The sequence below is a fragment of the Lissotriton vulgaris genome, chromosome 11 (genome assembly GCF_964263255.1).
Source record: "Lissotriton vulgaris chromosome 11, aLisVul1.2, whole genome shotgun sequence".
NCBI lineage: Eukaryota > Metazoa > Chordata > Amphibia > Caudata > Salamandridae > Lissotriton > Lissotriton vulgaris.
The window spans coordinates 272653687-272797865 of NC_141699.1; positions in this window are offsets into that span (position 1 = coordinate 272653687).

The following is a 144179-nucleotide window of genomic DNA, read 5'->3' on the forward strand; positions in this document are numbered from 1 at the left end:
ACCCAAGACCTACCTCACACTCCTCAATGCTCTCAACGAGCATTTCGAACCCATGGCTAGCAAGGACTATGAAAGATTCATCTTCCACCAAGCAAAGCAGGAGGCGGAGGAGTCACCGGACGCCTACCACGGGAGGTTGAAGGAATTAGCCAGCACATGTGGTTTCCGCGATGAGCAAGAAGAGATACGAGGGCAGATAATTCAAGGGTGCTACTCCTCCAAACTGAGAGTTGCGATCCTGCAAGAGGACGGCAAACCATTGGTGGATATCCTCAAGCTGGGGCGCTCCAAAGAACTGTCACAAGCCAGAGCCTTGCACATGGAGGCTGCCCTCCACCGACCTATCAAAGCAGAGCAGGTCAACACAGCCTAACAAGTGAACGCCGTCAAACCGAAAGCGCGCCAATACAGTGGGAAGAAGCCACAAGAAAGACGCAGGGAGTGCGGATACTGCGGAGGACAGCTCCACCGCGCGCAAGACTGCCCAGCAAGAGGAAAACAGTGCAGTTCATGCGGGTGGATGAACCATTTTCCAGCGGTTTTCAGGTCAACAAAATCAAAGAAAGAGGCAGCCCACGCGATAGTGGAGGATCAAGACAGCGAAGATATGGACGATGACACCAGCGACTATCCCGTCCATTACGTATTCGCTATTGACCAACCACAGTGCAAGAAGCGGCGCCTCCCGAAGTGTCGTATCAAGATTCACCAACAAGAGGTGAGGGCTACTATTGACACAGGAGCATCCATCGAACTAATGGCGGCAAACGTATTTAACCAGCTGAGCGCCAGGCCCCCTTTACAAGAAGCGAAGATCAGGGTGTTTGCATATGGTCAGAAAACGCCAATCCCACTAATATGGTGTTTCAAGACTGAACTTCAACACCAAGACTTGAAAGTCCCGACAACTGTCTACGTCACCAAAGAAGGCAGCAGCATGCTGATCAGTGGGCAGGCAGCTGAAGAACTCAAGCTGATATCCTTTGCCATGGCCATACTGACGGAAGAATTGGACACCTTCCTGGAAGAGTTCGAAGACCCATTCCGAGGCATTGGATGCTTAAAAGGGAAAGAGGTATCCCTCCACATTGACAAGTCGATCCAACCAATGGCCCTCAGGCATAGGAGAATAGCATTCCACCTCAGGAAAAAGGTCGAGGAAGAACTGGAAGCCCTGGAGAAACAAGGCATCATTGAGAAGGTCAGCGGACCCACTCCCTGGGTATCCCCAATTGTAGTAGCTCGCAAACCAAAGCAACCAGGCCAAGTTCGCATATGTGTGGACATGCGTCTACCCAACGGAGCAGTGAAGAGGGAGAGACACTTAACCCCCACGGTAGATGACATCTTAGGGCAGCTAAATGGAGCTCGGTGGTTCTCGAAAATGGACCTCCGGTCGGGCTACCTCCAGCTGCCCCTACACCCTGACTCCCGTTATATAACTACTTTTTCCACTCACGTAGGCCTGAGACGCTACCGACGCCTCAACTTCGGCATCTCAAGCGCCGCCGAGGTGTTCCAGAACACCATTCAGAAGGTGCTCAGTGGGCTCCCAGGAGTCCTAAATGTCAGTGACAACCTGCTGATCTATGCCAACTCCATCGAGGAGCAACACCAAAGACTGAGAGGTGTACTGCAGAGAATTAAAGATGCAGGCCTAACATTGCACCGAGAGAAGTGCCAATTTCTGAAAAACAAAATCAGTTTCTTCGGTTACACCTTCTCGGACCAGGGAATAGCCCCAGACCCAGATAAAGTAAAGGATGTGCAAGACGCCAGCCCCCTCAAACATATCTGAAGTGAGGAGCTTTTTGGGGATGGTGAACTTCTGTGGGCGTTTTTTGCCAGACCTGTCCAATCTCACCAGGCCTCTCCGAGAACTAACTAAAGCTGCCACTCCCTGGCAGTGGGGCGATGAACAGGAGAAGGCTTTCCGAGATACCAAAGCGGCCCTATCGGCAGACAGAACAATGTCTTACTTTGACCCCGCCAAACCCACCAGCATCGCAGTTGGCGCCAGCCCATACGGCCTCGGAGCCGTGTTAACCCAACGCCAAAACAATGAAGAGTGGGCCCCCATTGCCTATGCCAGTTGCTCCCTGACAGACACTGAGCAAAGATACTCAGATAGAGCGGGAGGCAATTGCAATTCACTGGGCATGCAGACACTTTCATGTCTATGTGTACGGACACCCCTTCACCGTGTCAACAGGTCACAAGTCTCTGATACCCCTGTTCCGGGGGTTGGTTTCGAAGCCACCTCCAAGAATTGAGAAGTGGATTCTACAACTGCAAGAATATGATTATCAAGTGGATTACAGGCCAGGGGCGACAAACCCGGCAGACTACCTCTCCAGGCACCCCGCGCAGCCACCACAGTAGAGAGAGAAGACGCGGAGAAGACCGAGGAGTACGTGAAAGTTGTGCTTGAAAGGTCAAGACCCCTGCCCATGAGCCTGGAAATGATCGTTGAAGCCACACAGAAAGATGAGGTACTACAACTGGTGGCAAGTGCCCTGCAATCCAACGAATGGCGGCCGATCCAAGTATCCCTGGGCAAACGGACACAGCAGGCCAGAGCATTGCTCGAAGCACTCATGAGAGTAAAAGAGGAACTGTCCGTTGACAACCGAGGATGCCTGCTGAGAGGTCCAAGGATAGTGATGCCAGCCAGTCTGGCCCACCAGGCTGTGGAGTTAGCTCACCGAGGACACCAGGGCATAGTCAAGACAAAGAGCAGACTCCAAGCCAAAGTATGGTTCCCAGAAATGGACACGATGGTCGGAGCAGGCAGTCAGGAAGTGCACGTGGTGCCAAGCCGCCCGACATCCCAAACGACCACCCCCGGTCATCACCGAAAACAACCCGCAAAGACCGTGGGAGTGTGTCAGTGCATACTTCGGACACCTACCAGACGGAAGATAGGTCCTCGTAATCATCAATGATTTTACCAAATATCCGGAAGTGGAGATTATAGAAACCCAAACCGCCAAGGAAGTCATCGCAAAGTTCGAAAAGACAATAGCGACCCATGGCATCTTTGAAGTAGTCAAAAAGGACCATGAGCCTCCGTTTCAGGGACAAGAGTTTGCCGACTATCTTCAAAACTGGGGGATCCACCACCGGAAGGTAACCCCACGCTGGCCTCAAGCCAACGGGGAGGTGGAGAGATTCATGCGCACTTTAAACAAGGTCATAAGAATCGCCCATGCAGAAGAGGCCCCACTGGAGAGAGCAATCTACAGCTTCCTGAGAGAGTACCGTTTGACCCCACACCGGACCACAGAAGCGGCACCAGGTCCATCAGCCATGGGACGAGTGGTCAGGGACACCCTCCCCAATCACTGGGACTGGAGGCCGAGCCGCGTTGACCCACAGAGGACACTTTCCAACAGAACCCGTTCCAACAACTACGCCAGCTCCCGGCGGAAGGCCAAGGACTCAGAGATCCAGGAAAGAGATCGTGTATACGTGAAAGACCGGTACCCTGGAGGCAAGTTCCAGCTCCCTTTCGAGCCTAGGCTGTGGACGGTCACGCGTCGTACTGGAACCATGGTGGCAGCCCAGCGAGGATCCGAAACGGTCACCCGCAATGTATCCTTCTTCAAACGAGCCCATCCCGACACCCTTTGTCCCCAGGAACGGGAAGGTGTCCAAGAACTCCCCGGCCAACCCGAGAGACCCGACAGATCAGAGATAGAGGGTCGAGACATCCAAGGAGAGAGCATGGATGAGAGTCCCCCGACATACGGGATCCCCAGGATGGACCCCCCCTGCTCTCCCATTGCTCGTCCAGACGCCCGAGCCTCCCCACGGGTGATCCTGTCGAGTGTCCCGCCCGCGGAGAAAGGGCAGGGTATGGCCTAGGGAAGAATCCAGCACCATCCTCTCAGCTGACGGACTTTGCGGTGGGCTGAACCAGAGACCCTGAACCAAAGACTGGTAACCTGTTTTAGTGATTTCTGCTATCTACTGTAATTACCATTGTTACCCCCCTGGGGGTGTTTTCCTTTTTCGTTAAATAAAGGTTATGTTCAAGACCGCGGGGCAGGGGTCTAGTCACCTGCGTATCCGCGGGTGCGTGTGCGCAGACGTCCTACGTCACGCGTGCAGTATAAAATAAAGAGGGCGTGGCCGAGACAGGCAGTCCGGACCACGCGGTACCCAAGCAGTGTGTCCTGTGTGTCCTTTCATGCCGCAGCGCCAGAGTCACCATGCGCTTGAGGCCTTAAACCATCACAACACCCACCAAAGACCTGTCACCCCGCCTACCACCATGGCTCCTCCACGAGGATGCTGCGTGAGCATTTTATCTGAGTCTTCGGGAAAGGAGGTGGGGGAGCCTACAACAAGCAGTCGGACAGAATGCTGCAAGGAGCCCCATGTCGATCATATCGACATCTGCTGCTGGTTGGCTTGTCCTGTGGATGTAGAGCACCCTGGACCCCAGCCAGGAATTCCATACATTCGGAGCCAGCCTATGTCGCACACGCCCCAATCCGCACATCAGAAGGTACAACCCCCAAAACACTCCGGGAAGTATATACGGTGCTTTGCCATTTGCACCTTTCACCAGGGTAATGATTAACAGTGCTTCATTTGTAAAATATTCAGTGGCATGTCTCTGACCAGAAGGCCAAAGCAGCTTGCACCACCCATCGCCCTTGCCATCGCTGCCAAAGCAGCTACTAACAGTCTGTCTCGCATGTAAATGGAACAGTTCAGATAATTCCAGGTTCCCAAAGCTAAAGGAATGGCTAGGGAGGCAGGCATTAGCAATTTAAATGTATATTGTATTCCTAAACAGCCTTTGTTCTGCTCATCTCTGAATTAGATGAGCAGCGCCACCATGTGGTAGACTGTTTTAAGTATGGTGTTGACAATTAGGAGCAGGTGCCGAGCAGCAGAAACCAATTGGGTGCAGGTGCTGAGCACCGGAAAGCACTGCCTAAAATTAAGTACTGATGATTACATTGGGAATTGTGTGGATTTATGGCAGTGTCATGGTCGAGGGTTTGCTGTGGTCGTCCTGGGAGCAAGTTTTCAATGCAGTTGTCAAACCTATTGTGCATTTTCTCAATGACAAAAATGGGGCACACAAAGGGTGCTGCTGCACCGTGGGCTTGCTCAACAGAGCAGATGAATGCAATAATAAGGTAGATCGCTGGCTTCATGTATCTTTGGCAGCAGTTAACTGTAATACAGTCAAGCTCGCCTGGCACCTGGAAAAAAAACTCTTCTCCCTCCACTATGCCAATAAAACACGTTTTAGGAGCAGACACTCCCTAAACAATAGCATAGTAAGTATGTCCATAGAAACATTTTAAATATATCGATAAAGCTCCGTTTACCATCCCAGCCTCAATGTGAGAGGATGTGGTGTAATGGTCAGAGCTGCTGACTTTCGAGCAGGGGAACCAGGTTCGAGTTTTGTGATCAGCTCAACATCCTGTGATTCTGGGCAAATAACTTAATCTCCCTGTGCCTACCAAAAACAAGCAGTAAATTATGGAGTCTTTACAAAGTGATTCAACAAGAGAAACAAACCACCAGCGTAGGTACCAGGGAGTTGGGGCTTTAGCGGGACGCGAACAACGCATTGGATGGCCAAACAAAAGCACTACTAGACCAATACTCCAGGGGTGGAGCAAGAAACTAGAAGGTGGGACATAGAAGCAAAATAACCCAATGAAAATCAAGCTTTTGCAAGTGACACTCTCCTTAACCAATCAACAGCGAGAAATCAAACCCCACAAAGTACATACTACAGATCCTCCTGCAGTGCAAGTACTGTAGGCTCGACCTAAAAAAGGGGTGCCCAACTGGGGTGTATTTTATCCCCTTTTCAATTTACCTTAGTCATTGAGAACAACCCTTGCTGAAGGATGGGAGTGATATTCCCCATGTGGGTAAGCGATCGATAGCAGCATTGTTGTATGCCAATGATCCTGTGCTTATTTCTAGAACCGCTCTAGGATTTCAGTGACTTTTAGACTCCTTTGTTGAGTTTATGGACAATTTGAACTTAAATGCCAAGGTTAAAAAAATAGCATGCTTTGGTCATCGGCCCAAAAAACGACTAAATCTAGGACTTTTTTTATTAAGGGTTGTCCCATAAGTGAAATGAAGTAATTCTCCTATGTAGGCATCTTGTTTGATGCCTTGCTAAGTTGATCTCTGCTTCTGCAAACAAAATACTATTATTTGGTGGGGCAATTCATGGTGTATGTGATTTTGCTAAGCATTAAGGTTATAAATCTATAGACACTATGATCAAAATATATAATGCAAAATGTATTTCTTACCTTTGTCGAATAGTGTTGCCTCAAAGGTGGTACTTGAAGAATTGGGTTTGAGTTATATCACCGATATGTTACGGCTCTGTCTGTTATTGCTGGGGCTCAATGTGTGGACGAAACCCTTCAAAAAGTTGAACCAACTTCTTCTGGGGTATTATCTTGGCCATGACCTTGTGTTGATACCTTGGTTGAAATTTCTAGAGTTTAACTTTAAACTCCTCAGGTCAATTCAAAGCCCTAATCAACCTAGTAAGATCACCAAGGCTGATGTGGTTTGGACAAGAAATGTGTTGGACTTGGCCCTCTTTGCAGGGTCATCCCTGTACTTTTTGCCTTCCTCCTATATTTTTCTGACCTGTTGCTGGCTGTTTTATGACTCTGGGCACTTTACCACTGCTGTTCAGTGCTAAAGTGCATATGCTCTCCCTATTGTAAATTGATGTATGAATTAGTGTCTCCATGATTGGGTGATTTTGTTTACTTGTCAGACCCTAGTACAGTGCACTGAGTGTGCCTAGGGCTTGTAAACCCAAATGCTACTAGAGGTCTTGCAGCACTGGTTGTGCCACCCACAGAAGCAGCCTGTAAAAGTGTGTCTAAGGCCTGCCATGGCAGAGCCTGCGTGCAGTCTGGTGCTGCCATGCTGACTGGGCAAGTGCACCCACTAGCCAGTCCCTAAACCTTCCCCTTTCTTTATATCAGACACCCCTATGGTAGGCCCAAGGACAGGGTGCATTGTAAGTATAAGGTAGGACAAGCCCTGATGTGTGTGGCATGTCCTAATAGTGAATTACAGCCATTTTCGTTTTTCACTATTACAAGGCTACCTGTTCTCCATAGGCCAGAATGGGCAGTTAGATTATTACATTCTTATAATCCTCACTGACTCAGAGAACATGCTGGAAATTCGAGTTTAGTATGCCTGAACTCAGAATGATAAAATACATATTTTAGTGAAGGTGGTTTTAACATTCTGTGTTTGAAAATACCACTTTTAGAAAGTAGGTCTTTTATTGCCTAACTTTTCAAGGCTGCCTCTGCTAGGTTGTGTATTCCCTGTCTGGAGTTTATGACTGACTGGGCTGGGCATTCCAGGAGACAGAATGAGTCAGCCTAGTGGTGAATAGAGAGATCTGCATCTAGATAGGAGTGAGGAATTGCACCTGAACCTTGAATAGGGTTGTGCCTGCCTTCCACAATGCTGGCTCCACCTCCTGGAGTGCGGCTGATGTCTCTGCCCTGCACACTGAAAGAAGTGGAGGAATCCTGTCAACAAAGTGCTCCAAGGCTGTGCTTGCCTTCCTCAATGCTGGCTCCACCTCCTATGGGGCGTCTGATGTTTCTGCACTGCGCTGTGAAAGGAAAGAACGAGTCCTGTAAACAGAGTGCTCAGGAACTGGTTTGGACCAGGCAAGGCCCCTCTGTCCTCAGAGGACAAAGGATTTTGGGGTATAAATATTGGTACCCTGCTCCCAAGAAATTAGATCACTTTTGGACTACAAGAAAAAACATCTGCTGAGGAGAGGAACATGAAGAAACTGAGGAGAGACTATTCCTTTTTTAATTTTATTTTTATTTTTATTATCAGCACACAGAGTAAACATAAAAAAATATATCCAAAATAAATCAGTCATGACATAAAAATATATAAATAAATACATACAGAATGGCAGACCATAGTTTCATCAAAAAAAATATAATCAAACAACACCATACCATTTGAGAAATCCAAATTTAGATAAAGTTACCCCATATTTTCTCAAATTTATGTAAAGACCTAATACCTCTAATTCGAGCCAAAGCCGCCTCCATGCCATGAATTTCATTAACCAAAGACCACCATTGTGTGATATGAGGTGGTTGTGGGGAAATCCAGGCTCGAGCTATATTAAGATTGGCGCAGGATAGTAAAATAGTAATTAAAGTCTGCTGAGGAAAGGTAGTATCATGTATATCAAAAAGTACAGTTAGAGCAGAGAGTAAAGGGGGTTTCACTAATTTCATTTTCAGCACCTTATCCAAAGCAAGCCAAAACTCCCTTAACGATGGACATGAAAATAACATATGTTCTATGTTGGCACCTACTGTATCACACTTAGGACATTTAGTACGATCATAATATAAAACATTTGAAGACCTCTTGAGAATCACTTCGGGAGTATGACATAACAAACACGAAGTTTTAAATTGTTGCAATCTAAGACTCGCTGATTGGACTGCATTATTACTTTTTGAATGAGAATGGGCAACTTGTTCTGAATAAATAGTCAGCCCTAATTTAGAGCTCCACTTCTCTGCTAATTTAGAACAATATTGCTTTATGTAAGAAATCAAACATCTATATCCTGTACTTATTAATGATTTCAAATTAGAAGAGTAAAGACACTCCCATATGTCAGAGTCTGAGATCGTCAATACTTTCATCCGAGAAATCAAATAATCGTGTACTTGAATATATATATATATATTTTTAAACCTCATGGCCTCAGTTAATTGGTATAAGTTCTTAAGTGCCCCAAATTCTAAAAAGCCATGACCACCATAAAGATCGCCCAATGTTAAAATACCGTGAGAAAACCAAGCATTAGTCCAACCGTCATTAAATATCCCAGGAAGCCCTTGATTTCCCCAAATTCGTAATTTAGCATGAAAAAAAGTGGTTTTGCAGAAAGATAAAATATTAAACCAGATCTTAGCTATGTCTCTCGCGGTCTTAAATTTGAGTCTTTTGAAGTAATTTGGGCCATTCAATCGAAACAAAAACATTCTCGCATCTAATTTTAGCATTATGGTATGATAAAAAAATTGTAAGTCAGGATTAAGCAAGGAACGGAGGCGGCCAATAAAGGTAGCCCAAGAATACAGTTAGAAATCTGGGAAATTAAGTCTCCCTGTCTCTATTGATCCTTTCAAATGAGCTAAGGATATGCGCACTTTCCGATATCCCCAAATAAAACTGCAGAGAATTCCATCGAGCTTTTTAAAAAAAACATTATTAAGTGCTAAAGGAATAGAACGAAATAAGTAGAGAAATTTCGGCAACAATTTCATTTTAATCAAAATAATTCTGCTAATAATGTTCAGGGGAAGTTTATGCCATTTTTTTAGTTGCACCGCAGTTGCTTTTAAAAGCACGTCATAGTTTAGAGGGATTATATCCCTAATTTTAGCTGACATTTTTACTCCTAGGTAATTGGCGGCCCTACATAGGATTTTGGGGTATAAATATTGGGACCCTGATCCCAAGAAATTAGATCACTTTGGACCACAAGAAAAAACCTCTGCTGAGGAGAGGAACCTGAAGAAACTGAGGAGAGACTATTCCTTTTTTTTAATTTTATTTTTATTTTTATTATCAGCACAAAGAGTAAACATAACAAAAAATATATCCAAAATAAATCCGTCATGACATAAAAATATATAAATAAATACATACAGAATGGCAGACCATAGTTTCATCAAAAAGAATATAATCAAACAATACCATACCATTTAAGAAATCCAAATTTAAATAAAGTTACCCCATATTTTCTCAAATTTATGTAAAGACCTAATGCCTCTAATTCGAGCCAAAGCCGCCTCCATGCCATGAATTTCGTTAACCAAAGACCACCATTGTGTGATATGAGGTGGTTGTGGGGAAATCCAGGCTCGAGCTATAATAAGTTTTGTGCAAGATAGTAAAATAGTAATTAAAGTCTGCTTATGAAAGGTAGTATCATGTATATCTAAAAGTACAGTTAGAGCAGAGAGTAAAGGGGGTTTCACTAATTTCATTTTCAGCACCTTATCCAAAGCAAGCCAAAACTCTCTTAACAATGGACATGAAAATAACAGATGTTCAATGTTGGCACCTACGGTATCACACTTAGGACATTTAGTATGATCATAATATAAAACATTTGAAGACCACTTGAGAATCACTTCGGGAGTATGATATAACAAACACGAAGTTTTAAATTGTTGCAATCTAAGACTCGCTGATTGGACTGCATTATTACTTTTTGAATGAGAATGGGCAACTTGTTCTGAATAAATAGTTTGCCCAAATTTAGAGCTCCACTTCTCTGCTAACAATCTTGCTTTATGTAAGAAATCAAACATCTATATCCTGCACTTACTAAGGATTTCAAATTAGAAGAGTAAAGACACTCCCATATGTCAGAGTCTGAGATGGTCAAAACTTTCATCCGAGAAATCAAATAATCGTGTATTTGAATATATTTAAACCTCATGGCCTCAATTAATTGGTATAAATTCTTAAGTGCCCCAAATTCTAAAAAGCCATGACCACCATAAAGATCGCCCAATGTTAAAATACTGTGAGAAAACCAAGCATAAGTCCAACCGTCATTAAATATCCCAGGAACCCCTTGATTTCCCCAAATTCGTAATTTAGCATGAAAAAAAGTGGTTTTGCAGAAAGATAAAATATTAAACCAGATCTTAGCTATGTCTCTCGCGGTCTTAAATTTGACTCTTTTGAAGTAATTTGGGCCATTCAATCGAAACAAAAACATTCTCGCATCTAATTTTAGCATTATGGTATGATAAAAAAATTGTAAGTCAGGATTAAGCAAGGAACGGAGGCGGCCAATAAAGGTAGCCCAAAAATACAGTTTGAAATCTGGGAAATTAAGTCCCCCTGTCTCTATTGATCCTTTCAAATTAGCCAAGGATATGCGCACTTTCCGATATCCCCAAATAAAACTGCAGAGAATTCCATTGAGCTTTTTAAAAAAAAACATTATTAAGTGCTAAAGGAATAGAACGAAATAAGTAGAGAAATTTCTGCAAAATTTTAATTTTCATCAAATTAATTCTGCTAATAATGTTCAGGGGAAGTTTATACCATTTTTTTAGTTGCACCGCAGTTGCTTTTTAAAGCACGTCATAGTTTAGAGGGATTATATCCCTAATTTTAGCTGACATTTTTACTCCTAGGTAATTGGCGGCCCTACATATCCCAGAAAGGTCTCCCAAAGGTTTGTAGTTGACCACTATTTGGGTTTTATTCGTATTTAATTTATAGCCGGAGACATTTCCAAATCTATTAGCTTCAACTATTATACCCTCCAATGCGGTTGTGATATCGGTGGAATATATTGCGATGTCATCCGCATAAGTGGTGATTTTCAACCGATGAAGGCCGGACTGGAATGGAATAATCTTGGGTTGAGCCTGGAGCGCAAAAAGAAAAGGCTCCATTGACAAGGCGAAAAGCAGGGGTGACAATGGGCGCCCCTGCCGGTTACCCCGAGAAATTGTAAAAGAGAAAGAGGACAAGCTGGCGTATCTAATCCTAGCCGTGGGGTGGTCGTAAAGGGCCTGGATCCAACTAAAGATTTTATCTCTGAAACCGAAAAAAGACAGCACAGACCAGAGATAATCCCACCCCACTTGGTCGAAAGCCTTTTCGGCATCTAATAAAATCATACAGAGTGGGGTGGATTCCGTCTCAGCCATATCAAAAACTGTAATCGCTGTGTTGATGTGCGTAGTAGTATCCCTACCTAGTACAAATCCACGTTTACAATTTCCGGTATAATCGGGGCCAATCTATTTGCCAAAATTTTAGCAAAGATCTTAGCATCTGTATTGATCAACGATATGGGTCTATACGAACCACATTCATCTGCCGATTTGTCTTTTTTAAGAAAAAAAATAATGTTCGCAATATTCCAAGACTTTGGAGCAATCCCGGTTACCCCTATAGATTGAATAACTAATAAGAAGAGTTGAAATATTTCTTCAATACAGCTTTTATAGATTTCAGCCGGGATAGAATCTTACCCTGAAGCTTTTCCGATAGGTACAGATAAGATGGCTTGTCTTACCTCTAACTCAGAGATTTCATCTGATAGATGCTCTAAACCTGGTAAATTAAATTTTTCCTTTATATTACTTTCCAAATATTCTAAAATATCAGGAGCAGAGGTTTGATTCTCGGGGGTATACAGGGTACGATAATACTCTGCAAATTGCGCCAATATCTCTGCTGGTTGGTTATAAATAATTTGATTCGGGCCCTTAATATTTTTAATGAGAGTCTGTGCTCTATCATCGGCTACTTTGAAGGCCAGTATTTTGCCAATGTTATCCCCTCCTTCATAGTGCAGAATTTTAGATTTATGTAACTTGGCGCAGCTCTTTTCAATCAGAGTTGACTTGAGGTTAGACTTAAGAGATCCTAATTTTAGCCCAATTTCTAACGTATCAGGGAAGCATATTCGTAGCGCCTCAGCCAATAGTTTTTCTGTGCCGTAATATCCGAAATCAATTTGTTATTGGCAATCCGGCGTTCCGAGTTTTGTTTAAATATGTATTGTTGCGCATGACCTCTAATGTTGGCTTTACATGTATCCCAGACAAGTATATGGGATGCTGAATTAAGGTTAAGTTTGATAAATTCACCCAAATGTAGTTTGAGCTGAGAGATACAAACAGCATCTGATAATAAATAGCGGGGAAAAGAAAACAATCTTGGAGTCGTTCGGCTTTCTAAATATTAAAATATCAGTAGAATAGGATTATGATCCGAGGATACACGAGGGCATATGTCTATAGTACTATTAGAAATTATTTTACCAGTTGCCCAAACCATATCAATGCGGGAGCAAAGTTTGGGGGGCGCTGAATAATATGTGTAACCAGGTATATCAGGATGAAGAGAGCGCCATACGTCTTTTACATTATGTACCCGGCTAATGTCCAAAATTGCTGCACGCACTTGGCGCATACGCTGAAAAGCTCCCTGTCTTGTCGTATCCAACCGGTAATCCATAATACAGTTAAAATCCCCCATAATAATAAGTTCCCCTTCCCACCCCAATAGTTCCATATTAAAATCCTCAAAAACAGAAGAATCATCAAAATTGCAGCCGTAAATACAGCATAATACAAATTTATGGTTATCTATCATTATTTGCGCAATTACCCACCGACCTAAATTATCTGTAGCATGTTTAATGGTTTCAGATCTGCATCTTTTATCTTTTAAAATTGCAACTCCTCTAAGTGAAATCTGTTGTGATGAACAAATTATTATTTCATAACCCAACTGATTAAGCAATTTTCTATCCTTATAAGAAATATGCGTCTCAGATAGAAAAACTAACTGAGGGTTATAAAGTTTAAGCTCTTCGGAAACTAATTTTCTTTTATTCTTGCTATTTAGGCCAGAAACGTTCCATGTTAAACATTTTAGTTTATGCATTTCAATCCATAGTTATCATTCTCTCTGCCATACTGTATGCTGTTAACCAAAACAGAGATAGAAGACTTATCGCAATTTCTTTTACCAAATTGTGCTGAATTTTTTTTCCTTTTTATCCCCCCCAAGACAACCCACCCACGGAGAACCTGGGCCCACCCCCCACCCTCCCTCACCCCAGTGAGGAGAGACTATTCCTAAGCTGAAGTGCTGCTTAGGGATTGGCTTGCAGTGGTTGCCTGACTGCCAAAGAGAGGAGAAAGGATCTCCAAGGGCTTGGAAAAGAGCTTGCCTCCTGCTGAAGTCTCAGGTACAACAGACTTCATCCCCCCCCCCCCGCCCCCCCCCCAGCTCCCCAGAGTTCTTTGGAAGTGCCTGCTGCTGTTTTGGGCCTTCTGAGGGACTGCGTGTCGCTAGGAGTTGGAAGTGCGACTCGAGAAAGAAGCCCGTCCCCATCGCTGCTGCTGCAGTCGCATCGTGAATGTTGGCACTGTAGCTGTTGTATTGCACTGCATCGAGAGATTCGTCTCGCAACGAAGAGGAAGCGTATCGCCGTCGCTGCGCTGCCGTCGCCACTCCAAGGGAGTGTGTCGCCGCTCTAGCTGTCGTATTGCAACGAAGGAGTAGCGTGTCGCCGTCGCTGCTGCTGCCGTCGCATCTTGAATGTTGGCGCTGTAGTTGTCGTATTGCACTGCATCGAGGAAAGCGCCTTGCATCCCCCAGAGAAGCGCACCGCTGTCGGAGCTACTGCCGTCGCTTCTTGGATGTTGCCGCTGTAGTTGTCGCATCATTCGAAAGCTTCTCGCAACGTCGGAGAAGAGTGTCGCAGCTGAAGCTGTTGCCGTCGCATTGTGGAACAAGGGTGTCGCGCTGCAGCTGACGCATCGAATCGAGACCCCTTACATCATCAGAGAAGCGTGACGCATCTGGAAGATCTTCACGTCTTTAATTCTTTGCACCGGAACTTTGCCACATTTCCATCACTGCAGCATTACTTGTTGTGGAAGCGCAACGCATCGTAAGTTACATTGACGCAAAGTGTTTCATCTTAAGAACTGCACTGAACTAAGCTAAAACTACCATTTTTAAGTATAGTATTGTGGATTTTTGTCGTTTAATGGTCTTGTGTTAAGTCTATATAAAGAATCCTTATGTTTTATATAAACCTGGTGTGGTGTCCATTTGTAGTGTTGTCACTGAGTTACTGTATGTGGTCACAAATGCTTTACACACTGCCTCTGAGATAAGCCTGTCTGCTCATGCCAAGCTACCAAGGGGGTGAGCAGGGGTTATTTTAGGAGTGTACCCCCTTACCCTGACTAGAGGCAAGGGTCCCTAATTGTCACAAGTACCTACCTGTGCCAACTAGAGACACACACATCTAACAAAATACTTTTCCTCAGTAGAAACAGTCTGAGAGAGAAGCTGGGACCTTGGTGAAATGGGTGGTCAGACTCACTATTATGGTCAAAACTGCCTTGACAAGTGAACCATACCTTTACTATGTAATGTCTAACTTTCAAAAATATCTACTGACTAGGTTTAAGTTGAATCTTTTTCAATATTTATTAATAACACAGACCGGATGGATAAAATAATCAGATATTGTCCCATGTCCATGTTTTAATGTCTCACAACAAGAGACTTTGCACGTTATCCAATTTTGCCCTATGTATTGTTTTTAAGGAAGTTTGTATTTGTCCTTTATTTATCATGTTAAATTTTAAACCAGTCAGACCTGCGCTTTTGTACCTACAACTCCTTACCTGATGAGATGATTTGTCATTATGTTGCCTGTTTTCTTGTGGGAGCAGTTAGAGCAATTTGCCTATTGGGAGATGCATGAAATACTTTATTTTACCTCCTGGATGATAGGCTTTTGGAATACATGAATTCTGATTACATTTATTTATGGATACTCATTTTTTAATTCTTGGTTTATGTAACATGTAAAGTACCTTGTTGATGTGCTTTTATGGTTTCGAAGATTACGTTGAATAAATCTGTTTTAATTGATTGATTGAGACCCTACCTTTTTTCTAGGCCGTCGCTTGACTGATCGGCACAAAACTTTCAAATAGGAGGTGAGGTGAGTGCACTTTTCTTTTATATATCTTTGTGAAGATTTGTGAAACGGGGCCAAAGTTATTAGCACAAAAACCTATCTTCCTGTGTTAACTGTGAAATAACAATAACTACACTGTATTTGTGTGTGTAGGTTGGTAGGTAGATTGGGCAGTGTGAGAGACCCACTAAGATATGCATAGATTGTTCTAGTGTGCAACAATGCCTATTATATGTGCAGCATTGATTGACAAGTGCAGATCGTTCCTAATATATGCACAAAATAGATTGGCTAGTTTGGAATGAAAGAAAACACACACTTGGAGAAGCCCACAGTAGTTCAACGAGAGCGTCACTGTCTGAACGGTTTGAGCCTACAATGCAACCTTTCTTTTAATTTTCTAATTCTTCTATAGAATTTTCCATAATTTATTAAGCAGAGGATAGAACGCATGATTAAACTGAAATGCAAGATAGACACTAATAACAAAATGTGCGCCTTGCTCATTGGCCTAGCAAGGGGGGAGCTGCGGGGATGTGGGGGGGGGGGAGGGGGCGAAACCGCCCCCGGCAACACGAGTTTTGGGGGCAGCGGCCTCCTCCTTATGTTCTTATTTGCAGCTAAGGCAGGGCGGCAACCCCTCAAATCTCCAGCGCCCCTCCCCCGCGCTGCAAACTGAGTGGCCATAGGTCTAGCTACACCGCTGGCCTAGCTCTTCTTGAGTGATGATGAATGTGCGAAGTCCTTTAGAAGGTGATGCAATGGGGTAAGGTAGACCGCTGACATCACCAAATCTGTGGGTTTTCACTTGTCTGCGCCAACTTCAAAATGAGGCTACACTTACTTGAACAGCAAAGCTAAATGTACAACACTGAAATACCAAATGGCGGTATGTTCATTTCAAATATATAATTAATGATACAAAGGCTTGGATAATACTTTTTTTTAATTAATTTTGATGTACCAACAGACACTACAGAGGCGTACAGGCATAATAAAATTTATTGGCGGTAAGGCAAGCAGACATTACCATATACGATCAGCACAAAACGTAGTAGTTGCAAGAAATGACTTGTGAAAAACATGGGAAATGAAAGCACAACGACCATTTGTGTAAAGCAGTGAAACGCGAAGGAATGGTACAGTACATTCATATCTGCCATTGGTTACAACCAAGGAACAAACATTTTTAAAAATTCAATAAATCCTTCCATTGCTCCAATCTGAATATATGGGCCATGCTATTTAAGAAAAAAGAATTGCTGGATGGCTGGTCTACCAGTACGCTCCAGGGGTTAAAAGATCGATAAATTAAGGGGTGGGGGAATGGGGGGTAAAAAGGGGAGGATAATCTGAGGTTGACAAGTCACCCATGAGGGGTTTGTAGAGGGGATAAAGGGAAGTTAATAACCATAGAGTGAGTGGCTGACTGCCTGAAGGAAGCTCCGCTACAGCAGAACATAGTGCTTGGGACTGATCTGAAGTGGACAACAAATATTCTCGCAGGGGCTGACAGATATCTTTTGGACTAGAGGTTAGTGGTTGAAGAGAGGCATACAATTCACTAGTATTGTCACATTATGTCATGCTGGTGAGTCAGTTGGCGGTGGTGAGAGGCTGGTATTTACCCCATTGTGTTGCAATCTGGCATTTGGCTAGCAGCAACGTCATCTCTATGAACCGTCAAACGCTTTTAGGGCGGTCATAGACGTGCCCTAGTAGGGTGAGTAGTGGATCAGCATCAAGGTTGATGGGCTCGGATAATACTTTAAGCAGGAATAAAATAGATTTCTGGCATGTTAATGCAAGTAGGAATAAAATGTCCTAGCTGGGCAGTGCCTACTATAAGTTTAGAAGAGATTGGCTATCCTGGGAGAGCCCGTACTAGTTGTACCACAAAGATTGGCTAGGTGGCTCACGTAGAACAGCCTCTACTACATGTACACCACATGGTGGTTAGTATAGGACAGCCCCTGCTGTGTGTACATCATAGTTTGGCTAGTGTGAGACAGCTCCTGGTGGGGGAACAGTACAGATTAGCTAGTGTGAAACAAGCCCTTCTGCTTGTACTGCATAGACTGGCTACGGTATAACAGAGTGGTTGTAAAGCATGGATCAGCTTAAATGAGACACCCTCTCCTGTTTGTACAGTAGAGATGGCTCATTTGGCACAGTGCTTTTATTTGTAAAGTATTGATTGGCAGTGAGTCAGACCATACTGTTTGTACATCACAGATTTTAAATACTGGTTGTAAAGCTTTGATTTACGTGTGTGGGACAGTGCATACCTACACAGCATTGATTTTGCCATGGCTGTTCTCATTTTACTTAAATTCCGCCAAAATGATTGTCATTTGCTGAGATTAATTCAAGTGTTCCTTGCAATTTCTAAGTGAGATGCTTTAAGTGCGATATGTATGTCAAGACATGAGCCCTGTACTCACCATGCATTCGAACACAAGCTGCTCGTCTCAAATGTGCTGCAATCAGCCTGGCGTCCCTTGGGTTCCTGTCTGGGGGAGCCATAACCTGGAGAAATGGCTGGTCTGTTCCTGCTAAAGTCAGACCAAACCTGATTTGCATTGCTGGTCTCTGACTAGAGCAAAATGTTTTTTTTTCTTTTTTTTTAGTCCTCATTTCACCATGACTGCTGAATTCTGAACCGTTTTGGTGTACCCTCGATTCGTCCATGGTCCATGCAGGTTTAGGCTCCGAGCATCTCTGACTCGCAGCTTGGGGGAAAGGAGCGGAAACTGGGTCAAACCTCCACCGAGCCTATGGCATGATGTAATCATCGGACCTTATAAACCGAATTGTAACCAGCCCAGCCTATTTTTAAGTTAAAGTGCTATTCAGACCATGGCAAGTAATCTTTCCATATCTCTTTTGGGTTACTTGGATTGCATTTAATATCTAATTCACATGTCCACTTTATCGCGCTTAACTATGCTATTTGTTGTGGGGGCAGATCTCTCTTCTCGCCAGAAGAAACAAATAGAATATTAGACCCCTTTGCGTGTTATTCAATACCTTCCGAGATGCATTATTTACCCCAAGTAACACCAACGTTTCGGTCAGAACAATATTCTTGTTAAAAATAGCCCTTAAAGTAATTTCAACATTCTTCCAAAATTCTTGGATTCCTGGGCAAATAACCTCTGAGGGGTCCAATATATCGTATGGATGACAAAACAAGCATTTACAATGCAATGGTCTCGGCAATATTATAGGTAGAGCTATTGGTATTGCTCATTATTTTTTTTATCTTTTTTGTATCCCTAAATAAATGGCATTGTCATTTCTATCGGCATTAGCTTTTTTTGCATATGTGATACCTATTGCATTAGCAGAGAGAGAGTGAGGTAGTGAGAGAGAGTGAGGTAGATAGAGAGTGAGGTAGTGAAAGAGTGAGGGAGGGAGAGGGATGTTGTGAGGTAGTGATATAAGCATCGAGTGATGTAGTGAGAGAGAGAGAGGTAGTGAAAGAGAGTGAAAGTGAGTTATGTTATTCTAAACTTTTTAAGCGCACAGACACCCAGGGGTTTCATGGTGAGTTAGTGAGATAGAAAGAGTGAGGTAGTGAGATAGAGAGTGATTGAGGTAGTGAGTTAGAGAGAGAGAGTGAAGTTGTGAGCTAGAGGGTGAGGTAGTAAGAGAGTGAGGTAGTAAGAGAGTGAGGTAGTGATGTTTTGAGAGAGAGAAGTTGTGAGATAGTGAGGTAGTGAGATAGAGTGGTGTAGTGAGGTAGAGAGAGTTATGTAATGAGAAAGAGGTAGATAGAGTGAGGTAGTGAGAGACAGAGACTGAGGTAGTGAAAGAGTGAGGTAGAGGGATGTTCTGAGGTAGTGAGATAGAAACAGGGAGTGAGTTTGTGAGGTAGTGAGAGAGAGAGTGAGGTAGTGAAAGAGAGTGAAAGTGACTTAGTGAGATAGAAAGAGAGAGTGAGGTAGTGAGATAGAGAGAGAGTGAAGTTGTGAGGTAGTGAGATAGAGTGAGTTAGTGAGGGAGTGATGTAGTGAATTTTTGAGGGAGTGAGTCGTGATATACTGAGGTAGTGAGAGTGAGATTGAGATAGAAATAGAGTGAGCTAGTGAGATAGAGAGAGAGTGAGATAAAGAGTAAAGTTGTGAGGTAGTTGTGAGCCAAAAAGAGGGAGGGATAAAGCAGCCCTGGTTGTAATGCAGTGGTTGTAATGCATTCCTATATGAGCCACAGTATTGCCGCCTGATTGTCTGACTTTATATAAACTCTGCAGAAATAATCTGAAAACAAAGGGGAACTTATAGTAAGGCATTCGTGGCTCAGTTTGTTAGTCACCAACAGACTGCTTTGTAGATAGATGACAGGGTTAAGGGACCTGTTGCACAGATCTAGTCTAGCTGCAGTAAGCTTCAGGGCACTGTACTGGGGAGGTATGTCCAGCGTTAATGGACTTGCTCTGGTACCACGTTTGAAACAACACAAAACAGGGTCAGACTGCCCTCAATGATTAAAGAGAGCAGGAATGTCAAATATGCCAAACCCAGAACAGACTGTAGAAAAAACCAGAATACGTTTAATATACAATCAGATCTGATCTGAAAGTGTATTCATACAAACAAATATTTATTTAAGAGGAGAACAGTGCTCTCTCGTTTTCACAAGAATTGGACCAGTGGCATAACACAAAACCATGTGTCCCCGCAGCATAATATACGAGGAGGGGCCCCCAGCATCCCATATCTGAAAGATAGTCATAGGCTTTCAGGGGAATGGGGAATCCCTGAAGGATGGGGGCCTCCAGCCCCCCGCCCCTGAATGGAATATACGGATTACATTTATAAGCTTTCCCGGGACACCTCTGCCTTTCCGAACTGTTAAGAATGCGCAGCACGTTTCAACCACGTGTTGTGTCTCCTTGAACCATAAGATCCTCTTAAAGCGTGTTTACAGAACGGGTTTTTAAATCATGTGTAGATATAACACGCGTAGCTGTAACTTGCTGTCCTGAAAATGATGGCGCTGCAAGGGATTTAACACAGAACAGATGGGTGATGCAGAAACTATTGTGCAAGCACATTCCTGTCGGTGTTCACTGCTGCACGCTTGAGTTAATATGGCCACGAGTCCTGCAGGATGGCAGGCTGATGCAACTCGCCGGACTGAGTGGCTTGAACAATAACGTATAAAGGCTACTCTGTGCCATGACGTGCCAGGCTTTAAGACTGGTCCAGGTCTTCTCCGTTTCAGTGCAGGCTTTGTTTACACAATCCGGAGCGAGGCTAGCACCGCCCACATCTTTGCTGATTGGCCACTGTCTTTGTTGATAAACACTGCAGATCCCCACGAGAAGGTAGCACTATGGGAATTTGCACCATGTTGTCATAATAGTGCATTTCTCCCTGCAATTGTTTCTGACTGTTACTAGGCACTGATCGACATGAGATTCGTGTGAAAACGAGTTTAACGCTATAGAATAGCTACAATAATAAATGCGGTTAAATAAGCGCAGTGTGTACTTGTGCTACACATTGTCATTTCTTATTTGTACCTTCCAGGGCTGGCCTCGTGTGGCCCAACGAGCTGCGGTGTCCCATCTGGCTCCAGGCTCATCCAGCCCGACATGAAGATAGAAACGCAAGGTGCCGGTTGTATACCCTTTCAACTGAACACGCATGACTGCCTGTGTCAAAACTCCTGGCACTTTGTGATCTTAAATCCAGACTGTCACCAGCAGGGGCTCGAGGGACACTGCCTTTAATCCAGACGCAATTACATTTGTTAATTGTACTGGCTTGTTTTTAGTATTTCATGTGTGCCTCAAGTGGTCGGTGAGCGGGAATATCAATTTTTGTTGTTAATAATATAACAATAGAGCACCAGAGCACCTATCGATGAACAGTGCATGGGGTGAAAAAGTCATGTGGTACAATATTTAACTCTTGCTTTCTTTTGCATCCTCGTTTGCTTCTTCGGACACCAACTTCCACAAACTCTTAGCACCGTTACTGGCCTTTGCAATACACTCTACTGAAAGGTGTCTCTGCAGTCTCCTCCCCCACTCCATTGATGTTTTATGAATGGCGAGGAATTCACACAGACTCTCGTACAACATTTCTTGGTCAGAGCGGGGAGTAAAGGGTTAGATGCCGTGAGAGTAGTCGTGCTTCATAACAATCCTGATTGATTGAGAGTCCAGCCACTGGCTGCCATTTCCCGAGCGTGCCGGCCATAGCCCCGCCTCCGGAATAATGTTATAATTTGAAGAAAAATTGTGCAAATCCATTTGAATCCTCAGCTCTCTAAAACAGAATGAAGCAAGGACATTGCAGTGTTTTGGGTTCTTAAAAAAGCAATGACTCGCATCGCGACAAATATCTACTTTTCCGTCTTTTTGACAGGCTTACGATTTGTTGTGGATAAGATGCGAAAGTTTCATTATTTTAACCCGCCAGGCTTGAACACAAAACACTGGCATCATTTACTCATGCAAAAAAAAAACTGCTGTCGGATCAGCATCGCTGCTTTATGCAAAAGACCCGTGGGAAATGCTTAGAGCTGCAGCAGAGGGAGGGGGAGGGGGAAGCGAGAGCGCGACGGAGGAGGGCAGAGGGAAGGGAGGAGGCGAGCGGAGCCGAGCAGCTCCTAGGGAGGAGTGAAGAAGTGGACCAAATGCGGTCCGATGTGATTTTTAGCACGACGGAGGAGAGCTGCGGGGGTGGGGGGGGTGGGGGGGAGGGAGGCGAGAGCGCGACGAGGAGGGCAGAGGGAAGGGAGGAGAGGAGCGAAGCCGAGCAGCTTCTAGGGAGGCGAGCAGCTCCAAAAACACCACCACATTTCTCCGAGGCAAGGAGAAAATGCCTTGGAGAAACGCACGGCCATTTTCGGATTTGGGGGCGTGTTTTGCTGTCCTGAGTGACGGACAACGTCACGAGCTAAAGAACAGCAAAAATGACGCCCCCAAATCCGAAAAAGACGGGGCTTGTTTGGAATGACTCACTTCTCTTCCAATGGCTGGCCTCTGTTTAGGAAGCCAGCCAATGAAAGCGAACGGAGCTGAGAGGCGGGTCTAAACTGCCCTACTACACAGCATAAGATCTCTTTACATCCGGTTTTGCCTTCGGCAAAACCGGATATACCTCGACCTAAAAATTATATAAAGGGGGCATGAAGAGCTGTTCAAAGCTACCTGCATACTGAAAGTCTTAAATATGTGCATCTGTCTCTCACACTTCATTTATCTCGCTGCATCCCAATACATGATAACCGCATCTTGGTTGTCCTCGCACACAACATGGAAACAATTCCCACATAAGATCAAAACAAAGACCACATCCTTCCAACTATACATCCAACAATGTGTAGGGTGCTACCCGGGGAACATCCTTTAAAATGATCCCGGAATCATGGAGTGCCTTTACAGTGCTAGCAATAGACCAAACGTGTCATTGCCATGCATTATTTTAGAACGCAAGTTGTTACAACGACTTGCTTTAGGGGAGCCCATTTGTGGTGTGGGGTTGATGTTTAAGTACAACACCTTCCCTATGTTGCGCAGACTGAAGTTGGAATAGTAAATGATACTATTCAAAGTCCACTGCTTCCCTAAGGCAAGTTGTTGTAAAGACTTGCGTGCTAAGTGAATGCTGCATTACAAAACAATACAACAGCCTGTGGGTGACGGGCCAAATCTGGCGCAGCCGGGGGGATGTAGCGCCAAGTCTGGAGCAGCCGATATTGGGTACAAGCATGGAGCAACTAAGTACCAAATCGAAGATGCCTGGTGGTGGTGCCTAGTATGGAATAGCCCGGAGGGAAGGAGGCCAAGTCTGAAGCAGCCTACCAAGTCGTCTTGTGAAGTTTGGAGAAGTTGTGGTGGTGCCACTTCTGAAGCAGCATTTGGGGTACCAGGTCCGGTGCAGCCTAGGTGCGAGGGGTGAAAGTACGGGGCAGCCTGGGGGTGTCAGGTACGGAGCAGCCTGGGGGTGTCAGGTACGGAGCAGCCTGCGGGTGTCAGGTACGGAGCAGCCTGCGGGTGTCAGGTACGGAGTAGCCTATGTAGTGTGTGATGTGGTATGGAACAGCATGGGAGGTGTCCGGTATGGCGCAATCTGAAAATTGTCACGAATAGTGATGAGACGGAAGCAACCGCGGTTCGAGTTATGTAGCAGTTAGGAAGGTTAAAGTCAGAAGTATTATGGAAGGTGAAAAGTGTAAAGCCGGCTGGAAGAAGCAAAGTATAAAGAAGCATCTAGAATTTATATCTGAAGTATGGGTGTACCGTCTGAGGCTGTGACTTAAGAAGCTACACAAAGGTGTCAGACATGAATGGATCTGGGCTGTCATGTGAACGTGGGAGTAAACTAGGAAGCGCTGAGTACCGTATTTTCCGGCGTATAAGACGACCCGGCGTATAAGACGACCCCCCACTTTGCTTGATCAAATTTAGGTTTTGTGCTATACTCGCCGTATAAGACTACCCCAAGAATACCCCCACTTCCAGCACAGTCCAACGCTCTACTTGTACCTTGTACGCTTTTATAACCTGCACACTTATCACTTTTTTCTCTTGTAATGTACCGATTGCTACCTCATGTATTTTGTTATACCGGTAACCTGCACACTTATCACTTTTTTCTCTTGTAATGTACCGATTGCTACCTCATGTATTTTGTTATACCGGTAACCTGCACACTTATCACTTTTTTCTCTTGTAATGTACCGATTGCTACCTCATGTATTTTGGTTGCTCGCTATTGTCACTTTTGAACCATGTAACTTAGGCGGGAAATGTTTCTTCCACCTTGCTTGTATGCTGGGAATATTGCAAGCCTACCGTAATCTCTCCACCCGCTAGTCCTCCGAGTACGCTCAGCTTACCGCAGTGAAGCAGCTCCAGTGCCCGGCGGCGTCCTCCGACTCCGTGGATGCTATCGCGGATCCTCAGCGTTGTCCACCGATGCAATGCTCCGGCGGGAATCCTCCGGCATTATGGCTGCCAATTTCTGCGGGAGGCCTCGGGGTTACCCACCAGGCAGTAGGGGCGAAGTTGGAGCGAAGTTGCGGCTTGAAAGCCAATTGTGCGCGGGAGCCCCCAGGATGCAATGCTCTTCAACTCTTCACCTCTGTGGCTGGCGGGCGGATTAGAGCCACCCTCCCCCACCCCCGGCTGGATTAGAGCCACCCTCCCCCACCTCCGGCTGGGCCGGAAGCGCGAGAACCTTCAGGAGTAGTCCGCGCTGTTGAAAAAAACCTCGAAAACAAACAGTCTAATTTTGTATCCGGCGTATAAGACGACCCCCAACTTTTCAGAAGATTTTAAGGGGTTAAAAGGTCGTCTTATACGCCGGAAAATACGGTATTCGTTGGGGAGCTGCCCTGGATTCGGGCAGAGCGGGTTGGGATCAAATAGGAAGTAGAGAGGTGTTTTATAGGTAGGAGATTCAGGGTGAAAATAAACTAAAAGCTCAGGAGTCCCTTCCAGTGTTTACAACCAAGGAAACTAGGGGCGCCCTTTCCTCTTGCCACCATTCTCCCACCTTCCTGCTTTCCCCTACCTGCAGCCGCCTCGGCCTCTCCCAGGCTCCGGGCTACAAACTCCGGCTCCACTGCTTCCTGCGGACGCGCACCGGCATAGTACCGTGACGTGTTTCCGCCTCCCCCAACTTGCAGCCGTAAGGGCCGTGCGGAGTCCGTTATAGATAAAATACCAACTTCAGAAGCCTGTTGGAAAAAGCACAACGAGCAAAAGAAAGAGGCCCTATACAAGCCACGCCCACTAAAGAATGGAAACGGATGGAAGCATGGGCAGGAAGAAACATGATAGGGGTAATGGAAGTATGAAACGGGGAAGAGGAGAAGATGTCGGATCAGCATCGCTGCTTTGTGCAAAAGACCCGTGGGAAATGCTTAGAGCTGCAGCAGAGGGAGGGGGAGGGGGAAGCGAGAGCGCGACGGAGGAGGGCAGAGGGAAGGGAGGAGGCGAGCGGAGCCGAGCAGCTCCTAGGGAGGAGTGAAGAAGTGGACCAAATGCGGTCCGATGTGATTTTTAGCACGACGGAGGAGAGCTGCGGGGGTGGGGGGGTGGGGGGGAGGGAGGCGAGAGCGCGACGAGGAGGGCAGAGGGAAGGGAGGAGAGGAGCGAAGCCGAGCAGCTTCTAGGGAGGCGAGCAGCTCCAAAAACACCACCACGTTTCTCCGAAGCAAGGAGAAAATGCCTTGGAGAAACGCACGGCCATTTTCGGATTTGGGGGCGTGTTTTGCTGTCCTGAGTGACGGACAACGTCACGAGCTAAAAAACAGCAAAAATGACGCCCCCAAATCCGAAAAAGACGGGGCTTGTTTGGAATGACTCACTTCTCTTCCAATGGCTGGCCTCTGTTTAGGAAGCCAGCCAATGAAAGCGAACGGAGCTGAGAGGCGGGTCTAAACTGCCCTACTACACAGCATAAGATCTCTTTACATCCGGTTTTGCAATACACTCTACTGAAAGGTGTCTCTGCAGTCTCCTCCCCCACTCCATTGATGTTTTATGAATGGCGAGGAATTCACACAGACTCTCGTACAACATTTCTTGGTCAGAGCGGGGAGTAAAGGGTTAGATGCCGTGAGACCCTCGCGGTTGAGTTTTCGTGCTTCATAACAATCCTGATTGATTGAGAAGTCCAGCCACTGGCTGCCATTTCCCGAGCGCGCCAGCCATAGCCCCGCCTCCGGAATAATGTTATAATTTGAAGAAAAATTGTGCAAATCCATTTGAATCCTCAGCTCTCTAAAACAGAATGAAGCAAGGACATTGCAGTGTTTTGGGTTCTTAAAAAAGCAATGACTCGCATCGCGACAAATATCTACTTTTCCGTCGTGAGACCCTCGCGGTTGAGTAGTCGTGCTTCATAACAATCCTGATTGATTGAGAAGTCCAGCCACTGCCTGCCATTTCCCGAGCGCGCCGGCCATAGCCCCGCCTCCGGAATAATGTTCTAATTTGAAGAAAAATTGTGCAAATCCATTAGAATCCTCAGCTCTCTAAAACAGAATGAAGCAAGGACATTGCAGTGTTTTGGGTTCTTAAAAAAGCAATGACTCGCATCGCGACAAATATCTACTTTTCGGTCTTTTTGACAGGCTTACGATTTGTTGTGGATAAGATGCGAAAGTTTCATTATTTTAACCCGCCAGGCTTGAACACAAAACACTGGCATCATTTACTCATGCAAAAAAAAAACTGCTGTCGGATCAGCATCGCTGCTTTATGCAAAAGACCCGTGGGAAATGCTTAGAGCTGCAGCAGAGGGAGGGGGAGGGGGAAGCGAGAGCGCGACGGAGGAGGGCAGAGGGAAGGGAGGAGGCGAGCGGAGCCGAGCAGCTCCTAGGGAGGAGTGAAGAAGTGGACCAAATGCGGTCCGATGTGATTTTTAGCACGACGGAGGAGAGCTGCGGGGGTGGGGGGGGTGGGGGGGAGGGAGGCGAGAGCGCGACGAGGAGGGCAGAGGGAAGGGAGGAGAGGAGCGAAGCCGAGCAGCTTCTAGGGAGGCGAGCAGCTCCAAAAACACCACCACATTTCTCCGAGGCAAGGAGAAAATGCCTTGGAGAAACGCACGGCCATTTTCGGATTTGGGGGCGTGTTTTGCTGTCCTGAGTGACGGACAACGTCACGAGCTAAAGAACAGCAAAAATGACGCCCCCAAATCCGAAAAAGACGGGGCTTGTTTGGAATGACTCACTTCTCTTCCAATGGCTGGCCTCTGTTTAGGAAGCCAGCCAATGAAAGCGAACGGAGCTGAGAGGCGGGTCTAAACTGCCCTACTACACAGCATAAGATCTCTTTACATCCGGTTTTGCCTTCGGCAAAACCGGATATACCTCGACCTAAAAATTATATAAAGGGGGCATGAAGAGCTGTTCAAAGCTACCTGCATACTGAAAGTCTTAAATATGTGCATCTGTCTCTCACACTTCATTTATCTCGCTGCATCCCAATACATGATAACCGCATCTTGGTTGTCCTCGCACACAACATGGAAACAATTCCCACATAAGATCAAAACAAAGACCACATCCTTCCAACTATACATCCAACAATGTGTAGGGTGCTACCCGGGGAACATCCTTTAAAATGATCCCGGAATCATGGAGTGCCTTTACAGTGCTAGCAATAGACCAAACGTGTCATTGCCATGCATTATTTTAGAACGCAAGTTGTTACAACGACTTGCTTTAGGGGAGCCCATTTGTGGTGTGGGGTTGATGTTTAAGTACAACACCTTCCCTATGTTGCGCAGACTGAAGTTGGAATAGTAAATGATACTATTCAAAGTCCACTGCTTCCCTAAGGCAAGTTGTTGTAAAGACTTGCGTGCTAAGTGAATGCTGCATTACAAAACAATACAACAGCCTGTGGGTGACGGGCCAAATCTGGCGCAGCCGGGGGATGTAGCGCCAAGTCTGGAGCAGCCGATATTGGGTACAAGCATGGAGCAACTAAGTACCAAATCGAAGATGCCTGGTGGTGGTGCCTAGTATGGAATAGCCCGGAGGGAAGGAGGCCAAGTCTGAAGCAGCCTACCAAGTCGTCTTGTGAAGTTTGGAGAAGTTGTGGTGGTGCCACTTCTGAAGCAGCATTTGGGGTACCAGGTCCGGTGCAGCCTAGGTGCGAGGGGTGAAAGTACGGGGCAGCCTGGGGGTGTCAGGTACGGAGCAGCCTGGGGGTGTCAGGTACGGAGCAGCCTGCGGGTGTCAGGTACGGAGCAGCCTGCGGGTGTCAGGTACGGAGCAGCCTATGTAGTGTGTGATGTGGTATGGAACAGCATGGGAGGTGTCCGGTATGGCGCAATCTGAAAATTGTCACGAATAGTGATGAGACGGAAGCAACCGCGGTTCGAGTTATGTAGCAGTTAGGAAGGTTAAAGTCAGAAGTATTATGGAAGGTGAAAAGTGTAAAGCCGGCTGGAAGAAGCAAAGTATAAAGAAGCATCTAGAATTTATATCTGAAGTATGGGTGTACCGTCTGAGGCTGTGACTTAAGAAGCTACACAAAGGTGTCAGACATGAATGGATCTGGGCTGTCATGTGAACGTGGGAGTAAACTAGGAAGCGCTGAGTACCGTATTTTCCGGCGTATAAGACGACCCGGCGTATAAGACGACCCCCCACTTTGCTTGATCAAATTTAGGTTTTGTGCTATACTCGCCGTATAAGACTACCCCAAGAATACCCCCACTTCCAGCACAGTCCAACGCTCTACTTGTACCTTGTACGCTTTTATAACCTGCACACTTATCACTTTTTTCTCTTGTAATGTACCGATTGCTACCTCATGTATTTTGTTATACCGGTAACCTGCACACTTATCACTTTTTTCTCTTGTAATGTACCGATTGCTACCTCATGTATTTTGTTATACCGGTAACCTGCACACTTATCACTTTTTTCTCTTGTAATGTACCGATTGCTACCTCATGTATTTTGGTTGCTCGCTATTGTCACTTTTGAACCATGTAACTTAGGCGGGAAATGTTTCTTCCACCTTGCTTGTATGCTGGGAATATTGCAAGCCTACCGTAATCTCTCCACCCGCTAGTCCTCCGAGTACGCTCAGCTTACCGCAGTGAAGCAGCTCCAGTGCCCGGCGGCGTCCTCCGACTCCGTGGATGCTATCGCGGATCCTCAGCGTTGTCCACCGATGCAATGCTCCGGCGGGAATCCTCCGGCATTATGGCTGCCAATTTCTGCGGGAGGCCTCGGGGTTACCCACCAGGCAGTAGGGGCGAAGTTGGAGCGAAGTTGCGGCTTGAAAGCCAATTGTGCGCGGGAGCCCCCAGGATGCAATGCTCTTCAACTCTTCACCTCTGTGGCTGGCGGGCGGATTAGAGCCACCCTCCCCCACCTCCGGCTGGATTAGAGCCACCCTCCCCCACCTCCGGCTGGGCCGGAAGCGCGAGAACCTTCAGGAGTAGTCCGCGCTGTTGAAAAAAACCTCGAAAACAAACAGTCTAATTTTGTATCCGGCGTATAAGACGACCCCCAACTTTTCAGAAAATTTTAAGGGGTTAAAAGGTCGTCTTATACGCCGGAAAATACGGTATTCGTTGGGGAGCTGCCCTGGATTCGGGCAGAGCGGGTTGGGATCAAATAGGAAGTAGAGAGGTGTTTTATAGGTAGGAGATTCAGGGTGAAAATAAACTAAAAGCTCAGGAGTCCCTTCCAGTGTTTACAACCAAGGAAACTAGGGGCGCCCTTTCCTCTTGCCACCATTCTCCCACCTTCCTGCTTTCCCCTACCTGCAGCCGCCTCGGCCTCTCCCAGGCTCCGGGCTACAAACTCCGGCTCCACTGCTTCCTGCGGACGCGCACCGGCATAGTACCGTGACGTGTTTCCGCCTCCCCCAACTTGCAGCCGTAAGGGCCGTGCGGAGTCCGTTATAGATAAAATACCAACTTCAGAAGCCTGTTGGAAAAAGCACAACGAGCAAAAGAAAGAGGCCCTATACAAGCCACGCCCACTAAAGAATGGAAACGGATGGAAGCATGGGCAGGAAGAAACATGATAGGGGTAATGGAAGTATGAAACGGGGAAGAGGAGAAGATGTCGGATCAGCATCGCTGCTTTGTGCAAAAGACCCGTGGGAAATGCTTAGAGCTGCAGCAGAGGGAGGGGGAGGGGGAAGCGAGAGCGCGACGGAGGAGGGCAGAGGGAAGGGAGGAGGCGAGCGGAGCCGAGCAGCTCCTAGGGAGGAGTGAAGAAGTGGACCAAATGCGGTCCGATGTGATTTTTAGCACGACGGAGGAGAGCTGCGGGGGTGGGGGGGTGGGGGGGAGGGAGGCGAGAGCGCGACGAGGAGGGCAGAGGGAAGGGAGGAGAGGAGCGAAGCCGAGCAGCTTCTAGGGAGGCGAGCAGCTCCAAAAACACCACCACGTTTCTCCGAAGCAAGGAGAAAATGCCTTGGAGAAACGCACGGCCATTTTCGGATTTGGGGGCGTGTTTTGCTGTCCTGAGTGACGGACAACGTCACGAGCTAAAGAACAGCAAAAATGACGCCCCCAAATCCGAAAAAGACGGGGCTTGTTTGGAATGACTCACTTCTCTTCCAATGGCTGGCCTCTGTTTAGGAAGCCAGCCAATGAAAGCGAACGGAGCTGAGAGGCGGGTCTAAACTGCTCTACTACACAGCATAAGATCTCTTTACATCCGGTTTTGCAATACACTCTACTGAAAGGTGTCTCTGCAGTCTCCTCCCCCACTCCATTGATGTTTTATGAATGGCGAGGAATTCACACAGACTCTCGTACAACATTTCTTGGTCAGAGCGGGGAGTAAAGGGTTAGATGCCGTGAGACCCTCGCGGTTGAGTAGTCGTGCTTCATAACAATCCTGATTGATTGAGAAGTCCAGCCACTGGCTGCTATTTCCCGAGCGCGCCAGCCATAGCCCCGCCTCCGGAATAATGTTATAATTTGAAGAAAAATTGTGCAAATCCATTTGAATCCTCAGCTCTCTAAAACAGAATGAAGCAAGGACATTGCAGTGTTTTGGGTTCTTAAAAAAGCAATGACTCGCATCGCGACAAATATCTACTTTTCCGTCGTGAGACCCTCGCGGTTGAGTAGTCGTGCTTCATAACAATCCTGATTGATTGAGAAGTCCAGCCACTGCCTGCCATTTCCCGAGCGCGCCGGCCATAGCCCCGCCTCCGGAATAATGTTCTAATTTGAAGAAAAATTGTGCAAATCCATTAGAATCGTCAGCTCTCTAAAACAGAATGAAGCAAGGACATTGCAGTGTTTTGGGTTCTTAAAAAAGCAATGACTCGCATCGCGACAAATATCTACTTTTCGGTCTTTTTGACAGGCTTACGATTTGTTGTGGATAAGATGCGAAAGTTTCATTATTTTAACCCGCCAGGCTTGAACACAAAACACTGGCATCATTTACTCATGCAAAAAAAAAACTGCTGTCGGATCAGCATCGCTGCTTTATGCAAAAGACCCGTGGGAAATGCTTAGAGCTGCAGCAGAGGGAGGGGGAGGGGGAAGCGAGAGCGCGACGGAGGAGGGCAGAGGGAAGGGAGGAGGCGAGCGGAGCCGAGCAGCTCCTAGGGAGGAGTGAAGAAGTGGACCAAATGCGGTCCGATGTGATTTTTAGCACGACGGAGGAGAGCTGCGGGGGTGGGGGGGGTGGGGGGCGAGAGCGCGACGAGGAGGGCAGAGGGAAGGGAGGAGAGGAGCGAAGCCGAGCAGCTTCTAGGGAGGCGAGCAGCTCCAAAAACACCACCACGTTTCTCCGAGGCAAGGAGAAAATGCCTTGGAGAAACGCACGGCCATTTTCGGATTTGGGGGCGTGTTTTGCTGTCCTGAGTGACGGACAACGTCACGAGCTAAAGAACAGCAAAAATGACGCCCCCAAATCCGAAAAAGACGGGGCTTGTTTGGAATGACTCACTTCTCTTCCAATGGCTGGCCTCTGTTTAGGAAGCCAGCCAATGAAAGCGAACGGAGCTGAGAGGCGGGTCTAAACTGCCCTACTACACAGCATAAGATCTCTTTACATCCGGTTTTGCCTTCGGCAAAACCGGATATACCTCGACCTAAAAATTATATAAAGGGGGCATGAAGAGCTGTTCAAAGCTACCTGCATACTGAAAGTCTTAAATATGTGCATCTGTCTCTCACACTTCATTTATCTCGCTGCATCCCAATACATGATAACCGCATCTTGGTTGTCCTCGCACACAACATGGAAACAATTCCCACATAAGATCAAAACAAAGACCACATCCTTCCAACTATACATCCAACAATGTGTAGGGTGCTACCCGGGGAACATCCTTTAAAATGATCCCGGAATCATGGAGTGCCTTTACAGTGCTAGCAATAGACCAAACGTGTCATTGCCATGCATTATTTTAGAACGCAAGTTGTTACAACGACTTGCTTTAGGGGAGCCCATTTGTGGTGTGGGGTTGATGTTTAAGTACAACACCTTCCCTATGTTGCGCAGACTGAAGTTGGAATAGTAAATGATACTATTCAAAGTCCACTGCTTCCCTAAGGCAAGTTGTTGTAAAGACTTGCGTGCTAACTGAATGCTGCATTACAAAACAATACAACAGCCTGTGGGTGACGGGCCAAATCTGGCGCAGCCGGGGGGATGTAGCGCCAAGTCTGGAGCAGCCGATATTGGGTACAAGCATGGAGCAACTAAGTACCAAATCGAAGATGCCTGGTGGTGGTGCCTAGTATGGAATAGCCCGGAGGGAAGGAGGCCAAGTCTGAAGCAGCCTACCAAGTCGTCTTGTGAAGTTTGGAGAAGTTGTGGTGGTGCCACTTCTGAAGCAGCATTTGGGGTACCAGGTCCGGTGCAGCCTAGGTGCGAGGGGTGAAAGTACGGGGCAGCCTGGGGGTGTCAGGTACGGAGCAGCCTGGGGGTGTCAGGTACGGAGCAGCCTGCGGGTGTCAGGTACGGAGCAGCCTGCGGGTGTCAGGTACGGAGCAGCCTATGTAGTGTGTGATGTGGTATGGAACAGCATGGGAGGTGTCCGGTATGGCGCAATCTGAAAATTGTCACGAATAGTGATGAGACGGAAGCAACCGCGGTTCGAGTTATGTAGCAGTTAGGAAGGTTAAAGTCAGAAGTATTATGGAAGGTGAAAAGTGTAAAGCCGGCTGGAAGAAGCAAAGTATAAAGAAGCATCTAGAATTTATATCTGAAGTATGGGTGTACCGTCTGAGGCTGTGACTTAAGAAGCTACACAAAGGTGTCAGACATGAATGGATCTGGGCTGTCATGTGAACGTGGGAGTAAACTAGGAAGCGCTGAGTACCGTATTTTCCGGCGTATAAGACGACCCGGCGTATAAGACGACCCCCCACTTTGCTTGATCAAATTTAGGTTTTGTGCTATACTCGCCGTATAAGACTACCCCAAGAATACCCCCACTTCCAGCACAGTCCAACGCTCTACTTGTACCTTGTACGCTTTTATAACCTGCACACTTATCACTTTTTTCTCTTGTAATGTACCGATTGCTACCTCATGTATTTTGTTATACCGGTAACCTGCACACTTATCACTTTTTTCTCTTGTAATGTACCGATTGCTACCTCATGTATTTTGTTATACCGGTAACCTGCACACTTATCACTTTTTTCTCTTGTAATGTACCGATTGCTACCTCATGTATTTTGGTTGCTCGCTATTGTCACTTTTGAACCATGTAACTTAGGCGGGAAATGTTTCTTCCACCTTGCTTGTATGCTGGGAATATTGCAAGCCTACCGTAATCTCTCCACCCGCTAGTCCTCCGAGTACGCTCAGCTTACCGCAGTGAAGCAGCTCCAGTGCCCGGCGGCGTCCTCCGACTCCGTGGATGCTATCGCGGATCCTCAGCGTTGTCCACCGATGCAATGCTCCGGCGGGAATCCTCCGGCATTATGGCTGCCAATTTCTGCGGGAGGCCTCGGGGTTACCCACCAGGCAGTAGGGGCGAAGTTGGAGCGAAGTTGCGGCTTGAAAGCCAATTGTGCGCGGGAGCCCCCAGGATGCAATGCTCTTCAACTCTTCACCTCTGTGGCTGGCGGGCGGATTAGAGCCACCCTCCCCCACCCCCGGCTGGATTAGAGCCACCCTCCCCCACCTCCGGCTGGGCCGGAAGCGCGAGAACCTTCAGGAGTAGTCCGCGCTGTTGAAAAAAACCTCGAAAACAAACAGTCTAATTTTGTATCCGGCGTATAAGACGACCCCCAACTTTTCAGAAGATTTTAAGGGGTTAAAAGGTCGTCTTATACGCCGGAAAATACGGTATTCGTTGGGGAGCTGCCCTGGATTCGGGCAGAGCGGGTTGGGATCAAATAGGAAGTAGAGAGGTGTTTTATAGGTAGGAGATTCAGGGTGAAAATAAACTAAAAGCTCAGGAGTCCCTTCCAGTGTTTACAACCAAGGAAACTAGGGGCGCCCTTTCCTCTTGCCACCATTCTCCCACCTTCCTGCTTTCCCCTACCTGCAGCCGCCTCGGCCTCTCCCAGGCTCCGGGCTACAAACTCCGGCTCCACTGCTTCCTGCGGACGCGCACCGGCATAGTACCGTGACGTGTTTCCGCCTCCCCCAACTTGCAGCCGTAAGGGCCGTGCGGAGTCCGTTATAGATAAAATACCAACTTCAGAAGCCTGTTGGAAAAAGCACAACGAGCAAAAGAAAGAGGCCCTATACAAGCCACGCCCACTAAAGAATGGAAACGGATGGAAGCATGGGCAGGAAGAAACATGATAGGGGTAATGGAATTATGAAACGGGGAAGAGGAGAAGATGTCGGATCAGCATCGCTGCTTTGTGCAAAAGACCCGTGGGAAATGCTTAGAGCTGCAGCAGAGGGAGGGGGAGGGGGAAGCGAGAGCACGACGGAGGAGGGCAGAGGGAAGGGAGGAGGCGAGCGGAGCCGAGCAGCTCCTAGGGAGGAGTGAAGAAGTGGACCAAATGCGGTCCGATGTGATTTTTAGCACGACGGAGGAGAGCTGCGGGGGTGGGGGGGTGGGGGGGAGGGAGGCGAGAGCGCGACGAGGAGGGCAGAGGGAAGGGAGGAGAGGAGCGAAGCCGAGCAGCTTCTAGGGAGGCGAGCAGCTCCAAAAACACCACCACGTTTCTCCGAAGCAAGGAGAAAATGCCTTGGAGAAACGCACGGCCATTTTCGGATTTGGGGGCGTGTTTTGCTGTCCTGAGTGACGGACAACGTCACGAGCTAAAGAACAGCAAAAATGACGCCCCCAAATCCGAAAAAGACGGTGCTTGTTTGGAATGACTCACTTCTCTTCCAATGGCTGGCCTCTGTTTAGGAAGCCAGCCAATGAAAGCGAACGGAGCTGAGAGGCGGGTCTAAACTGCCCTACTACACAGCATAAGATCTCTTTACATCCGGTTTTGCAATACACTCTACTGAAAGGTGTCTCTGCAGTCTCCTCCCCCACTCCATTGATGTTTTATGAATGGCGAGGAATTCACACAGACTCTCGTACAACATTTCTTGGTCAGAGCGGGGAGTAAAGGGTTAGATGCCGTGAGACCCTCGCGGTTGAGTTTTCGTGCTTCATAACAATCCTGATTGATTGAGAAGTCCAGCCACTGGCTGCCATTTCCCGAGCGCGCCAGCCATAGCCCCGCCTCCGGAATAATGTTATAATTTGAAGAAAAATTGTGCAAATCCATTTGAATCCTCAGCTCTCTAAAACAGAATGAAGCAAGGACATTGCAGTGTTTTGGGTTCTTAAAAAAGCAATGACTCGCATCGCGACAAATATCTACTTTTCCGTCGTGAGACCCTCGCGGTTGAGTAGTCGTGCTTCATAACAATCCTGATTGATTGAGAAGTCCAGCCACTGCCTGCCATTTCCCGAGCGCGCCGGCCATAGCCCCGCCTCCGGAATAATGTTCTAATTTGAAGAAAAATTGTGCAAATCCATTAGAATCCTCAGCTCTCTAAAACAGAATGAAGCAAGGACATTGCAGTGTTTTGGGTTCTTAAAAAAGCAATGACTCGCATCGCGACAAATATCTACTTTTCGGTCTTTTTGACAGGCTTACGATTTGTTGTGGATAAGATGCGAAAGTTTCATTATTTTAACCCGCCAGGCTTGAACACAAAACACTGGCATCATTTACTCATGCAAAAAAAAAACTGCTGTCGGATCAGCATCGCTGCTTTATGCAAAAGACCCGTGGGAAATGCTTAGAGCTGCAGCAGAGGGAGGGGGAGGGGGAAGCGAGAGCGCGACGGAGGAGGGCAGAGGGAAGGGAGGAGGCGAGCGGAGCCGAGCAGCTCCTAGGGAGGAGTGAAGAAGTGGACCAAATGCGGTCCGATGTGATTTTTAGCACGACGGAGGAGAGCTGCGGGGGTGGGGGGGGTGGGGGGGAGGGAGGCGAGAGCGCGACCAGGAGGGCAGAGGGAAGGGAGGAGAGGAGCGAAGCCGAGCAGCTTCTAGGGAGGCGAGCAGCTCCAAAAACACCACCACATTTCTCCGAGGCAAGGAGAAAATGCCTTGGAGAAACGCACGGCCATTTTCGGATTTGGGGGCGTGTTTTGCTGTCCTGAGTGACGGACAACGTCACGAGCTAAAGAACAGCAAAAATGACGCCCCCAAATCCGAAAAAGACGGGGCTTGTTTGGAATGACTCACTTCTCTTCCAATGGCTGGCCTCTGTTTAGGAAGCCAGCCAATGAAAGCGAACGGAGCTGAGAGGCGGGTCTAAACTGCCCTACTACACAGCATAAGATCTCTTTACATCCGGTTTTGCCTTCGGCAAAACCGGATATACCTCGACCTAAAAATTATATAAAGGGGGCATGAAGAGCTGTTCAAAGCTACCTGCATACTGAAAGTCTTAAATATGTGCATCTGTCTCTCACACTTCATTTATCTCGCTGCATCCCAATACATGATAACCGCATCTTGGTTGTCCTCGCACACAACATGGAAACAATTCCCACATAAGATCAAAACAAAGACCACATCCTTCCAACTATACATCCAACAATGTGTAGGGTGCTACCCGGGGAACATCCTTTAAAATGATCCCGGAATCATGGAGTGCCTTTACAGTGCTAGCAATAGACCAAACGTGTCATTGCCATGCATTATTTTAGAACGCAAGTTGTTACAACGACTTGCTTTAGGGGAGCCCATTTGTGGTGTGGGGTTGATGTTTAAGTACAACACCTTCCCTATGTTGCGCAGACTGAAGTTGGAATAGTAAATGATACTATTCAAAGTCCACTGCTTCCCTAAGGCAAGTTGTTGTAAAGACTTGCGTGCTAAGTGAATGCTGCATTACAAAACAATACAACAGCCTGTGGGTGACGGGCCAAATCTGGCGCAGCCGGGGGGATGTAGCGCCAAGTCTGGAGCAGCCGATATTGGGTACAAGCATGGAGCAACTAAGTACCAAATCGAAGATGCCTGGTGGTGGTGCCTAGTATGGAATAGCCCGGAGGGAAGGAGGCCAAGTCTGAAGCAGCCTACCAAGTCGTCTTGTGAAGTTTGGAGAAGTTGTGGTGGTGCCACTTCTGAAGCAGCATTTGGGGTACCAGGTCCGGTGCAGCCTAGGTGCGAGGGGTGAAAGTACGGGGCAGCCTGGGGGTGTCAGGTACGGAGCAGCCTGGGGGTGTCAGGTACGGAGCAGCCTGCGGGTGTCAGGTACGGAGCAGCCTGCGGGTGTCAGGTACGGAGCAGCCTATGTAGTGTGTGATGTGGTATGGAACAGCATGGGAGGTGTCCGGTATGGCGCAATCTGAAAATTGTCACGAATAGTGATGAGACGGAAGCAACCGCGGTTCGAGTTATGTAGCAGTTAGGAAGGTTAAAGTCAGAAGTATTATGGAAGGTGAAAAGTGTAAAGCTGGCTGGAAGAAGCAAAGTATAAAGAAGCATCTAGAATTTATATCTGAAGTATGGGTGTACCGTCTGAGGCTGTGACTTAAGAAGCTACACAAAGGTGTCAGACATGAATGGATCTGGGCTGTCATGTGAACGTGGGAGTAAACTAGGAAGCGCTGAGTACCGTATTTTCCGGCGTATAAGACGACCCGGCGTATAAGACGACCCCCCACTTTGCTTGATCAAATTTAGGTTTTGTGCTATACTCGCCGTATAAGACTACCCCAAGAATACCCCCACTTCCAGCACAGTCCAACGCTCTACTTGTACCTTGTACGCTTTTATAACCTGCACACTTATCACTTTTTTCTCTTGTAATGTACCGATTGCTACCTCATGTATTTTGTTATACCGGTAACCTGCACACTTATCACTTTTTTCTCTTGTAATGTACCGATTGCTACCTCATGTATTTTGTTATACCGGTAACCTGCACACTTATCACTTTTTTCTCTTGTAATGTACCGATTGCTACCTCATGTATTTTGGTTGCTCGCTATTGTCACTTTTGAACCATGTAACTTAGGCGGGAAATGTTTCTTCCACCTTGCTTGTATGCTGGGAATATTGCAAGCCTACCGTAATCTCTCCACCCGCTAGTCCTCCGAGTACGCTCAGCTTACCGCAGTGAAGCAGCTCCAGTGCCCGGCGGCGTCCTCCGACTCCGTGGATGCTATCGCGGATCCTCAGCGTTGTCCACCGATGCAATGCTCCGGCGGGAATCCTCCGGCATTATGGCTGCCAATTTCTGCGGGAGGCCTCGGGGTTACCCACCAGGCAGTAGGGGCGAAGTTGGAGCGAAGTTGCGGCTTGAAAGCCAATTGTGCGCGGGAGCCCCCAGGATGCAATGCTCTTCAACTCTTCACCTCTGTGGCTGGCGGGCGGATTAGAGCCACCCTCCCCCACCTCCGGCTGGATTAGAGCCACCCTCCCCCACCTCCGGCTGGGCCGGAAGCGCGAGAACCTTCAGGAGTAGTCCGCGCTGTTGAAAAAAACCTCGAAAACAAACAGTCTAATTTTGTATCCGGCGTATAAGACGACCCCCAACTTTTCAGAAAATTTTAAGGGGTTAAAAGGTCGTCTTATACGCCGGAAAATACGGTATTCGTTGGGGAGCTGCCCTGGATTCGGGCAGAGCGGGTTGGGATCAAATAGGAAGTAGAGAGGTGTTTTATAGGTAGGAGATTCAGGGTGAAAATAAACTAAAAGCTCAGGAGTCCCTTCCAGTGTTTACAACCAAGGAAACTAGGGGCGCCCTTTCCTCTTGCCACCATTCTCCCACCTTCCTGCTTTCCCCTACCTGCAGCCGCCTCGGCCTCTCCCAGGCTCCGGGCTACAAACTCCGGCTCCACTGCTTCCTGCGGACGCGCACCGGCATAGTACCGTGACGTGTTTCCGCCTCCCCCAACTTGCAGCCGTAAGGGCCGTGCGGAGTCCGTTATAGATAAAATACCAACTTAAGAAGCCTGTTGGAAAAAGCACAACGAGCAAAAGAAAGAGGCCCTATACAAGCCACGCCCACTAAAGAATGGAAACGGATGGAAGCATGGGCAGGAAGAAACATGATAGGGGTAATGGAAGTATGAAACGGGGAAGAGGAGAAGATGTCGGATCAGCATCGCTGCTTTGTGCAAAAGACCCGTGGGAAATGCTTAGAGCTGCAGCAGAGGGAGGGGGAGGAGGAAGCGAGAGCGCGACGGAGGAGGGCAGAGGGAAGGGAGGAGGCGAGCGGAGCCGAGCAGCTCCTAGGGAGGAGTGAAGAAGTGGACCAAATGCGGTCCGATGTGATTTTTAGCACGACGGAGGAGAGCTGCGGGGGTGGGGGGGTGGGGGGGAGGGAGGCGAGAGCGCGACGAGGAGGGCAGAGGGAAGGGAGGAGAGGAGCGAAGCCGAGCAGCTTCTAGGGAGGCGAGCAGCTCCAAAAACACCACCACGTTTCTCCGAAGCAAGGAGAAAATGCCTTGGAGAAACGCACGGCCATTTTCGGATTTGGGGGCGTGTTTTGCTGTCCTGAGTGACGGACAACGTCACGAGCTAAAGAACAGCAAAAATGACGCCCCCAAATCCGAAAAAGACGGGGCTTGTTTGGAATGACTCACTTCTCTTCCAATGGCTGGCCTCTGTTTAGGAAGCCAGCCAATGAAAGCGAACGGAGCTGAGAGGCGGGTCTAAACTGCCCTACTACACAGCATAAGATCTCTTTACATCCGGTTTTGCAATACACTCTACTGAAAGGTGTCTCTGCAGTCTCCTCCCCCACTCCATTGATGTTTTATGAATGGCGAGGAATTCACACAGACTCTCGTACAACATTTCTTGGTCAGAGCGGGGAGTAAAGGGTTAGATGCCGTGAGACCCTCGCGGTTGAGTAGTCGTGCTTCATAACAATCCTGATTGATTGAGAAGTCCAGCCACTGGCTGCCATTTCCCGAGCGCGCCAGCCATAGCCCCGCCTCCGGAATAATGTTATAATTTGAAGAAAAATTGTGCAAATCCATTTGAATCCTCAGCTCTCTAAAACAGAATGAAGCAAGGACATTGCAGTGTTTTGGGTTCTTAAAAAAGCAATGACTCGCATCGCGACAAATATCTACTTTTCCGTCGTGAGACCCTCGCGGTTGAGTAGTCGTGCTTCATAACAATCCTGATTGATTGAGAAGTCCAGCCACTGCCTGCCATTTCCCGAGCGCGCCGGCCATAGCCCCGCCTCCGGAATAATGTTCTAATTTGAAGAAAAATTGTGCAAATCCATTAGAATCGTCAGCTCTCTAAAACAGAATGAAGCAAGGACATTGCAGTGTTTTGGGTTCTTAAAAAAGCAATGACTCGCATCGCGACAAATATCTACTTTTCGGTCTTTTTGACAGGCTTACGATTTGTTGTGGATAAGATGCGAAAGTTTCATTATTTTAACCCGCCAGGCTTGAACACAAAACACTGGCATCATTTACTCATGCAAAAAAAAAACTGCTGTCGGATCAGCATCGCTGCTTTATGCAAAAGACCCGTGGGAAATGCTTAGAGCTGCAGCAGAGGGAGGGGGAGGGGGAAGCGAGAGCGCGACGGAGGAGGGCAGAGGGAAGGGAGGAGGCGAGCGGAGCCGAGCAGCTCCTAGGGAGGAGTGAAGAAGTGGACCAAATGCGGTCCGATGTGATTTTTAGCACGACGGAGGAGAGCTGCGGGGGTGGGGGGGGTGGGGGGCGAGAGCGCGACGAGGAGGGCAGAGGGAAGGGAGGAGAGGAGCGAAGCCGAGCAGCTTCTAGGGAGGCGAGCAGCTCCAAAAACACCACCACGTTTCTCCGAGGCAAGGAGAAAATGCCTTGGAGAAACGCACGGCCATTTTCGGATTTGGGGGCGTGTTTTGCTGTCCTGAGTGACGGACAACGTCACGAGCTAAAGAACAGCAAAAATGACGCCCCCAAATCCGAAAAAGACGGGGCTTGTTTGGAATGACTCACTTCTCTTCCAATGGCTGGCCTCTGTTTAGGAAGCCAGCCAATGAAAGCGAACGGAGCTGAGAGGCGGGTCTAAACTGCCCTACTACACAGCATAAGATCTCTTTACATCCGGTTTTGCCTTCGGCAAAACCGGATATACCTCGACCTAAAAATTATATAAAGGGGGCATGAAGAGCTGTTCAAAGCTACCTGCATACTGAAAGTCTTAAATATGTGCATCTGTCTCTCACACTTCATTTATCTCGCTGCATCCCAATACATGATAACCGCATCTTGGTTGTCCTCGCACACAACATGGAAACAATTCCCACATAAGATCAAAACAAAGACCACATCCTTCCAACTATACATCCAACAATGTGTAGGGTGCTACCCGGGGAACATCCTTTAAAATGATCCCGGAATCATGGAGTGCCTTTACAGTGCTAGCAATAGACCAAACGTGTCATTGCCATGCATTATTTTAGAACGCAAGTTGTTACAACGACTTGCTTTAGGGGAGCCCATTTGTGGTGTGGGGTTGATGTTTAAGTACAACACCTTCCCTATGTTGCGCAGACTGAAGTTGGAATAGTAAATGATACTATTCAAAGTCCACTGCTTCCCTAAGGCAAGTTGTTGTAAAGACTTGCGTGCTAACTGAATGCTGCATTACAAAACAATACAACAGCCTGTGGGTGACGGGCCAAATCTGGCGCAGCCGGGGGGATGTAGCGCCAAGTCTGGAGCAGCCGATATTGGGTACAAGCATGGAGCAACTAAGTACCAAATCGAAGATGCCTGGTGGTGGTGCCTAGTATGGAATAGCCCGGAGGGAAGGAGGCCAAGTCTGAAGCAGCCTACCAAGTCGTCTTGTGAAGTTTGGAGAAGTTGTGGTGGTGCCACTTCTGAAGCAGCATTTGGGGTACCAGGTCCGGTGCAGCCTAGGTGCGAGGGGTGAAAGTACGGGGCAGCCTGGGGGTGTCAGGTACGGAGCAGCCTGGGGGTGTCAGGTACGGAGCAGCCTGCGGGTGTCAGGTACGGAGCAGCCTGCGGGTGTCCGGTACGGAGCAGCCTATGTAGTGTGTGATGTGGTATGGAACAGCATGGGAGGTGTCCGGTATGGCGCAATCTGAAAATTGTCACGAATAGTGATGAGACGGAAGCAACCGCGGTTCGAGTTATGTAGCAGTTAGGAAGGTTAAAGTCAGAAGTATTATGGAAGGTGAAAAGTGTAAAGCCGGCTGGAAGAAGCAAAGTATAAAGAAGCATCTAGAATTTATATCTGAAGTATGGGTGTACCGTCTGAGGCTGTGACTTAAGAAGCTACACAAAGGTGTCAGACATGAATGGATCTGGGCTGTCATGTGAACGTGGGAGTAAACTAGGAAGCGCTGAGTATTCGTTGGGGAGCTGCCCTGGATTCGGGCAGAGCGGGTTGGGATCAAATAGGAAGTAGAGAGGTGTTTTATAGGTAGGAGATTCAGGGTGAAAATAAACTAAAAGCTCAGGAGTCCCTTCCAGTGTTTACAACCAAGGAAACTAGGGGCGCCCTTTCCTCTTGCCACCATTCTCCCACCTTCCTGCTTTCCCCTACCTGCAGCCGCCTCGGCCTCTCCCAGGCTCCGGGCTACAAACTCCGGCTCCACTGCTTCCTGCGGACGCGCACCGGCATAGTACCGTGACGTGTTTCCGCCTCCCCCAACTTGCAGCCGTAAGGGCCGTGCGGAGTCCGTTATAGATAAAATACCAACTTCAGAAGCCTGTTGGAAAAAGCACAACGAGCAAAAGAAAGAGGCCCTATACAAGCCACGCCCACTAAAGAATGGAAACGGATGGAAGCATGGGAAGGAAGAAACATGATAGGGGTAATGGAAGTATGAAACGGGGAAGAGGAGAAGATGTCGGATCAGCATCGCTGCTTTGTGCAAAAGACCCGTGGGAAATGCTTAGAGCTGCAGCAGAGGGAGGGGGAGGGGGAAGCGAGAGCGCGACGGAGGAGGGCAGAGGGAAGGGAGGAGGCGAGCGGAGCCGAGCAGCTCCTAGGGAGGAGTGAAGAAGTGGACCAAAGGCGGTCCGATGTGATTTTTAGCACGACGGAGGAGAGCTGCGGGGGTGGGGGGGTGGGGGGGAGGGAGGCGAGAGCGCGACGAGGAGGGCAGAGGGAAGGGAGGAGAGGAGCGAAGCCGAGCAGCTTCTAGGGAGGCGAGCAGCTCCAAAAACACCACCACGTTTCTCCGAAGCAAGGAGAAAATGCCTTGGAGAAACGCACGGCCATTTTCGGATTTGGGGGCGTGTTTTGCTGTCCTGAGTGACGGACAACGTCACGAGCTAAAGAACAGCAAAAATGACGCCCCCAAATCCGAAAAAGACGGGGCTTGTTTGGAATGACTCACTTCTCTTCCAATGGCTGGCCTCTGTTTAGGAAGCCAGCCAATGAAAGCGAACGGAGCTGAGAGGCGGGTCTAAACTGCCCTACTACACAGCATAAGATCTCTTTACATCCGGTTTTGCAATACACTCTACTGAAAGGTGTCTCTGCAGTCTCCTCCCCCACTCCATTGATGTTTTATGAATGGCGAGGAATTCACACAGACTCTCGTACAACATTTCTTGGTCAGAGCGGGGAGTAAAGGGTTAGATGCCGTGAGACCCTCGCGGTTGAGTAGTCGTGCTTCATAACAATCCTGATTGATTGAGAAGTCCAGCCACTGGCTGCCATTTCCCGAGCGCGCCGGCCATAGCCCCGCCTCCGGAATAATGTTATAATTTGAAGAAAAATTGTGCAAATCCATTTGAATCCTCAGCTCTCTAAAACAGAATGAAGCAAGGACATTGCAGTGTTTTGGGTTCTTAAAAAAGCAATGACTCGCATCGCGACAAATATCTACTTTTCCGTCGTGAGACCCTCGCGGTTGAGTAGTCGTGCTTCATAACAATCCTGATTGATTGAGAAGTCCAGCCACTGCCTGCCATTTCCCGAGCGCGCCGGCCATAGCCCCGCCTCCGGAATAATGTTCTAATTTGAAGAAAAATTGTGCAAATCCATTTGAATCCTCAGCTCTCTAAAACAGAATGAAGCAAGGACATTGCAGTGTTTTGGGTTCTTAAAAAAGCAATGACTCGCATCGCGACAAATATCTACTTTTCGGTCTTTTTGACAGGCTTACGATTTGTTGTGGATAAGATGCGAAAGTTTCATTATTTTAACCCGCCAGGCTTGAACACAAAACACTGGCATCATTTACTCATGCAAAAAAAAAACTGCTGTCGGATCAGCATCGCTGCTTTATGCAAAAGACCCGTGGGAAATGCTTAGAGCTGCAGCAGAGGGAGGGGGAGGGGGAAGCGAGAGCGCGACGGAGGAGGGCAGAGGGAAGGGAGGAGGCGAGCGGAGCCGAGCAGCTCCTAGGGAGGAGTGAAGAAGTGGACCAAATGCGATCCGATGTGATTTTTAGCACGACGGAGGAGAGCTGCGGGGGTGGGGGGGGGTGGGGGGCGAGAGCGCGACGAGGAGGGCAGAGGGAAGGGAGGAGAGGAGCGAAGCCGAGCAGCTTCTAGGGAGGCGAGCAGCTCCAAAAACACCACCACGTTTCTCCGAGGCAAGGAGAAAATGCCTTGGAGAAACGCACGGCCATTTTCGGATTTGGGGGCGTGTTTTGCTGTCCTGAGTGACGGACAACGTCACGAGCTAAAGAACAGCAAAAATGACGCCCCCAAATCCGAAAAAGACGGGGCTTGTTTGGAATGACTCACTTCTCTTCCAATGGCTGGCCTCTGTTTAGGAAGCCAGCCAATGAAAGCGAACGGAGCTGAGAGGCGGGTCTAAACTGCCCTACTACACAGCATAAGATCTCTTTACATCCGGTTTTGCCTTCGGCAAAACCGGATATACCTCGACCTAAAAATTATATAAAGGGGGCATGAAGAGCTGTTCAAAGCTACCAGCATACTGAAAGTCTTAAATATGTGCATCTGTCTCTCACACTTCATTTATCTCGCTGCATCCCAATACATGATAACCGCATCTTGGTTGTCCTCACACACAACATGGAAACAATTCCCACATAAGATCAAAACAAAGACCACATCCTTCCAACTATACATCCAACAATGTGTAGGGTGCTACCCGGGGAACATCCTTTAAAATGATCCCGGAATCATGGAGTGCCTTTACAGTGCTAGCAATAGACCAAACGTGTCATTGCCATGCATTATTTTAGAACGCAAGTTGTTACAACGACTTGCTTTAGGGGAGCCCATTTGTGGTGTGGGGTTGATGTTTAAGTACAACACCTTCCCTATGTTGCGCAGACTGAAGTTGGAATAGTAAATGATACTATTCAAAGTCCACTGCTTCCCTAAGGCAAGTTGTTGTAAAGACTTGCGTGCTAACTGAATGCTGCATTACAAAACAATACAACAGCCTGTGGGTGACGGGCCAAATCTGGCGCAGCCGGGGGGATGTAGCGCCAAGTCTGGAGCAGCCGATATTGGGTACAAGCATGGAGCAACTAAGTACCAAATCGAAGATGCCTGGTGGTGGTGCCTAGTATGGAATAGCCCGGAGGGAAGGAGGCCAAGTCTGAAGCAGCCTACCAAGTCGTCTTGTGAAGTTTGGAGAAGTTGTGGTGGTGCCACTTCTGAAGCAGCATTTGGGGTACCAGGTCCGGTGCAGCCTAGGTGCGAGGGGTGAAAGTACGGGGCAGCCTGGGGGTGTCAGGTACGGAGCAGCCTGGGGGTGTCAGGTACGGAGCAGCCTGCGGGTGTCAGGTACGGAGCAGCCTGCGGGTGTCAGGTACGGAGCAGCCTATGTAGTGTGTGATGTGGTATGGAACAGCATGGGAGGTGTCCGGTATGGCGCAATCTGAAAATTGTCACGAATAGTGATGAGACGGAAGCAACCGCGGTTCGAGTTATGTAGCAGTTAGGAAGGTTAAAGTCAGAAGTATTATGGAAGGTGAAAAGTGTAAAGCCGGCTGGAAGAAGCAAAGTATAAAGAAGCATCTAGAATTTATATCTGAAGTATGGGTGTACCGTCTGAGGCTGTGACTTAAGAAGCTACACAAAGGTGTCAGACATGAATGGATCTGGGCTGTCATGTGAACGTGGGAGTAAACTAGGAAGCGCTGAGTATTCGTTGGGGAGCTGCCCTGGATTCGGGCAGAGCGGGTTGGGATCAAATAGGAAGTAGAGAGGTGTTTTATAGGTAGGAGATTCAGGGTGAAAATAAACTAAAAGCTCAGGAGTCCCTTCCAGTGTTTACAACCAAGGAAACTAGGGGCGCCCTTTCCTCTTGCCACCACTCTCCCACCTTCCTGCTTTCCCCTACCTGCAGCCGCCTCGGCCTCTCCCAGGCTCCGGGCTACAAACTCCGGCTCCACTGCTTCCTGCGGACGCGCACCGGCATAGTACCGTGACGTGTTTCCGCCTCCCCCAACTTGCAGCCGTAAGGGCCGTGCGGAGTCCGTTATAGATAAAATACCAACTTCAGAAGCCTGTTGGAAAAAGCACAACGAGCAAAAGAAAGAGGCCCTATACAAGCCACGCCCACTAAAGAATGGAAACGGATGGAAGCATGGGCAGGAAGAAACATGATAGGGGTAATGGAAGTATGAAACGGGGAAGAGGAGAAGATGTCGGATCAGCATCGCTGCTTTGTGCAAAAGACCCGTGGGAAATGCTTAGAGCTGCAGCAGAGGGAGGGGGAGGGGGAAGCGAGAGCGCGACGGAGGAGGGCAGAGGGAAGGGAGGAGGCGAGCGGAGCCGAGCAGCTCCTAGGGAGGAGTGAAGAAGTGGACCAAATGCGGTCCGATGTGATTTTTAGCACGACGGAGGAGAGCTGCGGGGGTGGGGGGGTGGGGGGGAGGGAGGCGAGAGCGCGACGAGGAGGGCAGAGGGAAGGGAGGAGAGGAGCGAAGCCGAGCAGCTTCTAGGGAGGCGAGCAGCTCCAAAAACACCACCACGTTTCTCCGAAGCAAGGAGAAAATGCCTTGGAGAAACGCACGGCCATTTTCGGATTTGGGGGCGTGTTTTGCTGTCCTGAGTGACGGACAACGTCACGAGCTAAAGAACAGCAAAAATGACGCCCCCAAATCCGAAAAAGAAAGCTTGTTTGGAATGACTCACTTCTCTTCCAATGGCTGGCCTCTGTTTAGGAAGCCAGCCAATGAAAGCGAACGGAGCTGAGAGGCGGGTCTAAACTGCCCTACTACACAGCATAAGATCTCTTTACATCCGGTTTTGCCTTCGGCAAAACCGGATATACCTCGACCTAAAAATGGTGGCGTTTAAAATTGGTGGGTAAAACAAAGGCATATAAAGTTTTTAAGGATTCTGCCCATAATGATTGTATACAGTCTTCAGAGTGTTTACCCAGACGTTCGAGACAGCCTTCATTTTGTTTCTTCAGCCTCCAAGAATAGAGCGTACCATTTTGCCACCTCTTTAGCGCCTGGGTTTATGTCCTGTAATGCGGCTTCAAAGTCCCAATTCCCCCCCACCTCCTCTGCAATAGTAGGAAACCATTAAGTGAGCTGACTGTGTTTAAACCTAGATAATTTGTTGCTTAATCTGTTATTCAATATAGCCCATAGAATCAGTCCTTCTGCAGACATGAGATCCCCCACAAATAATTATTCCAGCTTGTTTTAATGGTAAACTCAAAGCATCTTTCAAACAGTCTGGTGTTCCCGGGATTCCCAGATAGGGGCAAAATCTGAAAAATAGCCAATCTTTAACAGTCGTCTCACTGTTTGCCATAATTTTACTGCTGATTTCAAGACTTTTAGCCTGACTTAAAAAAAAATTGAGCTTCGAATTTATACAAAAAGGCAGTCTGGCTTAAATCCTTAACCATTTCCCTCAATATTGACCCCCATGTGTTATTCAAAGGTACCCCAGCCAGCATGTGAATGTTTTTAAATTGAAAAGCTATACAGTACAATTTGAGGTCGGGCAAAGCTAATCCCCCCCCCCTTTTTGAGGCTACTCCACAATTTCCTCCAAGATAGGTGTACACCCCTAGATGCCCAAATAAAGCTCGTTTTTCCCCCTGGATTTTATTTATTTCTTCTGTTGGGAAGGGGAGAGATATCCCATTGAAGAGGTATGTAAACTTAGGCAGGATAGACATTTTCACCAAGTTTACTCGCCCATATATGGAAAGTGGCAGTTTCTTCCACCTATTTAATTGTTTCTCCACCTCCTTCATGACTCGCTTCAAATTGCAGGAAGGGATCTCTTCTATTTTCTCTGTGATGTCTATCCCCAAATATCTAATTTTCTTACCATTTATGCCTCCCCACTGTTTCACATTGCCGCACATCACTTCCGTCTTGGATGGATTTATAGTATAACCTGAAAAGGCCCCATATTCCCTTGTCAGTTCCATTCTTATTAGTGTAAGGGTTGGGTCAGAAGTGTATATTATTTAGTCGTCTGCGTATAACACAATTTTACTGTGCTGTGGGAGTTGGTGTAAGGGTATCATTTGTTCGTCTGCTCTCAACAGGTATGCAAGCGGCTCTATATAGAGGTCAGAGAGAAGTGGGGACACAGGGCAGCCCTGCCTAGTCCCTCTGTATATCTCAAAACTCTTAGTCAACTTGCCATTAATAAGGATCTTGGCCGTTGGATGCGCATATATTTATTGTATTTCTCTTATAAAATCATGGCCAAAACCCATAATGGCCAGCACCCTCCATAGGAACCCTCAACTAACTCGATCGAATGCCTTAGCGGCGTCTATTGTTATTACTGCCAACGGGATCGATTGTGCTACTGCCATATCTATTGTTCCGATCAAGGACAGAGTAAGGTCCTGAATTTGGCGTTTTGGAACAAAACCTTTCTGATCCAGGTGACTTAGTTGGGGGGCAACCGTAGCCAAGCGACTGGCCAGAATACCAGTATATATTTTATGATCAGTGTTCAATAGAGAAATTGAGCGGTAAGAGTCTGCCCTCTTTGGATATTTAGCGGGCTTTAAAATCAATGTTATTATGGCCTCACTCCAAGACCTCGGGGTGGTGCCTTCCTCTCTATAGGCTGAATTGAAGAGAGCCTTCATCTCTGGCACAATTTCATCTGTTAACAGATTGTAGACTTCAATTGGTAAGGAGTCTGGACCTGCAGCTTTGCCGTTTTTCATGCATTTGAGCTGCTCTATTATTTCCCTATCAGTGATTGGACCATCCATATTCTTCCTGCCATCATCTGTTAGGGCTTGGAGGCCTACGTTTCTCAACCAGCATTTTAAGGCTTCTCCATCCGGTCTCCCAGATTCAGTGTATAACTCGGAGAAAAGGGACACCAGAGTCTCCTGTATTTCCTCTTCTTTGTTTGTAATCGACCCCCCCTGATTATCAGCTCATTAATGTGATTTCTAGTTCGCTCCACTTTGGACTTCCAAGCAAGGAGTGCACTGGCTTTTCCCTCTTACTCGAAATATTACATACGAGCATTGGCCCACCTAGCCCTACATTTCAGATCTAATTTAATCCTATAATTTGTCCTGGCCTCCTCAAGGTTTTTCAGAATCTCGTCCCTTAACTGTGTATTGTGTGTGTCTTGCTGTGTTCTTTCTTCTAATTTTCCAATCTCCTCTTCCAGTTTTTCCAGGTCCGCCCTTTCTACCTTAGGGTTACCTTAGGAAACTGCACTTTGTAACACTCCCCTAAGGTATGTTTTAAAAGTGTCCCAAATGACTCCTGTCGAAGCCGATTGGGTACTGATCGGAAAAAATGCAAGAGTAGCTTCCCCCAAATGAGCAGACACATCAAGATCTGACAGTATGGACCTCTTAAGAGTCCATCTAGGATTATTCGTGTTTTTAAGTCCCTTCAGTAGAACACTGACCATTGTATGGTCGGAGATATGCCCTGGGAGTATACATACTTCTTTTACATTCCCTACCAATTCCCTATCCACAAATATATAATCCAGTCGTGAAAAGTGTCGATATTTTTTACTATGGAAAGTGTATGCTCTTTTGCCTGCCATTAAATATCTCCAGGAGTCGACCAGGCCTAATTCAACTAACATATGCTTTAGGGCTTGTCTTGTCTTTATCCCCTGCGGTGTGGCTCCATTCCGACTCGTAGACCTGTACAGTGATGGATCTAGCAACGTATTAAAATCCCCCCCCAATTATTACTGGTGCTACTGTTTCTGCTGCCATAAGTTGTAAATCTATTATGTGCTGGGGGTCGTCTACGTTGGGGCCGTAAAACCCAATACAAACAATGTCATAATCTAAGCCCCCCAGAGTAGCCATAACCCATCTACCTGAACTATCGGTTTTGGAAGCAGTCAACTCAACTCCTGCGCCTTTCCTTATTATTATTGGCACTCCCTTTGAGTATTCCATTTGATCAGAGGCTACATAACTACATAAGTGAAGTAGTGTGGCTCACTGGTTAGAGGCGGCAGACCCGAGAGCAGAGGACGGCCCGGGACCAGGGTTCGATTCCCGGCGCGGCAGGTTTCTGGACCAGGGTCAGCCGACTCGATAATTCTCTCGCCTCGGTGCCCACTCTGATCAGCGATCACACTCGGCAACTCTGGGCATTAGCTTGCCTCATCTTCACTAACGGCCCCACCAGACCGCCGGGGATGCCTGGTCTCACCCTGGAGATACCCATTAAGGGACCATCTCTCAGGGAAGCCAGGAAGGGTTTCGCAGCGGTCGAAGCGCCTTGGGACCCTACGGGTAAGTAGTGCGCTATATAAATGCCTATACATTTACATTTACATTTACATTTACATAACTCCCAATCCAATTTTGTTTGCTATAAAGTTCCCTACTTTCAATCGCAGTTAAGTGAGTCTCTTGAATAATGCTTATATGTGCTCGTGATTCTTCCAGATACCTCATTACTAGGCCCTGTCGACTTTTGGTTCTTAAACCATTAACATTCCATGTTGTGATTACTATGCTGTCATCTTTCCCTGTCATCAGTGTTTTAGTTTATCTAGTACATTAAGCTCTGGAGCCTGTGCATTGTATTTCTCAAGCGAATTTGTATTGGTGGGCAGTAATGTATCATCATAATGTGTGAAATGCAGACTGATTTTTTTTCCCCTCTGCTCCCCACCCAGTGACCAACCCTTAACCTCCCCTTGGGAACCTCCCACTACTATCAGGCATAAGCCTGTTGGGGAGGAATGAGCGTATTCAAAAACATTATAGTAGATAAGAGGCCCCCCCACCCTCCCCGCCCACTCCACCTTTTTTTATTTACAATTATTTCCCTAGTTTCGCTCTGTGTGTGTATTAATATTTTGTTTCATTTTTTTTTTCAAAAGTGAGATTGGTGTGACGGCTCTTATTTACATTAGAGTACGTTGTCTAAGCAGATTGTCAAGGCAGGGTTTAGCCCCTCTTAGTGCAAAAAGTCAATCAACAGTCCTTATGTTCAAAGTTTCCCAATCTTCTTTATTATTTCTATCAGACTGTCTGCCTCTTCTACTGATCTTATGTTTCGCATTTGGTTGTTCCACATTACGCGAAGCTTGGCTGGGAATTTTAGCTGAGCCTTAGCACCTAAGGCATTTAACTCTCCCAATCTCTTCCTTAATTCCCACTGCTTTTGGTCTGTGACATGACAGACGTCTGACCTGATATTAAATGTCAGTTCCTGGAATGTGTATGGCCCGCGTTTGCAGCATGGTGAGCAAAAAAATGATGGACTGGAATGCAGCCAGAGTAATTACCAGTGTTGGTGATTAATTCAAGAATTCCACAATCACTATTTTGTTTAAATGAGTGTGACCCCCTAAATATGATGAATATGCCCACAGGGCCGGCCCAAGGCATGTGCAAACTGTGCACCTGCACAGGGCCGCCAAATCCCAGGGGCCGCCACGACGAGGATCGGATCGGAAGGATCACTGGCGGCCCCCTGGCAGGATTTGGCGGCCTCCGGGCAATGCATGAGCGTTACTGACTCAGTTTCACTTGCCGGCCCCACCCAGCCAGCACTTTTCATACTCCAGTGCTCGGGACACATGTAGCTAGGGGGGGGGGGGGGGGCGAGGGGGGTGGTCCGCCCCAGGCGGCACTATTTTGCAGGCGGCAGCCTATCGGGCCCCGTCAGGTTATGTGCTAGTAAGTACGTAACGTGCCAGCACCACGGTGGACGTGACCGTCGTCACATCCTGTCTTGTTATTGAGCGGGGAGTTCAGTTTATTGCCGACGGCTCAGGCTGGTTGCTGAATTTGCCTCACCGCCCGGGAACCATTAGTGGCTCTCGTAGCTTCCTGCTGTAGCTCGCACCGGCCCCTAGCCAGCCTGGCCCGGGTGAAGTGTGCTGTCAGCTGCTGCACCCTGGCAAATTCAATTCTTGCCACGGCCGAGGGACACAGAGGAAGGAGTCAGTGACCTGGACGACTCGCATCTCAATTGGGCAACGTGAGTGAAATGAAAATATACTTTAGCATTTACTTTCATTTGCTGTCCTGGCCCACGAAAAAGGTATAAATAGCAGACCCACTGAATAACCGCAGTAGATATGGGGGCCAAGCAAATTCTTATTCCAATTCAGGCCTAAGGTTCTCTTCTGAGGTGGGATTTACATGTTCAATGTACATTAATAATGCACAGAGAACACCTCTTAGACACAATACATTTTTTTGCAGTGTAAATAGCGGAGCACGCGTCTTTTACAAAGTCACGATTATTTGTTAAGGCACATGGGAGATTATGTGATTAGCCCAACATCACAGGATTTTCAGACGCGATCCAGGGTCCCTAATTCCACCTCTGGCCGTAATGCCCTGAATATAATATTCATCTTGAATTGTCAGGGCGAAGGAAGGCACTGCTGGTTTTTATGCACCCAACATTTGTAGCCGAGTTCTCAGGTTGCTGTATTTTTCAGCTGCATATGGATTGAGCAACCGTTTACTACGTGCCATGAAGAAAACCGACTATGAAACTGTGCAGAGAACATTTAGGAAGCCATTTAAGGAAGCCATTTAACTACAGCAGGGTCCTCGTCAGTTGGTTTACTTCCCCCCTCATAAGATGGCTGACTGAAATTGTTTTATGGCTCATCTTTTCTCAATCCTGCCACCAGTACATTTAATGCGGTCGACGGAATGAATGTGACCACGTGAAAAGTAGGAGGGAAAATTAGAACGAGGACTCAAGCATAGCACTGTCTGTGAGCAGCTCTGAGCAGAGCAGCTGTCAGCAGCGAGTTTCACATTGCAGCTTAGACACTACAGCCCTAGGCAGGATTTTCTCGTTGGTAAGTGGCCTGTTACACTACGGGGCAAGCGCTAGAATCAGTGATGTTTGTGTTTAGGAACAGAGCATGCATTAAGGTTCAGATTACAAACAGAAAAGGAGTTGGATTGCTTAACAAAGTGCAATAAGGTGCTCCGCGGCCAAACATGATCTAGCAATTTTACACTGGCAAATGCAATTTCTGTGGCTCTGCAAGAATCAACAATGATCACAAGTGTGAAACCACTAGAGTAGATTGTGGGTATACAATCGTTTTACAGTGTGATTAGGTGTTTTGCAGCAGTATCAAGTTATTTTCAAAGCTTATCCTTGCTCAAATTAATGTAATTTGTTATGTTTAGCTGTTTCCATGTACTAAATTTGTTGATTTTGCTTGCAAAAAAAGTGTCACTCAGTGTCATACATTTAGTAGCTGAATGCCCTTCATAGGTACCCTAAAACCTTGAAAATGTCACACATAAGCACTCTTAAAACGTGGCAGCTACGCAGTCTGTGTTTCTTGTCAGATAGTGCCCTTCCATTTCTGGTGGTTTGCAATAGTTTTAAGATCTTCGTAGTGTTTCTCGTTGCTGAAATGGCTGTAATTTCTGATATATATATATATATATATATATATATATATATATATATATATATATATATATATGTGTATATATATATATATATATATATATATATGTTTCCCTCATCCTAATTGTTTGATTTTTGCTCGCGAGCAAGTGTCACTCGTAGTTGTTGAATGTCTCTCATAATTACACTTAAATTACGAAAATGTCACACATAAGCAATCTGAAACCTTGGCAGCTATGGGCCTTTATAATTTATTTGGGACACTCACTGTCAGTGACTGCAGTCAGTGTTCTCAAATAAATTATAAAGGCCGCCCCCAGTGCCGCGCAGCCCCCGTGTAAAGAGCAAGGCAAGAGCACCTGCTTGTAAATGCTGCCTGCAGTGCAGGGGGCTGCGCGGCACTGGGGGCGGCCCCGTCCGGACCCCCTCTTCCGGGGCCCCCACCTACGCTCCCTGCACAGGGCCACCATGAGCCTAGAGCCGGCCCTGATGCCCAAATATGGGTCCGGCACTCACTGTGCCATTGCACTCAAACTGTACCTCATCGGTCCGGGGTTGCTTGTGTCCCAGAAGGACATTTTAGAATGGACAGTTCCTCTTGGAAAGGGACCAAGTCTGATTTGCATAAGTCTGATCTTGTCTAGCATTGTCAAGACCTGGTCTTCTGGGGCGATGTGTATAGTCTTGTTAGTGAGTAGGAACTGCCTACTATCTCCGGAAACCAACCCAGATGCCAGAATAAAACTGGAAATCAAGAATTGCTCCAGGAAATATTAAGCAGCAGAAAGAAAATAAACTGGAGACCAAAGAAACCTTCCAACTGCCCCGTCCAAGCAGCAAGGCGAAGAGCAAGGAGCAACAAAACAGGAACTGGAGAAGACAGAAATGCCATGAATTCAGTGAGTGAGCAATCAAGCAGTTACAATAGTGATGCAATTAGATTCAAAATAGAGTTCCCCTTTTAAACAGCTAAACAGGATGTGGGTTAAATCAGAAGTAGTTCGACCACCTTGGGTTGGTAAACTAATATAAATTAAACATGAAAAAAACAGTAAATCACAATATTTATTTATAGAATTTGCATAGTTGTAGGAAAGAAATAACCTGTCCAATAATTGCATAGTGGGGTTATAAACGCAGTAGTGATCAGGAGGATCCTCCTTCATGCAGGGTTTCTAAGATGCTACCATGCAGAAGAGAGTCACCCCATAATGCCTAGTGCGGCTCGATAGAGCAAGGTGAAGGCAAACAAGATGGTGCTGGGGATGCCACCGAGGCACCAATCAACACAGAAGCAAGATGGCTGTAGGGGGCCAGAACCGCCCTTGAACTTGCGTCCGAGTGCGGATGGTAAGGAGAAAATGCTTACACGTGTGACCTGGTGGGCAAAAAACACGATGGACTTACTTCGCCTTGACTAATTACATGAGACTGAGACTAACTGAAGCATCCTGCCTTCAATTTTGTACTATATGCACAGCACAGATTGGCTTAGGCAAATGTGAGACAGCCCCAACTATTGGACGGTATGAATTGGCTAGTGTGGGGCATCCCCTTCTACTAGCACAGCATGAACTGACTAATGTGAGACAGCAAATAAAATGAGTATGCCATAGGTTGGTCAGTGTGGGGCAGTGGTCTCATTTTTAAAAACCGTCTGGCCGGTGTGAGACAGCCACTTCTGTTTACATACCATATATGGGCTAGCATATTGCAGATGCATACATTTACCAGGGTGCATGCGGGCCTTTTTTGCAGGGCCTGGGGTCCTTTTGGCCTCTGGGGATCATCCTATTGCTGGTCATGGTTGCTCTCATTAGGGATGTGAAACATCGCAAAGTATATGGAGTACCTAAACATATTACTTTTACGGTTGCAGATAACTGTATATACCCTATACCAGAAAAAAGTAGAAATTGTGTGTGAGTTTCAAGCTATTGTGAAATGCTTTAACCCCTTAAGTTCTTCCGTCGGCCAACGGTCATCGCGAGAACTACCTTGCCAGTGCTGCGCACGACCGTTGGCCGACGGGCCAGTATTCGTTCTTCGAACGTTTAGCACTGGGCGCTGAATGTTCGACGCTCCTATGAGGCTAAACTCAAGAATGTCTGTTACTCCCATCAAAGGGAGCATGTGTCTGCAGGTAGGTTGTGGACAACTAGAGCTTTATTGTTGATAGTTTTATCCTTTGGCAGGTCCTTCACGTTGGATCATCAAGGAGAGACCTTTTTTCTGTTATTAAAGTTATTGACTTGAATAGAATACCAGACATGATGCTAGGTGGTCATGATGTTGTCACAGTTAAAAGAAAGTTTGGTTCGTCTGTGTGTCTATCTCATCCTCACTGTGACTGAGTGTTCTTGAGAACTTACTACATCTAAACAACAGCGATGTACAATTTACAGGACCAAATTCACATAAATTTTTCTGTCTAACTCGTGGCTCAGGTACAGCTTACTCCTGAATTCCAGTGGCTAGACACGTTAGCTAGCACTTAATTTATAAAAGAAAGAGGTCTGGTGCCCGAAGCTCTGCTCAGACGCTTTTGGCTCGCCGAATACCAAGGATGGTAGTCTTAAATCCACCTTGTGCCTCTTTAAATTATTATGAGACACTCCCTGTACCTTTATCTCTCCCTTGCAGGTTCCTGCTTTCTTCCTTTGTGATACTTTTTCTCTTCCTCCGACTTTCCGATCTGTTTTTCCCTCTTTTGTGCACAGTAAATATCTGATGCGGAAAAATAAGTGCCGGTCCCCAAATACAAGTGCCGGTGGCCCCCCACCGGCAACCACCGCCTCAAATTAAGCACTGATGTTAATGGTGAAAAGAAGTAGCACAGTGCGGACTTATCTCTTTTACAAATGGGGAAACATACCTCAACTCCAATGTTTTTTCCGTTGCTCTTCATTGGTCATTCGTTATCCTGGGTATTCCTTCTTGGAGACATTTTAAAACAAAATTGTTTTTAGAGTTGTGTCTGAGTGTAATTCTTGCACACAAAAAATCTTCCCTTCCTCTTTCTTACATATATTTTTCATTGCTCTTCTGTTCCTCCGCTGTTTCGTTCAACATAGTGTCTGACTGCGGGTATTTATTGGGTGAATTCAGACTTCTCCAGCAGGACACTTTGTTGCTAATAATACGAATGTAAAACGATTGTCTACACTAAGTTACTACTTTCCTTTTAGCCAGGAGCCTTATTTCGGGCTTAGTTCGTGTCTTTAACATTTTTTAAATAAAGGTGCCCAATAAACATAATTTAAGCTCTAAAAAGTTAATAATGTCTTGCCACGACCAGGCCATCTTCAGTAGATGAAACGAGTTTAATCACATCTGGATCAAGCAAATGTACCTCCAAAGAATTCTACTGCTTCTGTTTTCTATGTGGACTGTGAGCACCTGGATAGTCTTCAGTAATGTTTGGGGTGATAGTCAGTAGGTTAAGGTAGTTTTCTTTACACCATGTATGGTTCATTCCTGTTCCTCAACAAGCATCCAGCAATTTTAGAATTGGCAAGTGTCTGGCCCATCAAATTCCATTCCCAGCTCAAACGCCAAACTCTGTTGAACCTGGCCACTATTCAACACTCTCAGTTGCCATCTTGGCACACACACTGAATGAGGCCAGGCCTCAACCAGCGCCCCAATGTCGCAAAGACGCAAAACAACGGGAAGGTACCTAGTTGATGTAAGGGATAGGAAATGTTGGAAATTGCCTTTGTTACAAACAACCCTATTTTAATGTGTGTTTCTGGCGTGTTTTTGTAAAGTATTCTCTTTGAATTTTTATAAATCTTTCGTTAACAAAGTTGTGGGACTAAATAAATTACTATTAAAGCTACAGTCCTAGAATATTTGGACATGGCATTTTTCACAGATTCTACGCATAGTATTCTTCATCAAAACAAGGGCTAGCACAACAGCACGATTTCATGCCTGTATCTTTTTCTACCTAAATACAGACTTCTGGAACTTGCCACAAAAGTGACCACCTCTTGCATAATTTGCAGATTTAAAAAAATGGTTTAGAATGCAGGCAGAGCAGAAGTTGCTAAAAATACAGGGATCACTGATGCACAGGGTAACAGGCAGTGTCTGAAATTTGGAAAAGTTAACTAGCTCCCTTTCGTCTGTTGATTTCTGTATTCAGACATTTAGAGAGGGGACTGCTTTCCCAGATGGTTTTCATATCCTGAATTGATAGATTGGAGAAAATGAACCTAATCGGAATAAAAGTTTCAGATCTAAATGAAAACATTTTGTTACACTGTTCATTCAAATTCAGAATTCATGTTGACAGACACTCTTCTCAAAGTAACACTACTCTCAAAGGAGCAGTTGTTTTAAGAAGATACTCTGTGTTCAGAAGAATCCCAACGCATCTCATCCCTCTTTAATAACTGATGTCTTGAGTTCTAAAGTGAGCCTGAGTGAGACACAGACATTGTAAATAAACAATGTGCGACAATGTTCTGCGAGGCTGTTCCTTAATGGAAAAGGGCTCTTCCAGGGGCCCAACAGTATGAACTGCCACTGGAGCCAGGTTAATGCGTGGGGTTTGGTGGGCTGAGAGAAAGGAGAGTGAGTGAATAGGAATTAATATTAGTGGATAACGTTTCAATAGGACATGGGGCCTGTGTACCGTTTATGGATTTCTTTACCGAGAAACCTATGTCTTCTTGATAGGATTGGGATCTCTTTTGTGTAAATGCTGTTAAAGTATCAAAATAGCTAGATAATAATTCCACACCGTGCGCATCGCGATTTGCCTTGAATTGCATAGCATGGCTTTGCCGCATACTTCAGCCAACCCTGCTGAATATTTTCAGGTTAATGCAATAGAATTACAATGTCACCCTAATCTAAAAATGTTTAGTTGCGTATGTGATGCTGTGCTTGTTACAATATAGGGTCACCAGATAAATGTCTCTAGTATTCGGGTATTTGGGGTCAGACACTTGTGTAGGTATATTCTTTAGAAAAGGTGAAAGTAATTAAAATGCCATTGTTGTGTTTGTGATGAAGAAGCTAAATGATCATTTGTTAGAATGGGTGGGCAATTTTACTTCCCACATGGCCACCACCATTTGGGCCAAGTTTTACTGAAAGAGAAGTTAACTATAGGTTAGCAATCTTGATTTTTTAAGCCTCTCCGATGAGACGTGAGTGCCTGCAGGGCATACATCGGGACATGGCTGCCTGCTTCCTAACCATTGATGTGTGACCCTCCGCAACCTCTTGTGCCTGACTGGACACCTGACCTGGGAACCATAGTCAGTGGATGGATCCTGGCCGAAAGTGAAAAGGAGATGCTCAGCCAGGCTGCCTATGACAGGCATGTCCTCACTCTTCACTGCACAGGCCTACTACATTACACTGATTGACCTCAGATGCCATCTGATACCCGGAGCATCAAGGCACGAATGTTGCAGTGTGTGTCCACAGACCTCCTTTGGAATCGGCCACGGTCCCCACAGGCACATGGCTTCAGTTGGGCGGCTTAGGTACTTCGCAGGAGAGGGATGGTCTCCTATCAAGTGCACCCGGTTACTCAACTGAAAGCCAAGCTCAGTCTCTATGGCACAGATGTTTTTAGTCCTAGGACACCTCAAAATCAGGTGAAGGGGGCTGTGTATCTGTTATCTCTACAGTGTTGCAGACTTTCTTCAGCAGCTGAATCAGAGACTAGTGTTTGCCATGATGTAGAGCATAGAAGAGGAAGGTACCAGATGAGTCGGAAGACAGGCTCCTGATTGACTGAATCAGAAGCCTTCAGCAGAAGCAATGGGTCACTTTGAGACAGATCTCTTCGTGCCAGGCTGCAGGAGAAGGGCAGATCTGTGTACTCATTTTAAAACCGAGAAAGAAAGTTTCATGTGTGTTGCTGTTAATAGGACATTAAAGGACTACTGGTCTGTCAGCAAAAGGTGTGTACAATGGAATAGGGTGGAGATTTTATAATCTATGGCAAAAACAAACCTTAAACATGAACAGTGAATTGAGAACTTGTTATTGAATTCCTGACTACTAAATATTTATCAGAATCTGGTTTAGACATTCTTTTTTGACACCTGGTTAAAAAAAGACCAATATTATGACTTTAAAAAATACCTAGCCCACCTAAAATCAGCATTCAAGAACAGGATCGACCCTGTCCCAATTAACAAGTAGGGTACTTGTGGGAAAACCCTGGCAGCAGTCTGAAAGCCTGGAACTGTGAAGCCTGGAACAGCCTGACCCCTGCCTTCATACAACAGTAACAGTTGAAAAGGAAATGAAGGTTTTCCAGTTTCACCTGACTTTTCCGAGTCCACTTCTTGACTCACTGCCCAACTGACAATAAATGTACCCAGGGCTACATATCAATCTGAACTCAGCTGACCGAAACATGTCTTATTAAAGCATAGGGTAATTGATGTTGGTCGGCTTTGGCTTATTTAGAGCTAAAAAAAAAACATTTTTCTTCTCTAAAACAGAAACTGGAATGCAAATATTATAGATGCTGTGAATAATACCTGTTGAGATCCTGCTTGCTGTCTTCCATTCTTGACCCTTTCTATTTAGCTTTTTATCCTGCGGTAGTCTGATGCAGACATGGTGCCTAATAAATCACCAATACATAAAACTCAGATGCTCTTAATTGCATCCATTTTTACAATCAGTTGAACGTTTGGAAAGATTCCAGAGTACGTAAATAAAATCCTGTGTTGATCCTCTGAGAGCAGGTTAGCAGTATTAAACTCCTTCTGATGTGGCATTTGTTTTAAGCATGGGCGGAAAATCCGTTCCGCTCGCGGTTTTCACGGATTTTCGGTAAATTCGCAATCCGCGAGATTCCCGAATTTCCCGCAAAATCCGCGAACGGAACGGATTGGGTCAAAAGTTCAAGCTGACTTTTGTAACTCTTTTAGAATGGCGCCGGCAAGCTGCCAGAGCCATTCTAAAATAGTTACAAAAGTCAGCTTCAACAGGAAGCTCTAATAGATAAAGTAAAGCAGGTGCTGCTCAAATTCAGTTACACAATCATTAATCACCCCAAACTTGGGGTGATTAATGATTGTGTAACTTAATTTGACCTTCAACTGGAGCACCTGCTTTACTTTATCTATTAGTGCTTCCTGTTTAAGCTATTTATAGCTATTTTAGAATGGCGCTGGCAGCTTGCCGGTGCCATTCTAAGTGGGGCTGAGGGCAGAGGGGCACAAAAGTGGGACAGAGGGCAGAAGGGGACAAAAAATGAGCGGGGCAGAGGGCAGAAGGGCACAGAAACGAGTGGTACAGAGGGCAGATGGGCATAAAAAACGAGAGGGTGGCAGTGATTAAGTAGGCAAAAAAAAACAGCGAAATTGCAAAGCGCCTCGCGAACACGCAAAGCGCCTCGCGAACACCCGCGAACACGCAAAAATAAAAAAATCCGCTAATTTGCGCGAATTCACGAATTTTGCGGATTGCCAATTCGCAAATTCGCGAATTGCCAATGCGCAAAATTCGCCCATGCTTAATTGGTTTGTTATTTGTTCATTTTAATTTATAGAGCACTATAACCTGCAGGTCTCTAAGCTCTTCGAGCAGATCTACGGAAGTTCCAGGAAGAGTTGTATCACAAAGGGGAGTATTATGCCCAGGCTTCTGTGAATAAAATGATCTTTAGTTTCTTCCTGAATGGCAGGAAGCAGCTTTCAGAGCGAAGCTGACCTGGCAGCGTGTTCCAGAGTTGCGGTATGAGGGTTGAGAAGGCTCGACCGCCTTTAGAGGTGTAGTTGAATCGTGGGGATTTTAGAAGGCCCTCCGTGGAGAACCTTAGTGAGCGACAGGGGGTATATTTCCCCAGACGTTCCTTGATGTAATTGGGCGCTTTCCCAAACAAGGCCTTATGTGTAATGCAGAGGCCCTTAAATTTGGCACTCTGCTTAATGGGTAATCAATGCAGTTGTTGCAGTAGGGGTGATACCCGAGTGCGCCTGGGTAGCTTGAAGATCAGCCTGGCCACATCATTCATCACCACCTGGAGTTTGCGCAGCAGTGAGTCCGGTATTCCAATATAGAGCAAATTCCCATAGTCAAACCGGGCCAGGATCAGGGCGGCCACCACTGTCCTCATGGTTGAGAAGGAGAGGATGGGGGAGAGTCACCTCATCTCAGCCTAAGAAGGCTCACACAAGTTCCGAACACAGTGGTTATTTGATTGGCAAGAGAGAGTTTGGCATCTATCTTGATTCCCAAACTTTTCACCACCAAGGCTGGGGCTGGGGTATCGCCCAGCTCGTCCGGCCAGTAATGGGAATTCCAGGGGTTGCTGTCATTCGTGACAGCCAACACCTCAGTTTTGTCCGGGTAAATCTTGAGTGAGTTGGCAGTCATCCAGCTGAAGAGTGGGCTTGAGTGGTGTATCTATTTGTACAATGATTTGTGTATTGTCCGCATAGTTGAATACCTGGCAATTCATCAAGGCAAGATCCTTTATCGGAGGTCTTAGGTATATGTTGAACAGGTGGGGGGACAGTACCGACCCCTGTGGAACTCCACAGGGAATAGACCCCCTCTCTGACACCCAGTCTCCCATCTGAATTTTTTGGGTGCGATCTGTCAGGAATGAATTGATCCATTGGAGGATTGACCCTCCAATGCCGATGTCTTTTATTCTGTCTATGAGTTGTGAATGGTTGACCGTGTCGAACGCTGCTGACCGGTCTAGGAGGACCAGGACACATGGCTTCTTGTTGTCTGCTTTGACCCTAATTTCATCAAGTACAGACAGCATCACCAACTCCGTACTATGGTGAGCCCTGAAGCCAGCCTGCCTATCTCCAAGAAGTTGATGGTCCTCCATGAACCTGGAGAGGGTTTGTAGGACATGTTGCTCCATGATTTTGGCCAAGAATGGGAGCTGAGGTATGGGTCTGTAGTTCTTCAAATTAGAAGTGTCAGCTCCTATCTTTTTGAGAAGGGGGGATTACTCTAGCTTCTTTAAATAGCCTGGGGACCTTCCCAGTTTACAGCGAGAGGTTCATAAAGGCGAGAATTTCTTCCTCAATCACTGGGAGAGCAAGTTTAAAGATCCTGGGTGGACACGGATCGGCGGGGGAGCCCGATTTAATTTTGGTTGCGATGCATCGCAAGGTCTCCAGATCGAGAGCCTGAAAGGAAGAGATCAGCTCTACCCTATTTTCCTGTGTCTCCACCTCAACGTTGAGGGGTTGCTTAAAGGGAGAGTTCCTTTATACACCCAATTTATATCTGGTAATACTCCTTCACAAAAGTTTTACTGGGGACTTTACGGGTCTCTTCTATTAAGTGATTTTGTTTCTACTGTAAGAATACTTCTTTTTAAGGCTACGCCAAAAGAGCTTTTACTGAAATAATGTGGCTTTAACCAACTGTATATGAAAAAGGTGGCAAGCGACCTGATTGTCATGATGTTATACAATAAGATTTAGGGCCTGACACTCAAAGCTTTTTTTCCATGAGGAAGTGTGTCTTACACCTTCAGGATCTAGTCACATTTAAGTCAGAAGTAAGTTTCAGCTAATCACATGATACGTTTTCTGCATTAAAATACTAGCAAAAGGTATATTGCCCCCGGTTAGGTGAAACAATAAATATCAGGCTTACAGTAGAGATGTAGATTTTGTTTCAATATCTGTCCATCTATAATGTTAACATTAAAACATTCCATATTTGATTATTACACCTGCTCCTTTGCCCTGTATCTGATCTACGAGGGAAGCCTGGGGTCACTAGGTCAACAAAATCATGCTTGGTTTATAAACTTTCTTTTCAAAAGAGACAGGCTGGATGTAATGGCTGGATTTTCTGTTTAGATGGGATCAGCCCCCAGGGGCCCCTGTGACCCAGCCAAAACGTACTCACCTTCCCTCCTCAGATCGTATTCACAATGAATAGATATACAGATATATATACAGGTCGCACCTAAGGATGGGGAATAACAATATACATGTACGGATTTTCTACAATATCTTATTCACATCAGTTGGTCTCGCGGCCACCCCGACCCAGACCGTTCTACCCTAGGGCAGATCTGACACACAATCCGGTGCGTCTACACATGGGCCTGCAGAACCCAATGCTCTCTTTTCCAAACTGTTCGCAATCCTGCGAAACTACACGCCAGTATCCTCCCTGGCGTTCTCACTTATTCAAGCCACAATCCTGTGGGTATCCACACTGGTAATCCCCCCCAGTGCTCTCATTAACGCCGCATATCAACGACGACCACATTCCTATGAACAGTTTTTTTTTTTGTTTAAGAAATTTTTATTAGGCAATAAAGAGTGATACAAGAAATATGTCATAAAAAATTAGGAGAAAGTACATATGAGCGTAATAATAATGAAAGACATCAATCTACAGTAATTTATATAGGGAGGAAGAAAAAAAAAAGAAAAAGGTATGGACAGATAGAAAGGAGAGAGGAAAGGATCAGAAAGGAGAGAGGAAAAGGGAGAAAGCAGAAGACAGAAAAAGAGGAGAGAGGAGAGAGATGAAAGAAGAAAGAGGAAGAGAAAAGGAGGGATCATGAGGGATGAGAAGCACGCAGTAGGGGGGGGGGATTGGAAGAGAGGTATGAAGTAAAGGGAAGCCATAATAAGTCGGATTTAATTTTCAAAGGAACAGAGGTAGAAGAGGCAATAGAAATTCTATGTTCGTCACAAATATAATTCCACCAAGTGTGAACCGAGAGTTTCGAATTATCTTTCCAACACGATAACACAACTTTAAATGCAAGAGCAATAAAAAGATCTAACAGTTTAGCAGAGGAAGGTGTAATAATATCAATATCATCAGCTAAGGAACCTAAAAATATGTTTATAAAGGACAATTGTGAAGAAAAAGATAACATTTTCATGCATATATTCCAAACATTAGTCCAGAAAGATAAAACTGGGGAACAATAGTAAAGTTGGTGTTGTAGAGTACCAGGAACTGTGGAACAGGACCAACACAAAGGAGAAGATGTTGGGGAAAATTTATGAATAGTAACCGGGGTAATAACAACTCTGTGATATATAAAAAGTAAGGATTGGGTAATGCGTGCAGCAACAGAAACTTTGAAGAGGCGAGACCATAAACGATCCCATAACGCAGTGTCAAAGGAGACATCCAAATCATTTTCCCAAGCAGTCTCCACTGTAGACTTAATTCGGACAGAGCAATTAGATAGTAAGAGCGAATACACAAGAGCAGCTTTGGGTTGTTGGGAGGAGAAGAGAGGGTAAAGTGGAGTGAGAGGAGTGAAAGAAGAAAAGGAATCGGAAGGAGAGGATAATGAGGATAGATGAGACTGAATAGCAGAGTTTATAATAGAGTATTCGGCAAGAAAAGAAGAAGGTAAGTTAAACTTAATTTGTAGATCTACAAACGAGAGGAGATTAGAGTCAAGAAAAAATTGATGTACAAACATTATGTCCTTTTCTTTCCAGTGTTTAAAATAGAATGATTTACCTTTATATCTGAGAAATTTGTTGTACCAAACTACAGATGATAGAAAACATTGAAGCGGGGAAAGGGAGGAGGAAAAAACACTTTGCAATGTAGATTGGCAATATTTCAAAATAGGATATTTGGATATAAAGGTACAATTTGTCATGAAAGGAACATGTTGAAATGAGAAATCCTTCAGAAAGGAGCGTTCCAAGAGCACCCATTTAGGAACAGGAGTATCAAGGAAATCATAAGCCAATGAGAAGGATTGTTTGATAAGGAAGGCAGAGTGGTAAGAGCAAAAATCAGGGAAACGAACACCACCCTCATTTTTAGGACGTATTAACTTATGTAATCCTATGCGGGGATGTTTATTGGTCCACAAAAATTTTGTACACAATGAATTGATACGGGAAATATAGGATTTAGGAATTTTGAAAGGGAGCATAGATACTGTATATAAAACATGGGGAGTAATCATCATTTTGATGGTGTCCAATCTGCCCCACCAAGAAAGAAATAAGGGAGACCAAATCTGTAAAAGTGATTGAATTTTGTTAAGTAACGAATCAAATGTAAGTTTAAGGGTATCTTTTAGAGAGGAAGAAAACCATATACCGAGGTATTTGATTTTAGATGGGCACCATGCAAAATCAGTGTTACTGAACATATATTGAAAACACAAAGAATTAAGGGGAAGCACTTCAGTTTTGGAGAGGTTGAGCTTATATCCCGATATAGAGGAATATAACTGAACTTCATCTAAAAAGGGCGGAAGGGAAGATTCAGGGTTAGACATGTATATGAGGACATCGTCAGCATACGCTGAGAGTTTAGCTTCAATAGAAGAGAATTTTAAACCAGTTATATTAGGGTTGGAACGAATACGTTGCAAAAAGGGTTCAAGGCAAAGGATAAATAATAAAGGGGAAAGGGGACATCCTTGTCTTGTGCCTCTTGTTAAAGAGAAAAATCTGGAAAATTGGTTATTAACAAAAATACTAGCACGAGGGGAAGAGTAAAGGAGTTTAACCAATGCTATAAACTTTGGACCGAAGCCAAACCAAGTAAGGGTTTGAAACATGTATTGCCAATTAATACGATCAAAAGCTTTTTCAGCATCTAGGGATAGGGCCGCCAATGGGATTTTGACATTTTTACTATATGAGAGGACATTGGAAAAAAGACGTGCGTTATCAGCAGCAAGTCTGCCCTTAACAAACCCCACCTGATCTGTATTGATTAAGCGAGGTATAACAGAATCAAGGCGAGAGGAGAGAATTTTAGCAAAAATTTTACAATCATAATTAATTAAAGAAATGGGGCGGAAATTTTTACATTGGGTATGATCCTTATCAGGTTTCGGGATGATGACAATGAGGGCGTCTAAAAAGGATCCAGAGGCCTTAGTATCAGAGATAAAAGAATTAAATAATTGAAGGAGTTTGGGAGCAAAAAAAGAATGAAAGGCGGAATAAAATTCAATCGGTAGGCCATCAGGACCAGGGGCTTTTGATTTTTTAAGGGAGTGAATGGCTGAGGTAATCTCTTGGAGGGTAATTTCACGTTCTAGGTGCGAAAATTCATCAGGAAGGGCTGGGGGAGAGGGAAGACCGTCAAAAAAAGTTGTTAAGTTGGCATCTGTAGGATGAGTATCATCTGTATATAAAGCTTGGTAGTAGTTGTGGAAAACTTCAGCAATATCTTCATCAGAGGTGACCAGCTTATTGAGTGAGTCATTAAAAATTGGGCCAATAGCTTTACGTTCCGATTTGATTTTCAAGTAGTTGGCCAACATTTTGCCTGCCTTGTTCTGACCCCCATGGTATTTAGATTTTATTTTAAGAAGTGTGTGACAAGCTTCATTGGTTATAATTTTATTTAGGTCAGTTTTGGCCAGAATCAGGTCCTGAAGGGCAGATGGGGATTTGGAGGAGAAATATGTATGTTCAAGGGTTTTAATATGTTTAAGTTGGTCTTCATACTTTTGCTTGTTAAGCTTCTTTTTGGCAGAAACATAGGAAATCGTAAAAGCACGAAAAGAAGCCTTAAAAGCATCCCAGGTGTTAGGAATGGAAGTGTCGACGGGGTTATTAAGGGAAAAATATTCATTAAAAAACTCAGTACATTTTTTCATGAAAGTGGCATCTGATAAAAGAAAAGAGTTAAATTTCCATCGACTAAAAGTGGAAGGAGTAATGGATAAATCCAGGGTAGTGTAGACCGGTGCATGGTCAGAAATAAAGATAGAGCCAATAACAGATTTTTGAAGGGAGGGAAGGAGGGACTTACTAACCATAATATAATCAATCCTTGAGCGTGTGTGGTGAACATTAGAAAAAAAAGTATATTCAAGTAAATCAGGATTACACACTTTCCAAGAGTCATGCAAAGGTCGAGAGGTAATGGCAGATTGAAAGGCCTTATGGGTTTTATCAGGTTGAAATTTACTGGAAGACAATCGGTCTGAAAAAGGATCTAGCCATTGGTTAAAGTCACCAGCAACGATGAAATTAGGGCAGTCAATGGATGAAATAAGCAATTTAATGTCTTTCCAAAATTTGGGATCTGGACGAACAGGGCCATAAATATTTAATAAGACCATCGTCTTGTTCTGAATAACAACCTTTGCCATTGCCCAACGACCTTCATCATCATTTTGAGAGGAGATAATTTGAGCATTCAAAGACTTATGAAATAATATAGCAACCCCCCCTTTTTTGTTGACCGCAGGAGAAAATACAACTTGACCCACCCATTGTCTTTTCAATTTAAGGGAATCAATGTCCGAGCAATGAGTTTCTTGAAGAAAGGCAACCTGTGAATGAAATTTGGTTAAGTGAGACAATACCTTCTGACGCTTGACAGGATGACCAAGACCACGAACATTCCAAGAGACAAAATTACACATGTCGGGTGAAGGGAGGAATGGGCGAAGAGTGGATGCGACACACAGCAAGGAGATCACTACATAGAAAGAGACAAAAAATAACGGTTAAAGTTCTGGGTAAGGTAACGCTCATTTCAAGAGGGGAAAGAAAAGTCAAGTAGCATGGGAAAAAGATATACAGACGTAAAGAAAACAGCAGAGGTTGCTTAAGAAGAAGGAAGCAAGAAGAGAGAGTGAAGAGAAAAAAAGAGGAAAGAGACAGAAAGATGGAAAGATAATGAAGAAACAGACCAAGGCATACATGCTTGATCTGAGATAAAAACAGTAACCAAAACATGCGAGACGCGGTTACACCAGGGAGAGGACATGACCCACAAGCAAACCAGATACGGACATATGAGAAAGGGGATATACATGGATGTGAGAGAGAGGGTACTAGCAAGGTAGAAAGGGGATACACGATAAGAGCGGATATATGACTTGGAGGAGTGATCTTAGAAAAGGAGAAACATTGAAAAACGAAAAGGCATTAGCTGGCAGTTTCCATGGTAGAAGGAGTGATACTCATCAAATAGTCTCGAAGTTTCTGAGGATCATCATACGACTTGGTACGCCCATTGTGTGTGATCTTGCAGAAACAGGGATGAAGAATTCCATATTGAATATTGAGTTGGCGCATCGTAGGACGAAGGTTCAGGAATTCCTTACGACGAGCGTTGGTAGCCGAAGAGAGGTCTTGAGAAATGAAGATGTTGTGGCCAGACCACTGAAGGCGACGTTTGGCCCTTGCAGCTTTCAGAACATTCATGAGTTCGGTGAACTCCAAGAAGAGCATGATGATTCCACGTGGTTTGGTTGCGTTGGAGTGGATACGGCCAAGACGATGTGCTCTCTGGATGTTGAGTGGATGAGTCGATGGGGAGAGTTCCAAAAGTTCCTGAAGAAGTTTTCGAATAAAAGAGACCATGTCGGACCCCTCCAAATTTTCCGGAACACCATAAACGCGTAGGTTGTTGCGTCTATTTCTATTTTCCAAATCCTCAGTGTGCAATTTGAGTTTATGGATTTCTTGTTCCAAAAGTGGAATCTTGGTTGAGAGGTCTTGGACATCGCTGACACGTTGCTCTAAGTTCAAAACCTTATTTTCCATGACGACCCATCGTTCCTCGATTTGTTGAAGCTTAGCGTTGGTAGCAGACATAAAAGGTTGAAGACCTCGCACCTCCTCAAGGATTGAGTCAAGAACAGGATTGTTCGAAGTGTTAATGGGGGAGGGAGGATCATTCTTTTGCCTTTTAGGTTTTGTTCCTGTTTGCGACAGTTTCGGCGAAGTAGAGAGATTCGCCATAATGCAGGCTGATGGAAGGAAGCTGTGAGCAATGCTGCTGTCAACAATAAAATATAATGTGGACGCCCAAATGTAATAGGTGCACACCTTGTGGCAGAAAAAAGAGGGCACTGAAAGGCACTGGTGATCAGTGCGCAGTTGAAAAAACAGCCACACGAGGACAAACAAGAGGCATTCACTGATTTAAATAGTTGACGTTATGTCAAACCTTCATGGCGTTATGGAGTGTAGAGTCAAAGAAATGTAGCGCCAAGCCATTCACCAGGCATCACGAACAACGCATTGAGGCAGTGGAAACATATCGATGGTCATTGGAGAACAAAGGGACAAGAAGCGTGTAGTAACGCTGAGGTAAAAGTCAAGTGTGCGAGCAAAACATATATAGCACGTCAAATATGGCATGAGAAAAAATGGCGGCACCTTCTCCTGACAGAGAGCGCAGAGTTATACAAGAGCATAAGTAGGAGGTAACCAAAAAGGCCAGGAACAACAAAAAAAGACGTCATGTAGTGCAGAATATGGGCAAAATTGAAGAATAATGCCCAGTAGAAGGAAGGGAGATGCAGCAGATATCAAAAAAACGGCAACACGGGCGCAGCGCACAAAATGGCGGCCGCCCGCGCTGCGTCTGAAGGAAAGATTACCGCTGTGCATTCAATGTCCTCCTTGCACGAAAACCACCTCCAACGGCTGCATCTGGGTCGCGCTGCCTTCCGCTGTCCACGGAGCCGTTTCCGATGTGAAAAGCGCAGGATATAACGCTCTCACGGCATCGTTAAAGAAAGTCCGTCACGGAGCTCACGGGAAGAGCGTCTTCTCCGTCCGGCGCGCAAGCCACGCCCCCCATTCCTATGAACAGTTATCAGGATAATATCTCAGTTACCTACTCGGAATAAAACTATAATAATGACTTTAAACACGGTTCCAAATTATATGGTGTACTTTCTGTTCTTGGCATCAAAGGTCCACTCACTCCCTCTTTGTTCGATCACCATTTACCTGATCGGGATTACACATCCGTTCACATAAACAACTTTCGACTAGGAGATGCATTTACCGAGATTGAACAGGAACACAAGGCACACAATAATTCCATAAGAATTAGGGTATTTATTAACAATAGACACGAATCACATTACTATGCAACATAACTTCTGCAAAGAAAAGGTAAAGATTAGAGTGCACATTCTATTAGAGCTGGTCGGACGTCACCTGATTAATATGAAGTCTGGGCTCGGCAGTCATCTAGGTTCCCTTCTCGTCTCTGTGTCCTGGCTCGCCTTGCAGTCACACCCCAGCCGTCACAAGTACACGTCTGCACCGCTAGGCTCAACCTCGTCTGCTTCCCTCCAGGGCACTGGAACCTTGCTGGTTATTAGCTACCGTATCTCTCACTCTCTGTATTAGTGCGCTCCGCGCTAAATCTCCTTCAGTCTTTCTCAGAGAGTTTCGGTCTTAAATCTTTCTAAGACTTCAAAGATGGCGACTGTCCGCCGTGAGATAATTAATAGCAGAGATGCTAACGGCTAGATGCCGCCTACGGACTAACTCACAAACTGACTAACACCTTCGCTAATATCAAAGCCCGTTCCTTCATGGAAAGTTACGGCCAGTAACCTGCCGCCCACCAAATTCTTGTACCTCCCCGTACCAAGGACACTTTCCCAGCCGGCCGGCCTGAAGTTGTGTCTTCGGAGTAGAGAAAAATACATTCCTTCGATAAGGGTCAGCCTGAACCGGTTCTCTCCAAGCGAACAACAGCTTGAAACTAAAACATTACTCTTCACCTAGAAAGCCTTCTCGAGCTACCGGGCAGAAAGCAAAATGGAGTCTGTCTCGTTTAAGGCCTACGGAGCCCACAATATGCATAGCTCCATGGAAAATAGCCTAGCATGTTAGCAAATGAGCAAATCATGACTAATACTTATATGTCTATCCCCTAACTTAAATTCATAAGCCTTACTCTAAGGAAAATGGTACGAAAATACCCTTATATATGTAAGACAGGGCCCCTGTCTATCGGCCTAATCCCTATGCTATGGGGGTGATAGGCTGGAGTCACTCTCCATCATTCTCCTTCTCCAAAGAGCTAGCAAAAAGACAGCCATAACATTACACCCCTTGACTCCAGTCTATTAACCACATACTAAATGGAGCTAACGTCAGTAGACGAATAGTATGAAACAAAATTAACTGACCTACGACCCTTACTAAGTCTAAAAAATTGCAGCAAGGAAGGGATACACTGAATAAAGCAACAAATAGCTATTAGGATACAAATAGCGACAATAACCCCCCCTAAAATTTGTCGTAGGGAATGCATGTCAGGGAGCCAATTAAAAAGCCAGTCAAAGAAACCCTGATCTATATGTTGTCTAATTTCTGCAGTCAAGTCGTGGAGTTTGTCAATATGGGATTGGATAGCTTTAGAAGGGTCAGACAAATTAAAACAGCATAGACCTTCAAAATCCGAGCACTCATGTCCATGTTTCAGCAGGAGATAATCAATAGCGGCCCTGTTCTGCAAAATAGCTCTACGTTCACCTTGGGCATCTAATAAGAGATCAGATAAAACAGTAGATGTTTGGTTAATTGACTTAACCATCCAGCAGGCCATTTTGCCGATTGTTTTGGCATTATAAACGGCCAATGCAGGCACTCCAATAATAGAAAAAGCTAAACCAAGATATTCCGATCTGGAATAGAGATGAACAGAGGAATCACAATCTTCATGCAATGACATAGAATCACGTACAATACGGGAATGTGAAGTAGGATGTGAGGAAAACATTAGCAAACTCAATCTAGTGATGGCACATGGGCCACCAGAAATATTCGCAGGAATATAGGGCCAAGATGAATTCCCGCAAGAAAAGAGCCATCCAGCTGGCAATAGCATTGAACGATAATGGCTAGTGGCTACTACTAAACGTTTACAGGTCATATTATTCTTAACTGAAAGACATGAATTAGGAAGTCTCTTTGAACATAACAAACGTTGATGAAATGAAAAAGTAGTAGCGGCTTGGAGCTTCAGCCGCAAACACTCGGTAATAGCTTTAGGGTTACAGGTCATCACGAAGCAAAGATCTCCAGGGGTAATATTAAAAGTAGTAATTCTGGAATTAATAGGGACATCAAGATCTGGAATAAGAGTACATGAGGGACAAAACTCATGGGCCGCGAAATCACCCAGAATAACATTAGGTCGGGCATTAGATACATTGAAGACATGGCGAAGAGTCTCAGTGGATGCAGGGACAGCTACCAAACAGGTCGCTAAAATGTCAGTAACGCTCTTCATGGGTGTAAGACAAAAATGCGGAGAGTTCGTCACCCGCTTTGCGAGTGTGACCCAGAAATTCGATGACTGTACCCACGCGGACCGCGGGGCTCTTATTATCCCATCAACCGGCGTCGGTGGATCCTCTCCTCTCCCGGCGTAGCAAGCCAAAAGGAGTCCAGCGCCGACACATCCTGCAGCAGCAATCCAAAGAATGATCTGAAAAAATACAAACACAGGCCTTAATCATTCTCGTAAGTAACATTTATCAGCTGGGACAGCTTCCCAGCCATCTTTCCCTGGCTTCATCACCAAAACGGTGTTGTCATGACCGGTCGCAATAATATCAGCCTGTTCAGGAGGATTTTTAGGCGATTGCACCCATATTTTAGCTCCAGGAAGATCAGACGATCCGAAGCCTTTTTGTCCTCGCACAGTTAGCAACGTTGGAGCAGAGCCTTTTTTGATCTCACCACTGAAGACAGGCATAATCAGTAACTGAGCAACACGGTCAGACTTTTTGATAAACAAATCCGTCTCACTGCTATTAAGCAGGAGAACCTTAATCTCTCCCTGATAATCACTGTCAATTACTCCTCCGAGCACTTGTACACCTTTCAGGGCCAGGCCAGATCTAGGGGCAATTAATCCAAAACTACCGGCAGGTATAGAGACACCAATGCCAGTTTCAACAATGATTCGATCTTTTCCTGGAAAATGTGCATCATTTAATGCATGCAGGTCAAGGCCTGCGGAACCTGGGGTTGCTCTACATGGAGCCAAAGCACCGGGGGCAATTTCCCAATACATGACAGTGTTCGCTATGGAGTTAGGTTTTGCATCAACATGTGGAGGAAACAAACGCATCAAAGGAGATTCAGCATGTAACAAAGGACGATTATTTAAAATTAACAGAGCTTGAAGTAGGACATCTCTCCACTGGCTGTAACGGTCATCAGTCAACTTGCGCAACTGTTCTTTCAACAAGCCATTCATTCTCTCAATCAATCCTGAAGCTTGTGGGTAATATGGAATATGAAACACCCAATCAATGTTATTTTCCGTACAGAATTCCTGCACCAATCTTCCACGAAAGTGGGATGCATTGTCTGATTGAATCTGGAATGGGACACCATAGTATAAAATAATTAACTCCAGGGTTTTAATTGTATTCACTTGGGTAGCATTCTTGCAAGGGAAAGCGACCAAAAGGCCACTATAAGTATCAACCACTGTGCAAATGTATCGACAATTTCTGCTCATAGGGAGCGGACCAATATAATCAATCTGCCAAATTTGGGCGGGCAATTTACCTCGATGTAAGTGACCTCGAACAATCTGAGGTACCTCTTTTTTCCTAGAATGCTGACAAATGGGACAATGTAGAATGACATCTTTAATTAAAGAAAAAGGAATATGAATTCCTCTATCGGCAGCCCACCTGCTAGTGGCTTTTTCTCCAAAATGTCCTGCTTTCTGGTGGGCCCACTTCGCCAATCCCGCCAAATCAGAATCCTGCATGTCAACCACTGCCTCAGAAATTTTAGACTGTTCATCTGCAATATTATGAAAAAATTTGTCAAGGGAGTCAATTGGAGTATGAGCATCCACGTGAAAGATTGTTACAGTACTCTGCGGGAGCAATTCCCAAATTTCTTGCCACAGTTCTTTACCCCATAATTCTTTGGAATGCAACTCCCAATTATGAGAATGCCATGTTGGCAACCACACCGCTAGTCCATTCGCAGTGGACCAGGAATCAGTGAAAATATGACATGTGCCTGGTAGTTCCTGTTTCAAAACTTGGTAAACTGCATAGAGTTCAGCATATTGGCTACTCTTACCATCTCCAGTTGTGCTTAGCAATTTCTTTGTAATCGGGTTAAAAGAGACAGCTTTCCAATGTCTTTTGTCACCAATGAATTTCGCAGAACCATCCGTAAACCACACATGTTTTCTATCCTCCGCGGACAGATCATCAAATGATTTACCCCACTTCACGGGAGGCTCCTGCACTATGGGAACCGAACACTCACTTTCACTCTCATTGGAGGGCGCCTGCGCCACTCGCTCATGTAAAACCGCCACACCTTTCGGACCCACACGTGCCCTGTCCTGAATGTACCACTTCCATTTAATCACACTAGCCTCCTGAGCATGTCCAATTCGATGGGACTTTGGTGAACTCAAAACCCACTGCATAATGGGAATTTCAGGCCTTAAAATCACAGCATGGCCTAGGGTCAATTGCTCGGTATCCACCAGAGCCCAATAACAAGCGAGCAACTGTTTTTCAAAAGGTGAGTAACGCTCACCAGCCTCAGGTAACTTTTTGGTCCAAAAACCTAATGGCACTTTTTGTCTGCCCTGCTTTTGCCACAAACTCCAATTAGCATACAAGCCTTCCACGGACACATTCAAATCCACATCACCGTCATTCACGGGCCACAAATCCAAAGCATACTGAATAGCTTCTTTAGCCAAATTAAAAGCAGTCTGTTGAGGTTCACCCCATTCAAACGCATTCTTTTTACGAGTGACTCGATACAGTGGAGCCAAGATTTGACTCAAATGGGGAATATGCTGACGCCAAAATCCAAATAAACCAATAAAGCATTGAGCTTCTTTCCTGTTTCTGGGAACAGCAAAATCAAGTATTTTCCGTTTAACCTGTGGAATCACCTCTCTGTGACCCTCATGCCAATTAATTCCCAAAAATTTCACAGCTTGGGATGGAGTTTGTAATTTGTCAGGATTAATTTCCCAGCCTTTCGCTCGCAAACAGTCAATAATTTGATCTAAATGGGACTGTACCTGGTCTTGCGTTTCACCTTGAATCAAAATGTCGTCAATATAATGACAAATCTGAACTTGTGGATTCGTGGGCACTTCAGACAAATGTTCCGCCACCAGCCGGTGACAGATCGTAGGACTATGTACATAGCCTTGAGGAAGACTCCGGAACGTCATTTGACGTCCATTCCATGTGAAACTGAATTGTTCCTGACATTCGGGGGCAATCGGAATTGAAAAGAACGCATTAGCAATATCAATGGAAGCATACCACGTACCTGGATGCTTTTGAATTCTCTGAATCAATGTGACAATGTCAGGCACCGCAACAGTCAATTTAGGTGTATTTTTGTTCAATTCTCGATAATCAACAGTCATGCGCCAAGAATTGTCACTTTTGCGCACGGGCCAAACGGGATTATTCCAAGCAGATGTGACCGGAGTAATGACTCCTGCGTCAACCAAATCCTGAATCGTAGCGGTAATTTCTTCATGACCACCTGGGATGCGATATTGCTTCTGAGAGATCACTTTCGTTGCTAAAGGTATCTTAATAGGTGGCATGCGTAAACGGCCAACCCGTACGGGTCTGGTCGAAATATACTGTCGTGTACCAAATTGATAGCAACCATCATCCAAATGCAAAGTCATACCTTTCAAAATGTCAATTCCAATAATGTATTCCAAAAGTGGCACAACCAACACAGAGTATTCTCTACGAGGAATTCTACCAATTTTAATTTCGAGTGCAGTTTGAACCGCGGGTGTCTCTTTACCACCCAGACCGGTAATTGTAGACTGTCCATTAAATTTTCTCGATTTACCATGAATTAAAGTGGCCTCCGCCCCAGTATCAACTAACGCTCGGGCCCTTTGGATATTACGATGTTTCCAAAAAATTTCAATATCTACATAGGGTCTGTAATCTCTGTGGGCCCACTTGCGTACCGGAGCTTGACCTATTTCCTAGTCATTTTTCCTGCGGTCTGTCAACCAAGACAAATCAGGGTAAATGCTTTCGGTTTTCTTTGGTATTAGAATGTCATGTTCATATCCGTCTCCAGTACGAAACGGATTAGTGTCAGGTTCAAAAAGTTGTGAGTTACGATCAGAGAGTCTGTTACGATCCTCTCTCTTTCTCGTGTCAGGGGAGTAACACCTTTCATCTCTTCGTTTGTTGGAAACTCGATCATCTTTTCCCCTCTCACGATCATCCTCTCTCCCCCTCCCATCATTACGACGAGGGGATCCGTCACGTTCATAGCGCCGATCATCACGGCGATCAGAATTCACACGTCGTCTCTCATCACCACTGTCATCCGAACCACGATCATACTCATTCTTTCGCACACGACGGGCACCCTCCTTCCGATCCAAACCACGCTTACGAAACATATCCCATAGGATATTATTAGGCTCACCATCAATGTCTTCCCTTTTAACACCATCAGCAATAAGAGCAAGAAACATGTCACGTCTAGAGAACTTATAGTCCCCACCAGTACGACCCTCAGGTCGAGATTGTCGTTCAGGTTTAAACCATTCACCCAGCTCACCAAGCTGACGAACAGACTCAAGCACAACAGACAAAGGGTTGCCAGTTTGGTTAATTAATAATGTCATCATGACCTGCTTGTAAGCAACAGGAGAAGAACGGATAATGCGATTGCGCACAGAAGATGTTAAAGGACCATCCAATAACTTGTCAGCAGTACTAAGGAAGATAGCCGTTTTCATGACTTCCTCTTTTAAACGTTGCGACGCATCGCGCAAAGTGTACCACGGTTTCTCATCAGTGGGCCAATCAGATTCGGTTGGGTATTTATGATTACAGCCGTCAGACGCAAGCTGTAGCAAAGTAATTTGACCAGCACCATTATAGTTTCGAAAATGATCTTGAATCGTAGAATCAGAACTCAAAGAGCAAAATCGTAAGCAATCAACAGCATCGAGCATAATACCGGCAGCGCCAAGCTCATAGAGACGCACCATCCAGGTAAGCAAGGCCTCACTAGGCCGTTGTCGAAATCGTTGCAGAATGTCACTAACCGCCTGCTGAGTAAAGTCTTCAATACAATCGAGAGCTATACCACCCGGATTACCAGGGGCCTGTTGTAATTTTCGTCAAAAAATCGGGTGAGCAGAAACTGCAGGAAGAGCTTCCGAGGAAGCCCGCATCTTAGATTTAGCAGCACAATCAGGGCAAGCTACGTCATCCACACGGGAAGAACGAGGACGGTCACAATCAGGACTTAAATCGATACATGAAGCAGATTTACAATCACGTCCGGAGCGAGAAGACTCGCGTTTGTCACCCTCCTCTGCCGAGGAGTCAGAAGTATGAGAATCCCAGATATTACCATCCCACTCATCGGGGTTCCAATCCATTCCAGCTTTTGCTACAACCATACGCACTTTGCGGGAAGACACACGTCCACGACGATGTTTATATTTGTATCGTGCAATACGGACCGCAGCTCTTTCGGCAATGGTCTGATATGTTTCAAGTTTATCGGCAAGCAATTTATTTTGACAACGCAACAAAGTGTGTGCATTTTGCAACTCAACACACTGTCCTTCCGAATCTTTAAACTGTTTCTGTAGTTGAACAAACCTCTCATGCAATATTCTATATGCATTAAGAACAATCCACCCTCTGCGTCCTAAAATAGGAAGCTCATCACCCTTCACTACTGGCGCTTTCTGCAAGCATGACACCACATCGGCAGGCTCCGCCTGCTCCAAGCATGAAGACCAATTTTCACTCAAACCAGTAGAGTCGGCCCACTCACGAGCCAATGCCTCGTAAGGCGTAGACTCCCAGCCGGGAATCTGAATCGGTAATTTAAAAACCGACGATGATTTTTTCGCAAACATAATTACACGCAAAAATTATATACACAATTATAAACAAAATTTTATACGTACAAGCCGAGCGCAAACCAACAAGATTAAAACAACACAATGCACACAGGCTTCGTAAACAGTTCGTGACGCCAGATGTAATGGCTGGATTTTCTGTTTAGATGGGATCAGCCCCCAGGGGCCCCTGTGACCCAGCCAAAACGTACTCACCTTCCCTCCTCAGATCGTATTCACAATGAATAGATATACAGATATATATACAGGTCGCACCTAAGGATGGGGAATAACAATATACATGTACGGATTTTCTACAATATCTTATTCACATCAGTTGGTCTCGCGGCCACCCCGACCCAGACCGTTCTACCCTAGGGCAGATCTGACACACAATCCGGTGCGTCTACACATGGGCCTGCAGAACCCAATGCTCTCTTTTCCAAACTGTTCGCAATCCTGCGAAACTACACGCCAGTATCCTCCCTGGCGTTCTCACTTATTCAAGCCACAATCCTGTGGGTATCCACACTGGTAATCCCCCCCAGTGCTCTCATTAACGCCGCATATCAACGACGACCACATTCCTATGAACAGTTATCAGGATAATATCTCAGTTACCTACTCGGAATAAAACTATAATAATGACTTTAAACACGGTTCCAAATTATATGGTGTACTTTCTGTTCTTGGCATCAAAGGTCCACTCACTCCCTCTTTGTTCGATCACCATTTACCTGATCGGGATTACACATCCGTTCACATAAACAACTTTCGACTAGGAGATGCATTTACCGAGATTGAACAGGAACACAAGGCACACAATAATTCCATAAGAATTAGGGTATTTATTAACAATAGACACGAATCACATTACTATGCAACATAACTTCTGCAAAGAAAAGGTAAAGATTAGAGTGCACATTCTATTAGAGCTGGTCGGACGTCACCTGATTAATATGAAGTCTGGGCTCGGCAGTCATCTAGGTTCCCTTCTCGTCTCTGTGTCCTGGCTCGCCTTGCAGTCACACCCCAGCCGTCACAAGTACACGTCTGCACCGCTAGGCTCAACCTCGTCTGCTTCCCTCCAGGGCACTGGAACCTTGCTGGTTATTAGCTACCGTATCTCTCACTCTCTGTATTAGTGCGCTCCGCGCTAAATCTCCTTCAGTCTTTCTCAGAGAGTTTCGGTCTTAAATCTTTCTAAGACTTCAAAGATGGCGACTGTCCGCCGTGAGATAATTAATAGCAGAGATGCTAACGGCTAGATGCCGCCTACGGACTAACTCACAAACTGACTAACACCTTCGCTAATATCAAAGCCCGTTCCTTCATGGAAAGTTACGGCCAGTAACCTGCCGCCCACCAAATTCTTGTACCTCCCCGTACCAAGGACACTTTCCCAGCCGGCCGGCCTGAAGTTGTGTCTTCGGAGTAGAGAAAAATACATTCCTTCGATAAGGGTCAGCCTGAACCGGTTCTCTCCAAGCGAACAACAGCTTGAAACTAAAACATTACTCTTCACCTAGAAAGCCTTCTCGAGCTACCGGGCAGAAAGCAAAATGGAGTCTGTCTCGTTTAAGGCCTACGGAGCCCACAATATGCATAGCTCCATGGAAAATAGCCTAGCATGTTAGCAAATGAGCAAATCATGACTAATACTTATATGTCTATCCCCTAACTTAAATTCATAAGCCTTACTCTAAGGAAAACGGTACGAAAATACCCTTATATATGTAAGACAGGGCCCCTGTCTATCGGCCTAATCCCTATGCTATGGGGGTGATAGGCTGGAGTCACTCTCCATCATTCTCCTTCTCCAAAGAGCTAGCAAAAAGACAGCCATAACACTGTAGAATGTATGTCTAAGCCTGGAGTGTTGTTTCGGGGGATGATTTAGTCCGGTTCGCATGGAAAATGCAAAACAGCAAGGTGATGGGTGGAATGCTTGAATTAATCTCACTTGGGCCGCATCCCAACCCACCGTTTTTTGCCCACCATGCCACCCAAGTTTGGACCCAGCCATATGTAAATCAGTTTTGACCCTTCTTCTCATTGGAACAGTCCAGCTCAAACTGCCACAGCAGTTCCTCTTTGGACCGGAAACATGCACCCTGGGACCGTTTCAGGGGCATCATCCCTCGTCAGGCAGGCTACCTTGAATCCAGTTATTTAAACAACAGTGGTCACTTTGGGGGAATTTTTCTAGGTGAATAAATATAGACTCAATCGTAGCTATATTGTTTGGACATACCCAGCCCGGCAGAGGTCTAATATGCACTTAAAGTTAAATATAGGAGATGTTACACAACAATTCACAAAGTGGGGAACAAGCCTGCCCCTACTCAACACATGTGCACCAAACAATTATTGACAGGACAATGCACATAAATGACATTGTCTTTTGGAGTCGTCAGGGTTCCTTTTGCCATACCAGTAGATTTTTGGGGGGATTCGATTAAAGCAAAGACTCACCACCTGGTTTTTCATGGCCTTACCAAAAGGCAGTGAGAGGTAGGTCGGCAGGACCCTTGGTTCATACAGTGTTGTAGCCCAAGCACTGTGTGCCAGTTTCTTCAGGGCTTGTGCATCCTAGTAGCTCGTTTTACCAGCTTAACCAACAGTTTTGAGACTAGAGACACTGGGAGGCCACTTTACTAGATCTCTCGGGCCTCAAATACATCCAGTGCGAGGTTTAGGTACTTATGCCAGCTTGTCAGGAGATTATTACTTCCCAGATCACATTTTTTAACATATTTTCTCCGCCTGCTTGGCTTTGATTAAGTAGGCTAGGAATTCCACCTTCAATATCAACAGGCAGCAGAATTCTTGTCGAATTTGGACATGCGATCTGTAATTAGGTAGGGAAAACACTCCTCTGTAACAGGTGGACTGTGCCCTGTTCAGTCAATTAGCCATCTTATGTTTAAATGTAATTGCTCCATAGACAATGGTAGGTAATAGTTTGCAGCCCATTACCTTTAAGAGGGGCCATACCTCAGTATTTACCATTGATTTCTCTATCTTGCAAAATGCCCGTTTCAAGGAGTCTGCTGTCGCCTGCTGGGCATGGAAGTGTGGTGCAATGTGGCCCATGTGGTAAGACATACCCCCAGGTATTTGTATCTGTCGACAATTTCGACAGCACTCCCCTCGATGAACCACTCTGCCCTTTTTAGGACTGGCCTAGCGATGCTGCGCATGCGCTGCTCGCCTGCGAGACAATTGTTGTCGGTTTGGCTTTGGAAGCGGGGTGGAAGCTCCACCCATGCTTCTAATTGGCCCGGGTCAAAAATGTGTGCTTTTCATTGGAAAGGAGGCATGTTTTGTTCCCACCCTGTCTCCTGCTTGCCGTGCATGCGCGGACAGGAGATGTGCACGCGCACGATCACATCTTTGCCGCAGCAGCTTACTCTCTGCCTGCGGTGGTATACAAACAGGAAGCACAGGGCACGTCACGAGGGGCTGTGGATGCAGCTACCGGGCTGCGCGTGACCTATTTCTGTCAAGCCGATGGGCTCGACCGTCCGTTACTGTGGCTTGATGTTTCCGAAACATGAATTGCAGAAATTAAACGGCCCACCCGAGTTCTTCGCAGTTTCGTCATCAGTGGAATTCTTCGTCAGGAATAGTGGATGTCAGCACTTCCCCCAAAACACTACAACATAGTCCTGTTTTACGTGATCATCACCTATTGAATGATCATCATTCTTCTGCATAATTTCCCTGCTAATTCTCAACCCGTCGATGACCATTAAGTGAAACGTATGAAATGTTAACTCTAATTTCTTGCAGCCATTTGAACAGGGCGTGTAATTTTTACAACTCAGTTGCTGCCTGTACTTGCCCTTGCCCTCAGAAGCCATGGTTACTTCACTCAGGTAAGAGATGCAGGTAAGGTTGTCTTCGATATGGCAGCCCTTTTGGAATCCTGCTTGGGGAAATCCACTTTTTTTCCACAACCCAGGTTTGTAGTTCCCTGTTAAGAATGCGGATGTAACACTTCCGTGTCAAGGAGCGTAATCAGGCAGTAATTCGCCAGGCATGATAAAGAACCTTTCTTATATAGGAGAGCCAATAGTCTACCTCTCCATGACCCTGGAATGGCTGCCCCAACAAATATTCTTGAAATAGGGTGCTATTACTGAGGCCCATCAAGTTGGGGCTCATTTATATATGATGGCCGGGGTACCACTTAGAACTGGCACTCAACGTGGGTATATTGCTTTGATGGCTATCACTACTTGGTCCCGGCTTATCAATGTCATGTCTACGTGGTCCGGACGTACTATCGTTGTTTCCACGTTGGTTCCCCGTTGAAATGCTTCGGTCTCACTGCCATCTACTGCATTATAAGCATATAAACTTTAAATGAAGGATTCCCATTCGGCAGGGCTGTTAACTGCAATCACCTGGCATTTAAGGGTTGAGCTGTTATTGATCCATAGCCAGAATTTCCTCTAGTCTTTAGATTTTATTATAGCGTGTAATTCAGCCCACCTTCTGCCTTCCTCCTCCCTTTTTAAGGGGTATAGAAATTTGCTGTATTTTAGTCAACAAGTTTGCACAGGTTCTTCTGTAAACTTTAGCAAATTCCTGAAAACACTAAGTGCCAGATGTACAAAGCATTTTTCTAGTCGCAAACGTCCTGATTCACAGAATTGGGCTGTCTGCAACAGAAAAAAATGCTTTTTCTGATGTACAAAATGCAAAATTTGATTTACTAACTTATCGAATTGTAATTTGCATTCAAGATTCGGTATTTGGAAGGGGCATTTTTTGGGCGTCCTTTCCAAATACCAAACCAGTATGGTATGTATTATTGTTTTGTGACCGAATTCCAGTTGCAAAACAGCAATACTTTACCACCATTTTGAAAGTGGTTGTAACCCATTCACAAGTGGCAAGGGTCCCTCTGGGACCCCTTCCCTTTTGAGAGTGTTGAAAAATAATTTTTGAGAGCAGGCAGTGTTCCCACAGACCACTGCCTACTCTTAAAAAATGAAATTTAAACATTTCTTTTTTCTTTTTAAATGCATCCTGTTTCCTTTAAAAAAAAAAAAAGATTGTTTTATTTCAAAACAATCACAGATATGGTCTGCTGACCCCAGCAGGCCGCCGTCCCTGTGATGGCAGCAAATCCTAGTGGGTCGCAAATTGCGGCATATCTCATTATTATGCATGAGGTTTGCGACCCATTGGAAATCGCTATATATATATATATTAGGTATATTGATTTCTTAAATGCGATTCGCAGGAGCTTACAATCAGAATTTTTTTTATTCCTAATCTACCTACATCTCTCCCTAAATTTGCAAAGAAAAGAGGGTGCACTTTTGTGACTTTTAAGTTCCAAGCCCTTAATTTTCTGCACGGATTGCAGATTCAGGCCGACTTGTGTTTCTTCTCTGAGAACTTTGCATTAAAAAAAGAAATCACCTAGGCCTCTTCCCATCAAGGCTGCCTTGATCAATGAAGAAGCATTATGTGGGCATTTTTGATCTGGTTGCCGATTATTCACTGAATTTTCTCTTCATTACTGACACGTGGCTGGATGTTTCTGCAAATCCTATCGTTACACTGGCCACTGCGACTGGCTATAAAGTACATCGGGCTGATCGCCCTGTTGGCAAGGGAGGTGGCCTTGCTATTATGTATAGCGTGAATTGGACTCTTCACAGTGAAACCTCTAGCCTCTGGGGTGAGTGTGAAGCTCTAGATTTTAGTGTGGAGATTTCCGCCCTCTTCACATTGGGTGGGTCACTTATTTATCGCCCCCCTGGTACGTCGAAGGTTTTTTATAATTCATGTGCTGATGCTATGGTAGTACGAGCTCTGCGCTTCTCTCACTATGTGATTCTTGGGGATGTTAATCTCCATCTGGACCATCCGGAGGCCTTGGAATCGGCTACCTTCCTCGATGTACTTCAATCGGTCCAATTAAATCAATGGGTTTAAGTTCAAGTTCAAGTTTAACATTTGTGTAGCGCACTACTCACCCAGAGGGTCTCAAGGCGCTTGAGGGAGGGGGGTACTTTACTTATCGAATATCCAAGTTTTTCGTTGTTTTCTGAAGGAGAGGTGGTTCTATGTGAGGCGGAGGTGGGTGGGGAGAGAATTCCAGGTCTTGGCCGCTAAGTAGGAGAAGGATCTTCTCCCCATGGTGATTCTTTGGATGCGTGGAATTGCGGCGAGGGCTTGATCGGACGATCGTAGTTGGCGGGTGGGGGTGTAAAAGGACAGGCGCGTGTTGAGGTATTCGTGTCCTAGGTCGTAGAGGGCTTTGTGTGCGTGGTTGAGGAGACGGAACTTTATTCTCTTGTTGACTGGGAGCCAGTGGAGGTCTTTCAGGTGACCGGAAATGTGAGCTTGGCGGGGGATGTCAAGTGTGAGTCTGGCTGAGGCGTTTTGGATGCGTTGGAGTTTTTTCTGTAGTTTGGCTGTGGTTCCGGCGTAAAGGGTGTTTCCGTAGTCCAGTCGGCTTGTGACCAGTGCGTGGGTGACCGTCTTTCTTGTTTCGGTGGGGATCCAACAGAAGATTTTTTTGAGCATACATAGGATGTTGAAGCATGATGATGAGACGGCGTTGACTTGTCTGGTCATTGAGAGGGAGGAGTCCAGGATGAATCCCAGGTTACGTGCGTGGTCCGTTGGTATGGGTGCGTTTCCCAGGGCCGGTGGCCACCATGAGTCGTCCCAGGTGGAGGGGGATGATCCTAAGATGAGGACTTCCGTTTTGTCTGAGTTCAGTTTTAAACGGCTGTTCTTCATCCACTCGGCTACATCTTTCATCCCTTCGTGTAGGGTTGTTTTGGCGTTGTTTGGGTCTTTGGTGAGGGAGAGGATCAGCTGGGTGTCGTCTGCGTAGGAGATGATGTTGAGGTTGTGTTGGCGCGCGATGGATGCGAGGGGACTCATGTATACGTTGAAGAGGGTGGGACTGAGTGATGATCCTTGTGATACGCCGCAGATGACTTCGGTGGCCTCTGATCTAAAAGGGGGGAGGCGGACTCTCTGGGTTCTTCCGGCGAGGAACGAGATGATCCAGTCCAATGCTTTTCCTTGTATTCCGACGTTGCTGAGGCATTGTATAAGGGTGCTATGACAGACTGTGTCGAAGGCTGCGGAGCGGTCAAGTAGGATGAGGGCAGCTGTTTCTCCGTTGTCCAGTAGAGTTCGGATGTTGTCTGTTGCTGCGATGAGGGCGTTCCCGGTGCGGTGTTTGGCTCGGAAGCCGCACTGTGAAGGGTCGAGGGATTTGTTGGATTCGAGGAAGGCGGCGAGCTGACTGTTGACAGCTTTCTCAATGACTTTGGCAGGGAATGGGAGGAGCGAAATGGGGCGGTAGTTCTTAAGCTCGGTGGGGTCTGCTGTGGGCTTCTTTAGGAGGGCGCTGAGTTTGGCATGTTTCCAGCTTTCCGGGAAGGTAGCGGAGTTGAGGGAGCAGTTGATGAAGTTTCGGAGATGGGGTGCGATAATGGAGTCAGCTTTGTTGAAAATGTGGTGGGGACATGGGTCAGTTGGTGATCCTGAGTGGATGGAGTTCATCAGGCGGATGGTTTCTTCAGTGGTGATAGGGTTGCAGGCGCAAAGGTAGTTGGAGGGGTTGTTTTAGTTTAGTTTAGGGTTTTGGTGAAGCGATGTGAAGAGCTGGTCGGTGGTAATTTTGTTCCATTTTCTGCGGGGAATTGGTTGTGGGTGGTTGAGGGTCGTAGTCTTTTTGTAGTTGAAGTGAACGCAGCTGTGGTCCGTCCAATGGAGAGCTGTGGTGTGATTGAAGGAGATGTGCTTGCTGGAGGTGAAGATTGGGTCGAGCGTGTGCCCGGCATAGTGGGTGTGGGTGTCAACAAGTTGTTTGAGTCCAAGATTGGCGAGGTTGTCCAGAAGGGTGGTGTTGTTGTCGTTGTTCTTTTCCAGGTATAAGTTGAGGTCTCCCAGTAGAATGTAGTCCTCGGAGGGGAGGGCGTGTGGGCTGATGAAGTCAGAGATGTCTTCGCTGAATTGTGTGAGGGATCCTGGTGGCCTGTAGATGAGGGTGCCTCTGGGTGTGGTCTTGGGGTCGGTGTGGATCTGGAAGTGAAGGTGTTCGGCGGTTGCGAGGTTATCGTCGGAACTGGTCGTGATGCGGATGGAGTTTTTATGAACAATGGCGATGCCTCCTCCTGTTTGGTTGATGCGATCCTTTCGGATGATCTTGTAGCCATCAGGGATGGCTATGGCGATGTCGGGAGTTGATGAGGCGTTCATCCAGGTTTCTGTAAGAAAGGCGACGTCCGGCGATGTGGTGTCGAGTAGGTTCCAGAGTTCAATGGCGTGTCTGTGGACCAAGCGGGTGTTGAGCAGGATGCACTTCAGGTGGTTGTTGTCTTAGCTCTGTTTGGAGTTTGTGGAATTGGTGTGGGTCCTGATGCAGTCAAAATTGCAGGAGTGGCAGGTGAAGGGACCATGGGTGTGTCCTGGGGCGGCTTGGTAGCAGTTTGGTGGTCGGCCGGAGTTAAGTGCTGAGAGGCTTGCGGCGTCGTACGTTATGCGGGTGGGGTGGATTTTGTGGGGACCAGGGGGTCTGGCGCTGGGCGCGGTCCAGGCACGGACGGGCGTAGACTGGCTTACCTTTGGCGCACCTTCGGCGCGCATAGGGCGCGCCCGCAGCGCGTCAACGCTGCTCGCAAGAGCATCTGTCATAAGTGGATAGTGGAGGGGGGCGGAGCGAGGGAGGGTCAGCTGGTAGGCGGGAGCGGGGTGGAGAGCCGGGCTGGGAGGCACAACAACAATCAACAAAATGGCAGCAAGCCAAAAGCGAACCAGGACGAGATTGGGGCACAACCTTGTAAAGCGCTATGAACTGGGCAGCACAATCGGGCAACAATAATCAGAGCAGGCAAGATGAGCAATACACTGTGGAGCAATAGATATTAAAGAACGGTCAAGCAGTATAGCGCTACGATGACTGAAAAATCGGCGCTAAGCAGTATAATTAAGCAGTGCGAGCAATATCAATCGATGGCAGTGAGCAGTCTGGCAGTAAGCGCTACGATACCAAAGCAGGGAGCAGCGTGACCCCATCTGTTCAAATTTTGCTATCCAGGTGCCTGGATAAACCCTTGCCTGTTTCTTGGTCGGATCACTTCCCTATCTTTTTTTCTTGGGAAGTGGCACGTCCAGCTCAGGTACCGGGCTGCCATAGTCCTCTGGCCTATAGCAAAATTGATCCTTATCAGTTTAACAGCTCCTTGGCTGCCTACAGACTTCTCCCCCAAGATAACTTAGAATGATATGTTCATGGGTTTAATACTTGGGTCTCAGATTCAGTGTCATCGCTGGCTGCTCCTTGCCGACCCAAACTTGCAAGAGACTCACCCTCTAAACCATGGTTTTCCCAGGAGTTGAGGGACCTCAAACATGAATGCAAAGTTTTGGAGCGGACTTGGCGCTCTGGGGGCTACAGCCCTGCGTCCAAACTAGCACTTAGGACTAAACAAAAAAGTTATTACTCTTCCATTGGCGCCGCAAAAAGTCTCTACTGTGCCTCATGGATTGATTTGGCTAATAATAATTTGTAGGAGATTTTTACTATTGTTCAAAATTTCATGGCCCCCAGCGCACTGATACGGGCAATGCCGGTCTCAATCCCCTGGTGCAACACGCTTTTCCAATTCTTTGTGGACAAAATATGCAGCATTCAAGCTTCTTTTTCTGCCCTGGTGGAAGGGCTCACAGCTTCCACATCTGGACATTTGACAGCTGGCTTGGCAAATATGCTGTCAACTTTTGCGCCGGTCGAACCATCGGATACTTTAAACGTTCTCAAGGCCTTGAAGTCTGGATCTCCTAAGGACCCTTGTGCCGCCAGACTCCTCGCCGCCGCTGCGGACATTATTAATCCGGAAGTTAACCCAATTTTTAATCTATCCCTTAGTGAGGCTATGGATCCAACGTCATGGAAGTAGGCACTGATTTGCCCTCTCCTCAAGAAGCCATCATTTAGTCCTTTTTTTATTCAACATCTATGTTACTTTGCTGGTTTTTCTAGCGGAATCACTGGGGGCTAAGTTGATGGCCTACGCCGACGATACCCAGCTCTTGTTTTCTTGGGGTAGTGACGATGTATCTGTCCAGTCGGCACAACACTGTCTTGCCTCTGTTTTCCACTGGCTGGCTCAGTCACTGCTGAAGTGCAACGAAGGGAAGTCCGAGGTTCTCTTGTACGGGATTTTTCCGGTCGACTTCAGAGCTAAGCTGTGGCCTACAAGTTTCCCCCTGCCTAGTGCAGGGAATAAATCGGCAAAAAATCTAGGGATTTTGTTTTCTGAGAATCTGAATTTCTCAACACAAGTTAATAAACTTGTTGGGACGTGCTTCATTCCTTGAAGGTCCTGAGAAAATTCCTTCCCTTTCTCCCAGGACCTGTTAGGGAAACAGTGGTTCGCACTTTAATTTTATCTCACCTGGACTACGCGAATGCCCTGTATGTGGGCATTTCTGGGTACCTTTCACGTAAATTGCAGGTTGTTCAAAACTCTGCCACTAGACTCCCGCTTGGCCTGCCTTAAATGTGCGGTGTGCGTGCGCATTTGCGCTCCCTGCACTGGCTTCCTGTGGAGGTTCGTATTCAATTCAAAATGCTTTCGATTGCCTACAGGGCCCTTTATGGTAAGGGCCGAGTTATCTTCAGAAAAGATTTGTCTTCTGCTCTCCAGCTAGACCGCTGAGATCCTCTTCTCAACCTCTGTTGCAGATCCCCAGATTCAAGCGCCACAGGCTGGGCGGTTGTTCACTTGTCAGGCATGCTAGTGGGGCCTGGGGGTCACTAGGGGGTGCACACGCAAGATGGCCACACAAGCTTGAGGCTCCTGCAGCCCGGTGTAATATTCCTTCATTTATCCTGCTAAATGGCCTGCTAATTGCTTGCAAACCTACCCTCTGGAGGGAATAAGCGTTCTCCTGCCTTGCTGAAAAAATCGTGGAGATTGAGCCGCAACTACTACAGTTTTGAGGCGGCGAAGAATCGACCAAAGGCGCTGCTGGTACTGGACGGTGCTGCGGGGCGGCGTAAGCGGCTGGGAAAGACCGCTGCTGCAGGCGGGTCACCCGGGGACGTGAATGCGACGTGAGCGGTAGAGGGAGATCTATCGCCCTGAATCCTGACTGGTGGAGTGGTGCTAAGAGGCGGCCAGAATCAATGTGCGGTGACCGGTGCAGCTGGCGGTGCTCGCGCTAGTTGGCCAATTAGAAGGTGAGGGGTGGGAGGATTGCTGGAGTGGCAGCGGTGTTGGGATTCTTGGTGGTGGGGAGGCGCGATCCCGCCGCAGAGGAAAAAGAGACGCAAGGCTGCTGGGAGACTCTAGGAATGCCTGAACCCTGGTCACCTGCGGCAGTAATTGCAGGGTGCCCGGTCGCGCTTGGGCCCCTATTGAACTGCCTGGTGTTACCTGTGCCTCCTGGGGGCCTCTAGAGACTGTACTGCTGCCAGCCGGCCTAATCATTGCCCTTGGGAACAGCACCTGCTTTGAGTGCTGACGGAGGACCGCCGATGGGAACTGGGGGGGACGGGAGGGGACCTACATTATTCATTAATGGTGCCCCTCTCGGTGGACCACATAAATACAACTGAGGCATATTAATTGGCGCCATTTTGGGGAGAGGGATGACCGTCCGCTATCTTGTGGAGGATAGGGCGGGCACAGCCATCCCTGGACTTTGCTGCAGCTACCTGAGGGGGACATAACACTAACACTATTTGGGGAAGCAGAGCTCCCCTATGCCACCTACTAAGCTGTGATCCCCCCGGCAGGGCACCCGACTGTTAGGCACGGGGATTGGCCCGTGTCCCGTACTGAGACTGAGGATCGGAGAGGGTGCTGCTGCTGGCGCGATTGAAGGTGGCGCCTCAAAGAGATTGTGGGTGCTATTGACGACGACGTGTACTTTGCCCTAGAGACGGTGGCTGATGCCCCTTGGAACTGTGCGGTCTGGAATGTTCCCAATTGACCATAGATGCTGAGTCTACAAGGCTGGGGGCCTCTGCACTGCGTCACCTAAGTACTTCATTACTTGGACCGGAACGGCTGTCTCGCTGAGGAGTGGCATACGCAAGGGAGGGAGACACACGCACTCGCGCCCCACACTGGTGGCAGCATAGGGAAACCAGATATCAGACAGCCAAAGCTGAACTTTGAAGTGGCGAAAAGAGGTACCCAAGGCATACAAGATGATCAGGACCTTGATAGGAGGGACGAGGTACAGGGAGGTATTACCGTGCAGACCGCAGATGTGCAGAGCATTCTGCCGGCAGTTAGACGGGGATTCGCCACAATAGTGGACAAAGTGGACAGAATGTCATCGCAGATGGATGCCATAGCCCATAAGTTAGAAGGACACGAAGATCGAATCAAAGAAACTGAGAGGACATATCCAATACCGAAGACGCAACCACCAGGAACACGACGCAGCTTGCCCGCATGGATAAGCTTTTGAAACTAATCGCTGCCAAGAATGAGGACTTAGAAGCTCGCAGCAGACGAAATAATATCCACTTGCTGGGTGTTCCCGAGTCGACCAAAACTGGGAGAATGGAAGAATATGTCAAAAAAATGCTGATAGCTGCCATTGGAGCGGAATCCTTCTCCAGCCAGTTAATCGTAGAGCGGGCCCATAGGTCCCTTGGGCCACGTCCGTTGCCTGGTGGGACTCCACGTCCCATAATTGCGAGACTGTTGAATTACAGAGATCGTGATGTGGCCCTTCGAGCGTCAAGAAGTAGGCAGACCCTTTCCTACAATGGTAACACGTTCTCCATCTACCTGGACTTTACACCCATTGTCCGTGAGGAGAGGCGTAGGTTTATTGAAGTCAAGAAAAAGCTGCGGACAGCGCAAATTGATTATGCACTGTTGTACCTGGTGCGTCTAAGGATCACACATCAGGGAAAGCAGCGGTTCTTCACCAATCCACAGCAAGTGGAGGACTTTCTTAAACATGTGAAATGCATGAATCGATCCGGTGGAGGCCTGGGGGCTTCGCAACAGTCTTCATTAACGGGAGCGGAAGAAGATTCACAATGAAACAACCTGCGCTGCAACAAGACATTCCAGATATGGCCTCAATTGAACTGCTGCTTGGTAGTAGACTCTGAGTCAGGAATCACACATGTTGTTTGTATGGCAGGCCATTTGAGCTAGTTTCAACGCGCACCGTGCCACCCTCCCCCCTCAGGAGCCCGGTGACACAGCTGCGGAGGACTCAGGGGGTGAGGGGTGTCTGTGTTGCCACCTAGAGATGGCCCCCAATGGGTATTCCCCCATGATTGACCACAGCACACTGCTTGCAGAGACTGTGGGACTGTTCTTACTTAAGTTGAGTTTCGGGGTGTGGGAGGGAGACTGTTTCTGGCAAGTTGGGGTTGCTTCAGTGGGCGGGGGTGGGAGAGAGAGAAGGTTGGTTTGTTTTTTGTATGACCCCTCTGCATCAAGGTGTCGGCCTCCAAGGACATGGGAGGATGGCAGGTGAGGTAATTGGTAAGCATCAAAAGTGCACTGCACCAGGCTTTTATGTTAATACAGAGGATTTGGGTCACATTGCATGGACGATATGCAGAACGATACTAGATTTCCCAAAGTATGGCTAACGCAGATTCTGTGGCACTGAATGTCATCGCGTGGAAAGTTAGGGGCTTAGGAGATCCCAGGAAGAAAAGGCATATACTGGCATACTTGGACAGACATCACATGTATGTAGCTATGATACAAGAGACTCACTTTGCGCCTCAGAAACCAAACAGCTTTGCAGGTAAATGGGCAGAGCATAGAATCTTTTCCTCTTATTCCACATACGCAAGGGGAACAGCGATTCTTATAAAAAAAAAGGTACCATTCCATTTGGCAGGAGCTACATGGGACTCGCAGGGCTGCTACTGCCTGGCATGGGAGCGACTGGGATCAATCTCGGTCACATTGGCCTGCTGTTACGGGCCGAATACGTATGACCCAGACTTTTATACCTCTCTGTGGGCCAATATTTTTGAGGTGGGCTCAACTCATGTCATTTGGGGTGGCGATTTCAATGTTACATATAGTCCCAGCTAAGACAGGTCGCATCCCGCCCCTGATCACTACACCAAAGCACGCGCAGTTGTACAAGACACAATAAACGCCTATCAGCTGATTAATGCTTGAAGACATGCCCATCCCCATACACTGCAAGATACGCATTTTACGGCACAGGCAGCGTCATGGGCGAGACTAGATTACTGTTTGGTGACCTGAGGGTTAGCCCCCACAATAACCCGAGTACAGAACTTAGCTATAACGTACTCCGATCATGCCCCAGTACTGCTCACGCTCTCTTCCTCTGACTTTGACACACCGCACAGTAGTTGACGGCTCCATGCCCCTATTTTACTCGACACTGTATTTCAGGAAGAGCTGCGTGTAGAAATACAAGACTTCTTCACGCGTAACAAAGACTCGGAGAACAGTGTCGAAATTATTTGGGAAGCATTAAAGGTCATGGCCCGCGGGTATTGTATATCGAAAGAGGCCAGAGTCCTTAAAGATATACTTAACACACTGTGGAGGTTAGAGATAGAGCTTAAAACACTGTAAGCGGAGCTTGCTGCGAGTCCGAATGGCTCTGCCCAAGCTAAGTTTAGGGACAATATATGAATGAGGCGCAGAGGGAAATGTGATTTAGGGGCAAATACTGGGTGGCCAGAAGTTACCGAGAAGGGGATAGGCCAGGTAAGACCCTAGTGCACAAGGTTGGACAACCTCGCTGCTCTAATTATATATTGGAAATTGAAGATCTAGAAGGGACAATTTGTCAGGACACAACCAACATACTTAATGCCTTTGTGAGCCATTACAATCTACTCTAAACTACAAATAGAGCGGATGACTTGAAATTAGATAGCTTTCTGGGAGATTTGGCGTTGGGCTGGTTGAGCGATGTTCAGAGAACTTTTTTATGTACTCCGTTTGAGCTGGATGAGGTAAGGGAAGCCATCATGAGTATGCAATCAGGGAAAGCCATGGGAACTGACGGAATTCCTATTGAATTCTATAAAACATATATAGAATTAATGGCCCCCATTCTCCGTTAAGTGTACGAGGAATCGCTGGAGGTTGGTCACCTTCCTGCCTCTGTGAGGGAAGCTCTTACAATTTCACTGTTGAAACCGGGAAAACCGCCAAAGCACTGTCACTCCTACAGGCCGCTCTCCCTACTTAATTGCGTTGCCAAAATATTGGCAAAAATGATCGCAACTCGACTGAGCCTGCTGATGGAGAACTTGATCCTCCCTGACCAGTCGGGCTCCGTGCCCGGGAGGGCCACCTCCCATAATTTGAAAACGCTTTTTGCTATTTTAAATAACGTCTCACCAGACATTTCTCTAGCTGCGTTTTTTTTTTTTAGACGCCACCAAGGCTTTTGATTCCATAGAGTGGGACTACATCTTTGGGGTAATGTTGCGAATGGGCTTTCCATCCCTATTTCTCTCGTGGATCAAATTATTATACTGCTTACCGGTCGCCAAGGAACTTATTAATGGGTACACATCGCAGTCGTTGCACATCACTAGGGGAACTCGTCAGGGGTGCCCTCTTTCCAATTGCTTTTTGCTATTGCAGTGGAGCCGTTATCGGAGAAACTGCAACAACACCACAATGATAAGGCCTTATGGTGCAATTTGCGCCAAATACTTATATCTCTCTATGCAGACGACATTACCCTTTACATTCGAGACCCACAGCAAAATCTGAACCCAATCCTCAGGGAGTTTATAGTGTTTGGGAAACTGTCGGGGATCCAAATTAATTGGGGAAAGTCGAGTATTTTCCCTCTGATGGCTGCAACAGTTCACTCCCCGCTGGACTTTCCTTTGGAGTGGTGTGAAGAGGAACTGAGATATCTGGGGATCAGAATCACTAAAGACAAAGATGAGCTTATGCAATTGAATTATGAGACGGCCATAACCCGGATAACAGAATGCATCACTCGCTGGATTGCTTTGCCCCTCTCCAGGCGGGCCGGGCATCCTTAATTAAAATTGTGGTGCTCCCCCCAACTGCTTTACCTCTTTTTAAATATTCCGTACTACCCGGGGGCCTTCTTCTTTAAGACCCTGAAATCGGAGCTGGCACGCCTTGTATGGGGAGGCAAACAACCGAGATTGCAATGGATGTAATGACACAGGGAGGGTTTGGCATACCAAATTTTGAATTATTCTACATGAGTGCACAAGCCCACTACGCATGGTTTTGGGCGGAGCAGCCATGGTATATACCGCAAGTTGCGGCGGAACACTGGCTCGCACACCCCATACCAATAGATGGTGTCATATATGAACCTGTTGGAGCTAGAGACAGGATGCCGACCGCCCTCACATGCACGATAGCAGGATGGCAACGCATAGGGTGCATGTTTACCTTCCCCATGTTATACTTTCCTCTGTTGCCTCTCACTTACCACTCGAGCATGCCACTGCTCCAGGAGACCATTTTTCATAACTTTAAAAAGAAAACCCATATCCATACCTGGGGGGGACTTGTATCATACTGGCCAATTCCGTGCTATTGAGCATATGTTTCAGGGCACACAACAGACCCTGCTTGATATTTTTCTGTTCATCCAGCTTAGACAAGGGATACCATCTCTTATCCCGGATTTCCCAGCTGAACCGCAAGCACTAGAACCATTACAGCTGATACTAAAGACTACCACAGCTAAATGCCTAGTCTCCCTGATATATGGAACAGTACACACGCAGAGGGAATTGCCAGCTACAATGTCCCACACGAGATGGGGGGAGGAGCTGGGTTTTGCCCTAAAGGATGATCACTGGAAGTTCTGTTGCTTGCAGACTGAACGGGTTTCGTCCAGCAGCAGGCTCCGTATAATACATTATAAGTTCCTGCACAGATTATACTACACCCCAGCCAGGATGTAGAGATTCTAACGGATGTGATAGGTGTTGCGCTGAAGGTGCAGAATTTCTGCATTTGGCGTGGGAGTGTCCGGGGCTGAACGACTTCTTTGAACAGGTCTTCAGCGCTCTGGCATTGATGATAAATACACACGTGGACCCTACCCCACTGATGGCCCAGTTATGTCAAGCCCCTACGGGCAGAGGATCGCAAATATGTCGCCCTAGCTCTGCTCATGGCTAAGAGGAGGGTGGCATGTCGTTGGGGTAGGGGACGGGCACCCAAATTTAAGATTTGGATTGGTGATCTGCCAAGAGCGTCTCCCAACATATGCCGAATTGCTACCTACTGCCTCCAGACCCAGGGATGTATGGGCCCCTTTGACGTGTTACCTGCTTGCACACCCACGAGGGTCGCCATAGCTCGGTAAAGACATGCTTATGCGATAGAAAGGCAAGCGAATGGGTCACTGGGAGATGGAGATGGCATTGAGCATAACGGGGATGACACTATGGATGTCTTGACTTAGTTCTTCTGTATGTTTTGAGAGGGAGCTGCCTTGTCATGTATATATGTGGCGAATTGGAAAATAAGTGATAGGAATCTAGAGTGATTATGTACTGATTGAGGCAATGTTGAACAACGCCCAAGTACCCTTTGTTATCTGATCGATTCCATGTTATACCTTTACTGTGATTTGAACGGGAATCTAAGGTTACGTATACTATAAATGTCGATGGACACAAACCTTGTTTAAACCTGCTTGTAATGATGCTAATGTTGTTCTTTGTACACCTGAAAATAATAAACAGAAATAAAAAAAATTAAAAAAGCTAGTGTGGCCTGGAACGCTCTTCCTTTGGCGCTAAAGCACTCAGGACCATGCGATGTGTAAAAAAAAATAAACTAAAAACGTTCCTCTTTTAGAGGTTTCTCTGGTACTGTTTGCCTTTGCCCTTGCACGCGCCGGGGCACTCTGTCGAGTAGCTGAGCAGGATACAAATGTATTTAACATAACATTAGTTAATGTTTTTATGTGTTGCCATAATAGCTTTACAATGCTACTCCATTATTATTTTGTTATGTATTACCATGCATTAAATGCGGGGGCATTAAATTATGCCTTTGAGAAAGGCATTTAAGGTTATGCATACAAAATGAGCACAATAGTTTAGCAAAACTCTGAAACCTTCGTCTGTTTGATTTTCTTCAAATTGCAAATATTTTTTTACTACATTTTATTTTGAAAGCAAACAATCTCTAACTTTGCTTCATTTCTTCCACGTTCTTTTCATATGATAATGGAGTATTTTGTGAATATTGTGAATAGTCTTAAATTGTTACATTTTGCAAATGTGTACATATTTGCATATTGTAACCACTCTCGGGTAATGAAAGTTGGGCTTGCAACTGAATGTATTTCTTTGGAACACTCACCCTAACAGCAAATGTTTTGTGTTAATGAACCATTTCTTACGTTTTGAACACAGTATATGTATGGGGGCATATCTTGCCTTCTATAGCAAACAGTCCTCTTTCTCACAACCATACTGAGTAGAGTAAACTGGCAGTATGTTTGTGCTGCAGGGGATTGGGCCTACATGTCATGTGGGCAAAATAAACATTTACACTTGTCCTTGACCCCAATCAATATGTCCTTGGTATGCGGACATAGGAATTCCACTCCCCTGAACTTAATCATCATATTACCAGCAAACCTGTAGATCAGTTCTAGCTGGCACTGTTAACTATTTATTCTGCCATTGCCAAACTCTTTTATCAGACCAGAACACTCTGAGAGCACCACTTGTACAAATTAAAAATAAATTAAACTGATATTGTGTGTAACTACAATTACAAAACTCCTAGAGAAAACAGATTGTTTACCCGATTACAGTTTCATGTTTCTAGTTTTTCAACTTCTTGTCTCATAAAACTCGCTGGTTATTCATTTTCACGTAGTAAAATATCAGAAGTGCACTTATTGTGGTCTCAGAAAGTGACTTGGCAAGGACTCCATGGGTGCAATGCAGGCAAGGGAAATGTGCCGCCTGCATCCTAGTTTCAGTAGTAACGCATTCATAATGGGTGTGCAGTGGGCCCTGCTCACCTGTGCTTCTGCTTTGTTGATAGCTGTGCCCTTGGCCCCAGAGCATAAAGTGAGGAGTACACAGGAGTGTAGCCAGTGCCAACAGGTTTTCACCTGTAGGACCTTTTTCAGGCGTTCCAGGGCAGTCAGGGGTTACTAGGCCAAGATTGTAACAATCTGATCCTTTTACCGCTGGTGTTGTGGGTCTTTGCAAGAGTGATGAGCTCAAAACTGAGCGTCAATTCACCCCTTTAGCACTTGGCCTCAGGGCAGTGAAGTCCAGCAGTTCAAGTCTTACTTGGAGGTGCTGTGGTATTAGAAACTCGGAGCTCAATCAACATCTGGTGACACTTGTAAATTAGGATCCAGCCTGTACATTTGCTTAGAAGTGGGAAGATACTTTTTCTACAACGTCCAACACAATATTGCCCATAACCTTCAGAAGCACTTCAATTGGTACACAGATATCAGATACCAATGAATGCACATTGGATGTTTCTTTTGCCCATGGCTGTCTTTATAGGCTGGCCCTGTGAGTGCTCATGGGAGCTGGAGCAACACGACTTTGGGGGATGTGTTGCCACACATGTCTCACCATGCAGGAGTGTGCTTACTTCTCCTCAGCCACGCTGCCCCAGTCGATGACTGGTACGTGCATCCTGGTTGGATGAATGTGGGCAACACCAGTATTAGTCAAGAAGAGGGTCATGAAGAGGCTGCGTTCAGGTAAAGGTGCCCGCTCTCTGGTGAACCTTCAAAGGGGGTTCATCCTTGGACCCATGCACAAGTCCACCCCCTAAATTAAGCAAAGAGACCAACCTGGGTTGCAGCAGTGAGGAAGTGGTGTAGGTTAATTCCCACACTGACATCGGTGCACTCCCGACCAGGTGCAACACCCCTCCCGGTGCTCAAGGTCTTCAGGTGAAATCGCCATGGGTGGTCATGGTTTCTCAGGGCCAAGAAGTCCCAGGCGCGGTGTCTTTTTTTGGCTTTACATTTGTGGTTTTCCTAGGTGCCCAGTAGTCCTGGGTTCTTTGGCTTCGGTGCATGCTACAGATATAATTTGGTCTCAGAGCTTCACCATACTGCCTAGGGGGCTGGTCCTTTTCCGGAGTCTCAGTGGCAGCCTCAGTTCGTCCTGCTCCTGGAAGCCTCCTCTTTCAGGCAGCATTTCCTCATGCTGTTTAGCTCCTTCCTTCAAGGCAGGCCGCAGACAAGTCCATTTGGCAGGTTGTTGCACTCTCTGGGTTTCTGATTCTAAACCTAGGAGGAGAGTTGGTGGTTAATACTCCATCCAAGACGGACCAATTTAAAACACAGAGGATCCCAGAAGCAAGCGATTAGCCAGAAAAATATAATGCCTCCACTTTGAACCATATCACCTTATATGAATAAGTGAAACATATGATCCCAATACCTTTAAGGCTTGACTACTAGAATTGTTGCCCCAAGTCTTCTATTATTCTCGTTTGTCCCTACTTTCCATCATTCTATCCTTATTTGCATTGCTTTCCCTTTCTTTTGCACTCATTCCATTTGCAATCACTTATTCATTTCTTTGCACTTTCAATCTTTTCTCTTTCATTAACCATGATTGGTTCCATTGGCATCCTGTGGCCCCCACCCAACAACTGTGTAATGATCTCTTCTCTCTTGCAGTGCTGTTTATTAACTTCTATTTCTGTTTTGTGATCTGAAAGTCACAGATCAAAGAAGGGTCATTAAACTGATCTGTCCATGGTTACCCTGGCTGAAGCTGGTATTGTGGGTGCTTCATTACGTCAATGGCCAGAAGGCTTCTCTTCATGGAGTTAACTGGTTACCATGCCTGTAGTGAAACTAGAATCTGTTGCTGCCACCGCGGCCAGTCTTCCACAACCAATGCTTACTTTGAGCCAGTGGTTTCCAGTGAGGCCCAGCAGCATACACTTTTGCGGACCGGCATGTATTTTTCCTCATCGAACTTTAACCCTGGACTAGAGCGATAAACACCCAAGGAGCGAAGGAGGAAGGAAGGAGCAGAGGGAAAAAAAATTGAAAAAGGAATAAAAACAATGAACCTGCAATGCTTAATTTGAGCCAGTGCTTTCTGGTGCTCAGTACCGGCCCTTAATTGGTTTCCGGTTCTCGGCACCGGTTCCTAACTGTTCTAAGTATGGTGTTGACAGTCTACCACATGGTGGCGCTGCTCATCTAATTTAGAGATGGGTAGAACAAGGTTGTTTAGGAATATAATATACATTAAAATAGTGCTAATAACTGCCTCCACAGCCATTCCTTTAGCTTTGGTGACCTGGAATAATCTGAACTGTCGCGTTTACATGCGAGAAAATGTAAATGTAAATGTAGTTGAGCTTATATAGCGCACAGCTACCCGCAGTGGGTTTCCCGGCGTTTGCTTAGGGAACCCGTCCTGGTATTCCCCTGTGAGATAACCCTGGCAGGGTATCCACAAGGTGAAAGCCAGGCATCCCGCCGCGAGGGGCCGTTGTGGAGATTAAGCAAGCTATTGCCCAGAGTCGCAGAGTGTGAACCCATGAGTCGAGAAGGCACCGGAGCGAGAATTATCGAGTCCGTGGAATTTTTGAGCCCAAGACCCGCCGAGGTGGGGAATTGAACACTGGTCCAGGGCCGATCTCAGATTCCGGGTCTGCCGCCTCTAACCCCTGAGCCACACTTCTCCACAAGATGGTTAGTAGTTGTTTTGGCAGCGATGACAAGGGTTGTGTGTGGTGTAAGCCTCAGTGGCCTCTTGGTCATAGCCCTGGCACTTACTATTTTACCCATTAAGCACTGTTAACCTATAAGAGTGAGGTAAAGGGGCAGTGTGTGTCTTGTGGTGGATTAAAGAGGCATGATGGTGAATCAAGACTTTGCAGCTTTGGTGGTGGCACTCCCACCCTTTGATAGCACAAGCCGAGGGCTTCTGAGCAAACTTTGGGCCACGGCAGTTATCCTTAAAAACATTAAACACAGTTTAAACCCAGCGATCTCCTGGTAATCAAGCACAGTTTAAAGAAAATGTGCTTGATTTGCCTCTCCATACCACAGACCCCCTCTCTGGGTGTTATTTCATGTCACAAGAAACTCTTAAGGACTTTTGTGAGTTCCTATTAAGTTAATGCAAAGAATTTAATGTAATTCTACATAGTGCACAATTGCACGTGCGAAAATGTTTTTGCATGAGTGCAATTGCACTTCTATTTCTTTGATTTCTGCACAGGGTTCCTGATGGTGAACGCCTTTCCTCTCTACACACCTAACAGATTTGGGGAGTTTCCCTTCACATGTCCATCCTGGAAATAGATAGGCCCTTGAAAGGAGTAGATCTTTGACTGTGTCCAGGGTGGGAATGGGACACAGACCAGTTTGTGTAACCTCCACAAATATTGACAGCCTTTCTAGGGCCCCAGAATGCCTGCTCCTGGTTGGAGCTGTACCCATGCATAATCTTACACCATACTGGGATAATATTACTATTGCATCCCCTTGTGGGACGTGTGCTTGGATCTCGGGTGCCATGTTTGTTTAGATGCCAGATGGTATTCTAGAGGAACTGTCGTGTGAGGCCGTGGGCTAATTCCGATTGCCATCCGGTTTTCCTGTTTTTTTCCTAAAATAGACTTACCCGGCCATAAGTATCCAGGATCCACGCGTTCTTCATCCTTAGGGTTTAACAATGAAGTGTGTGTGAATCGATGCTCTGGTGTAAATTTTCCTTTTGTGAACAGGTGTAAATTCACATTTTGTGAAGGGCATGTCATTAAGTTGAAATTTCACATGCATGGGTTTGTGTACAGTTGATCCGCAGAGCTCTAAGGAGGTATCTCCCTACTCGAATTCCAGAGTTACCTTGGATTAGTCTTTATTACTATGAGCTCATTATAGTACATCCACATCCTCTGGGTATTAAAGTAATTTGTACAGAAAGGTATGCTTAGGTGAGTTACACTGTTGTAATCAGCTGCTGTGGAATGGCCTGCAGCATAGGAAGTGCCATGAGCCTTCTTATTACTGTGCAGGTGGTGGTTTGACGAGCAGTATACCTCCGCAGATGTACCCGTGTTGGCAGAAGGAACATTGACCCCCACCGATAGCTACTGCAGGTATTCTGAGCCTCTTGAATTTGAATAAATTGCAAAGCACCCCCTCCTAGCAATGATGAGATATGCATGGTTTGAACTGCATTACACTATTCGATGAAATTGTGGTGATTGTCAAGGCCTACTCTGATAAGACTTGCCCCCATTCCTCTTACTGCTTCCAGCGTACATAAATGGCGGCCATTCGCGCAGTTGACTGCTAGGCAACGGCTGTACAGCACAGCTGCCTCAGGCAAACAGAGACCCCCTATGAGATATGCTGTGCTGGTAGGTGGTTTGAAGCCACGGATGCTGTGTCCCCTTACAAAAGTTAGCTTCTAGCCCCCCATGGTGCACCTGCGGGGCAGCGTCAAGAGATGCTGAGCTTGGATCGATGACGTCTCGGTGGAACTTGAAATAGTGCTCAGCTGACAACCAGCTCTGCTGAATGCACAGCATGAAGGTGGGGATTGGATTTGTTTATTAAGGAGGCTTTGGTTACCGAGGTTTACACACTGAACAAATAAGTTTTCACACGGAAAGAGTGGCTTGGAAATTATACCATCATCTGCGCTCAAGGGCATTAACACCTCTGCCTGCAGCACCCCAGACAATCACAACTGCTATTGAAGTTGGGAATTAGCGTGCTGCATGATGGTGCTTAGCCCCAGACTAGCTCCTTGAGGAAAGTTTCTCTACTTCTTTGGATCATTTGTGGCCCCACTCTTCTCATGCAGGCACCTACTTACCAATGTGTGTGCCGGGGGTTTCAACAGTGATCAGTGGGCGTAAGTGGGTATTTTGGATGCATGTTATGATTTCTAGTTCTAGTAGCAAACTCAGAGCGGTGATGCACATCAGTGAATAGGATCAACTTGAGACCTAAGCTGTCTGTCTGCTGCCCTGAAACCACAGCTACAGTTAAGTAAAACAATAAGTACAGTATATACATTAGAACCACTGTAACAAAGGGTTCTGTTGCTGGAAGAATTTCCGTGGCAGTGGCGTCCCTGGATACTGCGTATCTCGGTCGTGACTAATACATTGCGAGCCTGTTGACCTTGCCTGGTGGGACCCTTTCTTCTAGAAATAAGGTGCTTGATGTGTACCACGATTTAGATCTTTATGGACGATCTCATGTCTTTTTGCGCTGCATGTTCTGTATAGCTTCTGCTACTCATGAGGATATAAGGAATCACTTACATATTGCCACACTGGGACGAAACGCATCGGGTGTACTGTTTTCCCTACCACGTAATGGAATAAAGAGATCAAAATTGAGGAGCCTTGCTTTCGTTATCTTTTGGATTTGGACTTGTATTTGCTAGATCTTTTGTGTTTTGTGGTGCACCCGCGCTTTTGTTTGAATTGTCGAGTTCCTACTGGAACAAGCACTGTGATGGTGGGTGCTGTTCGGTGTGCACACATACCCCTATAGAGATGGAAGGGGATTTATTAATTGAGTAATTGTAGGTTAGTTGCTGACAGTAAGAAGGTTCCACTGTCCATTTGGGTTTTGCTAGTAGGATAGAGACACCTTAAGTTCACAGTATGGATGAAATTCAAACCAGACTGGCCCAAATAGCTGGCAGAACACAAGAGGCTGATGAAAGAGGTGGTGAATTTACAGATGATATTAGGTTTGACAAAGTTGCCATAATGCTGCAACTGGAATTAATTTGGTGGAAAGGCTTAATGATTATTGATCAGTTCAAATTGTCACATCACTTCTTGGTTGAAAGAGAGCACAGATTATTGTGTCCTGTCTAACCAGGGCACATCTACACATCCCATGAGCCTGAAACATTTGAACTACTTTCAATGGATGGAGTCATGGGAGATATTACATTTGAGAACATCAGTCCGAGGTTCTCATAGATTTTAGCCTCGCAAAGATCATGGAGGGAGTTTGATGAAGTAAAGTGCATATGTTAGTAAAGGAAGATGGTGTGCCATGACATTCCTCTCTAAACTCCGTGTGATAACAGGAGACCAGATGTAGCCGAAGACCTCAGCTGACTTTGCTTAGAATTCATCTACGGCAGATCATACGTCTCTGAATAACTTTTCAGGCTCTGACAAACTGAATTGACTCTGCTTTGTTTGGGACATAGAGGAGTAAGGCTGATGCAGTTTAAGAGCCTGCACCAGATTACTTTGTTATGGTAATTTATCGTAATTATTCTTGTTTAGCGCACGTTCACCAATGTTTTCTTGGTGCTTTACTCCGACATCAATAAAGAGGCATAGATTTGATCAAGAAGTAATTGGTGAAGATGACAGACTTGTTTGAATGAAACGTCACGTTTTAAGATTTTTTGCAATGATGCAAAATCAGATTCATGGTGAATATTGTCAGGAAGAACGTTCCAAAATATTGGAGATAATGCTGCAAAACTACATTCACCAGATTTGCCCTTGCGAAACTTTGGGACAATGAGTCACTTTACGTGTATAGATCTGAAATTGCGTGATGTAGTGTTCTTTCCTTCCTTCTTAGTCTGAAATAGGGTGCTAATTCCCTCAGGCTTTTAAAAATGACACCGCAAGTTTTGAAATGAATACCTTGCTTTACTTGAAGTCGATGAAGCTTTTGAAGTAGTTCAGTGGCATGCGCACTTCTGGGCAGTTGAAATATTAGACATGTGGCCTCATATGTCTTCCTTGTAGCCTCTGAAGGGTAATTCTGGGCAGATCTAAGTAGATAGAATTGGCTTGGTCGAGTCTGGAAATGTTGACTGCCATCTCAATTGCTTTCTATTCCTCAATCTGGAGAAGCAGAAGAATTTTCCTCAACATTTTTAATGGTACATTAGAGATACCCAATCCAACTTCTGATCTAAGAGTTAAATTACTGTCAATCAATCAGTTAATTGTGAAGCACGCTACTCACCCATGAGGGTCTCCTCAAGGCTCTGGAGGAGGGGACAAGGGGTGGGGGGGTAGGGGAGACAACTCGAGGGGGTGGGGATAACTCGAGGATAACACCCAGGTTTTTGCCATTGATATTGGTTCGGATACTGTACCCATTTCAGTGAACCTCTACAGTTGATTACTTGAGATTAAATAGATAAGGCGGCAGCGAAGAGCCCTGTGGGGCTTCTCACTCTAATGTAGACACCTTGGCTGAAAAATTCACAAGTTTCACTGCCTGAGCGCGCGCCTCTTGACATGATTGAATCCAATTCAAGGGGAGTCTTTAAAACCCCAGCTTCTATCCTCAGTATGTTATGGTTGACAATGTCAAAGGCAGCTGACCGATCTAAAACTGCATGGGCAGATACCAGCTCTTTATCGTTACCCAATCTTAGGTCATCAATTACGGAAAGAACTACAGATTCCTCACTGTGAAAAGGTTAAAACCCTGCTTGGAAAGGGTGAAAAACCGAGGTCTGGCAATGCTTGCAAATTTCTTGGGCTGTGTGTGGCTCTAGAATTTTTGCACTTCATTTTATTTCTTTATTTGAAATTTTATATAGCGCGAACATGACCCGTTAGGGTATTAGAGCGCTTTACAAGGAAAGGTACTTTACATACATGAAAGCAATATATACTCTATTAATTACAGATATAAGAATATACGCACTAGTTGAATTTTATGAGGTGGTCACAGATGTCTGGAAGCACATTAGAAGTGCTAAATTTTTTTGTTTTGTATTATTTGATCAGGTACCCACCATATTTTGTGCCTGCCCTTTATTCCTCTGTGGCTTATGGCCCCCATTTGTTATTGCTTATCTGCAACTGGTGGTCATTTTTCATGCTGTATGTACGCTGACTACTGATAGTGTGCTTTTATTTTATATATTTGTGTACTCATGCAATGTATGATGTTTCAGTATATGACCACTTCAGTCGTATTTGTGATATTATAGGAGAATTCCCATGAATTATTTTCTCACGCTACATAATTAACCACCAGGACAATTTCTCACAGTAACTCTGATAATCACTATAGAAACAGTGACTTCAGCTCTCTAGGTGAGGGCGGGCCATTGCAGACTTTCAGGGAGCTTGCTGTTTCTCCATCAAGGTTATTGACTGAGAACATACTTAATTCTCGTAGACAGTGCTTGACCTTGCGGTCTCCAGGTTGCCTGCCTTTGGCTTTGAGGTTTATGACTAAAGTACTACAGTTCTCACAGTGGCAGATTTTTCAATGCAAGTTATTATCAAAGAGGACTGAGTAAACAGGGAATTCATATAATGTAATGTGCTCTCTGATTTTATATTATTTGCTCTTTGTTCATTAATACTATATTTCATGCTACCGGCTGTAATATTTGTGTGTATACTCAGGACTCTATTGTGTTTTAATAAAGCCGTATTAAATTGTAGTTCGTATTTCTTATGGCTCTAGCAGGTAATGTTAAGTTCCTAAAACACAATTCCTTTTTGTAAGTTCATTGGAGTTTAATGGGACACAACCTGCCTGTTGTGTCTGCTCCATAAGCTGGTCAGCGTGCTTGTACTGCCTTGTGGCCACGGGAAACCTTCCAGGTGAGGTCAGGAGTGACCCTGTCCCTCAACAAGGGAGGATCTTTTGCTCATGGATTCGCATGAGTATCATTGATCTACCAGTTCTTGCTGAAGGCTTTGTATGTATGTATGTGGTATTTGTATAGCACAAACCTTTTCAAAAGGTAGTGGTGTGCTGTACAGGTTCAAAGGCACGCATGCAGTTAATGAGTGATTGCAGAGGTAGCTGGATTCTTTTTACTGCATCGTGTTGTTGTATTCTTTAAAGAGGTGCTTCTGGAAATCTTTCCTAAATTACAGCAGCTCTGAGGTGTTCCTGATAGAAATGGAGTAGTCAGGAAAAAAAAACACTTTGAGCCATGTCCTCTCCATCCATCTCTGTATTCATCCATCCATCCATTTTCTCATCCTCCTTCTCTTCATCTCTCCCGCCTTCCTTCTCTCCATTCCTTCCACTGCAAGAGATCATAGTGAAGTAGTGTGGCTCACTGGTTAGAGGCGGCAGACCCGAGAGCAGAGGACGGCCCGGGACCAGGGTTCGATTCCCGACGCGGCAGGTTTCTGGACCAGGGTCAGCGGACTCGATAATTCTCTCGCCTCGGTGCCCACTCTGATCAGCGATCACACTCGGCAACTCTGGGCATTAGCTTGCCTCATCTTCACTAACGGCCCCACCAGACCGCCGGGGATGCCTGGTCTCACCCTGGAGATACCCTTTAAGGGACCATCTCTCAGGGAAGCCAGGAAGGGTTTCGCAGCGGTCGAAGCGCGGAGATACTCCTCCGGGAGTCGATCCTAGCGCTATATAAACCTGTAATTAATTAATTAATTAATTTATGAGCTTCTTAAAGACCAAAGTGAAAGGAACCATAAATAACAAATATTTCATGTTACCCTGAACTGTTCCGTGACACCCATCCCCACTCAAACTAATAAAATGGGGGGTTAGTGACGCCCCTGTGTGATGTTAAGCCAGATCTCGGGTGCATAGACAGTAAAGGCCTAATGCTTTGTTTTGTTTTCTTTTTTATAGACCGCTCTTATTCTTCAGATTGATGGTTTCCTGGTGGTGGGTGGGCTGAAAGCCACCAAAGATGGTGAGCTTGCCTGCAAGACACGTGGGTGTACTGGTCATTTTTACTTTGTCAATGATGCAACTGTTTGTGTAAATGGTGGGGGTTGGATAGGAGAGCCTATGTAGTTTATTCATGATGGGGGTGATTTGATCATATTTCTTCAGACCCTGAAAGAAACGCGCTGTGCATGTAGGATGTCCCTAAGGCGTCCCAGTTTGTAGTCTAGGAGGCAATGAAGCATTCAGTTACCAGCATACAGAAGTACCTCTGAGGGCTTAAACAGAGTTCTGAAGTCTCATTCTGGAAGAAATGGTTTCCCATTCTACATAAGATACAGCTAGAAAGCAGGCAGTCTGTCTTTATCTGCAGTGTGTTCTTTGAGGGTAAGGTTGGTGTCCAGGATGAATCCATGAGACTTTGAATTTATTTTACCCAGCAGGAGAGGGTCATGGTTACAACTCTTGAAATTGAGGGCATTCAGGGTGAGTGATGGATGGGCTGTTCAGATTATTTGTATTTTTTGAGTTGGAACATAGAGCATCTTGATAGAATACATGACGGAAAGCAACTACTTTTCTCGCACACCAGGGATATAGGGATCCACAGAGGAAGTCAGGAGGAATGTGGATGCCCCTACACTCACATGAAATATGTGAAAGACACTAAAAGTCTTAGCATTTGCATATATTATTTTCATTTATGTGTCTGTGAGCGTGCAGATGGTGTTTCATTAGGAAGTGCATTACATAGCCGTTTGCGCAGAGGGCAGTGACAGTGTTGGTGGATTAGATGCAGAGGAATTTTGCTACATATTTAATGAGAAGTGGGACATGCACAGTCATATACATGAGAACACTAAGTTTATGCATTATGTAGAAAATGCTTCATTTGAACGTGCAGAGTTTTCATAAAAAGGGGGCAGTACTTCTATTTTTGTATTTAGAGTTTTTACAGGCACTTGAATGCCTTACCAGAACCCTTGAGCAGCTGCACCTCGTTGTCCATCTTTCGAAAACAGCTGAAGACCTGGAAGTTTTGAGTCTGTGGTGTCTTGTTAGACCCGCAAAACACACAAGGTGAGGGACGGAATCTTGCACATTGGCAAAACATTCACCCCCAGTCACAGATCTGGGTTTAATCCATTGTTATTTTGCTCACCACGCCACCCCAGTTCAGACATGGCCATATGCAAATCAGTCTTGACCCTGTGCCTCATGGGAACAGTCCAGCCCGAACTGCCAAGCCATGTTTTCACTGGACCGGAATCAAGCATCCTAGGACCAGTTTCTGGCTATCAGCCGTCATCCGCCAGGATAGCTTGACTCCAGTGGCGTAGTGAGCACGGGACCCACGTCTGGGCATATCCTTCCCACATAGGGCGAACAGCAAAACACACAAGGGGATGAACGGAATGTTGCACATCGGCAAAACATTCACCCCCAGTCACAGATCTGGGGGGAGTACTTCTATTTTTGTATTTAGAGTTTTTACAGGCACTGGAATGCCTTACTGGAACCCTTGAGTAGCTGCACCTCGTTAACTATCTTTCGAAAACAGCTGAAGAGCTGGATGTTTTGAGTCTGTGGTGCCTTGTTGAACCTGACCTGCTGCTAAAGTGCCGGGAAACCCTGTGTAGGCTAGCTGAGCGCTCTAGAAGACTTTTTTATAATAATATTAATGGAGCACATGAAATGAAGGGCGTAGAATGGGTGGCTTTAACTATTATGTTGATTTTGCAGTGGGAGGGAGTGAGTTTGTGGGCCTTTTTGAATATTGGGAGTGGAGAGGTTGCACAACTCACCTGGGAGGGCATTCCAGTGTAAGGTGGTCCTGCAAGTGGAGGAGCAAGATCTGGGATTTGGCAATGGGCGGTTTCAGGGCAGTCCGGGTGAGGTTGAATGCAGAGTGCAATGTCCTATCAGGGTGAGTTGGGTGAGCAGCTTAGAGAGATGGGAGAGTGCTATGGACTACAGTGTTGCCAGAGTGAGGATTTGTATTAGACTACTTAGTATTTGTCTGACAGCCATCAAGCCTTCAAGCAGTATTGAGGAACTAAAGAGGGCCAGACAGGCAACAAATGATTTTGTTTGTGTGGGCAAATGAGTGATGTGGAGAATAGGTTGTTTCCATATTCCTGCTCCCTGATAAGAAGGGTGTTGCTGAGAGGTTTGGCTGCATTTTGCTCAGAAATATTAGTTTAATACATCGGTCTGAGCAGCTTAAAAAATCACTATGTTGCATCTTTTGATTCCAGCGTGGCTTCTTGAGCCAGAAGGACCATGGACTGTTTGGATTATTTTCTCTTTAGGAGTGCGCGTTTACGAGTTTACATTCTTCACAAACGCATGCGTTAACTAACATACAAGTCTTAGTAACTGAAATGCGTGAGATGCATTGATTTAAAGCCAGTAAATCCCATATTAGATGCCAAAAGCCACAGTCATAGACTTCAGTGCAGCACTTTGGGCCTCTAAAACTGATCAAATATTAGGTCCTGACGCCCCTGAGGCTCGTCGGCAGTGACCCTCTTGGACCAAGGAGGATGTGGTGAGGCTCTGTGGTTCTAATTGGGTTCTATTGTAATGTTCATCCTGGACACGGGCCTCCCTCTCACCAGGTGGAGGTTGAGGTGGCTGGATGCCCCAGGCAGATAGATGTCTCTTTGAATGTGTGGATGCCCCAGGCAGATAGATGTCTCTTTGAATGTGTGGCTCACAGGAAGTTGTTGAGTGCAAGTTTTTTCTAGATAGAGAGGCCATTTGACAGATTACTGGAAGAAGTCTACTTTTTATGTATTTTTGTTTTTTTTGCATATTACACACCGCCGTCTCATACACGCACAACAGCCCCTTGACACATTAATTAAAAAAATATTACCCACCATCTACAGTGTATGAAATTTATGTTATCATATAATTTTGTGTACTTAATTGTTCAGGGGGGTGTTTTCAGCTTAAATACTATTGTCTTTTTTTAATAATTCTTTTTATTAAATAAACAGGCATGTTACGTAATGAAGGCAGTTGGTAAACAGATCATCAATATATTGGTTGCACTTGGGATGGTTCCTGGTGGTGCACACGTCCAACATGTAATCACCAATAATCATTTCTTAGTGTCAAATTTCCCCTTCAGTGGCCTCCCCAGATCTAGGTGGTTCACAAATCTCCCCCCTGTATGTATTCCGATGTCCCCATATTAGCGTCCACTTATTCGGGCACGCCCTGGCTTCATACATGGATTTTTCTGTCACCATACACCAGTTAAATACTATTGTTGGTATTCCATTGCTGGCTTCCGGGGGCCTCTTAAAATAGGAAACTGAGTGTTGAGCAGGACCGTCTGCTTGATGCACTCGTGGTTGCCGATTCCTGACCATTGAGTGAGAGGTCATGCATTTTATTACAACACTGTGGAGTTGACTTTTCAGTATGTCTCTCATAGGACCTATTTGAAAGGTATTTTTCATTCGCCCACCGGAAAGTCACTTTTTAACACCTCTACTTTTCCATCAAAACAGCATGTAAATGTTGAAAGTGCTAAATCGCTGTCCTATAGTAAATGTAGGTCTGAACACACAGCTATCAAGGATACAAAGGAGTTTTGCACTGAAATTCATAATTCTGGACAACAAGCTAGCCACGACGACACAGGTCTTCTCCGGATGCTTTGAAAGATATTCAAATGGCTACCCTAAAGCACAAAATGCACCTTCTCCCATTCCATCATCCTCATCCAACTGGACTAAAGTAATGTTCTTTATGCAGTAATCACAGCTAACCTCCTCTGATGACTACAGACCATACAGAACGCGTCAGACACACTTGTCCTGGATCTCCCTAGACAAACCCACATCACCCACTGCTTCAGGGAATTCCACTGGCTCCCTGTCAGAAAAGATTCAAGTTCAGGCTCCTGACCCATGCATACAAGGCCCTACATAACTGTGGACCCATGAAGTACCTAAAAACAAATTACAACCCACATAGAGCCATACTTACAAATAGCCCAATACCAATTACCAATAATCAGTCAGTTGGCAGTGTAGAAGGTCCAATTGTTTATTATAACGAACAAACTCTGCCAGAGGAGCTCCTTGCGACCTAACCCCACGAGGTCCGCCAAGAAGACTGCTGACACATTTTCAACCCATCACATATATACTGTTACATTTCGAAACCGTTACCTAAGAAGGAAAAATACAAGTTGGTACAGGTCGGTGCAAGGGGAAGACCATATATGGGAGACAAAGCGCTCTTGGTTTAGCTCATCTCATTATAGCAAGGTCGTGAGGGTAACTCCCTTCTGCTAACTCCGAGAGAGTCCACACAGCACCCCTCGGAATGTGCTTATCCAGCCTACCCCCACCTATAACCTTGACAGGCCTAACGGGCAGAAGCAGCAGGTTGCTACAGTGGTACCGTTTCTCAGGAGAACGGCTTGAGTTAAATGCAATGGGAGGTTTTCACTAATTCCTTGAGTGGACCAGGCCACAAAATGGCGCAGTTTGAGCCAAACAGTACAGACTATAATTAGGTGCGGAAAATGTGTAACACAGTGTATACTAATCCCATGTTATTAGTATTGGTGTTCGTGTCCTTACATTAGCCTGCTAGGTACATCACGCTAATTACTAAAAGTAACTACATATTCTGCTAGGCCTAAATCGAATTCTGGTTCCTCAAACCCTCCTTTTAGCGTGATGTAGCTAACTAAAATGGAAGTACTAATCCTGGAAGACTTCCTCATCAATGGCCATCAGCTCATGAATCTCCTGCTGGAGCATCTGAATCTTAGTAGGGACAGGGGAAGGGACACACATAGCTGTCACTTTGGTGGCACTTTAAGAGCAACAAGCCAAACCACATTGCATACAAAGGCAACAGGTAAAAATGATACCTGCTGCTCCAGCTACTATCAACAATAACTTCCAACCTCAAGTCGACAAGAGCCCCCGGAACCAACCAGAGAGTGACCAGGACCCATTTTCGGTGTGCATTTCAGTCGCGATGGGGTGCAAATTTTGGATAGCCAAATGAACGGTGGGGGCGGAGTCTGGAATGTATACACAGCAGGAGCTGCCGATCACTCGGCATGCTCCCCCTCGATCAGCCAGGATGACGTCAAGAACCATCCGGTTCTGGAGCGAAACGAGTCTCGTGGCCTGAAGCTCTACTGTAACATTGGTCATGATATCGGTGGTGATATTAATGATGTTCTCTACTATCCTGGACAATCATCTTATTTCCCTACTATTGAATATGGGCCCCCAGAAAGGGACCAATCCTTTACTGAAGTCTGTGAACTGTTGCAGGGAGGTGTCAGTCTGATCAACCTCCGTCATCTCGAGCTGTCTCCGCTGCCTAAAGGGAACTGCTCTAGCGCGATGGAGTTGGTGTGTTCTATGGTAGTTTGACGGTGCTATGTATACAGGGGGGTACAAGAAAGACAGATAACACTGACCTGCCCAGCCTCGAGGTAACCAAGTGTAAGCGTTTTTCCCCGCACACGAAATACACGTTTGGTGGTGTCAACAGTGGAGGGCTACTGAATATTTTCATTCTATAAGTATAATTGCAGACACTGTTTCCAACTTGCACATGTCCCATTCCTTGTACACAGAAATCGGAGGAAGTATTCAAAATGGGAACGGCCACGATGTGCTCACTGGTGACGTTTCTAGCAACAAAGTGTTGGAAATACTGCAAATCATTAAAATTAGCAAAATCATAAAGTTAATCTTTTAACCAAGTACAATTTTCATTATCTGTATACAAATTCATACAGGCTTCTGGGTCCAACGATCCCTGTCCCCCATTTCCATCTGGGTCTAATCCCTGGTGTGTTTCAATGTAAGCTAGAATCATTCCATAGTCCTTTTCTGTGTATTGTTTGGGATTTTCTACGTAGTGGTTATACATAGCGGAAAACATTTTTAACCATGCTTCACAGCTCCCTAAGTAGGACCAGGACAGTGAGAGCAACAGGTCATGTTTATGCATAACTGATGGCAAGATCCCACAAACCCAACAATCAGTGATATTAGTAGCGCTATGGGTTTGATAGAGCATTTCTACAAATACATTCTTTGCATAAGTCTGGCGATGCCTTTCTTTGTGGGGTGCTAAAGTGAACATGAAGTGTTCAGGCGGGGCAATGGTAGAGGGCATCAGAGTTTGCATAGGATACTTACACTCTAAATATATGAATATACTCATAAAAATAGCTAATATAACTGCTATTACTAACACAAAGGCTACTTTTACACATGTGGTCCAAGTAGAAAACATTGGCTCATAAAATGGCACATATCGTGGTGCAATGTGAAACTCTTCTTCAGGTACAATACGACCAAAAGGGTACATTCCTTACTAAAAGTCCAAAACTAAACTCGGGCCTAGCAGTCCGTCCTGCCAGAGGGCTCTTCTCCCTGTGTCCGTCAGAGTCTCACAGGCAGACTCCTATCGTTCATCTCAAGAAAACAAAATGTTGTTGTCAAAGGAATCCGATGTACAACCTGGCCGTTCACAAGTGTCAGTCTTTCTTTCTGAACAGAGCACAACAACAAAAGTTCCAGCTCTCAACGGGTTCCGTCCAGTGTCTCGCTCAGTACCTCAGACTCGAAATCTAGCAAACCCTGTCTATTCAATCAAGTCTTTCCTTATCTCCTGGCAGTGGTGTCTGAGGCACTGTGATGTTTTCTTGGCCGTAGGTTGTATCGCACATGACCAGGAGCTTCCTGATCAGAAAATAGAAAAGAATGTACCTTTCCTTCATCAGAGCTTCTTCTTACTGGGATTTCAATGACAGCATTAAGGGCAATTGCGGGTTCAGCTGAGACCGGTTCGCCCGATCCCGTTACTCCTTCTTGCCTTTGCTCTATTTCGCAGGCGTCAGAAAAAGGCACAAATGCAGTGGCTCTCTCTGTTTCCTGGGTCAACATTCCAAAAGATTGTCGCTGATCATAAGGAAGCGGGAGTGGCAGCCGTTTCATATGGGAGGCATGTATCCAATGCTTCCTTCCATCCACCTTTACAGCCGTCCAGGTCGCAAGCAGGACTTGGTGCAGCTCGGACCACCTCGGAGCCAAGCTGGTGTCCCGTTCAAACTTCTTGACCAGTACCCACTGGCCAGGTTCCAAGCGATGTCCGGGGCCCTCTGGCGGAGGCTGCAGTACAGATGCTACCTGCTGATGAATAGAATGGAGGTCTTTAGTCAACATGTACAGGTAATCGATCAACATCGGATATTCGACATCAGAAAAGGACCATGGACTAGGTATCCCCCATATGTTAGCTGGTCGCCCGAAGGTAATCTCATAGGGAGAGAGACCCGAGCGAGAATGAGGGGTGACTCTTAATGACATGAGGGCCAAGGGCAGGGTGTCAGGCCATTTTAAACCAGTGCTCTCCTGAATTTTTGCAATCTCCAGCTTCAAGATCCCATTATACTTTTCCACAACCCCTGCTGACTGGGGGTGTCGGGCTGCGTGGAATTTCTGTCTTATTTGCAATCCATTACAGATATGTCTAACAAGGGCCCCATGGAAATACCCCCCATTCTCCGACCAAATCAAACGGGGCAAACCAAAGCGAGGTATGAACTCCTTGATAAGGGCCTTTGCTGTAGCCAAAGCAGTATTATCTTTCGTTGGGTAGGCCTCAACCCATTTACTGAAGGCACAAACCACCACTAGCACGTATTTTAAATTGTTGATGCGCTCCATGTGAATATAGTCCATCTGGAGTACTTCAAATGGTAATATTTGGGGTGCAAAACTTCCACTCAAGACATTTTCTGCCTTCCCCGGATTGTGTTGCAAACAGACCATACAGTATTGGACCAATCGGACAGCCGTCCTTTGTATGTTAGGGTTATTCCATACTGGGTCTAACAAGGCACAAATTCCTTTAGCTCCAACGTGGGCCAGACCGTGGGCCATAGTTACAACGGCTTGTACCAATGCATTGGGTAATAGCCATCTTTGCTTTTCTGTCAAATCAACCCAATAGCTATTCTCATCCAATCTCCCCACTTCCTTCTCCCATCGCTCTAATTCGGCTGGGGTAGCTTCCTTCTGCAGTTCTCCCATGCTCTCTATGGTATTATCAAACAAATCAGATTCCTCCACCCACCTTGCAGAGGACATTACAAATATAGTCGATATTGCAGACTTGGCCGTTTGTTTGGCAACCTGGTCTGTAAAAGCATTCCCCTCGCCCACTTCGTCCACCACTGCCTTATGGGCACTACATTTTACTATGGCTAGCTTCTTGGGTAAAGTTAGGGCATCCAATAATCGTAACACCAGGGGACCATTCTGGATTTTCTGACCATGGGAGGTGAGGAAACTCCGCTCCCTCCACAACCGCCCAAAGCTATGGGCTACCCCGAAGGCGTATTGGCTGTCTGTGTAGATGTTAACCTCGAGCCCCTCACTTAATTCACAGGCTTGTAACAACGCCACCAATTCAGCAGCCTGGGCTGATCGATGGGGAACTCGAGATGTTTCAACTACTGCTTTCAAGGTCGTGATTGCATATGCAGCTGTCGTTGTTCCATCTGCTAACTTGAAACAGGACCCATCCACATATAACTCCCCCTGAGGGTCAGATAGAGGAATGTCTGTGACATCAATCCTGCCATTCGCTTCGTCTTCGGTTCGAAATATGCAATCATGTACATCATTTGCAGCTTCACTCGAAGGGAGTGGTAGCAATGTGGCCGGGTTTAACGTGGCACATCGCATAATCGTAATGTGTGGAGCAAATAGTGTCAATTCATATCCAATGAGGCGTCTACTCGTAAGATGCTTTGTCTTAGTTTTATTTAGCAATGCGTCTACAGCATTCGGTACCATCACTGTTAGACTAGAATTTAGGAAGAGTCCTTCTGACTGCCGGATGGCCACCGCAACAGCTGCCATGGCCCTCAGACAGCTAGGAAGTGCTCTGGCGACATTATCCAATGTGGCCGACAAATAAGCGCAAGGTCTTTGCTTACCACCAAACCCTTGCGTAAACACTGAAAGCGAGCAACCGTCGACCTCATGCACATATAGTACAAAGGGTTTACGGTAATCAGGAGTGCCCAAGACGGGTGCAGAACAAAGAGCAGATTTAAAGAGTCAAAGGAATGCTGACATTCATCCATCCAAGGGAGGGGTTCATGCACATCTTTAGTGGTTAAATGCAACAAAGGTTTAGCAAGAAGAGAAAAATTAGGTGTCCATTGGCGACAGTAAGAGGTGATGCCAAGAAAAACACGAACTTCACGCTGGGTGCGAGGGACAGACATGTTAGAGATGGTAGTAATATGCTCAGGAGTCAAACGCCTACCCTCCTTCGACAGTAGATGACCTAAGTAGGTCACCTCCTGTCAACAGTATTGAAACTTAGACAGGGACACCTTATTACCCTTCGCTGCCAGATGCTGCAGTAATTTAACAGTAGCATCCTTACAGCCTTCCTCAGTGTCGGACGCTATCAACAAGTCGTCTACGTACTGCAAGAGCATATTGCTGTCGGGCAAGACTAGATCATCCAACAGAGCTTTAAGGGCCTGACTATAGATGCTCGGACTCTCAGTTTAGCCTTGAGGTGCACAACAGAATCTGAAGCTTCGGCCAGATAACAAGAAGCCGAAGATCTGCCTGGAATCAGGATGGATAGGGATATTGAAGAAGGCATTCTTCAGATCAATGACCGAAAAATATTGAGCAGTAGGCAGGATCATCGTGAGTATAGTGGTGGTGTCGGTCACCATGGGGTACTGTGGTACTACAACCTTATTAACTGCCCGCAGGTCAATCACAAAACGATAGGCATCAATATTCCCCTGTGGACCTGAATTAGGACTTTTCTTCAAAATCTGAAGAATTGGGCTGTTACAAATATTGGCAGCTGTCTCCTCAACTACCCATTTATCAATGAGGTCCTGAATAATTGAGAGCAAAGCCCGCTCACCAGCTGGTGAAATTTTGTACTGTGGTATGCGCGGTAACTTTGCAATAGGTTTCAACATGATATGGACGGGTGGAATGTCTAATTTTCCAACGTCCGCATCCCCTGTTGCCCATAATGCAGCAGGAATGCTATCGAACTCGGGGGGGGGGGGGGGGGAAGAGGTTCATTTGTAGCAAAACATTGTTTCACGTTGTCAGTGTGGGGTTGTATCGTTAAATAAACCCCATCTGGGGAGCAGTATATTTTTGCATTCAACTTTTTTAACATATCCAAACCCAATACATTCTCACCACAATGCGAAGTTAAGAGAAAAGGTGATTCAACAGTAGCGGGACCGATCGTGAAGGAGAGGTGTTTAGAGACGGGGCTTACCACTGGCACTCCTGAAAATCCCACAAATACATTATTTTGCCCGGACAGAGCCGCCCCTGGAACCAATGATCAAGCAACTGAGCTATTCATTGCCTCCTGTGTCAATCAGAAAATTCTCAGAAGTTCCCATCAATTCCCCTCTCACATAAGGTCCTTGTTGATTGACTGGGATCGACACTTGGCCCCTACTCTGTCCCTGGCTGTCGTATGGGTGAACATACCCATCCTGATCTTCGAATGCGTAATCCTCATTACAATATTGTCTGCCTTGGGGGTTATCAAAATGATTCCGTTCAGACTTGCCTTGTGCCTCTTCTCTGTGCATATCACTCCGATCTGGGCCACCTACGGACACTGCGCTTTCCAATGTCCTTCCTGCTTACAATAGGTGCACTGGTTTAACCCTAACAACTGGGTTGGGCCTGCGCCCCTGCCTGTTCCCGCCCTTCTGGATACCGGCCCTCTAACTCCTCTCTCCCCTCCTTGTCCTCGGACGACTTGCTGCAGCAACACTCGTGTTTTAAGATCCTTGGCCTTTTTTTCTCCACTTTATCCTTGCTCTCATTCTCCCTATGCTCATAATATTGGACCATGCTTAATATCACGGAGGGGGTAGAGGTAGTCCAGGTGCTTTCAGCGGCCTGTTACCGTGCTGAAATTTCAGGTGCCAAATTTGTTACAAATCTATTCACAAACAACCGTACCCCCCCTCTGTGGCCAAATCTTGTCTGCTAAAATCGATGAAAACTCCTTCAAACCTGGTAAAGAAGTCGGAAACACTCTCGTCCTTCTTCTGTCTACAAGCTGTCAATTTGTCCCAGTCAACTTTCGGTGGAGGAATAAGGGTATGCATGTATGATATTATTTTTGCTGGTAAAGTGGTGATTTCGTTTCTAGGCTTATCTCCGGGTTTTCGGTCTCCGTCCCAGTCTTTTAATTCGTTCCAAGTCCCCCCTAGCTCTGCGGAATGATCATTGTCATGAACCTGTCGCCATATATTGACCGGTACCAATAACCAGAAAAATAATTCAACATCTGCCAATGTCATTACAGCCGAGGCTGCGGCTTCAGTCAGCTCTTTGTAGTAAGCGGTGGGGTTCTTGCGGGGATCGGGCAGTTGCGATTTGAGGGCAAGAACCTCACTTCGTTTCCATGGAGTGTACACCCATTGCTCCTGAAACCGGGCCTCAACTCGAGCCCCTATAACTTGGTCAGCATTATCACGTGCTTCAGGAATTTCGGGATGAAAAATAGGGTGCTCTTCCCTCATGGGATGCTGGGAAGTCTAATTGGGGCTTTTTATAAACATTCTGCCTCAATATTTTACTAACGTGTCTACGTTTTTGTATACCTCTTCTGGATCCATGTTAAACTTATGAGTCCAGTCTCGGATATTATACAGTATTTGAGGTGCCATCCCATCCTGGAAGCATAGTTCCCAGGCCTCGATAAGGTAGCAAGACATTTGATATAGAGCATGTTGCTGCATGACCGGTTCCAAATCTTTTATGGTGCTCCATACATCAGCTACTATATATATATATATATATTGTTCCGCATCCATTTAGCTGCCTGATCTGCTACAGCCTCTTTCTCACCATATCCTAAGGAGGCTCTTGTGAATAATCGTCTAGCATTCATACCACCCGGTTCCCCTAACGGTGTTCGCTCCTTATCTCCGGGGGGTCGTATTAGCTGATTGGGAGGTCCATATGGGGCTTGGAGCTGCCAACACCATATGTGAAGTTCCCGGGGGTTGCCGTGGGTCAGGGATGAGGGCAGCCGTGTCTCTCATTGAGGTAGGTGCGGCACGTGTAGTACCCAGGGAAATGAGAGGCACATCTGCCTCCGGTGCGGAGGCTAGGGGCGCGGTAGCCGGCTGAAGGGGCACCGCGGGATATATGCGTTGAGGCGCAAACGGTGGGGTAGGCCGTTTATTCAACAAGTCCTCTATCTCATCCTCTACTTCATTTCGTGTCACATAACTTTTATCTACTTGTAACCTAAACTGTCTATCTGCATACTCTATGTTCTGCTCGGTCTTATATTTATCATGAGCAATGGCTTTTGAGTTAGTTTGCCCTTGCTGTATCTTCATTCGTTTTTCGGACCGACCGTATGCGTCTCCGCTTTGCCTCTTTCTGCCACTTATTAAGAGTATCGAACATAGACTGTCTGCTGCATTTAGTGAACAGACGTTCTTGCAGATACTGGATCTTTGTCTTCTTCAAAAGATCCCGTCTTTGGCCACTGTAGTTCTACATTATCCTTAGTGTATTTATTCTACAATGTATTAAAGAGGAGGGGCCCAATACCATGCTTACAATACATATCAAGGCTGGGAGTTCCCTCCGGAGGGGCTGGTTGGCTTTCATCCAGCCTTGTACTTCCTCAGTCAATACAGCCAAAACATAGCTTACTGAAGCACGGCATCGCCCCCTTACAAAAATAGAGATGAAAAGGAACAAAATTATTATTTATAACGCTCTCATACACATGGCCATGTCTGCACTCAAATTCAATCCCACACAAATAAAGTCACTACAGTACGGAAACGAACTTTAGTTTACATCGACATAAATGACAAAACTAATGTATTTAAAACAAGAGGTGGAGCCCGTTGACTCCCACCTATGGAGAACCCTTTTCCGAAACCTCAAAGATCCAAAAAGACAAAGTTAAACAGTCTTGTCCTTAGACTGCCTAGAGATAGCCACACAGGTTTCTCTGAACCACAGACCGACCTAAGGGCCATCCGACGGCATTCATGGTTCACCTCCCGAACTATTCTGGCCAAGCCTGCTTTTTCAAGCGCCGCTCCAGATTTGTCCGAGTGCTACCCAATATCAGCCGCCGGCGTTCTCGAGAGCAGTCCGGCCGGGCGTAAACTGCTTCCGCAAGTTACACCAAGGCGTCTGGTCTTAATCTCTAGTTATTTACAAAATCCAAAACAGGGGCGTCTGCACGTGCAGTCTCAGTACTGTCCCATCAGACCCCCTTTTCGAGTTCCCCCGAGACCAGAAGCCACCAGATTCCAAGTCCCAAATCCAAAATCCAAAAGATATCCAACACAAGACAAGACACTCACCTGGTGCACTCAGGTCCGATTGTGCATTCTTCACTGCCAATTCTCGTTAGACCAATGTGGCCTGTTCTCGGGTTACACCCGAAGGACTCCGGCGAGGGGTCACTAGCAGCTGGGGCTCTCTCGATCAGGAGAGCGGAGCAGACCCCAAATTCTTCGGTCGATCCTTCCCCCGATCAAAATCGCCCTTTTCAATGTCCCGTTTCTTTCTGATTAGAGGAACGACCCCAACGCGGAGTCCCGGCAGAGTCGCCAACTGAAGTACCGAAAAGTAAACTACAACCCACATAGAGCCATACTTACAATTAGCCAAATACCAATTACCAATAATCAGTCGGTTGGCAGTGTAGAAGGTCCAATTGTTTATTATAACAAACAAACTCTGCCAGAGGAGCTCCTTACGACCTAACCCCACAAGGTCCGCCAAGAAGACTGCTGGCACATTTTCAACCCATTACATATATACTGTTACATTTCGAAACCGTTACCTAAGAAGGAAAAATACAAGTTGGTACAGGTCGGTGCAGGGGAAAGACCATATATGGGAGACAAAGCGCTCTTGGTTTAGCTCATCTCATTATAGCAAGTTCGTGAGGGTAACTCCCTTCTGCTAACTCCAAGAGAGTCCGCACAGCACCCCTCGGAATGTGCTTATCTAGCCTACCCCACCTACAACCTTGACAGGCCTAACGGGCAGAAGCAGCAGGTTGCTACAGTGGTACTGTTTCTCAGGAGAACTGCTTGAGCTAAATGAAATGTTAGGTTTTCACTAATCCCTTGAGTGGACCAGGCCACAAAATGGCGCCGGTTGAGCCAAACAGTACAGACTATAATTAGGTGCGGAAAACGTGTAACACAGTGTATACTAATCCCTATGGTATTACATATAGCGTGCGTATTGGTGTTAGTGTCCCTACATTAGCCTGCTAGGTACATCACGCTAATTACTAAAAGTAACTACATGTTCTGCTAGGCCTAAATCGAATTCTGGTTCCTCACCCACCTACTTGAGCCACCGCCTGAACTTCCATCAGCCCACCAGACACCTCCACTTTGCATCCCTTTCTCTAACCCTCACCACCCGCATCCGATGTAGCAGATGAGGCGGTCTCTCCTTCTTCTACCTAGCAGCAAAGACCTGGAACAAGCAATCCTGAGTTATGCAAGAAGAGTAATTCTGCTTTTAGTGCTATTTCTTAGTACAAAAAAGCCCCCTTGTGTCCAAAATGGACCCAAGGATGCATTTGCGCTAAGAAACAGTGCTAAATACATCAGAACACATATAGCGAGTGCAAGAGCTGCTAGCTCTTGCTAAATGTACTCTTGTGGTACACTTATTCCCCCCCCAAATTACATATTTTTGGGTAGCTCTGCATCAAAAAGTAATGCGGAAATACTTACATTGCACCAGTTACTCCAGCAATAATTGAAATTCTACCCTGCCCTATTAATAATTCGGAGAGTATGCAATAAACTGAAAAATGTAACATTTTTGGCAAAAAAAGCAAGTATGGATGTACTCATTGTAGGGCAGTGCAGCTTCAAACTGCCGGGGATCAAATGCATTTACCTCATCAAGGCCCATATCTGCAAAGGCTTTTTGTGGTCGCAAACCGTTTGCAAATGCAAAAAATCTTTTTTATATGTACAGAGCCCTATTCGCAATTCGGTAACCTATTACAGGATCGCAAATTGCGTTTGTGATTCAGTATTAGGAAGGGGTGTGTTTAAGGCATCCCCTCCTAATACTGAATCACCGTGGTATGTGAGAATGTTTTGCAACCAAAGTGCGGTCGCAAAACATTTACATCTTATCGCCTACTTCAAGTAGGTGGTAACCCATTTGCAGGTCGGAAGGGCTGCCCACGGGACACTTTCCCCTTTTTTTAATGTTTGTAAAAACATTTTTTAAGAACAGGCAGCGGTCCCTCAGACTACTGCTTGCTTCTAAAAAATTAAAAGAAAATGTTTAATTTAAAAAAAAAATTGTAATGCATCCCATTTTCCTTTAAGGGAAAAAGGCTGACCCCCCCCCCCCCCCCCCCCCACCTCCTATTGCAGGCCACTATACCTGTGATTTTAGTGAGTTCCAATGGGTCGCAAACCGATATTACCTCATTAATATTCATGAGGTAGGTCTATTTGCGACCCACTGCGAACTGCAATATGTGTCAGACACATTTGTACATTGGTGTTTGCGATTACCAAATAGAAAATCGCAAAAAATCAGTATTTGGTAATCGCAAACAATTACCTTTGTACATGTGGCCCTAAATGTCTGGGAAATCGGGGTGGAGAAGTGAAGCTGCCAGCTGTGTTGCAGAGGTGAAAGTGTCCTGGTAATGTTGTATTCCCCAGTTTTTCACTCTACTTGCTCCCCGAACCCTCAATTCCCTTAGGTAAGAATCCTGCCCTTTTCCACAGCACTCGACAACACTAGGAATTCAAAATGCCCACGATTGTTGTCCTGTTTATCTTACGGTCATAGGAAATGCAGCACTGTGCTGGAGGCTGTTAGTACTGCAGCTCCCACTTTCCAGTCTTCTTGTGTGATCAGATGCTGCTCCTTACGTTTTGGCTGCACTGCTTATCTTCAGCAATGCCCAGGGATAGAATAGTGATCTCTCCCCGGGCTGCTTGTCTTTCGCTGCCTGTAGTGGATAGCTTGGGGTGGAGATGCGGGTGTGCAGGCCCAGACAGTGCAGGACCTGCACGTGGGTGCTGGCACTAAGTGCCTGGAGGAAGAAGGCCCAACCACCCTCAAGGCACCAACAACCAATGAGGCCTGCGGTGCTGGAGGCTGCTATACATGAGCCTGCTTGATGATGTAAATCGATCGGGCCTGATCACTCCTTAAATTTTAATAATTGACTGTCACTGTAAGTAGACGCGGGTGTGCAGGCCCATCTGCAGCGAGAGACCCTACTACGAATGGTCACCACACTCACAGTTTAAGTAGCTCAACTCTCCCGCCCTGCTGAGTTCCACACATTGCATGTCTATCTCAGGTGCCTGCAGCAATGTGGAGACTGACCCAAAATGCGTTAGCCTAACCTGCAATGCGTGACTCCGGCGAGGCTGTAGGGTAACAGCTATGGGGATCCTGCAATAAGGGTAAGAGACTTTGAATCTTGACAAATAGGATGTTTGAATAGACCGGTGAATTTACAGCATGCAGCACATGGCACTACAAGGGACAAAACACTCCATTCTTCTGAACACAATCCATCCTTAAAGACTGAATAAGCATTTTGATTAGTAGAGACGTCATATCTTTTTCTGTGATTATTTCGGTCTTCATCCTACCTTTCTTGAGAATTAACACTGAATAGCCAGAGCCGCAAGAGTGCTCTCTTCTACTGACGGTGAACTACTGTGCTTGTCATGGGTTTGCATGTAGTGCAGCAGTGGCCATGTGCTGTGTTTTGTGAATCCATAATTGTGACAGTTTTAGCTGTCTCATTTGAGTGGAGCCTCACTGGTCGCTCATGTAAAGTTCCCCTTCTATGTGCTAACCCAAACCCTGGCACTAACATCCCAAGTGTATGTAGTTGGTGTTTGTGTAGGTTACCTGTATGTTACATGCATTGTGCGTGGGTGAGCCAGAGTAATAGGAGGCCTGTGGATTCCATTTTGGAAGTCCCTGGTCATCTCCTGTTCACAAAATGGATCTGAAGTTATTTTCACAGACACTGGAACTATATTGCTAACATTACTGAAGCTGGAGGAAGGAGACCTAGACATTGAAGTAGGAACAGAGGTGAAAAGTCTTCTTTTGGTAATTCAACTAGGTTTTTTTGCTGAGAGAAGCTGCTGATTAGTCTTCCTGAAGCACTGCCATTTGGTAGATGTAAGGAGTGAAAGGTAGGACTAGGGGATCTATTGTTAAGGTTTGGGTGGGATCAAAATGTAATCGCTAACCTGATTGCTGCTCATTGTACCTGTGGATGACCAGGTACAGAGAGCTCACACCTCTTTATTTATTTATTTATTTATTTATTTATTTATTTATTTATTTGAAGTTTTATGTAGCGCAAACATGAATCGTTAGGGTAGCAGAGTGCTTTACAAGTAAAGGAACGTTACATACATAAAGGCATGGGCAAAGTACAGGGATGGGGATATGGAAAAGTCAATAGTGGGACAAAGCCGTGGCTATATACAAGAGTCAATACAGTTCCAAAATCAGGGATGCCTTGAATACAATAGGGCACAAGGAGAAGATATATATAATAAATGGTACAGATCCAAGTACAGGATGGCGTGGGCAGAATACAGGGATGGGGGTTGGGGAAATGACAAAAGTAGGGCAAAGCCGTGGATATTTACAATACAGTTTTTATTTTCATCAAAAAGGGCATATTTATACAATGAACATAAACTGATGATTAGTATAGTTTATACATTAGGCAGGAAAAAAAAGAAGAGATGTAAGTACATACACCAGAGAAAAAGAACCCTCACAATAACATGACCGATACGGAGATGTTTTAAGGGAGACTCATCATATTTCATATTGACCAAATCTGACTACATTAATCCATCAAGAGCCAATGGTCCCCATAGCGCCTCTAGCTTGGCTAATGATCTAATACCCCTTGCCTTTGCCAGGGCTGCCTCTAAGCTGTAAGTATCTCTAATAATCGCCCACCAATCCTCTGCCACAGGTGGTGTAGCATACCCTGGCATTAGCCAGCCTTACAGCAGCTATCAAGATTGTAAAAAGACGTGCTACTGTTGGAGTATCATCTTTATTCCCCAACATAATTTCAAGATCCGCAAGTATTTGTTCAATTTTCTTTCAGTACCCCCTCAATTCTGGACATTCCATAAACATATGTTTCAAAGTAGCAGCATATAGTCCACATTTTGGGCAATTTATCTTCTCCCCCATGTTATTACCCTGAGCCCATTTAGCTATTTTAGCTATTTTATCCGGGGTATAATACAACATGCAGGTAATAAGTATTTGCTGGAGCTGCAAACTGACAGAATGAACCGAATCCTTAGCATTGCCTAAGACCTGTTCAATCATTGTGGGTGAAACCATTATCCCCAGAGTTTGAGTCCAGCATTCCGCTAGTTTCTCACTACCATCTTGTCTTAAACAATGTAAATGAGCATACATCAACCCAATGAGAGATTTGGACTCCCCCCCCCCCCCCCTACTCCCTCCCACCCTAAATGCAATCCCAGACAATTGAATCTTTTATTTCATTTGCTGCCACATTGGAGGCCAGATATTCTTAATCTGCAGGTATTTGAAGAAAAAGTGGGCCGGAAGTTTATAGACTAGCCGTACATTTTCAAACGATTTAATCCCTCTATCATCATATAGGTCGCCCAAGCAATTTACTCCATAATTCGCCCAAGATTTACCTGCTTGATCCTGAAACACCTCAGGAAAAGTGGAATTCCCCCACAATGGGTAGTTTTCATGAAATATCAGTAAATTGCACCTAGTAGACATTGCTTGCCAAATATTTACAGTATCTTTAACGGTCTTAAATTTTACCCTTTTAAAATAATTTGGATCTCTAATTCCATGTAGGAACATATCCCTATGGTTCCCTAACATAAACACAAAACACAGAATCAGTCTGATCTAGATCAAGCAGACATCGAAACCGGCCCGTAAAAGAAGCCCAAAAATAAACTTTAAAATCTGGCAAACTGAGTCCACCTTGATCAAATGTAGCTTTAAGCAGCTCAATCGCCCTCCTCGGTTTTTTATATGCCAAAATAAAGCTGCTAAAAAAAAACTCAAGTTTTTAAAAAAGCATATTAGGGACTTTCAAAGGAATAGAATTAAATACAAATTTAGGTAGAATTTTCATTTTGATCAAGTTGCACCTGCCTAGCAGGCCTATAGGGAGCCTATGCCAAATGTTTAGCAATTTAGTAGTTTCTTTTAAAAGGGGTTCATAATTTAAGTCAATAATCTGGTTAATCATAGCCATTATCTTTACTCCCAAATAAGTCCCAATAACACAAGATCCGGTAATAAAATTCTGAATCCCAACAGTGGTAAGCACCTGAGTTTTGTCAGCATTCAGTTTGTATCCTGCAACTTTGCCAAATTTCCCTGCTTCTTCCTTAATACTTATCAAGGCCTTCTCTGGATTGATTGCATAGACTGCGATATCGTCCGCGTAAACAGTGATCTTAAGTTTAGAGATGTCAACTTCTAATAGTTTAATTTGTGTGCAATTTTGTAGTGTACATAAAAATGGCTTTATATACAGGGCAAATAGTAGTGGGGACAAGGGGCATCCCTGCCTCGTCCCAAACAGAATCTGAAATAGAGGGTAACACATTCCGCCATACAACAACTTGGCCTGTGGATTACAGTGTAATGCCTGTACACGTGACCGAAATTGAGATCCAAGGCCAATTTTGGCCAAAACGGCCCATAAAAAATCCCACCTGACACGGTCAAAAGCCTTTTCGGCGTCTAAAAATATCATGCCAAAGTCAATCCCTTTCTTATCTTCAAAATCATATGCCCCAATGGCCATGTTGACGTGGGCGGTAGTGTCCCTCCCCATAATGAATCCATGTTGTCTATCAGAGACTAGCCGCTGCATAAATGGAGCTAGGCGAGTCGCCAAGTTTTTTGAGAAAACCTTAGCACCAGTATTTATAAGGGAAATGGGACGATATGATCCACATTCTGTTGGTGGTTTGCCCTTTTTTTGTTTTTTTAAATACAATTTGTGTTGTGTTCCATGACTCCGGTACCTGCCCACTAATTGCCACAGATTGTATCACTCTACACATAGGCAAAAGCAATACTCTTTTAAAAGTTTTATAGGGGGGGCGTGGCCAAGATGGCGGGCTGAGAGGTCGCACTTGCCGAGAGCTCCCGGGCCCCTGAAACCCTGCACCGCTCGTAACCGCTGATTCCCCCCCCCGGATCAAGCGGTGACTGAGCCTGGAGACCCCGGTGGTGGTGTGGAGTGATCGTTGAGCCTTGATTGCCCCGCCGGAGGTGCGATTTTGACCGAGAAAGCCTGGGGCGGAGCCCGCTGGGCGGCTTGTGTGCGATCCGGAGGCCGTGAGACCTCCGGGCTTGGGGTCTCGACGGTGTGCTCTGCTGCCTGTGAGTGTCCCGCTGAAGTGCTTGTGCCGCGGTGCCAGAGTGGGTGCCGAGGGGGACTTCGCTAGCGGAGCGGAGCCGACCGGCGGAGGTCGACGAGAACGGAGCTGAACGGAGAAGGTCGACGGAGGCGGAGCAGGCACCCGGCTGCTACGCAAGTCCGGGGCTTGAGAGTACTCGCCTCGTGTGGCCGTTCCGGCCCAACCCCGGTTGTGGAGGAGTGGTGTTGCGCCCCCGGAGCAGATATTCCACCAGGAGTGCCGGCCCCGACTGCCCCTGCCCCGCGAGCCTGCCCTCCGGCTGTGTTTCTCTCCGCTGGCCCTGCGACTCCCTGGGCGTTGGCCCATTGACTGTAACGGGCAGCCATTTTGTGAGCTCCGGCCCGGCTGCTCGGCCTTGCTCGGGATCTCTGTGTGGCGGTGCTTCCTGGCCGGTGTATAGCTGCCCTGACCCTGGTGATCTCTTCGCTGAGCGACGGCCATCGTTGCCTCCTGTGCCGCCAGGATGTCGAACACTAGGGGACAGAGGAGGGGCGATCGGACTTTGCCGGACATGTTGGGGCGTGGTGCCCTACGCAGCGGAGGGAACCAAACCGCCACGACCTCTCCGGCCCCGTCCAGGGGCGCTGATGGCGGAGAGCCCCCGGTGACACGATCATTCCTCGAGTCGCTGTTCAGCTCCTTGCGGGAGGATATTCAAACTTTGAAACAGGAGGTGGCCGGGGAGGTCCGCGAGGTACGGAGAGAGGTGGACTCCCTGGGGGAGCGGGTCAACACCGTGGAGGAAGCTGGTCACTCCAGGGACGAGGAGATCACCCACCAGCAGCAAGAGGTCCTGCGGCTGCGGGAGCAACAGATTGAGCTGCAGGCCCACGCCAAGGACCTCGAAAATCGGTCCAGGCGGAATAACATCAGGGTCCGTGGCGTCCCGTCCGGCGAGGAGGGTGAAGACGTGACCGCATACCTGGAGGCCCTCTTCCGTGCAATTTTAGGGGAGTCGGAAGACTTTCAAGTCCGCATCGACAGGGCGCACCGGGTGGGCCGCCCCCGCAGGGCTACAGCACCCCCCCCGGACATCCTGGCCTTCCTGCCGGACTTCCCCCTGAAGGAGAGGATCTTCCGCGAGGCGCGGAGGCAGCAGCCTTTCCGATTCCGAGACCACCCGGTGGCCCTATATCAGGATTTATCTACGGTCACACTGCAGAAGAGAAAATCCTTTAAAATCACCACGGACTTCCTCCGGGAGCAGGGGACGCAGTACTCTTGGGGGCACCCTTTCCGCCTGATTTTTAGGTGGAACGGAATATTGCACCAGCTCCGGTCCCTCCAGGATGTCTGCGCGGTGTTGGGCATCACTGCATCTGATACGGACACCCCGGCGTATCGCCGCAGACGAAGCACTCGGGCGGTTGGCAGCAGGCTGGGGAGAGGCGATCCCCACCACCGGAGCGACCGGACTCGCCCACGATTCGGGCGGACATGTCGGCCGCCATTCAGGAGGCCTCCAGAGAGGCGGCGACTGGTGAAGTGGCCCTGACGGCCTGAACTTACTCCGGGGGGAGTCTGCATTAGCCTTTTCTTATTGCAGGTGCGGGGGTTCTGGGGGTGGGTGGGGCAGGATGGCGAGTGCAGGTGGTGGTGGCTGGACGTCCACTAGATTGACTTTCCGCGGCCTTGTCCGATACGGACCGGACTGGGACAATGACTTCTTTGTACAGTTTGAGAAGCGGGGAGCGGGAATGGGAACAGCAGGGGGGTGTTTTGAGTTTGGGGGTTTGCAAGGGGACTGGAGGTTGGGAAGGGTGCGGAGTCGGGTGTGTGAAGTTCCAAGGGGAGGGAGGGGTTCCTCTAGTTGTGGGGTCTTGGGGTTTGGGGACTGTACTGTGCCGTAGGGATGTCTGTGTTTGCTGTGCGCTGAGGTTTCGTGAGACGGCCTCCATGTTCGCTTGCTGGGCCCTGCCTATCTATGTGCGTTTCAATGATTCCCCTCCTTGATGGCTCTTAAAGTTGTTACTCTGAATGTGAAAGGGTTGAATAATCCGGTTAAAAGGCGGGCGGTATTGTCTCTGCTGGAGAACTCCCAGGCTGATGTCTGCCTGCTACAAGAGACCCATCTGCTGGCTAAAGACTGTCCCAGAATGCGTACCCCCAAATTCCCCACGCAGCTTTTCTCCTCCAGCGCTTCTAAAACGGCAGGGGTGGCACTTCTGTTCTCCAAGGGGTTTAGGGGGGAGATCTTACATAAGGTGGCGGAACAGAAAGGGAGGCTCTTGGCATACAGGATTAGGGTAGGAGGCTTGGTGCTGACTGTAGGCTCTATCTACGGCCACAATGACCACCAGGATCAATTCTTGCACAGGGCACTGGAGGACGTGGCGTCCACCTCTGATAGGCACATAGTGTTGGGGGGAGATTTGAATCTAGTTTTCGACGCGGCTCTGGACAGGTCTGTGCAACGGCGCCACCAGTTGGGTGAGCTCTCGGGCTCGGTTCGCACTCGACTTGAGGAGCTGGACTTGCATGACATGTGGCGCCACCTCCACCCTACCACCCGCGCATACTCCTACTTCTCACACGCACACAAGTCCTATGCGCGATTGGACCATCTACTTGTGTCAGGTCCGATGCTCGTTTTAGCCTCGAACGCTGACATGGGGGTCCTCTCTCTTTCCGATCATGCGCCGGTGGAGGGTACTTTCAATCTGCCCCCGGTGGCTCGGCCGAGGGGGGTCTGGCAGCTCCGGGACACGCTATTGCACAGACGGTCGACGGTGGACCAGATTCGCGCGGCCATTGCGGAATTCCAACGTTTAAACGACAATGACGACACCTCTCGCGCGACGCAGTGGGCAGCCCTGAAGGCTGTGCTCCGGGGCGAATTTATTGCCATCTCCTCGGCGGAGAACAAGGATCGACAGCTCAAAAGGGACGAGCTTACCCGGCAGGTGCGGGAGCTGGAGCAGGTTCATCATAGAACGGGAGCCCCCAGAGTCTGGAGGCAGCTGAAAGCCGCCAGGAAACTCTTGTCTGCCCTGGACACGGACCGGGCGGAGTACGCGATGCTTCGTCTGAAGCACAAGTATTATACCGGTGGCGACCGATGCGGGCGGCTCCTGGCCAATAAGCTCAGGGTGCAGCACCAACAGCACCGAGTGAAGGAGCTGGTTGACCCGGCCGGAGGTTCTGTCACGGCAGATGAGCAAATAGCGGACGTTTTCCGTGGTTTCTACGCAGACCTCTACACTGGCGAGGCCCCCTCCGCCCAGGCGGAGGCGGAATATCTGGAGTCGGTGCCGCTCCCGTCGTTAACGCCGGATCAGGCTCAGTATCTGGAACGCGAGATCCGTATTGAGGAGGTGGTCACGGCGATCTCCCGGCTCTAACCGGGCAAGGCCCCGGGACTGGATGGCTTCATCCCTCTGTTTTATAAGACCTTCTGTCAGGAGCTGGCGCCTCTGTTTACCCGCCTTTTCAACACATTCGCGGAACCGGGTGCCATCCCCCCCGAATTTCTTCAGGCCACGGTCTCAGTGATCCCGAAACCGGGCAAGGACAGGACTGCCTGTGGGTCCTATCGTCCTATTTCGCTGCTGAACACGGACTTGAAAGTGTTCACCAGCATATTAGCAGCACGCTTGGCCCTTCATCTCCCGGGCATGGTCGATTCCGATCAAGCGGGCTTTGTGCCTGGCAGGCAGACAGTGGACAACACGAAGAGAGTGACTCATATTCTTGAGAAGGCCTCCAGGATTCCCGGGGAAAGGATGCTCCTTTCCATAGACGCGGAGAAGGCGTTTGACAGGGTGCATTGGCCCTACCTAGAGAGGGTCTTGGGCAAGTTCGGGATAGGCGAGAAGTTCCGTCATCTGATTTTCAACTGCTACCGGTTCCCGTCCGCGGTGGTCCGAGTGAACGGAGGCAGCTCCCGGCCCTTTCCCATAGAACGGGGCACGCGACAGGGGTGCCCACTTTCCCCTTTGCTCTTTATATGGAGCCGTTTGCTCAAAGGGTTCGGCAGAACCCCGATATCGTCGGAGTCAAGATGGGCGAATTTCATCACGCGATTAGCTTGTATGCAGATGACGTCATTCTGACGCTCGATGACCCGCGGAGGTCGCTGCCGGCTTGCATTGCGGAATTGGACCTCTTCGCCGTGGTGGCGGGCTTTAAGGTGAACCTCGGGAAATCAGCTGCCCTCGACATTTCGCTCACCAGCGCCACCAGGGCGGAACTGCAGAGGCTTTATCCTCTGAGCTGGTCCAGGGACCGGATTCCGTATTTAGGGATCCTGTTGGCGCCCTCCCTTCCGGCGATGGTCACGGCCAATTATGCGGCTTTGAGCACGAAAATCAGAGAGGAACTGGGTCGGTGGGATAAGGGCACGTTGTCGCTGCTAGGTAGGGTGGCCGCAGTGAAGATGACCCTCCTGCCTCAGGTACTATACCTGTTTAGGGCGTTGCCGCTACAGCCCCCCACAGGGTGGCTCGCGGAGACTCAATCGGCCATTGCGCGGTTTGTGTGGCAGGGCCGTAGACCACGGATTAAGAGGAACATCGTTACGCTGGCGCCCGAATCTGGGGGGTTAGGGATACCAGATTTACGGAAATACTTCCAGGCCGCCCAACTCCGCTATCTGGTGGAATGGAGCCGGTGGGAGTCAGACAAACACTGGCTGTTCCAGGACCAGGCGGTGGCGAGCAGGACGCTACTGGAGGTCCCATTCTTGAAGCGGGCTCATCGACCCCCTAACCTTTACGCATCTCTCGTGACGCGTGTCCCGCTTCGGGCGTGGGACTCAGTGGCCGTTAGGCATGAGCTTACTACTTTTCCTTCTCCCTTTACGCCGTTAATTGGCAATCCGGACTTCGGTCCGGGAACGGAGCCTGGTGCTTACGAGCGCTGGCGGGCAACCCGCTGTTGCACTTTGTATCACCTATACGGCCCTGAGGGTGTCATCCCCTTCCAGGACTTGCAGCGGGACTACGGCTTCCCAGAGACGGAGCGTATGAGATACATGCAGGCGCGCCACTGGGCATTACAACCCCAAGTGCGCGAAAAGGCGGACCGGGAGATCACGGTGTATGAGCGCTGGTTAATCACTCGCACGTCGGACGCTAAACTAATCTCAGATTTGTATAAAATGCTGCAGCCCCCCCCCCCCTTCACATTCACAACCCCGGTCGGGAGCGTTGGGAACGGGAGCTCGGACGAGTGTTGAGCCACACGAAATGGGACCATATCTCCTATCGCTCACGTCACTCGGCCTACCACACGGGGCTCACGGAGACCTTCACAAAAATTTCGACCTACTGGTACCGCACTCCTGAGAAATTACATGAGATGGATAGGTCAATACCGGGGACGTGCTGGCGTAACTGTGGCCAAACTGGCACGCTTACACACATACTGTGGGACTGCCCCCTTTTGGCTTCTTATTGGGAGAAGGTCCTGGGTGAGGTGGACAAATGTTTTGAGATAGAGCTGCCGCGGTTCCCTGCCTATGTTCTACTGGGTTTGCCGAATGGGTTGATGTATCCCCTCAGGTCTAGAAGGGGTAGACCGATTGCGATAGCTCTAGGGTCAGCGGTGCAAAACATTCTCATACACTGGCGCTCCACCACACTCCCCACTGTTGTCGGCTGGCTGCATAGATTGTGGCATGTCCTTGGCATGGAAAAGATGTCCTTAGTGGCCCTGGGGGATACAGATGCTTTTGAGGAGCTGTGGGCGCCCTTCCATAACCTGTTGTGTTCTGAGTTTAGGGAGATCACCTGTCCTAGATATCTCAGGTTGTTACGGCTGACGCCGCCACCGGATCCGCCTGTTTGATTGGTCGGAGTTGGCATTGAGTAGCGGAGTCAACTGGAGGGTCGATATGAGGGGAGAGCAGATGGTCATTGGCACAGTACAGGGGTGGGTTGGGGTGCGGTAGTTGGGGGGGTTTGTTGGTTAGGTAGGTTGTGGAGCAGGGTTGTTTCCCCACCCCTTTCCCCTCCCCCCCCTTTTTTCTCCCCTTTTTCCCCTCCCTTCCCCCCCTTCCCCTCCCCCCCTCCCCCCCCCTCTTTTTTATCTTTAACCACAGGCGCACAAGCTGTGTTCCCAAGCTGGATGGGGCCTACTGAAGAGACATAACTGCTTTGATGTATCAACTGTATTGTACGCATTGATTGTGGGGCACCTGTGGTTTTTCTTTTTCTTGCCCTGTTGTTTCCTACCTTACCCTGCTTCAATAAAATACTTTAAACATAAAAGTTTTATAGAATTCTAATGGCAATGAGTCATCTCCAGCCGCCTTCCCCATCAGTAATGTTGATAACGCCAGTTCCACTTCTTCTACAGACACTAGATCTTCTAATATTGCCGCTTCATCCACATCTACTACTGGTATACAGCTATCCTCAATACAGCCTAATATTTCTTCCCGGTTTGGGGCCCATGTGAGTGAGTAAAGTTTCTGATAAAATAAAATGAATTGCTCCAAAATAGCAGAAGATTCAGTATGCAGATGCCCATCTACACCCCTTATAGTGCTTATCCTAGTTTTGGATTTTGCCTCTGCAGCCTGATAAGCCAATACCTGTCCTATATGTTCCCATATTCATATATTTCTAATTGGTATTTAGTATAGCTAGCTGCCATTTTATCCCTAAGGGTCTCCTTTACCAATACTCTAGCATCTATTAATGATAAAAGCATAGTGTCTTTGGTCATCTGGTCATTATTCACTGCCTCCACATGCTGCATCTCCAGATTACGTAAAGTGCGCAGCAAAGACTCCGTTTCATTTTTGCGTTTCTTATTCTGTGCAGAAATATATTTTTGTGTAATACCAGGAGCAAACGCTTTCATTGTATCCCACACAATTATTGGTGATGCTGTCCCTGTACTAACTCTAAAAAATTCTTCCAATTCCCGTTATCTAAATAATCAATGTCTGTTAGCAGATATCTTGGAAAATGAAAAACGGTCTGATCTCCCTCTTTACTATGTCAACCCAGAATACTAAAATAATAGGGTTATGGTCTGATGTAGCACGGGGACATATTTCCATATCTGATGTTCTAATCAGACCGTCTGACACCCAAACCATATCTATCCTTGAATAAAATTTATGAGGGACAAAAAAATATGTTTAACCTGGTATTGTCGAATATTTGTTTCTCCATAGATCTTTAACAGACTGTAACCTTGCCATTTGAAGTATAGCTTTGAAAACAGCCTTTCCCAGAAGAGTCTAGGCCATAATTTATGATGCAATTAAAATCCCCCATAATCAATTTTTCACCCTCCCAATTCAGCAATTCTAAACTAAGATATTAAAAAATGGCGGGGTCGTCCACGTTAGGACCATATACTGCGCACACTACCAATTTTTTACTCCCTATCTCAAGCTGTGCGAGAGCCCACCGACCACGTTGGTCCGATTGGCTTTTTAACACTCTACCATTAAACCTTTTATCTTTTAAAATAGCTACTCCCTTTATAGAGATCGATTGGGTAGTGCATGTGATAATTTCATGCTGCAAATGTTTTAGCAAATTACGGTCTTTGTAGGCAATATGTGTTTCTGTTATGACTACTGACTGAGGTTGGTACATTCTCAGCTCCTCACGGACTAACTTACGTTTAATTGTACTATTGAGGCCAGCCACATTCCAGGCCATACATTTAACCTGATCCATGATGAAGTTTCCTGACTTTTGCCAATGCCCCCTTTAACACCTCCAACACCTCCAATATACTAATTCTTAATATATTGCCTTTATAAAAAAAGAGCTAGTAACCTACCATTTATCCTATACCAACAGTGCCCTAATGATGAATGTTTTGCCCCCTTTTCCCCCCTTACCCCACCCACCACACCCAAACCCACCCTCCACCCTGTCCCTTGGAAGAGGATTCTCCCCTTTTTCCAGCTGCCGCTAGCAAAGCAGCCCTGCTTCAGCCATGATGCTCACCCCCACACACCCTCATGAAATATAAACATCAATTTTCTCTGGGATAGAGCTTAAATTAGCCAGAGTTTACCGCATTATGGCTTTACAAAAAAAAAGAGAGGGTGAGAAGAAAAAAAAAGCCAAAAGACATAACTAACACATAGCTAACACAGCTTGCACATCCCTTTGCAAGGTACATTTGTTAGTACCGACTACCCCCCTGCAATCTTAAAACAGGATACCCAGACACAGACTAAACACAGATTAGACATAAGCTAAGTAAGCTTTAAGACAGTGCAGACATCCAAGACCGATAATTTGTGGCCCTCATTTTACTTTTGCGATACAGCCCCCGCTTGCCACTTAGCCACTGCCTGCTCAATTTACTTTTCTCCAACAAAAAAATAAGTGTGACCGTCCTTAAGAACTTTTAAGTGCGCAGGTTCTGTAAAAAGGCCTGCGCCCCAAGGGCTTTTATTGGATCTATGTATTGGCGTAGCTTCCAACGTCTATCCATTGTAGTTTTGCTTAAATCAGATCTAAAAAAAACCAGTAACGGCTCCAGCTTTTACCAGAGAATTAGGTTGAGCTTTCAATGCAACTGCCTGTCTCAACAAAAAATTTCCAAAATTAATCCTAAACAGTCGTGGGTATTTCCCACCTTTACTCTTTTGGGCTGTTGGTAATTTGTGAATCCTCTGCAGCTGAGAATCCCAATCCCAATCAGAGAGTTCAGGGAAGGCCTTCTGAAATAGCTGCACCATAGAGGCCCTCGGGTCTGCCCCCTCTGAGCCTTCAGGCATACCAAAAAGTCTTAGGTTTTGCCGACGCTGGCGATTTTCCATGTCCTCCAATTTAATCTGTATCGCTGAGATCTGGTCATCATGTTTTTTTGTAAGACCATCTGAATGAGTTGATAGTTCCTCTGTATCTGCGACCCTCTGTTGTAACTCCGAAATATCATGGGTTAGACCTCCCAGCTTACTCACCATCTCCTGCAAGGACTGTTCTACTCTGCTATTATTTTCATGGACCCGAGTATAATGGTGTTGAGCTTCCTGCCTTTGCTCTTTCAGTGACTGCAATATCAAACATAGTGATGGTGTCATAGCCTCTTGAATGCCAGTTGCCCTTTTGCGCCATCCACAATTACAGCCACCTCCTGAGCGCCTTGAGTACCTTCCATAGTGCAGACAGCTCCAAGACCTAAATGTATAGGCCTTGCTCCACCCTGGGACCCCGTCTTGGATCTATCCACCACCGAAGACACTGATTGAACTTTCACTGGAATGCCCTCAGTACGACTGCTGCCTGAAATTTGTGACGCCATACTCTTGACGCCCCCCTTTGCTTGTACCCATTTGCGCAAAGGACTATTTTCCGAGATTGGCTTCCCATGTGGTGTAATCACGTTCTGACCAGCAGGTGACTTCTTTTTACTTTTGTTTTTCGCCTACCCCCTCCCCTTTTTATCCACAGATGGTTTAACGATATCTATCGACAACGTGGAGAGTTCTGTTGTGTCCTCTATGTCATCAAAGGAATCTGTCTCCTGGCTCTCCTCATCTCTCTCCTCAACTGTAATATCATCTATAGCACTGCAAACTCTTGCCCCCAGTTCTGCCACTCTTTTCAATTGAACAGTCACGTCAGATCCGGACATGTTAGGGAAATTGGAGGGGGTCCTGTCTAATACCCCAGTTTTATGCATTAACTGATTCGCCAGAGTCCCTCCAGCCCCTGCTCCAACATTAATATCAATATTATCTGAACTTGCAACAGCTGGTGGGGGCATATCCATAATGGCATTGGTAATAACATCAGTGCTATCCGAGGCATCTGAAGCAGTAGCAGTAACAATAGCAACAGTAGCAGCAGTTGAGACAGTGTCCACAGTATCTATCGTAACAATGTTACCTTTTTGGATGGCTGCTAGCAGAACTTCGAATATCTGACTTCCAGTTAATTTATCCTTCTCTGAATGTCCTGTGAGTAACTCTGCTGCCTTCCCAGACTGCAATATACGTGATAGCGGTCTCCCAACAGCCGCGCTAAGCTTCTCCACATTACCTCTCTCTCCCATACCCCGCCATCCGAAATGTTTACCTCTCCCGCCACGACTTTCTTTCTGGCGCGGGTATTCCTTAGAGCCGTTTTTGGTGCCATCCCTCTAGTTTGCAGTGGTGATGAAGCCGATGGTGTAGGAGCCAGTAGTGTAGCCGCCACCGCCGGCGGAACGACAAAAAATACCAGGCCTGACCAGTCGCCTGCAGACCGGTTACCCAGCTTTGAATAGAGCCATCGAGACGCCAAGAACAAGCGCCCGAGCCTGCTCGCAAAGGACTGCCACATCCGTACTCTCCTCCCGCACTTCGAGAAAGGAGACTCCGCTTCAGGTTTCTACGTTTTCCATTTCTTGTCTCTTGTCTCTGTGATAGCGCTGTACGACACTGTGAAGACACTACAGAATGTAAGCACCTCTCAGTTTCGGTTTGGGTGTAGCGGCGAGAAACATCCCTCGGCTGATCTCTGTGGCGACTTCAGTCCGCCATCTTGCTCCTCAGTCCCTCACCCTAGCAAAACAGTTCCAAGATCGGCGGGTGATTTGATAACAATAGAACTGAAAAGATATGTACAAAAACTGGTACAGGGAGCATTGGAAGGAGTGAGAGTTGATACAAACAGTAGGTCATACGAATGTGCACCAAGGGAGTGTTATTGGCGGAATCTCATTAAGAAGGTTTTAGCTTCTTTTTTGGAGAACACCAGAGAAGGTATTCTTCTGATGGAGGAAGGAAGCGAGTTCCAGATTCTTGATGCAGCTCCAGATAATGCTCAATTGTATGTTTTTGCCTTGCAGAAGACAGTCTCTGGCGGATCTGGAGTTTCTGGATCTCCCTGATAACACGGGTTTCTGGGCGAGATATGCCGGGGAGTTCTTGTACAAGGCTTTGTGACTGATGCAGGCCAGCTTGAGAAGGATTCTGCCTTCTAGGGGTAGCCAATTCAAGGCCTTCAGGTGTGGAGAGATATGGTCAAATTTCTTTGACCCGGATAAGAGTATGGCTGCTGCGTTGAGGCAAGCTTTTAGGGGGGCAGTTAGAGTGAAGCACCATATTCAATTCTGGAGATAACTAACGCCTGCACAGCGGTTTTTATGTTGGCAGTTCCAAGGAAGGGTTTTAGTTTTCTCATGTAGCTCAGATGGAATCTGGCAGTTTGGCCATTACGTTGATGTGTTCAATCATATTCAGGTTGCCGTCCAAAATAATCCTAAGAGATTTGGTGGAATCCACAATGGTAGGGGTGCAGTTTATTGCTGTGATGGTGTTAGTCCATTGAAGGATGTAAGCAGATTTTTTTTGGGGGGAGAAGAGAAGAAACTCGGTTTTGGGGCATTCAGTTTGAGCTGGTTGTTGGCAAGCCAATGGACAGTCGGTTTCAGGGCATCCTTTAGATGGGTGAACTCCCCAAGAGAGGAGATTTCAATGTAGATCTGGGTATCGTCGGCATGCATGTGGAAGGAGATGTTGGCTGAGTGGAGAATTTCATCTAAAGGTTCGAGGTACAGATTGAAGAGGGTAGGGGACAGAGTGGATCCTTGCGGGACACGGATAGAAATTGGGGTGGGAGCAGATAGGTTGTTGTTGACAAGAAATCTCTGTGTGCGGTTATGGAGGAAGGAACCAAACCATTTGAAGATGGTACCTCCTAAGCCCATCCTGTGTTTGAGGCTTTCAAGGGGTTTCTCGTGGTTGACCATGTTGAACGACAAGGAGAGATCCTGAAGGATCAGAAGACATGTTTAGCCTTGGACAAGGGCTAGGAGAGCATTGTCAATGATGTGAAGAATAGTAGTTTCAGTTTCATGCCCAGGCCTGAACCCAGATTGGAATTTGTCGAGTAGATTGAAATTGGCAATATGTTGGCGTAGTTGTAGCAGCACACATTTCTCTAGTACTTTCGCGAGAAGAGGGATATTCAAGATGAGTCTGAAGTTATCTGGAATTTCTGGATTCAGAGTGGGTTTTTTTAGGATGGGGATGACTTGCCCGGTTTTTAGTGAGTCAAGTATGGTCCCTTGGAGAAGGGAAGATTGTGCCTCTGTTGCGGGCACTCTAGGCAGGAGACAACCCTGTTGTGAGAAATATCACCCTACACAAAGGCTGTGTATGGAGAGCAGCCTGGTAAGGACCCTTGAAAGAATAACCACCCAAATCTGGTTCTGAGAGTGCAGAAAGCGAATCCCCATCTCTTGTCACTTTGGCTTTGTAGTGAAATAGAACATCTTGCCAAATTGGGATCTTCCCCCTTTATTGCCATCACCCACATGAGTTGTTTGCGATCTGTCTGGCTCACAAACTTTGTATCAAAAAGTCTAACTTTCTCAAAGCTCACACTATCGCAAATAATTATTTTTCAATGGCCATTCAGCTCTGCTTCCTGGGTAGTAAGCTGTACATAATAAAGGCTACCGGATGCTCTCTTTCCTGATCATTGAGTTAAGTAAGTAATGCTCCAACTCAATTGACTAAAGTGTCCATCTTTATTATGAATGGTAGACTGTATCAGGGTCTTTCTGTACAGGTGCATTGCACAGTGTGCTCTCTTATGGTCCTCAAAGGCTTTGTGATACTCTTCAGCCCAAACTAACTTCTTGGCTATTTCTGGGATCTCAAATTTGTCAATGGGGCAACCTAGAGACATGTAGTTGCCTACAAAGTTCCTTTAGAAACATGTGAGCCTAGAAAGTCTTTCTCTTATGTTTGGGTAGTAGGCACCTCTCACTCCAACATGGACTGAATCTTCGCATCAAACAGGTAAATTGATCTATTACCTACCAAATGCCCAAGGCAAATTAGAGTGGTCTGCCCAGGGCACTTGGTTGCCCCTGAATCCCGACCAATGCATGCTCTAGGTGCTTCAGGTGGTCCTCCGAAGAATTGCAAACCACCGCAATGTCCTACAGGTAGGCCACACAGAACTTTTCTAGCCCTATATAACCTAGTTCACCAGACATTGGAAAGTAGCAGGAGCATTTTTCAACCCAAAGGTCATTACCTTAAACTTGATTAAAGAAAATAGAGTAGAATATGAAGCCTTCTCCCTAGCACTATGTGCCAAAGCAATTTGCCAGGAGCCACTTGTCAGATCAAAGTTGCTCAAGTGCTTTGCAGCACCCAACTGGCCCCAAGCTCATCAGTTCTGAAGATCGGGTGTGCCTCTGTCTTAGTAACTTCATTGAGGGCTCTGTAGTCCCAGCACAAGCACAAGTCTGTGGAGCCTTGCTTGAACACCAAAACCACTGGGCAGGCCAAAGGACTAAAAGATCACGAAATCCCCCTCCAAGTCCAATTTTTCTGTTTTAATGCATCCTGTACTCGACTAGACAGCAGTAAGACTTCTTTTGGTGGGTAGACTATATCATCTGTCAATCTCATGAACATAGGCAAGAGGATGGAGATATTGTCCCAGCACCTCTATATACTCTGCTTGCTGCTCAGGGGTCAACACAGAAGCAAGCTGCCCACTTCACAGATCCATCCTTCATATGACTATTCAGCAAGTCTGGAAGATGCTCACTGGCTTCCTCTGCCATAGGCATGATGTTCAATGTGTAATCTCTCTGGAGATCAGGCTTAAGCTGGTTCACATGAAACATCCTCCTGGGTTCACTTGTGGCACCTGTGTCCACCAAGTGGAAACATCAGAAACCTTCTATACTACCTTGTATTACCCACACCCATTATTCTCCAAGGCTCTGGGTCAACTTGGTGTCCACATCAGCACCTCTTGAACCTCCTGGAAATCAGTCAACATAGCTTATACCCCCTTCCCGTCTGAAGACCCAGCCTAGCCTCAAGAGTATTCTTTGTTTGACCCATGCATTACACTATTAACATTCTGAGGCCAATCACAGGGTCCACCACATCCCTCTGAAGTGCTTCACAGGGTCCACCCCATCCTTCTCTGAACAACTTGACCTGGCCACACTCTGGGTGCCCAAATGTTTAGAGTGGCTGAAAGCCACTCCCTTTGTTGAATCTCCCTATAAGTGAATGAGAGGTGTGGTAGGAGAAGATCCAAATTCCTCCTGAGATTCTCTAGTAGAATTCCAATCCTGCAGTTAATGGTCTTGTTAAATCTCTCCACTAACCCATTAGTTTCTGGATGATATGCAGTGGTACGTCACCCCAGCTTGGTCCCACATCTTTATTATGTAAGAGAAGATAAAATGAGTTCAATTCACTACAATTAGTTCCATTTAGCTCCATTGGACATCAGTCTTGGGAAATCCAGCCCTAGAAAATATCTAGAAGAGAGTCATAGTTACCACCTTTGTGGTCCCGCTCCTAAGATGTGCCGCTTCTAGATACCTGGTGGCATGACCCACCACACACCCAAGACCTACTTGTTGCCTGTGGCTGAGGAGGGTGGGACGAGTCAAACAGACCAACAATATCAAATCATGTAAAAAACAGAACATCTATAACTGGCAAAACACTAACACTCGGATGTCCTGCTAAGAGCACTCTATGGGGCAGTGACAACAGGACATTACTGTGCATTAGCGGCACCACTGCTAGTACTTGATGACAACCAGCTCCCCAGAGGCAAGGGGATATACCCTTATGCCTTGTATTGATAGAAGAAGCTATTCTTTTGACCTGAAGGCTCTAGAAACCAACCTTCCTGATGAAAGAGGGAAGGAGCCTATAAACCCTGCAAGAGGTGTGACAGTCCCAAAATCACCAGTAACCGCTGATTCCTAGAGGTGTATGGGTCCTCTAGAAAAATGTACACTGTAGAGAGTGGTTTACATGCCTTGAAGGTCATGGGTGCAGCCTCTCCCTGGTCAGGGGTTCCTAGCGAGAATTTCAGACAATGGTCATCACTGCTATATGCAAGAATCCTGCCCAAGGTGGCCTGTGCCCCTGCAACCATGAACTGTGTCCATGATGAAATGCGCTACTACAACAACGAACTGTGCCCTAGGTGGACTGTGCCTCCACAACTACAAATGGTGCCCGAGGTGGACTGTGCTGTCGAAATCAAGAACCGTACTGGAGGAAACCTGCTGCTACAGCCGAAGAGACTATTGTAAATGCCCTCATGCTGCTGTCACCTTCGACCCTTTGCCGCCCAACCGATACACTTCACCCAATGCCTAGAAACAGGTCCACCATCCACTAGAAACCATTACCGTCGACTGGATTAACCAGCTGTCTTCAAAAACAGAAAATTGAATGGTGGCATCTGATGCAGCCTGCTGTGGCCCTCTCCTGGAATGTTGGTCTTACCTCCAGCCATCGCGTCTCCTCCGAGCAGCAGTAGTGAGGAGAGAAGGGCTTGTTGAATAACCGAGTGCTACAAACTGAAAATATGAGCCCTCTGCACCTGAGCCTTGATTTGCTTCCTAAGTACAGTAAACCCCTGGGGAAGATCTTGTCAAGAATTATGACGGGGGATTGGGGATTACCTGGGAGAAGGAGCAAAGTGGAGGCAGGGTCTAAGGCGGCGGTACTCAAAGTACGGCCCGCGGGTCAGTTGCGGCCAGCCAGGTCACTCCATGCGGCCCCCATGAAAAACAGCAGGCACGGACTGAACACCATTTTCTCACTCGGAGCCCCCGCCCTCACCTGTCTCTCTGACGTCACTTGCTCACCCTGCCTTTGAAAGCATTTTCTGTGCTGCCTGTGCAGGTGCGCAACGCCCATTGGACTCAAAGGGCTTCGCCCTCTCTCCCCCCCCCCCCCCCCCCCCCACGTCGTGTGTGTCAGCCCGGGCTGAGACTGAGACAGCTTCCCGAGCGCACACAGCTGCACCGCACCCGAGCACTTCACAGGTCTTTTACCCCTTCCATGCTGATGACGAACCCCAGCCGTCATGCACTACGGTGCTCGTGTGCTGATGACGGCTGGGGTTCGTCACGGCCCGCCCCTGTTCGTGTTGTTTACAGCACACCAGGGGAATCGCGGCCACATGGAAGGGGTTAAAGACCTTTTGTTTGTTAATGAGGCTTTGATGTCCCCCCTGATTAAAGCCCCTGCAGCTCCACGCTGCCTTTTTCTTGAAGAATCAGCCCCCCCCCCCGAAAATATTTCTTAGCCCCCCCCGAAATTTGACTCTAGTTTCGCCTCTGTGCATGCTGCTCACAGTGTGGCCTCTTTAATGTCTCAACTGGTGCTGCTAAATCAGCTGTCTCTGTAATTAAATTTATGTTT